The sequence below is a fragment of the Neolamprologus multifasciatus genome, chromosome 7 (genome assembly GCF_963576455.1).
Source record: "Neolamprologus multifasciatus chromosome 7, fNeoMul1.2, whole genome shotgun sequence".
Classification (NCBI taxonomy): domain Eukaryota; kingdom Metazoa; phylum Chordata; class Actinopteri; order Cichliformes; family Cichlidae; genus Neolamprologus; species Neolamprologus multifasciatus.
This window is the reverse complement of record NC_140445.1, coordinates 16,278,738-16,422,916: the sequence shown is the minus strand read 5'-3', so window position 1 is coordinate 16,422,916 and position 144,179 is coordinate 16,278,738. Positions and strand designations below refer to the sequence as shown.

Here is a 144,179-nt window from a genome sequence, read left to right as displayed (position 1 = left end):
GTCCATAAATCACTGAGAGTTGAAAAACTATCTAAAGTCTTTCATCTGTAATAAAAATGATCAGCGTTCTGCTCTACCATGTGTAACAATTGAGTTTATCATCCAGGCAACCATGAAAACGAAACAGAATTTCTAACATTTAACAGAGTTAGAAATTAGCAGGAAGTTAGCTCGCTATAGCTTCCATCTAAATGAGGGATTTTGGAAACAAATTCAAACGTACAGCTCTGCTATCACTTCCAACATAAATGAAGACAGAAAACTAAACAGCAGTGGCGTTTGTAGGGTACTGTGAGTAAAATGCGTTTGATTTTCTCTTGAACATTCAAATGAGTGCAATCATAAATTCATTCATGAGGGGCAAATTACAGTGAGAACATGTGGAGGCTCTGGCTAAGTTCACACTGCACGCGAAAGCGCATCAAATCCAACTTTTTTTTTTACCCTATGCGACCCACATCCAATCATGGTATGACAGTGTAAAAACAGCACAAATCCAATATTTTCAAATCCGATCTGGGTCACTTTCGTATGTGGTACTGAATCCGATACATATCTGATGTTTTAGAAAGCAATTGCTTATCGCATGGTCATGTCGCAGTAAATCCGTCTTTTATGTCACTGACACAAAACATATGCCAATTATCAGCGCTGGAGAAGCACCTGAGAAGACATTGAGAACACATGAGCGCTTCGTGTCCATCCCGTGTAGATGTTAGTGAAACTGTTGGGAAGATAATGTGAACATTTATTTATACTGTATAATCTGCAGATTCTGACAGAAATCTGCATATCCTTTGAAGCACTGCTCCTCTCTAAAACAGCAATAAGGATAATTATTAGGCCATATATAAATAACAAAATAACTTAAAGCAAAGTCTGAAACAAGTCTTTATATTAAGGGCCATCAGTCAAACAATACTGTTTGGTCTGGGCCTGAACAGAGCGTGTTGTGTGTGACGTCTGCTTTTGCGCATGCGGGCCACTTTGAGGGTTCACAAAGGAGCGCTTTGCTGTCACATTTTATTTGTAGTGTGAACAAGCAGACACAAAAAAATCAGATTTAAATATAAAAATCGGAATTGAGCATTAAGACCTGCAGTGTGAACGTAGCCATAGTGAGTTCAGTGCACTGATGTGACATTGTCCTGAAGGATTTAGTTATTCTCAATGGTTAAAGAAATTGCAATTATTTATTCATATTTATTATAAATAATCGTAATTATACATATTGCTTCCATGTTTGTGTCCTGTGTCACAAAAAATACATTTTTTACTATAATACATTGATTAATCACCTGCAGAATCTCCTTATCATATTACGTGTCCATAATTGTCACCTAAAGTCAAACTTTATGCTTTCTCCATCTTGAAAGTGATGACATCCTTGCATTACATACTTTAGGTTCATTTTCTGAAGGCAGGTTTCTGAGAGAGAACAGGCAGATTTGGAATATAACATGCAACGTTCTATAGATGGATACATAGAAAAATTACATGTTTGTGCTAAGTTTCTAAATACTTTGTTACATTTTATGATAAATGGATTTGAAAGTAGATAAAACACATTTATGTCGTCCTTGGCTCATTAGAGTCCTTGTCTTTGAATTAACTTTGTATGTTTCAGGTACTGCACTCTCAAAGACTGAATGAACCAGCATTGCAGCCATGGGTCATTGTGAGCATCACAGGGAAGGTTAAAGCCGCCCACTGCACCTGTAAGGCCGGAGTCGTGGAGACCTGCAGCCATGTCACTGCTCTTCTGTTTAAAGTAGAAGCAGCAGTGCAGATCCGTGGCACAAGGACTGTTACAGATGAACCTGCGTACTGGGTTTTGCTGGGTAATATGACCAAGATACAGCCAGAGGTTGGCCATAAGATAGACTTCTCCTCTTCAGCTGCCCAAAAACCATCCATATTGAAAGGTAAAAGGAGCAGTCCTCAAAAACGAAGAATACCACCTGCTAATGTGGAGGAGTTGTCACTGCTATTGGATACTTTGCTGGAACACAGTAAAGCTGTGGGTTGTGGGAATGACCCATAATGTTTTATATATGGGTCTAGATTTATGCCTGAAGTGCACTGCCATGTAAAGAATTTGCATTTACTGAATATGTACTGACTGAGTACCACTGTTCAAAAGTTGAATAAAGAAACAAACTAATTTTTGCCTCTTTTTTTATTTTTTTTATTAAAACCACTTTATAGAACATCACATCAGACATCATTACAATGTAGAATCCATGTCATTTATAGTTTATAAAAGACAAAATGTTTACACAAAATCATGACAGCATTTACACGATATCACCCACTACTAATATTACTTTATTTACTATCAATTACTTCAATTTATCTTTTGAAAAATTACCGCTATCTATACAGCACAAGACTTAATATTTAACAGGAGCAAGTTTCATTTTTCCCTGGTTTTACTACCACACTGTTCACCAAAATGGCAGCAAACCTTCACCATCTTATCCAGAAGGGTCATCTCTTCACCCTCACATGGAAGAAGTAATCTGATTGGCATGGTGGTATGTTTGAAGCAGGTCCCTTGTGTAGCGCTGGAACCCAGTCACGATGTTTCATCCATTTCATAAGGTTGGTTTGCCTGCAATAATGCCACACAATTAGCAAGTCTATAAATAGAACGTTTTTTTTCTAATTTGATATGACCTCAGAGTGCATCGAAAATAAAACTAATAGGCTATCTGGTCTTTAGGTGATGGCGTGATGAATCCTGCTTCCGGGCCAACACAAAACCCATATTAAACGCAGACTACTTTAAAGTAGTCTGATTTTTAATTTGTTGTGGGTTTTTGTAATTTGTTGTGGGTTTTTGTAATTTGTTGCGGGTTTTTTTAATTTGTTGTGGGTTTTTGTAATTTGTTGCGGGTTTTTGTAATTTGTTGCGGTTTTTTTTTAATTTGTTGTGGGTTTTTGTAATTTGTTGTGGGTTTTTGTAATTTGTTGCGGGTTTTTGTAATTTGTTGTGGGGTTTATTAATTTGTTGTGGGTTTTTGTAATTTGTTGTGGGGTTTTTGTAATTTGTTGTGGGTTTTTGTAATTTGTTGCGGGGTTTTGTAATTTGTTGTGGGTTTTTTTAATTTGTTGCGGGTTTTTAATTTGTTGTGGTTTTTTAATTTGTTGCGATTTGCACTTCCCAGCCACCGTACCTCTGTCTTATACTGAACACAAACTACAATTTTTTGGACTGGCACAAATAATTTGTGTGCCTTCTTATTTGATGAGGCACACCTGATTGTTCTGTAAATAGATTTAAATGGTTATATAAAAAACGCCTTGGCTACATTTTTAGGTAAATAGTACCATATAACTTTGTTGTTTGCATAACATGTGCAGAATTTTTAGAAATGTACAATTTATATTTGCATTTCAAGTTATGAAAATGATTCGTTAAAAATGTTTGTGGGTTTTACAGTAAAGAAATATAACTTTTTTCTACTCGGATTTTGAATTTTTTGTCTGAATTTAGATCAATTGTGCTAATATAGTATGCCAAAATGAAATAATAACTCAAATTTCAGATATTTGAGGTTGTGCTGAAAAGAATGATACCAAACAAGGCAAGATAAACAGTTTTTAAAGGTGAAATATAGAGGTAAAATCAAAAGTAGTCAAAAACTGCCAATTATACCCTGGACACCCCAAGAACAATACGTAAGTCTGCAGAGAGCAAAGGGCTCTACTGGGGTGATATGTTGCCACAGGGGTGATATGCAGGGGGAAAAAAACCCCTTCTTTTGAATCTGTCTGGTTTTGAGTCTAAACACTTTTTTTATAACTCAGCTAGCTGTTCATGCAGCTCATTAACATTTTCGTTTGACTCATGGATGGTTCACTTCGTGAGTCAAATGCTAATTCAGTGTCCAGCTGACCCACTTTAAGACAAGTACCCCTAACATACCGGTAACCGTGTTCAGGGCTAAAAGACTGAGCTGCAAGCTGCAAATACAAAGCCAGCAAGCAGGGATGATTATTAATATTGAAACAGGTTTTAATCAGGTGGGTACAGTTGTTGTTGGTTTATTTCTTAGTTGCACTGCAGCATGTGAAAATTGAAAGATGTACTTTAGCTATTAACAGTGGCTCATGGTCAAAGTAGCCATTCATTTCACCTCTGTCCTTGAATCACTCCCTTCCTATATATATATATATATATATATATATATATATATATATATATATATATATATATATATACATTTTCTAACCACGTTAATTTCACTTTGCTCTGTCTCTTCCTCACTTGTGCCAGCAGCAGCCTTCTGAACTGTTTTAATTCCTTGGGAATTACAACAGTTAAAACAGATTTAACAAGGTGCTGGGAACGTTCTTCAGAGGTTTTGATCCACATGGACATGATAAAATCACACAGTTGTTGCTGATTTATTAGCTAAAGATCTATGAAGATCTATGCTGCCTATGAAGCAAATTTCCCATTCCATCACATCCCAAAGATATTCTTCTAGACTAGAGTTCTGTTTACTGTGGAAGCCATTTGAGTACATTGAACCCGCTTTCATACTCAAGAAACCAGTTTGGATGATCTCATGATGGTGCATTATCCTTCTGGAAGCAGCCATTTATAACCACACTGTGGTTATAAAGACAAGGCAGTATTTTTTCCAGTTCACTTTTGGTCTGTGAGATCCGTAGCCTCAGTTCCCTGTATTTAGCTGGCAGGAATGGCACCCGGTGTGGTCTTCTGCTGCTGTAGCCCGTCTGCTTCAAGGTTTGATGTGTTGTGTTGTGCTGGTGTAGTTCTTCTTCCCACCAGCAAGAGTCGCTACAGTTCTTTTATGCCAAGATTTGTTTGTTATTAGCTGTAGAGTTAGTAATGCAGCACACTTTGAGAAAAGACTGACTCAGCATGTTGTTCGGATAAACATCTGCATCCATCCTCTTCGTTGTTTTACAGAAAGCATCGCTTGTGAGTATTTAAGTCGAACAAGAGTTAATGCAACTATATTTGCTATTATTTATGCACTTTTATGGTTAAAGGTGTACTGTATTCAGATTTACTTTCTTTCCACTGTTAGCTAGTTTAGTCAACTGATTTGCATTATCGTGTGAATATATAGACTGAATATTGCTTATTTTCTTCTGTTTATAGTTTCACTCTGTTGATAATTGAAGGCAGCGTCAATAAAAGGGACGATACACCTGTCAGTTGTCGAGGAGTTTATCTATCTGCATAACTGTATCCAGTGTAGCAGTGAGGGCAGAATAGTGAAAAAGCGTCCTTCTACAAGACAACCTTTGGATGTTACGTCAACTCAGCTACATCAACCATGTCTGAAGCAAGACAAGATAAAGCATCATCTGTCCGTTCAGAGAAATCATATGGGTCAAAAGCTACAAGTAGGTCATCTGCCAGTATGGCCGCCCTAAACGCTCGAGCCAAAGCTGAAGCAGCACGCAAAAGAGCTGAATATGCTAAAAAGGAAATCGAAATGCAAGTTAAGAAAGCAGAGCTTAAAGTAGAGGAAACACGTCTAGAGGCCACATTACAAGCCCTCCAACAAGAACGTGATGCGGAAGCGGCACACGCTGAAGCAATAGTTTTTGAAACAGCAGTCAATGATCTTGAAGAAGAACACGTGCGTGTACCTCAAAGGGTTGACACTTTGGAACGCACGTTTAACTATGTGAAGGACCAGCTCATCATCAAAGACAGCACAAGCCCAATTGGCCACATCAAGTATAATTCAATGCCTGCACCAAACGTCACATTCCTCACGCCAAAACAAGAACCAACCAGGTCGGACACCTTAAAGGAATATGTGCTTCAACCTCTGAGTACTGACAAAGGAGAAAACGTTTCCCAGTCTCTGAAATTAATGCAGAAAACGTCACCTTATGTTCAAATACACCGAGATTTGAACATAAGGTGAGCATGCAACAAGGAAACATTTCTGACATAGCCAGGTTTCTTGCAAGACGCGACTTACTCACCGGTGGCCTCCGAAGGTTCAGTGACAAGGCAGGAGATTACTGGGGATGGAAATCTTCGTTTGAGAACGCGATTTGTGACTTAAACCTAACGGCCAGTGAGGAACTGGATTTGCTGATTAAATGGCTCGGCACAGAATCAGTGCAATATGCATATCGTTTGAGAGCTGTGCATATTAACAATCCCTCTGAAGGACTTGCTAAGGTGTGGGAAAGATTAAATGAATGCTACGGCTCCCCCGAAGCTATAGAGAACGCACTGCTCGACAGACTGGACCGTTTCCCAAAAATCTCATACAAAGATCCACAACTGTTGAGAGAACTACAGGACCTGCTCCTAGAAATAGATGCCGCAAAGAGTGAAGGTTACATTCCAGGTCTACTCTACCTTGATACAGCGAGAGGCATTAATCCAGTGGTGGAAAAACTCCCCTATGCTATGCAAGAAAAATGGATGAACTATGCTTCTAAATACAAAGAGGACCATTATGTGTCATTTCCACCATTCTCTGCATTTGTGGCCTTCATCAGTAGAGAAGCAAAAATGCGCAACGACCCCAGCTTTAGGCAGTCTGTGCCGCCTCCTCCTGCCCTTTCAAAGACAAATAAACTTTACGAAAAACACGCTAAAAGAGAACCTATCTCAGTCATCAGAACCGAAGTTGTCAGTACGGAGCCGAAATCAACTCCCACAAACATTGAGGACCCAAATAAGGAATGTCCTATCCACAAAAGACCTCATGCTCTCAAAAAATGCAGAGCATTCAGGGAAATGCCACTGGAGGAGCGAAAAGCCTATCTCAAGAAAAACATGATATGCTTCAAATGCTGTGCTTCTACAAACCACCAGGCAAAGACATGTAAGTCAGAAATACATTGTACAGAATGTGATTCAAAATTACACATTACAGCTCTTCATCCGGGACTGGCACCAACGACTACTTGACAGCTACTATTGCAGAGTCCGTAACAGTCGACGGCGGGGAGCGCAATGCAGCACGGCCCACAGCTATCTCGACATGCACACAAGTCTGTGGAAGTGAATTTGAAAGTCACTCATGTGCCAAGATCTGCCTTGTGTTCATTTACCCAAAGAACTCACCTGAAAAGAAACTTAAGGCCTATGCCATCCTAGACGACCAAAGCAACAGGTCACTCGCAAAATCATCGGTCTTTGACACATTTGGCGTCACTAGGAACTCCTTTCCATATAAATTGAGAACCTGTGCTGGATTGGAGGAAGTGACAGGGAGGAGAGCTTTTAACTTCATTGTGGAATCGGGAGATTGCACGTCACGTCTTGACCTCCAGACACTTATCGAGTGTGATATGCTACCCGACAATCGCAGTGAGATTCCCGCAGCTGAAGCTGCTCGAAACCACACCCACCTTCAGGAAATCGCAACTGAAATCCCGGCTCTCGACCAGAGCGCTCAGATCCTGCTGCTCATTGGAAGGGACGTTATTCAAGCACACAAAGTTCTCGACCAGCGCAATGGGCCTCCAAAGGCGCCATTTGCACAGAAGCTAGCTCTTGGATGGGTGATCATTGGCAACGTTTGCCTGGGTGGAGCTCACAAACCCGTGCGTGCTAACATTTTCAAAACAAACATCTTAGACAATGGTCGTCCAAGTCACTTCCTTCCATGCAAAAATGCCATTCAGGTAAAGGAAAGTTTCAACTCGCAAGGCTACAACAAGGTCAACTCCCCAATGCGAAGAAAGCACTCTTCGATTGGAGAAACAGTTTTCAAACAAACAAGTTCGGACGAGAGCCTCGGCTACTCACAGGAGGAAAGGGCCTTTTTACAGATAATGGATAAGGAAGTCTACCAGGACAGTGCTAACAGTTGGGTCGCGCCACTACCTTTTCGTTCACCCAGGCCATGGCTGCTGAACAATAAGCGGCAGGCTATGCAACGCCTTACATCGGTACGCCACATGCTGAACAAACGCCCTCAGGTAAAAGGTCAGTTTACAGACTTTATGCAAACTTTGTTTGACAATGGCCACGCTGAGATAGTGCCACCACTCACTAAAGAAGAAGAGTGCTGGTACCTCCCCTTCTTCGGAGTGTACCACCCGCGCAAACCGGAACAAATACGCATTGTCTTCGACTCAAGTGCACAACACAATGGAGTATCCCTCAACGATGTTCTTCTTACTGGGCCCAACCTCAACAATAGCTTGTTGGGTGTGTTGATGTGACTCCGTGAAGAAAAGGTGGCAGTCACAGCCGATATCAAACAAATGTTCCATTGCTTTGTGGTCAGGGAGGACCACCGGAACTTTTTGAGATTCCTCTGGCACCAAAACAATGACATGGATCAACCGATCGTGGAATATAGAATGACCGTACATGTCTTTGGCAACAGCCCGTCGCCCGCGGTTGCAACTTACGGACTCAGAAGGGCATCAGAGGACCGAGACAGGCAAGACATCACCACACAACATCTGGTGGAACGACACTTTTACGTAGACGATTGTCTCGCCTCCTTCCAATCAAGTACTGATGCCATTGCTGTTATGCAAAACGCTCAAGACACTCTGGCTTCATCTAATCTGAGGCTACACAAGATTGCATCCAATGAGGTGAATGTAATGAAGGCATTCCACAAAAACGATCTAGCCAAGGGTCTAAAAGACCTCGACCTAGGAGCTGACATTCCACCTATGCAAAGAAGCCTCGGAATAAGCTGGGACATTGCAACAGACAAATTCACGTTTCAAGTGTCCACTGCTGAGAAGCCCTATACCCGCAGAGAGGTACTTTCAGTCGTCAACAGTCTGTTTGACCCTCTCGGGTTTGCAGCTCCGGTCAGCATCAAAGGCAGAGCTCTCCTTAGAGAACTTTCCACAGACATATGTCAATGGGATGATCCCCTCCCAGAAAAGTTGCTCCAAGAGTGGAGTGCATGGAAAGAGTCCCTGAAACTTCTCGAAGAAGTCAGAATACCGAGAATGTACACCTCTATATCCTACAGTGGTGCAGGAAAAAGGGAGCTCTGTATATTCTGTGACGCGTCTACAAAAGCTATCGCTGCAGTAGCCTATGTCAAGCTAACAGACTCAGAAGGCAACAGTGAACTGGGATTCATGTTTGGCAAAGCAAAACTCGCACCGCAGCAAGAAATAACAATCCCCAGGCTCGAGCTATGTGCAGCTGTTCTTGCGGTCGAGATTGCTGACATTATCACAGAGGAAATTGATGTTCCCTTCCATTCTACAAGATTTTTCACAGACAGCAGAGTGGTACTTGGATACATACAGAATGAATCCAGACGATTCTACGTCTATGTATGCAATCGCGTACAGAGGATTCGAAAATCGTCCAACCCAGAGCAGTGGAACTACGTTCCAACAGAGCTTAACCCGGCCGACATAGCTTCAAGATCAATCCCAGCTAGTGCACTCTCATCAAGCACATGGCTCAAAGGACCAGATTACCTACTGAGATCAACCCCTGAAGTGACTAAATGTACCTTTGAACTAGTCAATCCTGAATCAGATCCTGAGATCCGTCCAACAGTGACATCACTTTCAACCAATGTCGCGGCTTCTTCCCTCGAAACGAGACAATTTGCGTCTTTCTCTACTTGGTGGTCACTGTTGAGAGCAATAGCAAGGCTCATTCATATTGCAAGGTGCTACAGGAACAGCACTCCCTCAAAAAAGTGTCATGGCTGGCATATCTGCAAAAGTCTTAGTCCAGAAGATTACAGTAAGGCAAAGAGCGTTGTTCTGAGTGGTCTTCAACACGAGGTTTATCCTGACATCTTCACATGTCTTCAAGCCCAAAAGGACATTCCAAAACAGAGCCTTCTCAGAAAACTCTCTCCTTTCAAAGACAATGCAGACTGTCTCAGGGTTGGTGGTCGCCTTTCACAAGCCAGCATGGAAAGCGACGAAGCACACCCCATTATCATCCCAGGCAACCACCATTTAACTACTCTACTAATCCGACACTACCACCAACAGGTGCAGCACCAGGGGCACCATTTCACAGAGGGAGCCATGAGATCCGCTGGCTTCTGGATTGTTGGTGGGAAACGGAGCATCAGTTCAGTCATCCACCACTGTGTAATTTGCCGCAAGCTCAGGTGGAACACAGAAACGCAAAAAATGTCAGACTTACCCATTGATCGTGTGACAGTCTGCCCCCCATTTACTTACGTCGGACTTGACGTCTTTGGACCGTGGACAATAAGCTCTCGGAGAACAAGAGGAGGCCTTGCTAGCAGCAAACGCTGGGCCGTCATCTTCACCTGCTTGGGCATCAGAGCCATTCATGTTGAGGTCATCGAGACGATGGAGTCGTCTAGTTTTATCAATGCTCTGAGACGATTCATCTCTATCCGAGGACCAGTAAAGCAGCTGAGGTCCGACTGTGGGACCAACTTTCTGGGAGCGTGCAAGGAGCTCGGAATAACTTCAAAACACTGCGACAACCAGGAAATTCAAGACTTTTTATCCAAGATTGAATGCACATGGATCTTCAACCCTCCTCATAGTTCTCATATGGGAGGAAGTTGGGAGCGCATGATCGGCATCGTGAAGCGCATACTGGACTCTATGCTAACTGTCAACCCAGTTCGCCTGTTGACCCATGAGGTTCTCGTTAATTCAATTCAATTCAATTTTATTTATATAGCGCCAAATCACAACAAAAGTCGCCTCAAGGCGCTTCATAGATACAGAGAAAAACCCAACAATCATATGACCCCCTATGAGCAAGCACTTTGGCGACAGTGGGAAGGAAAAACTCCCTTTTAACAGGAAGAAACCTCCGGCAGAACCAGGCTCAGGGAGGGGCGGCCATCTGCTGCGACCGGTTGGGGTGAGAGAAGGAAGACAGGATAAAAGACATGCTGTGGAAGAGAGACAGAGGTTAATAACAGATATGATTCAATACAGAGAGGTCTGTTAATACATAGTGAGTGAGAAAGATGACTGGAAAGGAAAAACTCAATGCATCATGGGAATCCCCCGGCAGCCTACATCTATTGCAGCATAACTAAGGGAGGATTCAGGGTCACCTGGTCCAGCCCTAACTATATACTTTAGCAAAAAGGAAGGTTTTAAGCCTAATCTTAAAAGTAGACATAGTGTCTGTCTCCCGAATCCAAACTGGAAGCTGGTTCCACAGAAGAGGGGCCTGAAAACTGAAGGCTCTCCCTCCCATTCTACTTTTAAATACTCTAGGAACAACAAGTAGGCCTGCAGAGCGGGAGCGAAGTGCTCTAATAGGGTGATATGGTACTACAAGGTCATTAAGATAAGATGGGGCCTGATTATTTAAGACCTTGTATGTGAGGAGCAGGATTTTGAATTCAATTCTGGATTTAACAGGAAGCCAATGAAGGGAAGCCAAAACAGGAGAAATATGCTCTCTCTTTCTAGTCCCTGTCAGTACTCTTGCTGCAGCATTTTGGATTAGCTGAAGGCTTTTCAGTGAGTTTTTTGGACATCCTGATAATAATGAATTGCAGTAGTCCAGCCTGGAAGTAATAAATGCATGAACTAGTTTTTCAGCGTCACTCTGAGACAGGATATTTCTAATTTTAGAGATGTTGCGCAAATGGAAGAACGCAGTCTTACATATTTGTTTAATATGTGCGTTGAAGGACATATCCTGGTCAAAAATGACTCCAAGGTTCCTCACAGTGTTACTGGAGGCCAAGGTAATGCCGTCCAGAGTAAGAATCTGGTTAGATACCATATTTCTAAGCTTTTCAGCGCCGAGTACAATGACCTCAGTTTTATCTGAGTTAAGAAGCAGAAAGTTAGTGGCCATCCAAGTCTTTATGTCTTTAAGACATTCCTGCAGTTTAACTAATTGGTGTGTTATCTGGCTTCATGGACAGATAGAGCTGGGTGTCATCTGCATAGCAGTGAAAATGTATGCTATGACTTCTAATGATGCTGCCTAGGGGAAGCATGTATAATGTAAACAGAATTGGTCCTAGCACTGAACCCTGTGGAACTCCATAATTAACCTCAGTGTGTGAAGAGGACTCTCCATTTACATGCACAAATTGGAGTCTATTAGATAGATATGATACAAACCACTGCAGTGCAATACCTGTAATACCTACAGCATGTTCTAATCGCTCTAATAGGATATTATGGTCAACAGTATCGAATGCTGCACTAAGGTCAAGAAGGACAAGCACAGAGATGAGTCCACTGTCAGAGGCCATAAGAAGATCATTTGTAACCTTCACTAAAGCTGTTTCTGTGCTGTGATGAACTCTGAAACCTGACTGAAACTCTTCAAATAAACCATTCCTCTGCAGATGATCTGTTAGCTGTTTGACAACTACTCTTTCAAGGATTTTTGATATGAAAGGAAGGTTGGAGATTGGCCTATAATTAGCTAAGACTGCTGGGTCTAGAGATGGCTTTTTGAGTAAAGGTTTAACTGCAGCCACCTTGAAGGCCTGTGGTACATAGCCGATTATTAGAGATAGGTTGATCATATATAAGATCGAAGAATTAATCAATGGCAGGACTTCTTTGAGCAGTTTTGTAGGAATGGGGTCTAAAAGACACGTTGATGGTTTGGAGGAAGTAATTATTGAAGTTAACTCAGAAAGATCGGTTGGAGAAAAAGAGTCTAACTTAACATCAATGGTGCTAAGAGTAGCTGTAGATAATATTATCTGTGGGATGATTATTGGTAATTTTTTCTCTAATGATAAAAATTTTATTTGTGAAGAAGTTCATGAAGTCATCACTAGTTAACGTTAAAGGGATGGTTGGCTCAAAAGACCTCTGACTTTTTGTCAGCCTGGCTACAGTGCTGAAGAGAAACCTGGGGTTGTTCTTATTTTCTTCAATCAGTGATGAGTAGTAAGCTGTTCTGGCTTTGCGGAGGGCTTTCTTATAAAGCAACAAACTATTTCTCCAGGCTAAATGATGATCCTCTAAATTTGTGACACGCCATTTCCTCTCCAGATTACGAGTCATCTGCTTTAGGGTACGTGTTTGAGAATTATACCACGGGGTCATGTACTTCTGATTAGAGACCTTAGTCTTCACTGGAGCTACAGTATCCAGAGTCATACGTAGTGAGGAGGTGAAATTATTAACAAGATAATCGACCTCTGTTGGGGTAGCGTTCAGATAGCTGCTCTGCTCTGTGTTGGTACAGGGCATTGACGATGATAACAGTGGCTGAATTATATTCTTGAACTTAGTTACAGCGCTTTCAGAAAGACATCTACTTTGATAAAGTCCACTCTCCACTGCTGCGTAATCAATTATTGTAAATGTAAATGTTATCAAGAAATGATCAGACAGGAGAGGGTTTTCAGGAAACACTGTTAAATGTTCAGTTTCTATGCCATATGTTAAAACAAGATCTAGAGTGTGATTAAAGTGGTGGGTGGGTTCTTTTACATTTTCAGAGAAACCAATTGAGTCTAACAACAGATTAAATGCCATGTTGAGGCTGTCATTTTTAGCATCAACATGGATGTTAAAATCACCCACAATAATTATTTTATCTGAGCTCAGAACTAAATTAGATATAAAGTCTGAGAAATCAGACAGAAACTCTGTTTAAGGCCCAGGTGGACGGTAGATGATAACAAGTAAGACTGGTTTCTGAGTTTCACAGCTGGGGTGGACAATGTTAAGCATCAGGCTTTCAAATGAATTAAAAGTCTGTCTTGGTCTTTCATTAATTAATAGACTGGTGTGAAAAATTGCTGCCACACCGCCCCCTCGACCTGTGCTTCGAGATTTCTGGTAGTTAGAATGACTCGGGGGTGTTGATTCATTTAAACTAACATAATCATCCTGCTGCAACCAGGTTTCTGTAAGGCAGAGTAAATCAATTTGTTGATCAATTATTAAGTCATGTACTAACAGAGACTTGGAGGAGAGAGACCTAATATTTAATAATCCACATTTCACTGTTTTACTCTTTGGTTCAGGTGTGGATACTGTATTGTTCTTTCTTTGTAAATGTTTAAGTTGTTTGTTGCTGGTTTTTAGTTTGTTTTTTGTCTTTTTGGAAGCTGACACAGTCTCTATGGAGATGGGTTTTTGGGGGGGTAGCAGGAGGAGAGAAGCTGCAGAGAGGCGTGTAAGACTGCAACTCTGCTTCCTGGTCCCAACTCTGGATAGTCATATTTTGAGGGGTTTAATAAATTTGTCGATATTTCTAGAAATGAGAGCTGCTCCATCCAAAGTGGGATGGATGCCATCTCTCCTAACAAGACCAGGTTTCCTCCAGAAGGTTTGCCAATTATCTATGAAGCCCACATCATTTCTGGGACACCACTCAGACAGCCAGCAATTTAAGGAGAACATGCGGCTAAACATGTCACTCCTGGTCTGATTGGGGAGGGGACCAGAGAAAACTACAGAGTCCGACATTGTTTTGGCAAAGTTGCACACCGATTCAATATTGATTTTAGTGACCTCCGATTGGCGTAACCGGGTGTCATTACTGCCGACGTGAATTATGATTTTACTGAATTTACGTTTACCCTTAGCCAGCAGTTTTAAATTTCCTTCAATGTCGCCTTCTCTGGCCCCTGGAAGACAATTGACTATGGTTGCCGGTGTCTCTAGCTTCACATGTCTGAGAACAGAATCACCAATTACCAGAGTTTGACCCCCAGCGGGTGTGTCACCGAGTGGGGAAAAACGGTTAGACACATGAACGGGTTGGTGGTGTACCTGGGGCTTCTGTTTAGGACTATGCTTCCTCCTCACCGTTACCCAGCCGCCCTCTTTCCGCAGCTGCTTGGGATCTGCCGGGGAACAGCTAGCGGGGCCTACGCTATCTTCGGCTGCACCAGCTACAGGGGCCTGGCTAGCTAAGGGTGAGTGAAGGGTGCGAAGCCGAGTCTCCAGTTCAGTAATCCTGGCCTCCAGAGCTGCAAATATGCTACATTTGTTACAGATATCATTACTGCTAAAGGAGGCCGAGGAGTAACTAAACATCTGACACAATGAGCAAGAAAGTGCAGGAGGGACAGGTGAAGTAGCCATGGTGCTAACGAGTCGGCTACGAGCTAAGCTAGCGAAACAGTACAGAGACAGTGAGTGAATACTTTGGCTATAAATTAGGTAGTGAGTATACAGAAAGTGTGCTTCGGATGAAGCACGTGAAGATTATACTATGAAAAAAGAATGTATTTAAAAGTTGTTAATTAAACTGCTAAGCAAATAAGCTACTCAGAAACACCACTGTGTTTGAGCAGGAACAGGAAGTGATACTATACCACAGAGCGAGCGAACACCAAGTGACAGCGCCACCGACAGGAGTCCAGAGTGATAGTAGCTGAACAGCCGTTACTCTCCTAGCAGAGGTAACCGCTATTGTAAACTCTCGACCGCTACTACCAGTCTCGTCAGATCCAGATTGCCCCTTTCTTCTTACGCCTGCTACCCTCCTTACGCAGAAAACTGGATTACCACCTATACCACCCGGACACTTTGACAATAAAGATTTGTTCGGACGCCAATGGAGACAAGTGCAACATCTTTCAAATGTCTTCTGGCACCGTTGGAAAACACAGTACCTGCCGACACTCCAAGAGCGAAGAAAATGGCAATCTGTGAGTCAAAATCTTCAAAAGGGAGATCTAGTTCTTCTAAAGGACAGTCGAGCTAAAAGAAACCACTGGCCCATGGAGGTGGTTGTTGAAACCTTTCCTAGCCAAGACGGACATGTCAGAAAGATTGAGGTAAAGGTCACTTCTGGAGGAACATCTAAAACCTTCTTAAGACCAGTAACAGAGACTGTACTCCTGCTGCGAAATACTAATAGAGACATTGATCCTTAAAGATGGTGATGACATCCAGTAGATGTCAGACGGGGAGTGTGCTGGTGTAGTTCTTCTTCCCACCAGCAAGAGTCGCTACAGTTCTTTTATGCCAAGATTTGTTTGTTATTAGCTGTAGAGTTAGTAATGCAGCACACTTTGAGAAAAGACTGACTCAGCATGTTGTTCGGATAAACATCTGCATCCATCCTCTTCGTTGTTTTACAGAAAGCATCGCTTGTGAGTATTTAAGTCGAACAAGAGTTAATGCAACTATATTTGCTATTATTTATGCACTTTTATGGTTAAAGGTGTACTGTGTTCAGATTTACTTTCTTTCCACTGTTAGCTAGTTTAGTCAACTGATTTGCATTATCGTGTGAATATATAGACTGAATATTGCTTATTTTCTTCTGTTTATAGTTTCACTCTGTTGATAATTGAAGGCAGCGTCAATAAAAGGGACGATACACCTGTCAGTTGTCGAGGAGTTTATCTATCTGCATAACTGTATCCAGTGTAGCAGTGAGGGCAGAATATGTGTTTTCAGAAATGCTCTTTTACATACCTTGCTTGCTTATTAGTTATTGGTTATTATCTCCTGGAGGCCTGATTCCTCCCTCCCACCTTCTACTCTTACAGAATGCTTATCCGAATTTCAAACCACAAATCCTGGTTCAGCTCTAATTTTCTTAAGCTCAGTGAGAACTGAAATCTTTCTGTTGCTTTCCTATCAGCTCAGTACTCTGACCCTTCTCCTCTTCGCCCACTGGATACTTTCTCTTATTCAGACCATTCTGTCTAAATTCTAGAGATGGGCGTGATGAAAGATCACAGTAGATCAAAAGTTTCTGGAATACTCAGTTCAGCAACCATGTCACATTCAAAATCACTTTAATCCCCCTTTTTCACCATTTCGATGCTAGATTTGCAGGTCTTGAACTTCAGCGGGTCATCTCGACCATGTCTACTTGCCTAAATGCACTGAGTTGCTGCCATATGTTTAGCTGGCGAAAGATTTGCTGTTACAAGCAGCTTGAACAGTTGCATCTAATAATGTGAGCAGTGAGTGTTTGTAATTAGGCACATGCACAAATGTTCCCCTATTATTACACATCATCCAAACAGAAATATCGGGGCTTTGCTTGACTGTATGGTTCTTGCCAAATACTGAACATGCACAACATTCACACCCCTCCCCCACTCACCCCCTACCCGCCTCCACCTAGCTAAAAAAACAGACACTCCTTATGCCAGACAATTGGGCATCCAGTGAGAGGGGGAGAGGAGAGAAGATGATGATGATTTGCCTGCAGTGAGAGTGGACTGGCTCTATTCTCTCTCAGGGTAACTTGAGATTTCCCTAGATGTAGATGATGCAGCTTTTAGCCAAGTTGTCTGGGAAGCTATGTGAGGATGCACTGCCTTCATTAGGCTTTATCGACTGCTAATGCTGCTCTTAGCTTGCTAATAGATGAACAGTTCACTCTGCCAGAGAGTTATCTAACTTACAGAGACTTTAAATAAAATAATGGAAGCTTGCGCTTTTTCAGTCCAAGGATCCGAGGGGTGTGTGTTGTTGAACTGCTGCACCTGCAGCTGGTAGAGCTGGAGTGCAGTAGAGTATAATAGGCTGACATCATCTCCATCACCGTCCTGGCCTGTCATGCTCTCTTATCAAATCCATCAACATAAAAAAAAACAAAGAAGGTAATCAAATTCTGAGATTTATTTGTCCTAAATCCTCTCCATAAGCTCTCAAAATTACTGAGAGTGCTTTGCTGCAAGACGTGCTGGGCCATTTCAAAGATCGCTCGCTTCACAGCTCTCTAAAACTTTTATAACTCTTGACATTGGGTGTGAGAAGGTTTTGTCCAGAAGTAACTGTGTTTCAATTTTGTCCTGTGGAGAGAGGGCGAGAGAGAGTTGCTAAGTAACACCTCAAGAAGCCTTCACTAGGCCTTTTACCACCTCGGAGTTTATTCTTCGGGCTCAGCAAAGTATCTTCACAACATCAGCAGCTTGGCCAAGTTAACTTCAGAAACTCACAAAGTAGCTTCTTTTTGAGATGAAGCTGCCATCCCTTCCCAGGTCTCAAAGCCACATTTATTCCTACTCAGCTGTTTTGCTGTTTATTCAAAATGTTTACAGTTTGTCCACTTGGTCCATGTGGTACATGCTGCATTCCAATTAGTTAAAAACAACTAATGTTTAAATAAAAGAAAAGATCTTAGACAAAATTGCGTTTTCTTTGTTATCCCCTGCAGTGCCTCTTCCTCTTTTTCTTCTTGATCTCTATTCATGAACATCTTAGCTGCATCAGACAACGAAAAAAAGCTGCTTGAGCTTACTTGCCTATTCAAAAGACAGAATAAAGGGGAACGATAATGTCAAACTGCACACACAGAGGAGAGGCGAGAGGCAGCAGAAAATCATAATGAGCGACCGAATATAAATGGCGAGTGTGAGAAAATTTACAGTTGGTGTAGGGAAAGGCATATAAAAAGTTAGAGGGAAGCAGAGAATATCCAGTGCAAGGGGAGAGAGGAGGATTTAAATTCAGCGGAGCAATAAATGTTCACTGGAAGACAAAATAGAAGAGCCACAGAGAGAGCGGGAGGTGGAGGGGGACGCGGTGACTGCACAAAGATAATGGGTAGAGAGCAATGAGTGACAGTAGTACAGAAGTCACTATGAGCATCGTTTCCCCCCCTTTTTCTCAAACTGTGATAAATACACACACATGCGAGCACACACAACTAAAACAAAACGCCACCTTCATGCAAAAGTCAGTCTGCAGGCAGTGATGAAATCAAGAGGGAAATGGTAGGAGCAAAAGCAAAACAATCCTCTGCCTATTAGCAGATTCATAAAATAACAGTAAAATACAAACAAGTGCCCTACTTACCCTGACATGTGATCCCACCCCTCACCATCTACCTCGCTGTACACTGAGCTTACATTTGCTGGATGCACATTGTTCTGATTTACTACTGTCAGTTAAATATTCATTTATTCATACATAATTTGTTTATATCTAGGGTGAACAGGCTGGCCAATATTTATTCAGAAAGCATCATCCGGTCTGAGTTGTATTTTGTGGCCATCTCTCTCTCACTCCCGTTTTTTTCCTGTGTTTTGATAGTCACTAACACTTTGTTCATCATTTGATCCTGGGACATCTGGTAATATGGCCCAGGATCAAATGACTGTTCTGTTCTCTCTGAACAGAATTCTATTAACTAAACATAATTTTTTTTCCACCAGCCTTTTATTTTATTTTATTTTATTATTTTAATGTCAAGTATGATGGCCTCACTGAAAAGGTGACTTTACTTTTTGGGTAAATCATATCATGTATAGCATTTTCAGAATGGCGGAAATCAAGAATAAGAATTGAAAATATAAAAGTTTGGATCTTGGGTGTTGAAGTGCACCAAGAACACGAGGAAAATGAGCCAAAGTGTTAGCATACAGTAATTTTTAAACAAGTACAAATATGTTTGCTGTGATGAATTACCCATTGCAAGCTGTTTTTAATTTTCTCCATAATTCATTGAACTTTCATGAAGACGTAGCTGGAAGCAACAAGCTGCCAGGAAGAGAAAAAAAATCAATCCAGTTTGACTTGGAAAAACACTTGATGGTAAATTCAAGTGCATGGTGTATAATGACTAATCTAACCACACAAAACCACCAGTATGGCCCATTATAGCTCAACAATCACACAAACCCCGTGGGTGTCTGTCGTTTTTTTTTTTTAATCTTCGCTTGTTTTCTTGTTTTTGCTTGGTCCAAGATGGCATCTCTAATTAGAAGAGGGATTAGATGGTGAGGATAATGTGCCATCGCCAACTTCTGTCTGCCCATGCTTTTATTAGCTCAGCTCATCATTTTGGATCATAGAACGCTGGGGAGACAGACAGATAAGTACTGATGGATTAACATGCCGCCCCCGAGAAACCCGGGGGCTTAAGCAGGGTACGGCTAATACCGCCACACAAACTTGGTCATGATGGGAAAGCCATTATGATCTTTAAAATACAGTAACGAGCTCGAGGATCCTCAGCTTGCACAAACACTTTCAGCACAGGAAGCCCTGACACCTCGGAGGTCTGTGACAGTCGGGTAGGGGGAGGTTTTGGAACACGTGGGAGCAAAGTGTGATGGTCGCTGAATTTGAAAAATCTCTTCCCCGTCGTCGTGTCACAGTAAAATAAATGGCCTGTGAAGAGGAGATGTGAGTCACTGCCGGTACTGTGACTAGCCCCCAACAGCTGTTTTGGCAATGTTTCATGATCCAATGTCTCATGTTCAGTCACAGGTTTCATAGAGAGACTTTAATCCTTATGAAACATTGAATTCCTTGGCCTCACGCCTAAGGGAACACTGAGATATGGGTGTGCGTGCATGTGTGTGTGTGTGTGTGCGTGGTGTTCTACCTCTCCCTCTTCCTCTCCGTCTTTGTGTATGTTTGTGCCATCGTGCTGCAATCCCGCCATCTGTCCTAGCTGAGAATCAGGTGCTGAATGCTTTGTGACTTGGCTTCCAGCTAATTCCTTGTTCCCCAGCCTCGTTTGCTCTCTGAGGCCAGTTTATGCCTAAATGAGCCCAATTGTAATGACAAGGATACTGGCACTGAGCTGTACAGGTCCAAATTGTATACTGGAACTAAGGAGTGTGTCAGAATGATAATACACTATCACCACTTAACCATTTCCTGTTCTGTATTTGCTTCCTTTTTCCTTTAGTGATGTGCATTTTTTTTTGTTCATTCTTCCCCTCATCCACAAAAGAAAAACAAACTGTATGAGAAACGAATGCAGGACAGCGCTCAAACAGCTGTTCGTCTATGAAATAATTAACACAATAACATCAGTATTAATCTGTGATCATGAAGCCTGGATGCATGAGCAATCTCAGTGCCTTGCTATTTTTTTTTCCTTTTGTGTCCTAGCCCATCTTGCACTGGACCCTTGCAGTGTTATTGGAGCACAACATAATTAATAATGCATTAACTGAGAGACATATGTGGGCCACAGTGCAAAAGCTATTTTTGTGTCAGAAAAAAACAACAACAAAAAACCCACAGATTTGACTTTTATTTACAACAAAAATGGTGACCACACAGGCATTACCAGCCTCCAGAATTTTGTTTGCCTGGTGCTGCTGCTGCCTGTTATTACAGGGCTAGACAGACAACACAAACTGCAAACTGCTTTGATAATTCAGATGCAAGCAACAATATGCCTTTTGGAGTTTATCATTCGTGCAGACTTGTAGATATGGACAGTAAATCACGCCCACACACTGTACTGCTCAGTTAGTTTCTGCCACCTACATATTGAACAAGGCCGTGTTTGGGTTTACGGCTCCTGTAGCCAGTTGTCGTGTCGCACAAGCAGCTCAGTGGTGTGCACTGTTCTCTGTAATGAGTGATAACCCACCTCTCTCCACCAATCCGCTGTAATAAATGACATCATACGCCCAGCTCTCGTTCCCTCAAGATCCAATTTCCTTCCTGTGTAACCCCGGGGTATCTGACTGCAACTAATTCCTCCAGTCCTGCCGAATCATTTCACTTTCTTCGCCTTCCTATTGACTTTGGCATTAATGTGTGTGCGCCAGCACGCGGCATCAGGCGCCGTGGCCATCATCGAGGAGAAACGGCGAATTAGGAAAGAATGGGAGGAATGAGAAGCGGATGTAAATGAAATGAGTCAACAGCCAACACAGATGGCTGTGAGACATCCAGACATCCTATTTCCACAGTCATGCATGAATTGCAGAACAGCCTTGTTCTGCCAATATTGTTGCCGTGTACTCTTAAGTGCAGAAGTGAATGAATCACCTGTGGCCCTCCCTGCTTTATTTCAAGGTTTTTTTTCGAGACAGATTGTGTGCAAGCTGTTTAAATGTGCAGGCGTGCACATGAAAACAATGTAAAACAGATCTCTGTCAGACTCAGTTCAAAGATGTACACTGATCAGACATTATGACCGCCAAGAGGTGAAGTGAATAACACTGATTATCTCTTCATCACGCCACCTGTTAGCGGGTGGGAACTGTTAGTGTATTAGGGAACAAGTATACATTGTGTACTGCTGGGAAACCTTGGATCCTGCTATCCATTAGTTCTCATGCAGCTCTTGTGGGTTATTCCTATTTTGCAGCCGTCAGTATCTATCAAAAGTGGTCCAAGGAAGTAAGAATGGTGAACCAACAAAGCTGATGGAAGCAGTCTAATGCTTTGGGCATTAGACTGCTGCCAAAACTCAGTTCCTGCTATCCAGGTGGATGCTACTTTGACACATACTACCTACCTACCACCAAAGCATTGTTGTAGACCATATATACCCTTTAATGGAACCAGTACTCCCTGATGGCTGTGACCTCCCTCATCAGGGTTATGCTCAGTGCCGTAACGCAAAAATAGTTCAGGAATGGTTTGAGTAGCACAACAATGAGTTTGAGTTGTTGTAATCAAGCACTAACCACTGTGCTGCCCTGCGCAAGAGGTGGAACTCTTTTTTTTTTTCAATCTGTATATTGATTATATTTTGCACACTCCCACAAACAGACATATACACATACTTACCTGGCCTGTTTTCCTGTGGATGTGCTGTATCATAAATAATTCATTTTGAATTTTCTATCAGAAATTGCATATTATAAGTGTGCCAATCAGTGAAAATAGTCCTTGAAACCTAACATGGCCTTACTAGCAATGTTGCAATATAAGTCTTCAAAGGTGCTACTACCTGCCTGCAGACATACAAAATGCAATCCACTTTCTAAATAACTGAACTGATTTTTACACCAGATGTTCTGCAGTTTCTCTCCGATTATTCCAACTCTCACACTCCTTTGAAAGTAAATGCTATGCAGGACACTTTGCTGAGGACAGACCTCGTGATAGACCCCTGTGATGTCTGAAAGCGAGCTGTAAAAATTTCTCATGGTCACGGCCTTCACTCTCACGGCTCAAACTAGGTTTAATTCCATCTTGTCGGCAGCTGTGCCGCAAGAGAAGGGCTGTAGCTACCAGCTACTGCAGGAGATGAGGCTCTCATAATGATCCCCCCTGACTGCTGCAGGGTTTTGCTCACATCAAAGCTAATACCCCCCCCTCCCCGAAGATGGGCGCAAGGTACAGAGTAGGCCTGACAGCTGTGCGTAAGCACGATGCCAGGCTTAATATTCTGACTACTATCCATAACAATTCTCGGGCAGATGGAATCCTGTAAATTGGGATCAGCAAAGTGGAGGGTTGCCACTGTTTTCCAGGCATGTAGGTTAACATTTCATCCCCCAATTTTTCTTCCAAATTGGGCCAGAATATAATTAGCTTTCAAAGTGCTTTGGTTTTCGAGGGGTTTTTTTTGTCCTCTGAGGCTTCGCACCGCATTTCTCTTGTTCTAGAAACTTCCTTTTCACTATGTATTATCAATAAACTTACTTCACCTTGTGCAGCTCACACATGTCGGTGGCTAATGCGCACACTCTCTGAACACTGCATCATTATTAAAGAGGCTGTAGACTCAGGATTGTGTTTTGAAGAAGTTAGTGAGATGTCACACTGAGTTGTGAGCTGTCAGACACATTTCTGGATGAGGCTCTAGCTGCCAACAGCACACCTGTGCTGGCACTCAGACAGGCACGATTGCACCCTTCTCTGAAAAGCGCTTGAATCGAAGAGTTAGCGACAACAACAAATGGTAAGGAGGGTACAGAGGCATGAAGAAGCATCTGGATTTTGGTGACAACCTGCCACTTCATGACAAACGAACGACTCACTGGATTCCTAATTTATTGTTTAGCACTTTAATTAGTTAGGAAAAAGCATATGGTCATGAGATTCATCCCCTTTTGTTTGCTAAAAATGCACTTAAATAATTAAAGCAGTGTAGAGAAATAGAGTTAGGATGTTTTTTCCTCTGTCCGTATTTGATTTTTGTTTGTTCTAAAAAAAAATGAGGAGAGAAATGTCTGTTCTTGATTTACTGAATGTATTCACCGAGAGTGAGAATTGTGACTTGTGTGTTTGTGCAAGGGAGTCAGAGAGTTGTATAGAGCAAGGAGGGAAATAGACTTTCTTTAATTAATAAAACAAGATTAGGGAGCTTGTCGATTCAGGTAAATTTATTGTAAGCGCAGCAAAATGAACTAAAAGAGGAATGAAACAGCAAGAAACCCACGTACTGCGAAAAACTGCATTAATACTGAATGTGTCTGTGCAGAGCTGCTTTTAACTTATTACCAGCTGTGATAGTGTAGCTGTGACTGTTTTCACCTTGTAAACCTGCCCGTGTGAGTGTGTCATCGCGAGTAAAATGAGGCTCTGGAGACACCCACATGCGGGAATTATTACAAATGCCATTTTGAGTGCTTTTGACAGGTTTTTGCATGTTTGCAGTTTTTGTAAAAACGACAATATTACAACTGTGAAAGTGAAGAAATATACTGTCGTGTGGTTGAGAATGGTTATGTTTATTAATTAGATCCGGTAATAAGAGTGCTGATTGGTCGGTAAAAATCGACACATTGACAGCTAGTGTGTTCCATTCATAAGGGGCTCTTTTGTTTTTCTTTAAAGTCATCACATTGATGTCCAAAACACCAGTGCTCTGAATTTAGCCCAGCGTATACACGGATCAGGAGAAATTCAACACAATTCAGTTTTATTTATATAGAGCAAAATCACAACAGCAGTCACCTTAAGATGTTTCATATTGTAAGGTAGAGACCCAATAGTACAGAAAAAACACTAATAACGAAACAACCCCCTTTTAACAAGCACTTTGTGACAGTGGGAAGGAAAAACTGACTTTTAAATGGAGAAAAACTGATATAATCAGGATCAGCCATCTGGCATGACTAGTTAGGGTTGAGGGAGACATTATGAGCACCGATGAGTGATCTTTTTGTGATGACACCTGTTAGTGAGTCGGATATATTAGGTGAGTGAACATTTTCTTTCTAAAAATTGATGTTAGAAGCAGGCAAAACGTGCAAGCATAAGGATCTGAGTGAGTTTGACAAGCGTGATGGCTAGATGACTGGTCCTGCCATCCATGTGATATTACTTTGACTTGTTTCAGCTACCTAAGCATTGTTGGAACCATGTACCCTTTTTGCATTAAAAAACATTAGTCCCTGATGGCTGTGGCCCCTCTCAGCAGAATGATGCGCCCTGCCACAAAGTAAAAATGGTTCAGGAATAGTACATAGCACAACAATTTTTTACCACTTTACACAGCAAATATTACACTTATGTTCACACATAAAAAAATTACACACACACACACACATACACACACACACACACACACACACATATATATATATATATATATATATATATATATATATATATATATATATATATATTAGGGGTTGCTACGATACACAAAATTCATGGTTCGGTTCGATACTTTGGTGTCACAGTTCGATATTTTTTCGATACAAAATAAAATGTTCATGCTTTTTTAATTTGTCATTTATTAAAATTATAAATATATATTTTAACTCAAAAGTACAGTTTTTAAATTTAATGTTGCTGAAACAACAAAGTAATAAAAAATAAATAAATCTATCTGATCGAGAAATCACTCATCTTTGGAAAAGAGAGTTTATTACGGAGAAATGTCTCTTTCCAAAATAAATGTTGCAACGAGCTTAGCTTCTGTCTTGCTAGCTTGCGCTGCGCTCAGTGGATCTGCGCTCAACAGTGCAGCCCAGGCGGAGTAGTCGAACGCAGATCCACTGAGCATCGTCAGAAGAAAAGTTAATAAAATAAATAAAAAAATTTGTTTTGTTCGATACATATGCGTACCGAAACGAAAGCACTGTATCGAACGGTTCAATATCGATACGTATCGTTGCACCCCTAATATATACACACACACACATGAAAAAGGGAGAAAAAAAACAAGTCATTTACATAAGCAAAATAGTTTTGTTTTTGTTTTTTATTACTTTTACACAATTAATCAACCCAGTCATTAACATTGGGCCATATATTTTCATCAACATCACAGTGGATGTCTTCGTTGTTCAGGCACCGTGGGAAAAATCTCCAGGCTTGACATTGCTCAGCAGTTATATTCAATTCAATTCAATTCAATTTTATTTATATAGCGCCAAATCACAACAAATGTCGCCTCAAGGCGCTTCATAGATACAGAGAAAAGCCCAACAATCATATGACCCCCTATGAGCAAGCACTTTGGCGACAGTGGGAAGGAAAAACTCCCTTTTAACAGGAAGAAACCTCCGGCAGAACCAGGCTCAGGGAGGGGCGGCCATCTGCTGCGACCGGTTGGGGTGAGAGAAGGAAGACAGGATAAAGACATGCTGTGGAAGAGAGACAGAGATTAATAACAGATATGATTCAACACAGAGAGGTCTGTTAATACATAGTGAGTGAGAAAGGTGACTGGAAAGGAAAAACTCAATGCATCGTGGGAATCCCCCGGCAGCCTACATCTATTGCAGCATAACTAAGGGAGGATTCAGGGTCACCTGGTCCAGCCCTAACTATATGCTTTAGCAAAAAGGAAAGTTTTAAGCCTAATCTTAAAAGTAGAGATAGTGTCTGTCTCCCGAATCCAAACTGGAAGCTGGTTCCACAGAAGAGGGGCCTGAAAACTGAAGGCTCTCCCTCCCATTCTACTTTTAAATACTCTAGGAACAACAAGTAGGCCTGCAGAGCGGGAGCGAAGTGCTCTAATAGGGTGATATGGTACTACAAGGTCATTAAGATAAGATGGGGCCTGATTATTTAAGACCTTGTATGTGAGGAGCAGGATTTTGAATTCAATTCTGGATTTAACAGGAAGCCAATGAAGGGAAGCCAAAACAGGAGAAATATGCTCTCTCTTTCTAGTCCCTGTCAGTACTCTTGCTGCAGCATTTTGGATTAACTGAAGGCTTTTCAGTGAGTTTTTTGGACATCCTGATAATAATGAATTGCAGTAGTCCAGCCTGGAAGTAATAAATGCATGAACTAGTTTTTCAGCGTCACTCTGAGACAGGATATTTCTAATTTTAGAGATGTTGCGCAAATGGAAGAACGCAGTCTTACATATTTGTTTAATATGTGCGTTGAAGGACATATCCTGGTCAAAAATGACTCCAAGGTTCCTCACAGTGTTACTGGAGGCCAAGGTAATGCCATCCAGAGTAAGAATCTGGTTAGATACCAAATTTCTAAGCTTTTCAGCGCCAAGTACAATGACCTCAGTTTTATCTGAGTTGAGAAGCAGAAAGTTAGTGGCCATCCAAGTCTTTATGTCTTTAAGACATTCCTGCAGTTTAACTAATTGGTGTGTGTTATCTGGCTTCATGGACAGATAGAGCTGGGTGTCATCTGCATAGCAGTGAAAATGTATGCTATGTCTTCTAATGATGCTGCCTAGGGGAAGCATGTATAATGTAAACAGAATTGGTCCTAGCACTGAACCCTGTGGAACTCCATAATTAACCTCAGTGTGTGAAGAGGACTCTCCATTTACATGCACAAATTGGAGTCTATTAGATAGATATGATACAAACCACTGCAGTGCAATACCTGTAATACCTACAGCATGTTCTAATCGCTCTAATAGAATATTATGGTCAACAGTATCGAATGCTGCACTAAGGTCAAGAAGGACAAGCACAGAGATGAGTCCACTGTCAGAGGCCATAAGAAGATCATTTGTAACCTTCACTAAAGCTGTTTCTGTGCTGTGATGAGCTCTGAAACCTGACTGAAACTCTTCAAATAAACCATTCCTCTGCAGATGATCTGTTAGCTGTTTGACAACTACTCTTTCAAGGATTTTTGATATGAAAGGAAGGTTGGAGATTGGCCTATAATTAGCTAAGACTGCTGGGTCTAGAGATGGCTTTTTGAGTAAAGGTTTAACTGCAGCCACCTTGAAGGCCTGTGGTACATAGCCGATTATTAGAGATAGGTTGATCATATATAAGATCGAAGAATTAATCAATGGCAGGACTTCTTTGAGCAGTTTTGTAGGAATGGGGTCTAAAAGACACGTTGATGGTTTGGAGGAAGTAATTATTGACGTTAACTCAGAAAGATCGATTGGAAAAAAAAGAGTCTAACTTAACATCAATGGAACTACAAGTAGCTGTAGATAATATTACATCTGTGGGATGATTATTGGTAATTTTTTCTCTAATGATAAAAATTTTATTTGTGAAGAAGTTCATGAAGTCATCACTAGTTAACGTTAAAGGGATGGTTGGCTCAAAAGAGCTCTGGCTTTTTGTCAGCCTGGCTACAGTGCTGAAGAGAAACCTGGGGTTGTTCTTATTTTCTTCAATCAGTGACGAATAGTAAGCTATTCTGGCTTTGCGGAGGGCTTTCTTATAAAGCAACAAACTATTTCTCCAGGCTAAATGATGATCCTCTAAATTTGTGACACGCCATTTCCTCTCCAGATTACGAGTCGTCTGCTTGAGGGTACGTGTTTGAGAATTATACCACGGGGTCATGTACTTCTGATTAGAGACCTTAGTTTTCACTGGAGCTACAGTATCCAGAGTCGTACGTAGTGAGGAGGTGAAATTATTAACAAGATAATCGACCTCTGTTGGGGTAGCGTTCAGATAGCTGCTCTGCTCTGTGTTGGTACAGGGCATTGACGATGATAACAGTGGCTGGATTATATTCTTAAACTTAGTTACAGCGCTTTCAGAAAGACATCTACTTTGATAAAGTCCACTCTCCACTGCTGCGTAATCAATTATTGTAAATGTAAATGTTATCAAGAAATGATCAGACAGGAGAGGGTTTTCAGGGAACACTGTTAAATGTTCAGTTTCTATGCCATATGTTAAAACCAGATCTAGAGTGTGATTAAAGTGGTGGGTGGGTTCTTTTACATTTTGAGAGAAACCAATTGAGTCTAACAACAGATTAAATGCCATGTTGAGGCTGTCATTTTTAGCATCTACATGGATGTTAAAATCACCCACAATAATTATTTTATCTGAGCTCAGAACTAAATCAGATATAAAGTCTGAGAAATCAGACAGAAACTCTGTGTAAGGCCCAGGTGGACGATAGATGATAACAAGTAAGACTGGTTTCTGAGTTACACAGCTGGGGTGGATAATGTTAAGCATCAGGCTTTCAAATGAATTAAAAGTCTGTCTTGGTCTTTCATTAATTAATAGACTGGTGTGAAAAATTGCTGCCACACCGCCCCCTCGACCTGTGCTTCGAGATTTCTGGTAGTTAGAATGACTCGGGGGTGTTGATTCATTTAAGCTAACATAATCATCCTGCTGCAACCAGGTTTCTGTAAGGCAGAGTAAATCAATTTGTTGATCATTTATTAAGTCATGTACTAACAGAGACTTGGAAGAGAGAGACCTAATATTTAATAATCCACATTTCACTGTTTTACTCTTTGGGTCAGATGTGGATACTGTATTGTTCTTTCTTTGTAAATGTTTAAGTTGTTTGTTGCTGGTTTTTAGTTTGTTTTTTGTCTTTTTGGAAGCAGACACAGTCTCTATGGAGATGGGTTTTTGGGGGGGTAGCAGGAGGAGAGAAGCTGCAGAGAGGCGTGTAAGACTGCAACTCTGCTTCCTGGTCCCAACTCTGGATAGTCATGTTTTGAGGGGTTTAATAAATTTGTCCATATTCCTAGAAATGAGAGCTGCTCCATCCAAAGTGGGATGGATGCCATCTCTCCTAACAAGACCAGGTTTCCTCCAGAAGGTTTGCCAATTATCTATGAAGCCGTCGTTTCTGGGACACCACTCAGACAGCCAGCAATTTAAGGAGAACATGCGGCTAAACATGTCACTCCTGGTCTGATTGGGGAGGGGACCAGAGAAAACTACAGAGTCCGACATTGTTTTGGCAAAGTTGCACACCGATTCAATATTGATTTTAGTGACCTCCGATTGGCGTAACCGGGTGTCATTACTGCCGACGTGAATTATGATTTTATTGAATTTACGTTTACCCTTAGCCAGCAGTTTTAAATTTCCTTCAATGTCGCCTGCTCTGGCCCCTGGAAGACAATTGACTATGGTTATATCACCACAAGCTTCACACATGGCTTGAAGAAGGGGGACATGCTCATGGGGATGGCGATCATACACCTTCCACCTCCATGTAGAGAAGAATTCCGCAATTGGGTTGAGGAAAGGGGAATATGGTGTGTTTGAAACCATTCCTGAACCAGCTGTGCATGGTGGAAGCTGACATTGTCCCATACAACAACATAAACGATGTCTTCTCCCTGACAGGCCTGCTCCAGTTCATTTTTAAAAAAAAAAACAGGTGTTCAGTGTTGTATGACCCTAGAACTGGTCTACAGCCTACCACACCATCTTCAGATATAGCTGCGCACATTGAGATGTTTCCCCCACGTTGTCCAGGGACTTGGATGGTAGCCCTTTGTCCAATAAGGTTACGTCCTCTGCGTCTAGTTTTTGCCAGATTGAAACCGGCCTCATCAACAAAAATATACTTGTGATGATTCACAGCAGCGTCCAGCTCCATCACCCTCTAAAATGATAATTTAGTTAGTTACTAACTAATAGTTGTCAGTACTGTTACAGTAATTGCATGCTGTGTTGTACCTGAATATATTCTGAACGCAGTTGTTTCACCCGGACATTGTTCCTCTCAAAAGGAACCAAGTAAATTTGTTTCATGGAAACCTGGTGCTTCTTCAAAAGCCGGGCAATCGTTGGAAGGCTAAGTTGTGGCGCATTGGCAAAGGTGTCATTGCTGTTCTCAATAACCTGTTTGATTTCAGACAGCCGTATGTCATTCCTTGCCCTGACCATTTCCACCACAGCCAACTCCTGCTGGTCAGTCAAAACATGTGGGCGACCACCACCAGGTTGTCTCCTGTTAATTCTGAGGACAATCATATACTGTCAATATTAAAGTATAATAATAATGGATTGGATTTATATAGCGCTTTTCAAGGCACCCAAAGCGCTTTACAATGCCACTATTCATTCACTCTTGCATTCACACACTGGTGGAGGCAAGCTACGGTTCTAGCCACAGCTGCCCTGGGGCAGACTGACAGAAGCGAGGCTGCCATATCGCGCCATCGGCCCCTCTGGCCAACACCAGTAGGCGGTAGGGTAGGGTAAAGTGTCTTGCTCTCTGTCCCGGTGTCAACGACCGGGACAGAGAGCCCAGGGATCGAACCGGCGACCTTCCGGTTACAGATACGCTTCCCAACCCCCTGAGCCACGGTCGCCCCACAAGTATTATAAATTACATTACTGTAAACTGACAATTACATGTTGTTCATCTATATAATAGAGTACTATATTTTAGAAGTAAAGTTGCTATAGCAGACATACCGGTTTTCTTGGCGAAAAGTTCTGATGATAGAGCTGACAGTTGACCTTTGTAAATTAGGCTGTACCAACCTGGCAGCCTCAGCCATGGTAAAGCCTCTGTTAACCACATGGTCAACAATGATGGCCCGGACTTCATTAGAGATGATGGTGCGTTGTCTTCTGCCTACATTTCTCTGAAGACCACCTCTCTGTTGAGGAGCACCACCACGATGAAGGTTTCCTCTCCCTATGAGTCTATCCTGCTCCATATTTGAACAGTGCAAAGTCTCAAACACAGTTCTAGTTATATGGTAACTAATTGTGATCATCAGGGCGGAACAATTAGCAATTAGTATTTCTAGATTGAAAGCTCTTGCAGCAATGTGTAACTTACAAATGACCAGACAACAGTTAGTCAAGTTGAAAATCCATGGACATAATGAATGATTCATTGATTAAACATTAAGATCAGTTGAATTAAATGACAGACAAATGTATTAAATTGAATAATAAGAGATGCAAATCAAAGAATTTTATAGTGATAACATTATGAAAGGCAGTAACTGTGAACGAAACATTTATTTAGATGAAACACTTATTTTGTGTAGTGAAAAGGATATTTTGTCATTATGTGTATTGTACTAACACAATTGCAAATATGCTGAAATGTCTGAAAAAAGTGCACTTATGATGATCTGTTGTGATATAAGTACTAAGAGTTTTGAAAATGTACCAATTGCTTGTGAAAACTGCGCCAAACCAATAAAAAAAAAATGTAACCTAAAGCCATCTGAACAAGCACCTTCAAGTCAGGCGGTCTTGTTCATGAAAGTCAGAGAGATCAACAGTTCGACAGGGTGGTGCATCAGTAGTTAAGTAGGTAATGTACTGTACTGCTGTCTGAAAGCAAAATTTCTCTCTACTTTCTAAACACTCATATGTGGTCATAAACTTCAAGTGCAGACTAAAGGAATGAGAGTTCAGATACAAATGTCAGAACTGAGTTCTCTTTGTAGGATTTCTAGAAACAGCCTTAAAGATTTTAAAGAGAGAACTTTGAGTATAACTGTTGATCTTTCAGTGCAAGTTCAGTTGAGCTGGCTGAGGAATGTAATACAATCTGAAGAACAAAGAGCTGAGAAGAATATCTTGGCTACCATGCTACCATGACAGGTTCCCTGTCTACCTGCATAAATGTAGCAGATGGATGCTTGATAAACAGTAGACATGAATGCAATAGGTAGCTGAACAAGAAACAGAATAAAAAGCATGACAATGATAATATATGCACACAGCATTGTGTGTGTACTGGTTTCCAAGCTTATTATATTTATATGTTACTATTCCCTCCTCTGAATGAAAGCATCTACACCCCTTGGGTTTGTTGAAAGCTATTCAGCTGCAGAGAAAAATCACAAAACACAGCAGGAGTCGAAGGTGGCTGACAGAGTGGCTGCACGGTGAAAGTCCCCTTACAGAGGGAGTGTCACAGATTGATGATAGCTAACAGTGTAAGAATACTTGAGGGTGGATTATTCCTTAAAAAGTTAATGCTTCCTGATACCTGCCTTGGCGCCATTAAAGATGCATCAAGCACGTGTATTTGATCCAGCTGAGTTATGATGATGAAACATCTTTGTTGTACTTCTAACGTGGTGTGCTCGGCATTTCCTAATCCAGCTGTCATTTCAGGTTTAATGACACCTCGAGCAGACAAACGTCAGCCCTTAAACAGAATCACTTTGACTGATCAGTGTCATGCTACTCACACGAGTAGACATATTTCTAGGCTGGGGTTGGAGACCAGTGAGAGGCTCTCTAGTTTTGAGGACCATTTACGGCGTGTTTGTGTGTGTTTGCTGCAAAATAGTTCAGGAGGTGATGATCACAGTGAAGGTGAGTGGCAGAAAGAGCAAAAGCTGTTTTAGATGTACAGAAGCTGAGGTGCATCTGCGAGTCTGAACTTTGCTGTGCATATAGCACAGTGTGTGTGTGTGTGTGTGTGTGTGTGTGTGTGTGTGTGTGTGTGTGTGTGTGTGTGTGTGCGTGTGCGTGTGTGCGGGCCGAGAGGCAGCAGTAGGGTGATGTTGCTGTTGGTACCAAGGGAGATGAGTGATGACAGCATTGAGCCGTGTCAACTTAATACCAGTAGATGAATTATTCTCCCCATCAGTCAGTCTGGCTGTGGACACCAAGAAGCACAAGCTTGACAAGCTGCAGTCCAACTGGTCCTCACCAATCATCTGTGTCTCACTGATGTCATTCTGCTACAGGGAGCACAGCAAACCTCAGAGCTTTGCTTTGTTCCCAATTTCCCCATTTCAAGAAATGCTAAAAAAAAATTGTGCTTCCTCAGATTTAGTCACTTCTGTGTCTGTTTGACAAATATCAAGCTACAGCTATCAAATGGTTAGCATAGCTAACCTTTAGACTGCTGTTTGAACATGCTTTACCTTAGTGGTTTCAGCACAAAATTGCTCACATTTCCTGGATTTTGGTTTTTGCTGTTACCTGCCACGCCAACAAATCAACCAATCAACATCATTCCTATATGCCATGTTTTTTTCAACAGTGACTTGCAAAAATTTTAACTCAGAAAAATTGTATCTCACATGTAAACCTCCTTGGTCTGTGTCTTCTTTCAAAGGAATGTCATGTGACATGAACACAGTCTTAATCATGATTCAGACTGTCCCATATGCAATATTAACCGTTTGCTGTACTTAATCTGAATATTAAATGAGTGTTGTAGACACTAGTTATTAGTCAGCTGATATGTTGTTTGCTGATGTATCAGGCTCAGCAGATATGAAAAGTTAAAAAGTAAAGAACGGACGAGAGAAACACCCTTCATTCGTGCTACGAGTGTTGATGGTGCATGGTTTGTCCACCAGGGGGCAATCTGAAACCTACCTGTATTCGGGACACTTTGTAGGCCAGCGGTCCCCAACCCCCAGGCCTCGGACCGGTACCAGTCCGTGAGTCGTTTGGTACCTGGCCGCGAGAGTTGAGGCTCAGGTGTGAAATGTATGTTTTTCAGGGTTTTTATCGGTTTTCAGCGTTATTTTGTTATCGTTTTTATCGTTAACTCGGTTTTCCTGGGTCTTTTCAGCGTGTTATGAATAAATCTTCTTTTTTTCAGTACCGGTACTAGTTTTATTTTGTTGCCAACCATGGCTCAAGAGTTGGGAGTTCGCCTTGTAATCGGAAGGTTGCCGGTTCGAGCCCCGGCTCGGACAGTCTCGGTCGTTGTGTACTTGGGCAAGACACTTCACCTACCGCCTGCTGGTGTTGGCCAGAAGGGCCGATGGCACAATATGGCAGCCTCGCTTCTGTCAGTCTGCCCCAGGGCAGCTGTGGCTACAACTGTAGCTTGCCTCCACCAGTGTGTGAATGTGTGTGTGAATGAGTGGATGACTGGGTGTGTAAAGCGCTTTGGGGTCCCTAGGCGGGACTAGTAAAAGCGCTATACAAATACAGGACATTTACCATTTGTATTTATCTGCAACACCTTAAAGGCCAGTCCCTGAAAATATTGTCGGGCATAAACCGGTCCGTGGCGCAAAAAAGGTTGGGGACCGCTACCGCTGGTGTAGGCTATGTGAGTGGCCGAAACTGTTACCAGCAATCTACTTTTGGGCAGTGCTTTATGCGCTAATTACATATTTGTTTTAGTTGTGTCCCACCCACTTTGTAATACTTCACATCCAATCCAGTAGCTTTGGCTATTTCCATCTGCAAGACCTTATTGTGGTGGGGCGTGGTTTGCGGTGCCGTGCGGACGCACCTGCAAGGCATCCGCAATCACGCCCGCCGTGTTAAAACACGGGAACTCAGGGGTTGGTGTTGTGTGATGGTGAGCTGTAAATAAAAATGGCTCTGAACGATACTCCGTGGTCCCGCCGTGCCTTATTCTCGCCACACTTATATTGAGGCAATAATTGTTATTCAGTCAAAAGCAGTATCAAAATATGCAAAGGAGGAATCAACAACGCTGAACAGGCAAATCACAATAGTTGTAGGTGGTGGTTGTAGAACCCTCTTTTTTTTATCAGGTGGAGTCTCTCATTCAAGTAAGGTGTGATTTTTGAGCATTACTTTATTGAATGGCTTCATATTGTAAAATCAGCATTGAGTGAAGGTAAGAATGGCACAAATAAATCATTTATAAAATTTCAGTCTTACTCTTTTTTTAAGGCACTTAGGAAGCCAATGTTAAAATGCTACGAGCGGGATAACCTCATTAGGATTAAACGTTTCTCTTAGGACCAGTTAGTGATCTGTCTTGCTGCAAAAGAGTCTCCTGCAGGCCAAAGATGCTTCACTGGTTTTGATTTTGCTTGGCACCGCTGTCTCCTGCTGATGTTTAATCAAAGGTTTGGGAGGGGTTTTTTTTTTTACCTGCTGGGAAGGTGTTGATGTTGAAATGACAGTGATGAATTACCTTTATGCGCTGTGACCTCAGGTGGTACATTTGCACCCATCCTAATTTAATCTTCTCTTCTTTTTTTCAACCAACTTTGTTTTGGCAGGATGCAGTGAAGCTGGATTCTGGGTGACTTTAATCAACAGAAAATGACATTTGGGTAAGTTGGCAGAGGCAGTTCTAAGACTTGAAATAAGAAATTGGAACAAAAAAGTAACATTGAGATGATTTTAGACACCAAAAGTTGCTCTGTCTGTCACACAGGGACGAACCTTGTATGTAGAAAGGAGATTACAAATCATGGAAATGGCCACTGGTATGACAGAGTGAAAAATCACAGGCACTCAGTGTTGTCAAGGCTAGTCCAAGGACCCATCCAGTTATTTTAGGTCCATTAGGATCAGTGTGTGTGTGTCTGCTGGAAGATGCAGAGCAAGGTGTGGCGCTTTCTTTTGTATTTCTTACAAAGAATATCTCAAAATATGGCACGTTGATATATCACCATGTCATTTTTACAACAGCGTACATGCACGTCTCTCCATGCTAACGATTGCATATACCGTGTGTTTTATTGCAACTATATTTGCATCCGCAAATCACCTAGCCCCGATTCTACTTTGTCATTCGGCAAATGATTTAATAGCACGTAAAAGCAGGGCAGAGAAATGTGAGACGGCGTGGCCGATAGCTTCGGCATCATAAAATATTCAGTTGAGTGCACAGACTCTGAAATGATTTTATCAGCTGATTCGTTTGAATCTGTTAGACATATGCTGCTAGAGACCTGAAAGATGTGGCCTCCCATCCGAGAAAACAAAGAGGAACTGATGACTGAATCAGACATGTCCTCCGCTAGATCTTCCCTCTCATTGTTTAGAATGGCTAATAAATGGCGTGAAGTCTCCATAAAGCAAACCAGGGGATTGTTAAGATCTCGTAATAATGGCTTCATAGTGATGCACATTCCTAATGCGACCCTGCTGCACGCTTGCATGTTAGACAACTGTACAATAATGACACTGATCCCACCTGTGCTTACCCAGCATGCACCAGCAGAGATGTGGCTCATTTGTGAGAGGAGTAAAGGAAATGGAGTCAAAGAAATATTAGCAGAAGGTGTTTGTTGACAGATACCAGAGCCACAAATAAAAGTCTCCCAAGTGAATCTGAGCGCAAACAAAATTGGTTTCTGTGTCATCGCCCCCCCACCCCACGCTTCCGTATATTCGCTATATGATATGCTTTTTTTTCTCCTTTGTGTCTGAAAATGTCAAGCCATAAGGCATCTCCATCTCCTCCCCTGACTCCAGCGGCAAACTTTTCTCTCTGCACACTGGACAGTCAGTCTCAGGAAAAACATATGATGAAAACAAAACAAAAAAAGCTGCTTCAAGTGCATTCATTTATTTCCACTGAATTTATTGTCCTGGCTTCTGGCCAGATGAATAAAAAACGAACTATAAACCTTCAAGGTGTTTTTTTGTTGTTGTTGTTGTTGTTGTTGTTGTTGTTTTGTGGGTATTTTACATGAGAGATGCCTGCAATTTTGTGCACCCAAAGGAACGCCATTTGAAGTGAAATTTGATGGGACTGTTTGTGCTTTGTTCCCAGCGCTCAGCTCAGTTTTAAGGCAGAAGTGTATACAATACAAAACACAAGAACTGAACTCGGTTAAGTGAATTCATTAAGCGATTAATCCACTCTGTCCTTGTTTGACTTTCTTGAATGACATCAAGGGGAGAAAAAAAATCTGCTCGTATTGTGCCTGGGAGAAATAATTAATGCTTTTAATTTGGGCCTGTCCTTGGCTGCTGTTTGGGCCCTGTACCACACACAGGTTTCAATGACCCTGCCTCTCTACAGGGAAGCGCCGTAGTGTGGAGGAGAAGCCTGCAGCTTCAAAGCTAATACTCTAAGAGCCTGAAAATAGAACAGTGCTACTGTATGTGAGTGAAGAGCGGGGGGAAGTGCAGGACCATATGCTCTTCCTTCTGGCTGTGAAACAAGATGATCTAATTAAATCAAGTGCTAAGTTTTACATGAGTGGGACAAAGCTTCTCCTGCTGAGAGAAGGTTCAAAGTCATATTGCTAACTGTTTCCGTTTGGCAACAAATTCAACAAATCACCTCGATACTTTAAGAATTTCTTCCCGAAAGTCGTCTGCAGTGACATGCAATATGCCGTTTATGTTTACGTTGCTTACTTCAAACTTTGAACATTTTTCTTCATTCTCATCTCAAGCTTCCTCAGTCCCCTCGAGAAATCTCATTTCTACTAGGAAACTGAATTTAACGACCTCCCAGATGCTGCCTTCCCTCATGACGACAGCTGAGAAGAACAAAGGAGATCCACGGGACAGCAACGCTAATTCATCCCCAGCATGCTAATGATAACCGCTGACAATTATTTGAATATTACTCTAAATCCAATCCAAACTCATGTGTTATTTACCTGCTTTTCTGCAGGGAAAACATCACCGGCTGTGTGCTGTGTATTTACACATCAAACATCTCCCTCGCTTCCCTGTCACTGCTTTCCCTTTTTTGTCTTCTAGGTTTTTTTTGCAATCCATCTGCTCTTAGCATTTCGCCTCCTCTCTAATCCTTTTACGTGATGTTTCTCTTTCCCTTTTTTATTTTCTTGAAAACTTTGGCTCTCTCCCTCTCTCGCAACACAAAGTATTGTGATTATTGTCTGGTAATCATCTTAAAATTAGACCATGGTAGAAATAATTAGTTGTGCAACATCTGCTGGAATACATAAAATGAGTTGAAAGCCAAAGTAAAGGAAATAACTGCATAAATGGCACTATGAAGCAATGAACATCCAGCCCTGCTCTGTGACATGCATTAAAATGCTGTGCAGGCTCAGCTTCTTCCATCCTACAAAGAAGATTAGATCTAAGACAGTTTGAAAGAGGGTTCATTGTTGGGAAATCAATCATTGTTTACAAGTCGAGACAGAAGTACAGACATGCTGTTTGTCATCTTTATTCACTAAAATGATTGGTTTCAAAAGTATAAACTCATGTAAATCTTATGCTGTGGTCTTAATGGTTACCAGGTCTCAACCAGTGTGGACACGTCCAGTAGATTTTGGACCAATGTGTCAGACAGCACTCTGTCTCACCAAAACACCAAATCTTGGAATATCTGTAGGGAGGATGGTGTTTCATTCATCCATTAGAGTTTCAGAGACCTTTCAGAAGCCAAAGAGTGCTGAAGTTTATAAGGTGACATTTGATAGACCGCCGCATTGCCAACACACTTGTTTTATCCTTCAATTTGTCACCAGTCTTCAGCAGAATTACAGAACACAGATTTCTAGGCAAACCCAGATGCGATTCACAAACTTTGAATGTTTGCAGAATACTTAACACTAATCAGCAGAGCAGTGAAACAAATATATACGATTCTTCAGACGGCAGTGGCTCCTACTCTGCCTCTGCACGCCCACACAGGTGCTGGAGCGCCATGTGGGAGTGTGCAGACTATGTTTGAGTGACATGTTCCAGACTCCCCTGACATTTTATTCAAGATCCTGTTTTGATTGTTTGGGAATAAAATATGTGGTTTTAAATCCTGGCAGATTTGTGTCATATGTGCGCATAATTTTCAAATCCTCTTCTATCCTAGCATTCAATACAATTCTCATGGCCCCAGTCTGCCGGTAGGCAGCATTGAGTGTTTAGTATGGGGTGTTTATCTGCTGCTCCGCTGAACTGCTGTTGAGGTTCTATTACAGCTACAATTATTGGCAAGGTGGTGGCAGAAGGAACGCTGGGAAGCAGCAATGGTCTTAAGTTGGAGAAACTATATTTTGCTGCTATTAACAACACTAAGATGGTGTCACTTCCGTACGGTGGTACTAAAGGTGTTGGAGCATTGGTATTACAGCTAAATTAATTTTGCCACACATTTGACTGTTGTGTTAATTGTGGAATGCAAAGCGTGACAAAACGTCGGTATACTACGCCCCGGGAGTGAGAACGGGCTGAAAGTACTGTGCAAAAGCCGTGTGTCACCCTTCATTTCTTGATTCTGCTAGAAAAATGGGGAAAAAGATGCAGCATATGCATGAGGCAAAAACAGGGTTTTTATTCTTCTAACAACCTTGAAAGTCAGTATTTGGTATGACCACCTTTATTCTTCAACACAGCCTGAACTCTCTTAGGCAAACTTTCTTCTTGTTTTAGTTTTTTGGACATCCTGATAATAATGAATTGCAGTAGTCCAGCCTGGAAGTAATAAATGCATGAACTAGTTTTTCAGCATCACTCTGAGACAGGATATTTCTCATTTTAGAGATGTTGCGCAAATGGAAGAAAGCAGTCTTACATATTTCATTAATATGTGCGTTGGAGGACATGTCCTGGTCAAAAAGGACTCACATGTTCCTCACAGCGTTACTGGAGGCCAAGGTAATGAGTAAGAATCTGGTTAGATACCATATTTCTAAGATTTTCAGGGCCGAGTACAATAACCTCAGTTTGATCTGAATTAAGAAGCAGAAGGTTAGCGGCCATCCAGGTCTTTATGTCTTTAAGACATTCCTGCAGTTTAACTAATTGGTGTGTGTTACCTGGCTTCATGGACAGATTTCTTAAGGACATGCCCTTCACTTGTAGAGTTTGTTCAAATGTTTTTAGGAGCACACTACACACTGTGCTGAGATATGCCAAGTCTTTGGCTCATAGCTCTTTGGGAATAACTGTGTCGGTGCAAAAACATTATTTTATTTTTGTCAACTTGTCTTTAGCATTTTTGTACATTCTATTAAACTAAAGAAATTAGAAGAAATGATGTGTTACATTATGGGCTTTTTTATGTTTCAGTGAACTATAGGTCTGCATTTTTAAAAGGTTTAACAAACATTTAAAAAAAAAACAATTATTTCTCTGAAGACAATCAGGTAGGAGGGCTGGATTGAAAATGAGTGACATAGCCAATGTCCAAAGAAAAACAGAAAGACCTTCAGAAAGCCGGAAGAACTATTGTTCAAGACAACTTTGAGAAAATTGAAAGAAAGTCTGGCTCCGTGGAAGCAAAATAAAAAGATATAAGGGTAGCTCAAACCTTTTGCACGGTACTAGTCATGAGTAAAGCTGAGATAAAGTAGAAATCTATCACGTGTAAGGATTTAATTGAAAAGTAGACCCCAAAATGCTGGCAGGTGTAAAACAGAAGATGATTTTAATAGGACTCGTGGAAAAATGTGACAACAAAAGCCACTGCAAGCTGAACAGGATAAAAACCAAACTAGGGTACAGAGAAAAAAATCCAATGAGTAAAAAAGGAGATTAATATTAAGGAAAAGTTAAAAAATAAATAAAAATAAAAAACACATAGGGCACACAAAGAGACAGGAGGCTGATAACTTGATGAACTGCCAAAGACTAAATGAACAGACTAAATACACAGCAGGGAGAAGGATAATAAGGCACAAGTGAGCTCACAGAAAGACAGAAAGGGAAAAAGTATAACAAGCCAGATGAGGATATAATAAAGAAAAATGAAAATAAGAGAAAGAGTAACATACCACATTCACACAGTTACTAAAAATAGGGGAAGAGAGGAAGAACAAAATATTTGTTGTTTTTTTATTTTCAGATACAGAGACAAAATCTCACATTTTTCCCTCAATGTCTTCCTTAAATCTTTAAGAGAATCTTGATCCCTCTTAAACTGCGACAGGGTACAAACACGGCAGCGATAGCCGAGAACTGCAGCTCTGTGTAATGCTTGGGTGGCCGACGCTAATCACATTACAGCACGCACAACCTGAACTGTATGGCCATTCCTCAATCTCAAAGTCTATTAGAGCAGAACAGCCTGTTATTAATATTCCAATATGTCAGTGCCAGTGTTGTAATGCTATCTCATTCTAGCTCCTCTATCTGATTCGTATGTAAGTAGGTCAGCAGTGCAGGGTCGGGCGATGAATGGGCTCTGTTAGCTGAAAATCCACAGGCTCAAAGCAATTACACGTGAACACGGGGGTTTGGTCCCAAATTTCGCGCTTAACATCTGACTTTTGACCCTTTAGCTCTTCCCCAACTTGCAGACCAAACATTTTAACAATGAATAATTAGCCTTTAGAGTGTTACTGGATTTTTTTTGTATATATTAGGATCACTTATAAGAATAGGAAGCCCTATCCTCAACCCGCACTTCACATCATCAGTGCTACACAAACATACACACACACACACACACACACACACACACACACACACACACACACACACACACACACAAGTTTCTTACAAAGCAAGCTATCAGAACAGAGGAAATGAAACTGGTTGACAAATAACTGCAGCTGGGAACAGTTTGCTAGCAAAACAATGAAACACATTTACAGTGTTCAGATTTAGAATGGTGTCCTATTCCTGTGGGATGCCTCAGAAATGACCTGCAGCAGTCCCAGACACAGGCGCTCTTTTGTCACTGAGTGAAGCACTAACATACAGAATGCCAATAAATCCTCAGCGTGCCAGTCGTTCCAGCCGGGCTCAGTTTTAGCGGCTATAGTTCGGTTTATCCAAAGCAGTGGTTTGTTTCCCATGAAATATGATTAGGACGTGGAGAATAAATATGAAATAGTTTGTATTCCATACATCTTATATAAGCGTCAGTTATTTATCAGATTCATACAAGACTCTAAATATGTTGTGCTGTATTACCACTATAGAGCATGGGCATCACGCATATTTTAAAGCTAAAATCTTTGTAATATTACTATTAGTTGCCCATATTTCTCCCAAAGGAGGGCAATATAAAGTATAAGCCTATGTGTCATGAGACGGAGGACTGAAACTAAAAGGCCTGATTTGGCAAAGCAAAAAGATCAATAATGAAAATAAGACAGTAGGAATGTATAATAAAACCAACTAGGAGGATGACATAAAATACACCAGGAATTCAAGAGCAGGATCAGACTATATATACATTTCCACATGTCTGTCTGTCTGTCGGTGAGCCTGTGCAAACTGTGCCCAATGTGGATTTCTGCTGCTGTTGCCCATCTGCTTCAAGGTTTGATGTGTTGTGCATTCATAGATGCTCTTCTGCATTGTGATTGTTTGAGTTACCATTGTCTTGGATATTGTTTTCTTTGTTGGACCATTCTCTGTAAAGCCTACAGATGGTTGTGCAGGAAAATCCCAGTAGCTCAGGAGTTTCTTAAATATTTAGAACAGTCCATCTGTCGTTAACAACGATTTGGCGTTCAGTCACTTAAATCACCTTTCTTTTCCATTCCGATGCTCACTTTGAAAAAAACTGAAAACAATAAGCACAATCACAATAAAGGGAAGAAAAACAACAGATGCTGAAGACTAGCCTAAACTCAATCACAGACAGTGAAGCACAGAAGGCATAAGCACACAAACACAACAGAGGGAAAACAGTTTGGACACAATGGGAAAACAGCAAAACAGAAAGAAGAATAATTTTACAGTCAAAACAAGTCCAAAAATACCAAAATAACTGTACTAGAATAATAATTAAATCAAATATGAATTTAAAACTCAAAAGCCACACAAAATCCTAGAACTGTGGTATCACTGTTTAACAGTGACAAGCTTGTGTCTTGCAACAAGCCAAGAATGTAATTGGTTCAAATGTCAGTGAATTGCTTGAAGTTTCAGTAAAGCAGTTGTTCCCAAACTGTGAAGCTGACCCCCCTGGTGGGACAGAGAGCCATTGCAAGGAATGTGTGGTGGAGCAAAGCGAGCACAAAGTGTGCAGGAGGGGCAAAGAGTACGCTGATGGGACTTTATTTTACTTACATTTCAGCTTTGATCCTTTAAACTACAAAAAAGAAGAAGCTTCCCTCTGAGTTTCTTGGACACAAGCTAACTTGGCACAAAAAAGGTGAAATTACCTTTACCATGAAGTAAGTAGTTTTACTTTTAAGTTTGTATAGCTTATATTATTGCTTGAGTATCTGACCTACGTAGAAGACCCAAGATCAGAGTATTTCTTAAAATTTCTCTGAGCTGATTGACCTGAGCTGCTTGCATCTTAAACAGCACACCTCAACATTTGGTGTTACATTTCTTTCACTATGCACTTCCTGGTCTGCAGCATTGCTCCAAGCGCATCTGCATGTCCCAAATCCATCTTTGCATCCATTTCAAATCTCACCACATCCTGAATCCATCCCTACAAAGGTTTCACAGGGCCTGTCACCCTCGTGTTGCTGTTGCAGTCTTTGACATATCACCTATTGCCATAATTGGAGGGATCTAAAGGCCCTATGTGTGGCCCTCTTATCCCCACTATTGTAAAAAGTTGGGAGCTTAAATGAGGAATGAACTTTTCGCTTTGGCTTTGCTGCTTTACTCAACCCGGATGTTGCCTCAGTGGAATCCATGCATTCTGATCGTCCCGAATCCATCCTGTAAACACTGCATTAAATATTGATCACGGGTATCATGCAGAACAACTTTTTATTTATTTATTTTTGCTGCACTAAGGCTTAATGCACACTGTGTGAGGTTTTCTTCCTAATGAGACATTTGAAGTGCTGCGAGTCATCCTCACCACCGCAGATTTGATCAAAGCTTTGGAGATTATTGAAATTAGTGGTGCATGACAGGCTTTATTATAATGATCACCGAGGAAGGCTTACATAAAATACACACAGCGGTTAATGCACATATTCCTCCGCTTGTCCTGAAAAAGCTGCAAGGCGAAGTAGAAAAATCTGCTGGAAGTGATAGATGTGCACATTTTCGGTCCAAAAAAACCAAACAAACAAAAAAGCCTAGAAAGAAAGTCAGTTCTTTCTTGGAGGCATCAGCAGAGAATAATCCACGGATGACCGTAGCTGTGATCACCAGCTGTGATCTTGCCTTTTGTGAAGCATCTGTGGAGCTACAACTGTTTACACTATTAAAAACATATTGTACTTTACCTGTTGTGTAGCTTAAACAGACATCCTTAAGGACACAATCTCTCTCACACACACAGCCCACAGCTCGGTAAACAAGAAAGCATGGCTGCCTCAATGAATGTGTCAAAATGCTTTGTGCCTGGCTCCGTTAAAAAGGTGCTCTCATATTGTGTAAAAATAGATAGCATGTGGAAAATAATAATAACCTTGCACGTAAAGAGGGTGCCTCTTACACTTACACTATGGTATCATTTAACATTTATTTTTTTATTTTAAATAATACAATAAATATACTACAAACGAACATTGGCTTTGGTAGAGTTACAAGTTCATCAGTTTCTCTCCACTTCACAATTGTGGACATGACCTTTTTTATTCTTCTTCTTCTTCTTTTTTTTTCCATCTGTAGCAATGAAAAAAAAAAAAAAAAAGCTAACGTATCCTGATGAATAACACATTGACCGGAGATCATGCCACGCTACAAAAAAATCATAACAAGAGAAAAAACTTTACAATTTCATGCATACAGATAGGTTTTAATGCTTCAAAAGACATACAAGAGTGGATGGCCACAGTAAACTTGGATTTATTGACATAAAAACCAATATATCTTCTATCCTCTGATCCTTACACAGGTTTGACAAAACTGTGAAAAACAAACAAACAGAAAATCTACAAAATGAAACAAAGACAAAAAAGAAAAAAAAGAAAAATAATGGCAGCATCACTGCTGGTTCTGGAAATTTACAAAATAATTGTTTGTCCTTTTTTTAAAAAAAAAAAAAATCATTATAATTATTATTGAGAGCGGAGTGTTAAATTTGGATTTACTGCATCAAATGAAAAATAAAGCCAAAGATCTACAAGCATATTGAGTTATCTTAACAGAAAAAGTTCAAGTCACATATTCAAAGATTTTTTTTCTCTTTTTTTTAAAAAGGAAGCCAAAAAAAAAAAAAGAAGAGCTGTAACAATTCTGTGGTAGATACTAGTGGTCATAAGCATAAAGAGTGCATAGTTTGAACAAAGAGCAATATTACAATAAGGGCAAAAAATAAAAAAAGAATTATAGACCGACAGGCAAGTTTTGACACTACATGAAAAAAACGTTCAATCTGGCTAATCAACAAGTTTCTCGAGTTGTTTTCCCATAACAAAAAAAAAGAAAAGAAAAGAAAACCTTTGGTGGAAGGACCTTCTAATTTGCACTGTATCCATTCGGCCCAATTGCAACATGTCCATCTTTGAACCTAGTTTCATGTGGCACACATGATCAAAATAAAATAAAATAATGCAGCGTCACAGAGCATTGATACGCAAAGCCAACAGCACCATCTTAGATTCCTCTCGTCATTTCCAACATTTGTTACAGACCCATTTCTTATCTGCGTGGTCCGCTGAAGCAGGAGATAACATACGGTACCATGCTGCACTGATCTCAGAGTGGCTATGTATGGGAAACAAACAAAAACATAACGGCATGCATAAACCACCACTGGATGCTCAAGCGAGTCAAAGGGACTGGCGGCAATGGAGTTACTCTCAGCACAAGTTTTCCATATTTCAAACACAAAACTAGAAAAAATACATAGCACCACAGAAGAGAGAGAAAATAGCACCTAGGTTTCGATTTCTTTGTGTTTTCGTTACAATGTGACATCATCACCATCATCATCTCCCACTGCATAGTCAGATTTCAGGAAACGTGAAGAAGGCTTTTATTAAGTTAAGAATATTGCCGCCAATGCGGTTTGTTCTGTTCAGAGGACACAAAAAGGAGGAATGTATTTTTTTTGTTCTTTTCATTTTCTGTCTGCAAATTAACTGTCACATAATAACAGAGCTTGTTTTCGTCCTTTATTTCCATTTTGTTCTTAAATTACAACAAAGGCGTGCTCCACAGTTGCAACAAGACAGGACTCACCACGGGGTTGTTTTTTTTTTTTCTGGATTTTGATTTTACAAGTCGAATTTCCTTTTCTACAATTTTGGATGTTGTCCACGCTCTCCTACCTCACAGATATAGAAAGTCACATGCATATTTTGAAGCCAGAAGCAATAAAAGATACCCAGAAAAATATACAGAATGTACTTACAAACATAAAAAAAATCATTTATATATATTTATATATATATATATATATTTATATATATATATATATATATATATGGCCCATCCCAAGAGAATGGGGAGACAATTATGCACAAACAAAGTTCCCGTAGTGAAATGAGCAAACAAACTGAGAAAAAAGCAAAGCCAGGGAGATGAAGGAAAACATGAGATCAAAACTAAAGCAAAGAAAAAAAAGAGCCAAATCAAATGGAGTCCAAGGCACATAGCGCGACCGTCTGGAACGGCTGCGGCTCTCAAGGTCGCCTTCGTTGTTTGGAACAAAAGTGTGGTGACATGGGGCTAGGTTTTTGTGTGTGAGTGAACTATATAGGAAGGAGGATCTGACATCCAGTTTCAAAACTTGCATGTGATGAGAAGGCACACTGAGGTTTCAAGGTTTTTTCCTCTGTTTCCTATAAAAAAAAATTCACTGCATTCTCAACTTGATTTCATTTTACTTTATGCTTGTTGCTTTTTGGAAAAAAAAAGTAATGTTTTTCTTTTACAAATAGAATCGTCCTATTCTTTTTCATCAATCGTTTTTGAGAAAACAAAAATATGCTTTTTTTTTTTCTTTCTCCATTTGCTCAGTTAAAAAGTCTTAGCCGATGAAACAGACGGGCCCCACTTCGAATCCGAACTTCTGCGTGGGGCCGCCAAAATCGTTGAACATGATGTCCACAAATGGCACCTGTTCCACCTTTGGTGTGTTGATCTCAAGTACTGTCTTTTCATAGCCCTTTTTCAGCTGTCAAAGAGAAAAGACACAGTGGGGTTGAAGAATTAGTGTGCGGAAAATATTCTTTTAAAGCCAAAAAAGAGAAAGAAACACCACAAACACACACATTTGCTGGACTCCTGCTCACGCAACGACTACAAAGATACTCAAAGCATAACTTTCCAACAGTTTCCATCAAAGGAACCCAGCTTACAGTACATCCCAAAAAACACACACCCGCACATACGCACACACTTCCCTGACTTACCGCACAGCCATCAACTAAGGCGCGGATGTAGGGGTTGTTGTCATAAGACATCTCCTCATCGTTGGAGCCCAGGAAGCGGATGGCCTTGTCATAGTTGTCCTGCTCCTGGTCGTGCCATGCCACCGATTGGTAGCAGTTGTATGTCATGTTCTGCCTGGCTGCTGCGCTCAACAGCCGCAAGAAAGTCATCTGGACCACGCCGATGGGATTGCCCTCGGCATCCACATAGGAAAGCTGCAAAAAGAAGACATTTCCATGTTTACACCATGCAGTTTCCTCTGTCACCTGGAAGCATTTTTTATGTGTTGACTATTGAAAATTGTGTTGATAAGAGGTGCCAACCAGACAAAAAACTTGATGTGCCATTAATATATAATATGACTCAGCATATAGACCTAGTAGGGCAGTAAGGCTGGCATTCATCAAAATTAGTAATAAAGACCTAAACCAAACAATGCTAATGTCAGTCCAATACTAAAGACTTTTCATTGGTTATTACCTTCACCAAGAGAGTTTTGTTTTTTAGGCGTTCACAAATATGTCGTTCTTTCTGTCTGTAAACATGATAGCTTGAGAACTTTGAATGAGTTCTCATCAACCTTTGTAGCGGTGTAGAGTGGACTAATGTTAACAGACCATTAAAATTTGTCTTACATCCAGGTTGTCAAAGTCAGCTTCATGATTGATTGGTTGGAAATTGAGGAAATTAACTTGATTTAACTATGATTCTTTCAAGTTTGGTGTATATTATCAATATGCAGAAAGGACCAAGCTTTAAAATGTCACATCCGACCTCTGACCTTTCCTTCAAGTTCAATAGAGTGATCTGAAGGTCAATGTGATAATTATATTATATAGAGCAGTACTTACTGCCATTGTTTGTACTGATAACATCTAGGCATATAGGGATTCAAAATATCACATTACTTTGGATATCTAACTTCTTCTTCAAGTTCAAATAAGGTCAAACTTTCATAAAATGTCTTTTATCTTTAAAACTTTGCTAAAAAATTATATTGCCTTTGTTTTTATTGCCAACATTTAGGAAATTATATTGTCATATGGGAATTATAAATACTATATTATAGTTTGCATCTAAATATCATGTCACATTTGACCTCTGACCTCACTTTTACATTTCACATCAGCCTTTCTTTGAAGCTGACTCCAAAATGTGGAATAAATTTAAAAAACAACTGTCAAGTTAGTCATAAGTATACTGCACTATAACATTATATAATAAGCTCAAGTTATAAAAATATCTCCCCAAAATGCTGACTTTAACTAATTTAATGAAATGTAAATTTTCCTTGTAATTTTGTACAATGCAAATTTAATGAAGTCTGTTTCAATGAAATTCACTTGATTGGTACACATTCAGTTTGTACCGAGCACATTTTCCTTAATGATTAATTATTTGAATAATAAATAAATAAAATCAAAGTAAGCATCTATCATGCTACCCTTACCTAATTTTTTTTACTGCACTACAAATTTATTCAAATATGTTTAAAAAGAAAACAAGAAAACAAAAAATGTAAAATGTGTAAAAAAAAACAAAACAAAAACAGCAACAACATTAAACATGGCGCCTAAAATGGAACCAATCGAAGAGCCCGTACAATTAGTTTACTGACAGCGTCCTCTTACAATCAACAGGCTACTTATGTGAGACCTGCGGCACGTCTTTCTATGAATAACAGACCTGACCTTAATTTAGATGTTAATTTGGCCCCACCAATGTATGAACGTCGCACACACAAGTGCGAGAAGAACAATGGAGAACTAATCTGTCTCTCCTGTTCTACGCCTTTTGAAGGCTTGTTTTTTTTTAAATGCTTTTCAGCAGCACTTGACAAGCTGACTGGGCAATACTCCAGGTGTGACAGAACAACATCAATCATAACAGAAGCAGGAACATACACGGAGCATTTCCTCAAAATAGCAATGCCCTTTCCCATTTTGGAGACGATGAAATATCAAACCAAGACAGGGGGTAATTTTGTTTTTAGTGACCTATTCAGCTGAAATCCCATCTTTGGACAGGTGAAGTGCCTTGACATTACCAAGAGCAACCTTACTACCGAATACCATATGTTTAAATCTGTGCAAAAACAGTCCCAAATACAGAGCTGTCGTTTTTACTTTAAGTTCTTAGAGCATTTGTGTTGTGTAGTTTTATAAGAAAAGATCAAAAAGCACATATTCAGCTGCAGTTCAATACACATTTAGTACAATTTTGAGTGTTTATAACAGCATCGCTATCAGGCGTTAAACACACTATGCTTATTAGTGCTGTAATTCATTGTTGGTTTGGGTCTTTAATGAAACCTGCTGACAACGAATAAAAAATTTAATTACCAGCCTTATCCTTAAGTAACGCACAAATATGTGTAAATTTTTAGAAGAGGAGGATAAGTGCAGAGTATTTCCAAGGCCTTATGCCCGGGAGCTGCACTGATGTTCAAGGCTTAATGCGGAACAAATCTACCTTCAAAGTATAAAAAATAAGCATAACTAAAGAGCTCATTTAAATCGTAATTGTGTGATTATGTAAAATATATAAGCGATACGAGCAAATTATGGTAAAATCATGAAAATGTATTCTCGTAATAGGAACTATGTGGCAGTAATGATATGTTAATTGCTTGCTAATTAGCCTATAATTAACCCAGCATCCCTGCTTTTCAGGCTCATGTTACAAGAAGGAAAACAAAAAGTCGCATTAAGCTGATTAGAGTAATCCTGACTGACTGACAAGACAGCAGATTTTAGAAGCAGTTGTATTTCATTTTAATGTCCGTAAATGACTATTTGCATACCAACCAGCAGAAATCCATTAGATCCACATGGTCACTTTGTCTTTCAGACAAACAGGACTTACTGAAGATTCATGCACATGCGGATCCCTTCCATGCTGCCCGAGCAGCAAACTCTGTGTGTCTGTTCGTCTATTACCACTCATTCTTCCACGTAAGCGAAAGTCCATGCACACACACATGCATATAAAGAGCCCAGAGTGCCGACACTTTGACTTGACGCAATCTCCAGCTAATAATGAGGATAATTGATCTAATTTGATTTTTAATTATGAATATATTTTAAAAAATTAAGACTTTCTCTGTAATTTATGTCTGTGAGTGTCGGCACTGTGGTTCAAACTGTGGCTGAGCGGGTCCGTGCTTTTCTCATTTACCCCACCACTCGTCATCCCCTCCCTTACAGCGTGTGGATCCAGCCTGGCATCATCATAGGCACATTACCTCTTTATCATCACAGTCGCAAGTCAACAGTGACTGAGTACCCAGAGGGCCCCTGGGTTGTGACTGAGTGCCTGACCCATTTGACTCAGAGGTACTCTCCAGCGTTTAAGGGAGAGAATGGGAATGTGAGTGCAAGTTGAGAGAGAATAACACTTGTGTTTCGCCATTTGTGGAGGACAGATGCCCTGCTGAGGCAAGAGCTTGTCGAGATCACAAAAAAACAACAACAAATGTGTAAGCGATGCATTCAGTCTGAGACGTTTTGTCCACACTAATAAATCAACTATCAGTGGATGAACTAATAGAGCCGTGGGATTGTCAAGGCACACAGTCACTCTTTAAAGATGCTCTCTTAATGTAGCAGAGGTATGACAAGAATTTTTACGCACATTGTTTTCCTTTTTTTTTAGACTAAATATGTTTCTTCACCAGATTCCATTTCTTGCTTTGAATGGTCCACAAACCTCTCCTCCATTTCCGTGTAAGAGCATCCGACTATGTCGTTGGACTGAAGGTGAGTGCAGCTCATGCTGAATCATGCAACTCAATAACGAAACAACCAGCAAGCGAGGAGCCAGTCGATACATACTTCACAGAACCAGAACCATGCAGAGCCTCAGGCACACGGAGTCCAGACCTGAGCCAAGACTCCGGGACCGCGGGCAGCAACACTTACCAGGGAACCTCTCTTGTAGTGACTATACCATGTGCCTGGCGAGTCTTTGGGCCATTTTGCCATTTTGCTCTGTAAAATATAAGAGGCATTCAGGGAAGGGAAAGGGACTTGAGAAAGTCGGGGGTCTGGCTTACCAGTTTACCACGTTTGAATTCACTGAACCAGGAACCGGGATTCTCCTTTAGCCAGGAAGTGAGCCTAGCCTGGGGGCATGGATCGACAAAGAGGAAAAGGATGGAGGAGGAGGAAAAACAGCAGTGTTAAAAGAAAAGGAAACAAGATCTGACAGAAATCCCACATCCCCTCTCAGCTTTGTTCTCTCGCCTTCTGTTTGTCCTCTGAGGAGTCTTCCAAAAACCTGAAACAGTTTCGCAGTGAGACCGATCGACTGGACCAGGGAAGATTTTTGTAAGCCATTATGCTATTTTGTACTGTACACGCTGGAGCTGGCAGCTAATTGCTGCTGAAAAATTCATGAGTACACAGTGATTAATTAAGAAATGATCGCAGGCAAGGAGCTCTGATAGTGGGGGCCTCCATCCCTGCTGCTCGGTGTCAGCACCTTGCAGCCATGGTGCACTAACTTTGTTACGCCATTAAAAGCTGCGAACTGGCCAACGGGGGCACAGCTCTAATGGTCTCAGCCATGACAATGATGAATTTCTCTATAATTAGAGAGCAGGGTCTGATACGGGGCTGTCATCAATGGCTTAATGCGTTAATGAATGATGGGCCGGAGATCGCTTATCGCTGGGAGATGGCACACATTAGACCCACGCTGCATCCAAGGTGACCTTCACTTTTTTTTGCCACGGTGCACAGAGCGGAGGAGAAAATTCAACCTTGAAGGCAGCACGATCTCTTTGAGGATCTTACAAAGCGTGTGCTCTCGTGACCACTGCGCCCATCTCAAAACACACGTGGGAGTGTTTGGGGTCTAAAAGCAAAAAGACAGACAACACGGGCTTTTCTTTCTCACAGCCCTGACACGAATGAGAACAGCCCATCACCAGCGCGCTATAAAAAGTCTGCTTCATTATTCCGAGCTTAGGCAAACTCCCGCTCCTCTGAGGCTTGGTGAGTGGGATCATTAAAATGGCTGTAGCGCGCCGCTATTACACAACCCCCGACTCGTCAAAGACAGTGTTCCCAATGTTTCACCACTCCACTGTGCTACACTCCTTCACGCACTCATGCATAATGAAGCAAAAATCTTCTCACCTGCCAAAGGCTTTTATGGGTGATAAAGTCCTTAATTTCATTCTATCTAAAAATGGTTCTGAAACAACAGAGTGAATGTGAGCGCTTGTCTCGCTGCAGGACTAAAAGGAGACTTTTGCACGCTAGCAAAATAACTCGGTACCTCTCGTGGGATATGCAGGGGGAGTCCTGGTGAATCATCTCCCACATCTTCTTAGAAGCAACACACCGGCTAATCTCGTGGAGGCTAATTATACGGGTAAATACATTTACTGTTGTATATAGTGTTGCTTTGGCATGCTCAGGTTAGTCCCAAATGTGAAGGGTAAAAAATTTAAAAAAGCTTATCGAGAGTGCTCGGCTCACATTACCCTTGCTGTCAATCTTATCACCAAACTAGACGATGAAAATAGCAAAGTTTTTGTTTTTTGTTGTTTTTTTTAAGGCCCAACCTTTCTGTTTACTGTGTTGTCATCTCATGTTGTGCGAGTGCATTGCTTGTATACACACAGCCAGACTTACCCCTCCAGACTTCTTATCTGGGAAGATGCAGCTCTCGCCGCTTGCTGTGAAGTTGCAGTAAACCTTGAAGGAGTCCCGAGAGCAGCCCTGGTTTGGATCAATCCAGTACTCACCTGGACAGATAAAGGAAGGGAGAAGACACACAAAAACACACCCACGCACACACACACAGACGGGAGAGGGAGAGAGAGAGAGCACAGAATATATAATTCAATATCTGTGTTTCACTGAGGTCAAGGTAAGGCCAGACACTGGGTGCATCGTGCCTCTGCGTTTACATCTTCAGTTCACATTAAACACATTCTAAACTGTGGGTGTTTTTCTTCTAAATTAGCATTGCTAATAAATGCATAACTCATTATTTAATTTCATTATTTGATCCTATTTTTTAAGATTTTGCCTTCGTTTTAACAGCTGCCAAAGCAGACAGCGATCAGGAAACTGGAGCAATTAGAGGGAATTGAACCTTGGATGTTGTGGTTATGCGGTGTGCACCTTACTCATTAGCATGCCAGACATCCCAGATGGTTTATCAAACATTCATTTTTGAAAAGTAAATCCTGCTGTTTGATAACATCATCACCTAGAGATGGATGATGCACCGAGAAGTGGAAAAGTACTTTGTTTACTAATTAATTAGTAATTAACTAGTCCGTATGTGAGCAACTGCAAGTGTCACGCTCCCGTGACGGATACACTGCAGATATAATACGCCTCTGTATTACAAAACAGAATTAAACAGTGATTTATATTTGGACGTATGTTTGTGACTAACAATTATTTTCATGATAAATAAATATTAGAAAAACACAGGAATGCGATGGCTTGTTTTGTCCAGTCAACACATTCAAATATAAATACAAAAAGGTTTTTAATCTGCAGGCAGATTAAGAAAAAAATACTTAATTTAATGCATTATTATATTATTAATTTAATTTGGTTTTTGTTTTGTTTTTAGTTGTAAGCATTTTTCGGATTTATTCATCATGACCCATTATTAAAGGCTGGGTTTAAGTTATGCTGGGCACATGGCTCCCTGTACATGTTACAATATAGAAATAAGGGGTGACGAGTATATCCATCCCTGGAGCCCAGACGTGGATGTTGGGGTGGTGGAGGGGTTAAAAGAGCATGTAGTGAAACAGGAAATATTGAGTCAGGCTGTATTATTCTTTTTTTTGTTTGTTTCACCATTAACATTACATACCTGATTTGTGGCCAGTAACACTGACTTTCTACAAACATTTCTAGCTAGCTGTGTTTGATTTTGTTAAAGTTTAAAAGGCGTAAAGAAAGAGGATTAAACAAAGCACCAATTTGGGCTAAATGTGACACGAACCATCAGGGAAATCAGGGTGGCAGAGCTGCAGGTCCTTGCAGGTACGCGCAGGGTTGCCCTGGGTGCCCAGTGGGTGCTTCATCTGCTCAATCTCCAACTTAAGAGAGTTAAGTGAGCCAAAGATTTCCTCCATGCCATCATCATAGTCTTTATAGTTGGCATCCATAGCTGCATCGTCCACCATCTGGCTGGCATCGATGTTCCTACGTGATCGGCCCTTAATAGGAGCCTGGATGGGGAGTGGGTGTATGACATCACCAGGAGGTCCCTTTTATGGAGAGATGACACGAAAGGAGATAAATGTCGGTTACTGTCAACCAAAATTATGATGACTGATTTCGTCATTTTGAATTTTACTGCTCAAAAAGTAGAGCATCTACTTACAGGAGGGCCAGGAGGTCCAGGTGTACCAGTCTCTCCCTTTGGTCCAGTTTGACCCTGAGCAGGACAAAATGAAACCAGCGGTTAATCTTCGTAAATAAGTGTCATGATAAATGCTTGCGTTTTTTTGCAGCTTTTGGTTAATCACTTACCGATGAGCCTTTAGCTCCTTTAGGACCCGGGGGACCCTAAAAACACAGAGACAATCAAGTGATCAGTACTGGCTCAAACATTACATCATGAGTCTATAGTAAGACACACGTGCTAAGCTTACAGGTAATCCAGGGGGGCCAATGGGACCAAGTGGACCCGCAGGACCAGCAATACCCTGAAAGAAAAGAGAAATTGCAAATCCATAAATGTTGTGTGCCAAGAAAAAAAAACCCTTCTTTATTCCTAAAGCAACAGTATTGACTAGTATGAAAGATATTAACACCAGTGGTACCAATTTGCTCTTGCTAAATAAGGAAGATCAAACAAAAGTCTGTCAATAGCTAGCTAACTAATGGCACAAACTGAGCTGCTGTTCAAAAATGTAGGTCTTTAACTCCAGTGCAGTGTTGTTTACTCACATTGTCTCCTTTGGGACCAGCTGATCCGGAAGGACCAGGAAGGCCTCTGTCACCTTTCTCTCCCTGTTCACCCGGTGGTCCAATTAAACCAATAAGACCTGGATGGCCCTGAGCAAACAGAACAACACAAGCACATGTAATCAAAGCAACATTTAATGAGACACGTTCCAATCAGAGGAGTAAGAATTTGATGGTCAGTGGAAAACAAAAAAATAAAAGGAAAAAACAACTCAGCAATCACTAAATTGGTTCCTGAAGTAGCTCACCTTTTCTCCTTTGACACCAGAGTCTCCTTTCAAACCAGGTAAGCCAGGTGGGCCCTGTGAGAAAATGTAAGTTGTCAGATCCAGTCGCACATTATATGAGGCATGGCAATAGAAGTTATTTCTACTCACCATAGGTCCGGGAGGTCCATCTGGGCCTGGGGCACCAGGTAGACCTTGTTCTCCCTGCAAAAACATTTGTAGAGTTTTTTTAACCCCACTTCACAAGAAAACCAGTTCCTTTTAATATTCTGGATTTATTTAGCAAATTAGCGAATCATATATGCTGTTTAAACAAAACCACACTACACAAAGGTATGACAGTGATGAATCGCTGCGGGGCTGAGAAATAAGATACTTACAACAGCACCAGGGATTCCCCTGAGACCTTCAGGACCTGGCTTTCCTGGTGATCCTTGAGGACCAACGGGACCTGTTTTTCCAGGGGGACCTTCTAACCCAGGCTCACCCTTTCACACAGGAAAATGATTCACACGAAAACATTTGATGTTAGCTCATTTGTTAGGTTGTTTTACTTACACAAAAAAATGTTGCTTTGTTTTTGAATTACCTTGCCTCCCTTCTCTCCTTGTCTTCCCTCAGGTCCTGCAGGTCCAGGAGGCCCCTATTTAAAAAAAAGATATAAAATTAATTAAGCAACTTTTTAACATTTTCACAAGGATAGGAGTAAGACAGTACAGGGCAGCACTTACTCTCTTTCCTGGTGGTCCAGCAGGACCAGATTCTCCAGTTGGTCCAGGTGAACCCTGGTTTAAAAGGAAAAGGAAATAATTCAACATTGAAAAGACTATTTACATTTCTCAGTAATGACATGCAGCAGAGTGGAAAAGAAAAAATAACACTCACAGGCTGACCAGCCTCTCCATCATCACCCTTGTCACCCGGTAAACCGTCTAAGCCCTGTATTGGAATTGAAGAGGGTCTCAGTCATGATGTTTTGCAATAAAAAGTGTATAAAGACTTAAGTTTGGATGGTTTATTCACAGAACAGCTGCCATACGTACAGCTGGACCAGGCTCTCCAGGGGGGCCGGGGTCACCAGGGAAACCACTTGGACCCTGAAAATGAATAAAGTTACATTTTTTGTTTGTTATTTTTTGGACATTTACTTTTAAGTAACTATGATCGTCCTCTGCTTAATGACTTATGTTGCGAAGTGTATTTTAATAAAAAACCTGGAACAGAACTTACTGGGCTGCCTTTTGGACCATCATCTCCTGGGGGTCCCTTAGGGCCTGGGGGTCCAGCAGCACCAGCCGGGCCAGCCTCTCCCTTCTCTCCTCGTTCTCCTCTTGAACCCTACAACAATATGCAGCATGTTACCAGTGCAATTACTTGTAAAGCTAGAATTCAGAGTTGCTAGTGTACAACATGAGGAAAATGGCCTGTGGAAGATAAATACAATCTCTTTTTTACGTCATGGACATTATAGATAAACTCTTTGTTGTGCTTTTTTTAATAAAGATGAAATGAAATAGACTGCGATAACTCACTGGTGGGCCAACTTCTCCCTGAGGGCCTGGTTCTCCCGTTTCACCAGTATCTCCCTGAAAGAGGTGGGCAACAAGGGGTATTAGTAGGTGAGAGAGAGACATACATTACAAGTAAAGTGATTTGTTGATCTACTGTGGTTCTAAAAATCCCATCATTTACTGCAGCCCCTCACTGTCCCAGTGTCCTTGTCACCAAAAATGGGAATAGAAAGAGATGGCACAAGAGATTTCAATTCATCAAGTGCAGGCAGACTGGGTGGCAGGAGCAAGGACGGCGCTGACCTCACTGTTCTCCCTGGACCCTGCCCATATATCTTGTCCTCTTCCTTTTGCCTTATTGGATACTTGCCCTGTTGACTCACCTATATGCCAGGCACTATCGTTATTCACTGCCACATGAGACTACTGTCCTCCCTACTGAGGTCTACCACACATGTGTTTAGTGGAAAAATATTAGCCCATGTCATGTTTGGGAAACAAGGATGTCAGTTGATGGCACAGCTCTGCAGAGCCAACGACAAGCTGCACGGTGACTCGTTATGATAAGCATATCCAGATTCCCTCTAGCATGAACAATGGCTCTGTGTTGTGAACATCAACTGATACTCTAAATTAGTGTCTGGCTGTTTTCCAAAATCTGCTTCCATGCTGTCAAGAAATTCCCTCTAAGCAGCTGGTATGGCTGTTTACAAGCCTCACTGATCCGCCTGTATTAGCAGTGTACGCTGCTGTTTTATGCAATGCTGCGCCTCCAAAGCCCTGCACAGGCCTTGACTCCATTCTTATGATGACCTTCACTAAGGACTGCTGAGAATAGGAAAACCAGGAAAAGGCAGCTGCTCATCACAGACACAGTGAGGGATGTGTTTACCAAAAAAAGGCCAGGACTCTGTCGCTTGGCAGCTCCCTGGGCTGGATAATAAAATGCCAGCTCAGCTGACGCCCGATTAGCCCAAAGACCGCTGTGTTTGCTTGCACAGAAGCAGGACAGGCTATCCTCGGGGAGATTAGAAAGGAGCAAGAGGTGATTCTATTGACCGAACCAGATAAAGCAAATTATACCATCACCCCGGACAGCAAGCGCTGAAAAACAACAAAAAAACTGCACAGCGCTGCATTCCAGCGGCTGCAAAAACTACCAAAGGAGGCCTCGATGATGAAGCAGCAGCAACAAATGAAAGCTGTAGCCGCCTTTAATAATGCATTTATCTTCTTAGAATTGCAGTAAGATCTTTTTGACAATTTATTTATAATCTCTCCACCCCAGCAGCAGGCTACTGTCGGGAATGACACCCTGTCCATTCGATTTGGCATGCATCTGTCACTCTCGAGTAGGAAAAAACATCCTAAATGGTATCATATAAATAGGCATGTGAAATATTAATGGCTGCAAAAGCCTTTCAAGAGGTATCAGTCTTTGTATAAAACACAACCCAAACAAACTGAATGAATGAATCTGACTTTTTTAAGTTGGCTTCTCCAAGTTAAAACTGTTTCTCTATGACAGGTGAGTCTGAAAACAAACATACACAGCACCACAAATATATCTATAACGGAGGAAAAGTTTGATTGTCAGGAGTCTAAACAGCTGATATGAATGTGTCATATCAGAATTTTAACTCATTAAATATTGATTATGTTATCAGCCTCAAAAGTCCCACTACTGATGGGACTAATCAAACTACATTATACACATGAATGGTTGAGTTTCCGGCTAAAATCATTCCATCCAAAAAAAAAAAAAAAAAAAAGAGTTTTACCTTTTCTCCAACAGCACCAGGGTTTCCAATACCACCGGGAGGTCCCTGAGAACCGTCGGCTCCCGGGGGTCCTGAGGGACCTCTGGGACCAGGGGGACCTGGTGGACCCTGTAGGCAACAAGCAGAGCCACCTCAGTTTAAGAAATGGAATTCATCTTCATGCTCCTTGTAGTGTAAATGTGCTCAATGATAACACAGTCAGAATGCATACAAACTAAGCTCTTACCATTTGACCAACATCTCCAGTTTCACCTTTCTCGCCAGGTGGACCAGGTAAGCCCTGAAAGGTTTAACAATTATTTAATCAGATCTTTCTAAATAAAACCATGGTTGAAGTTTGCTTAATACTCTAGTTCGCACCTGCAGACCAACTGGGCCTGGAGGTCCGGGGAATCCTCTGGATCCTTCATCTCCTTTCTGGCCAAACATACCCTGCTGACCTCTGGGACCAGGCTCACCATCTGCACCCTGCACAGCAGAAGAGATAATGAGATAATGAGAGTCAGTCTGCTAACACATAGATAAGGCACTGAATAATGTGAACACATAGCTCGAAATGGACACTTACAGCAGGACCCGGTGCTCCAACAGGTCCTTGAGGGCCAGTAGGACCGGGTGGACCCTGCAGTTGGGGACATGAAAATGCGTAATAAATGCATTTCTGTCACTCAGTATTTAAAATTCATGTATCAGCCTCAGAATTCTAGAAAGCAAAACAATGAATAAATGATGTGTTTTCTACAGACAAACTTACATGTTCTCCTTTGTCACCCTTGCTTCCTTTCTGGCCCGGCTCTCCAATCTCTCCCTGTGAAGAGAGCATCAAAGCGTGAGACAAAAAAATAGGCAGTGGTATGCACATAAAAGGGAAATAAAACTTTGATAATGAATATTCTTAACAATCCCTAATTTGCCTGAACTGTCCTTCCTTTCAAAAGACATTGTTTTGTACCTTTAGATCTGCCTATAGATATCTCAATTACATCACTCCTCTAAAAAATATAATTCACTTCTGAAGGGGGCTTATCGTGATGGCTGACTCAGTGACAGAACAAGCAGCCAAAACAGAATATATTATGACTCCCATCAGAACCTGTTTAAACCAGAATATACCAACTGAAAAACCTTGTACTTTGTTCCCCCAAATGCCTGTGTGGGTGTTAAAAAATAATGCTAATAACCACCAAAAACCAAAGGCATTTACTTTGGTGTTTGAATCAGAAAAAGCTCTTTCTGTGGTGGCTTTAGTCTCTTAAATAAAGGCCTTGGACTTATCCATTCCCTGTGAGCTGGGCTTATAATGAGAAAGTGTCTGAATGTATGTAAACATTATCTGGCAAGATCGTTTTTTATCTGCATGGCAAATACCCTCTGTATTCTCTTTGTCCGTTTACACCACGGGGAATGTTGTAAGGCCAGTTAAGAACTGAGGCATTCTTCAAAGGATGAGAGATTATCCTCTGAGTATTTCCGCAGCTGATCTTCCTGCAAATGTTTTAGAAGGGATGAGCAGTTGCTTGGATCTGAATACTACAGGGTCACTTTCAGCCATCCTGTCACTGCCTCTCTCTCTGTGTCTGTTTGTAAAGACGGGTACAAAGCAGCAACAAGGCCAGTTCTCCTTTTAAGGATCTGTTAATCGATGCAAACCCTGTCAGACAAATTCCCCTCACAGCGTTTTAAGGTCACAGAGAAAGAGACAAGAGGGTCTGGCTGGGAGCCCAATTGCAAAGTTTAGTGTCTAGTTTAGGTCTGTGCGTACACAGAGAGACACAGATTGTGAAACACAACTGCTCAAAAACCAAAAAAAGAAATTTAAGTGCAGCTTTATTGAATTGCATTATATTTTTCTTCACATGGATACAAATAAACCAAAAATACTAGCTTACCTTGTCTCCGTCCTCTCCAGGTGGGCCAGGAGGTCCTCCAGGTCCTGGCAGACCAACAGGTCCCTGAATACCATCTCTTCCAGCTGGACCTTGAGGTCCTTTCTCTCCCTAAAATAATGATTGTTGACATAGTGCAACATTGTGTTTGTCAGTGAGACAAAAATGTGCAGTGTAGCCATGCTATTCCTACAATGTGGTGCTCTTACCGGTCCACCTTTCTCTCCAGCAGGGCCTGGAGGTCCCTGGGGGCCAGAGCGTCCTGGGAGACCTGTAGGTCCTGCTGGGCCTGCAGGACCACGCTCACCAGGAGAACCCTACAGCAGTACCACACACTGTGTTATTAGCTAGCTGGTAGCTAGTTATCGAAATAAGACACCATTAATATCAAAGACATCTAACACAGGAAACTAAAGGATAATATCAGGCACATCAAATAGGTCAGACCTCCCTTATGTAAGTAGCAAACAGTGCATATCATTATATTATATAAGGGTCTGGAATAGCTGACGGTAGGAACTTTATTATGAAGATATCAGAGATGCAGAGAGAGTACAGAAGGTGAGAGTGACAAAGTGGGGATACGGATGCGGTAAATTGTACTCACAGCAGGGCCCGGTGGGCCAGGAGGACCCTCATTCCCTTTCAGGCCATGAGCTCCCTGCAGATGAGAGTGAAATAAAGGCCTCAGAAAACAAACACATCTGTTGAGGAAGCACACATTCTACCTTACACTGCACTCCTTATCAGCAAAGAGGCTCAGCATGAGATGGAAAGCCTCCTATAGACTCCAAAGTGAAGGTTGAGCGTTGAAAGGGGAAACAGTTTGGCAAAACTGCAGCAAACACCCAAAGGAGCTAGTGCATCACATAAAGTCTGAATCCTAAGGTTAATGAAAAGGCTTTGTAATAAACTGGCATGAAGAAAATAGCATAAGTTGCGTAACTACCAGGACACGACTTTGTCAAGTTAGAATTATTTGAAAAAGATAGAAAAATCAGCCAAGAGCAGGCTGTTCCTTTACTGACGAGTGGATCTGATATCATCTCCATTTCTTGAGGTTTACCGCATTCTTACAGAAATTTAATAGTCCAGAACTATTATGCAATAACCAAGCTGTGAGTGATATTGATTTTGTCACGAGGCTTTAAACAAAGCAGAAGACAATACTAACCACAGGACCAGGCAGACCTCTCTCTCCAGGGAAACCTCTTTGCCCAGGTGGGCCATCTTTACCAGACGGGCCAGCAGGGCCAGGATCACCCTGTAAGTGAAATGGGAAACAAATATGAGCTTTGTAGTTACATACATGTGCTTTAATTAGCTGACAGTGTTAAAAACAAAAGTTTACTAATAAATAGAGCTTCAAGTTTCACCTTGGCTCCTTCTTTTCCTGCAGCTCCAGGCAGACCTTGCTCACCAGGTGGTCCCGGGGGTCCAGGGTGTCCACGTTCTCCCGTTTGTCCAGTCTCACCTGTTGGTCCCTAGAATTGAAAATAAATAAATAAATAAATCCCATTCAACACTAAAGTATAAAACCAAGTTACAGAGGAAGTGTGAAAAGAGGGACAAAGCAGAGAGCAAAATCAGCAAATTAACACAAAAATGACATAACAATTTTTCCATTTATTAGAAACGTGGAGAGGAAAAGCTGAACATTTGCTGTGTGGGAGGCTTACTAGTCATTAAAGCCACATACAGCTTCATTATTATGAATGTCCTCAGCCGGCATTAGCAGAACGGCTGGGAGGAAAAGTCTGTTAAACATTTATGCATAATGGATGAAGAGCCCATTGCAAATATGAAAGAGGATAAACAACACTTTAGTTGTGGCTCTTGAGATATAGGTAAGAGGAGCTAAATCGATTTTCATTCGCCGAGCAAAATGCTAAGAAAGCATTCCTAATGACAACTTATAGGTTTTTATTGTGCTTCTGTGTGTGAAAGGTTTGCAATTCTACAAGAGGCTAATTTTTCAAAAAACAATGCAAATGCATATTTAATAATTTTTTGTAGGAAATTGATAGCTATTTGTTTGCGCACAAAGGAATACAGTGAACAAAAAGCTGTGCGTCAATGAAGCAACTAAGAGAAACACTCAATGGCTGTCACTCACCTGAGGTCCAACCACTCCTGGAGGACCAGGAGGGCCTGTTTTGCCTTGGAATCCCTGTGTATTATAAAAAGGAAATAAAAGTCATACAGTTGCCTCAGTGGATATAGATATAAGATAAAGAGTAGAATAACCGAAGCACACTCACAGTTTCTCCTCTCTGTCCAGGATGTCCTGGCAATCCGTCTTTCCCTGCAGGTCCCTGAGAATTTCAAACAAATTAAAGAATTTATATTAAAGGTCACACTGAATGGAAAGACAAAGGGCAAAGGTCATATTTCAGTAGAGTGTCTGGACTTACAGGGGGGCCCTTTGGTCCTGGGAAACCTGTTGGTCCCTGAGGCCCAGGCAATCCCTATAAAAATTAAAAAAGCACATAATCGAGTTAATAATCGCGTGTCTGATCGAAACGTCATGAGAATAAAATGACTCCTGGTGATGCTGTTACGGTACGTACCCTCTCACCGGGAGGTCCCGGTGGGCCGTCATTCCCTGAGTTACCCTGGACACAAAAAATAAGGAATCAAATGTGAACATGTATAACGACATATTTCAGAAAGTGGCATTAAAATAAATACTAATACTCACCTTTGGACCAGCTTTTCCTGTCGGTCCTCTTGGTCCTCTCTCTCCTCGAGGCCCCTTAAGAAAGAAAAAAAAAAGCTTTTTAACAAAAAAAAGTTTGTAAAGGATGCATGTAATCTGAAAAGCTTGGTTATTGTGTCAGTGTGGATTCCCCTCGAGCACGCTCAAGTCGAACGGCCACTTTTACTCAGGTGCCAAGTTCGCCATCTGCATGGAAGCACGAGTCTGCTGAGTAAGACTAACCGTTGGTCCTCTCTGTCCGCGTGGGCCCGGCTTTCCTGCTGTTCCCTGTGGACACAAAGAACACACACAACGATCAAAGGAATGCCACTCACATCATTAAGATCCTAAGAATGACTCTAATGCCAGGAGACTGAAATATTTGCAAGCACAATTGAGCCATTTATGAGCTCAGAAATAGTCTTTTTATAATAAAATGGGATTTACTGTAAAAGAAAATGACCATTAACATTTATCTTCACTTACATGTGAAGTCATTGCCACCTTGGAAAATGATATTTTAATAATCAATTATGCATGATATAGCAATTTTGCAGCAGTGTTACAATGACACTGGCTACATACAAATTTAATGAGGAAAACAATAAAATCTTTTATGTAGCTTTTTAAGTTTCAAACAAGTGTTGTGAAACTATCTTAATAGCTCTATTATCCCTTTCTGTCTCGGAGCTGGGTCTCATAAACTTTACAAATGTTTTGTGAAGATGAAAAAGCTTAATGCGCCTTGCTCCACTCGTGTTGACAAACCATTACTCTTGCAGGCGAGCTAATGACCCATCCCTTCGACAAAAGAAAATGAAGCATTGCTCAAGAGCCACAAAGTGATAAACAAAGCTTTTGGGGTATCCAAATGAATTGTGCAAGTGGTAATGAAAAGCAATTGCGATGGTGAGCAATTGTGTCTCTGTTGCTTTGTGTTAGAGCCATGCAACTTGCACTAGGTTGATAAATCTGGAGCTGGGACGGGAGCCTGTCTCTGGCGGTACGCCTGTATCCAACCCTTGAGGGAATGAGAAGAATATCAAGAAGTCTATCTACATACATACCCGAGTTCCTTTCTCTCCATTGGCACCTGGGAAACCTTGGAAACCCTGGGATCCCTGTGTGTGAGCAAGAGAGCAATTAATCATCTGAGAAGCAAACACAGTCACTATATTCCTTGTTTATACCCCTAGCTTAATACATTTAACAGAAGACTGCATGCACACAAGTAACAGCATTCCTTTATTGCCATTGTATAAGCAACTGAAGGCTGACACCAAATAGCATATTCAAATCCCCAGCTCTTTGATCAGGAAGCTTCAAGCATGTCCGCTTGTCAGACTGCAGCTTTGCCTCAGAGAGGCTAAACGATGAGCCATCAAAAAGTTCAGCAAAAGCAGCCTGCACATGCACGTGTGTGTATTTTTTATTTTCCCCGTTCTCTTTCAAATACACACAGAAAAGCACATTTTGGTCAGGTTAACTGTGTCTCTGTGAGTTCTAACATTAGCTTAAATTAAATTGTCAAGTAAGTTTAATAACAAGCAATGTTTGCCAAAGCAAGGAAATAAGACATAATTTAAATTATTACACTGAATTAAAAGAAAGATAAAGTCACATTAAAGCACAATTAAAAAAAACTTTTAAAAAAAAAGAAAGGCAATTATTTGAGAATAATTTGGGAATATTAACACCATACACTAAACAACTTACACGTAAATTGACATAACCTGAAAAGGCTTATGAATGGAGGTATATTTTCAGTCACGAAAAACTATTGGAGAGCTAGATGATCAACAATTAAACCAACCTGACAGGCTCTGCAAATATGGAACTTAATAAAATAGTAAAAAGCAGCGGTCGACTGACCCTAACAAGTGTCACGCAAGTTCATGTGTCCATGAACACAGAAAGCTCTAACAGATAACACAGAGCTAGCCCAGCGACTTGTGGTGAAATACTGGCGGCATCATTGGTTTCATTGGTGCCTCGCCCAAATTAACATACAGTAATTACTGTAACCGAGCACGGATATGGTAAAATCTGTAAATTAATAACAATGCTCTTTAGCAGTATAAATGCAATTACCTTTGGTCCTTGTCTTCCTGGGTATCCTGGCAATCCAGGAACTCCGAGTTTACCCTGTAAAAGAGAAAGATTAGTAAGTATACTGTTATATACGGTCCTGACAGGAACTTATAAAAGTTTATCAAAAAGTATTTACAAAAATTTATTTACTATTTTTACCAAAAAAAAGACAAGGTTGAGCTCCATGAAACGATTCATCAAATTAAGAGACATAATAAGGTTCCTGCTCTATGTAAAAATGTAAAAACTGAACATTTAACGCAGCATTTACTTAATCCACTGATCTTCTCCTGCCTCAAACCAAACTCCTTATTAGAGCCGTACCAAATTATTCCTCTTAAGCCGTGACACCTGATAACCGGTGATAACCTCTTCTCATATTAAAAAGACAAGATGTTTCAGACTTTGAGAGAAATGCCTGCTTTTGGCATCTGCCAAATGCATGGCGATGATGGGATTATTTCGAATAAAATCATGTAAAAAAAAAATTTAAATAAACGATTTTAATTAAGCATTCTCAAGCCAACAGAGGATTTAAATTGGCATCAAATTAAAACTTTTAATTACAACATCTAGTAAGAGTCTGTTGATGTATAATTTAATATTAACACTGTCTTTGCTATAGTACCTATAATCCACACATACATTATACTGTATATGAACCTTCTTCTGTACCCAGCTGAACTGCTACACTTATCTGAAGGGCAGCAGGACACTACAGCCATTACACAGACGCTGCCCACTGTGTTTACTGTGATTAGCCAGGTTGGTACAGAGTAGCCACAAACAGCTCTATACACATGAAGCACTCTGCTTATAAATCTCATCAATCCTGTATCCCACAGCCTCTATTTCAGCTATGTCTGTAGCAAAAGCAGTGTCTTAATTTTTTTGATTCTTGCAATGCAATAAGTATTTATAATGTTGAACAGAAGATATTTTCATGAACTACATAAACCAAAATAGCAGCACTTGTGAAGATGCCCACACAGTCTAAATAGGGTTTAAGAGTTATCTACAGACTTTCTTTACCTCGCTGATCTCCTAATTCCATGTACACTCCTAACTAAATGCAAGGAAAGAAGGCTGGCTCTCTCCCACAGTATGCTGTAAGCTCTTTGCATCTGTGAGTTTAAGTAATAAAAACTCTGTCATTCTAGCGAGTAACATCTCCATTAAAACGTGCAGAAACACTACAGCGGTATTTTTAGAACCGGATCAGTGTGTGGGGAAAAGCTGGTGTGAAGGCTATAATTAGGCATGAAAGAGACTGCTGTTAGCTAATGTGTGATCAAGATTCGGATGGATATCTGCTTTTTAAATTACACTGTGAATAACAAACAAAAGTTTCGCCTGTCCTCACTGGATAAGGATTGGACCAGTCAAGCAATTACTCTGCCTCTGTTTAAGTCCGTTTTTTTAAGAAGCTCACCTTCTCACCACTTGGGCCAAGAGGACCAGCATCTCCTGGAAGCCCGGAACGACCCTTTGGCCCCTCGGGGCCATCTTCACCTCTGGGTCCTGCTGGTCCAAGTTCTCCCTGGAAATCACAAGATGTAAAAAATACAAATGCCATTAGCCTGTATAGTAAACAAACAAACAAACAAAAACAAGGTACTTGAGCTCATCTTTCCCCTCATGTTTTGCAAAGATTATTCTATTGACTGTGCATTCACAAATTAGTAGCATCAGTGGGAATATTTTTCCACTCATATAGCTTTCTAAGGTGATTACAATGAATCTGAGTACTATAAGAGAGATCTGAAACAAGTATTTTGTTATGACTGGTATAAAAAAAACAGTTTTGCTCTCTATAGTCTATAGCTTGTTACTTTAATAAGCAAGATGCTTGCCTTTAAAGTGTTTTACTTCCTCTGAGGGAGTATATCAACTTTTATGTTTACTGATAGTTGCCATAGTTTATCTCATTTACATAATGTTTAGTAGGCTATTCAATCACTTGAGCAAAATGTCCTACAAGATTGTGGTAAGCGGTTACATGCCTGCAAAACATCTGTTAGCACTAATTAGCTGGTTGCTAACCAAGCTAGCTTGCACTTTTGACAACTTAGACCTCCATCCTCTTGCACAAATATGGTCACTTTTTGCTCTATAACTTAAGAATGCTTTGCTTTTATTATTCATCAAAGAAATCAATCAATTCTTTGTTTATATTTCAAAACTGTTGTGAGTAAAAAGGTGCTTAAGGATGCTAATTTCTGTTGCTTCATCATTAAAGAAATTAGCTATTTTAGTATTGCTTCTCTTTTTAAGTGTGCTTTCCTTCAAGCGGGACACATATTAAGTGACAGACTACAAACTCACTCTGACAGCCAGTCACTGTTGCATGAGACCTGGCAGTGTGTAAAAAGGAAGGCTTGCGCAGTGTTGAAGGCAAAGCCAGTGTGCTCACACACCAGCACTTAAAACGGCATCAGACAAACTGTACTTGACTCACACTTGCAAGCTCATCAAACAGAACACTTTAAATTGAGCACACTCACACACTTTTCATAGGCACGCTTCAAAATGAGTCATTTAGATTCCGGTCTATGTGCATCTCCAAAGCAGAGGGCCTCCTTAAATCTTTGCTTTCATCTGGATCTGCTGCATCTCCAGAGGAAAATAAGCCGGAGCCCCATGTCTCTCTCCCGGGTTTAAAGGGGTTTAAAGTGCCATTGATTTCTCCTTCCTTTCTATGCTCAGCTAGAGACAGCCTGGTCAGGGATTGGAGGGTTGATGTTTGAAGTATTGGCTTGTGCAAGTTATGTTTCTTACTGTAGAAAGCATTTTTTTCTTAAGACTTGACAGTGTAAATCCCTGAAGCACTTTGGAGAAAGAGGCTGTAGTCGGGAAAACCTGTCAAAGTCGCGCTTTTCTCCTAAAGTTGTCGAGGTTAGGACTGACTGGAAAGAGGCAATGGGGATGGAAAAGAAATTGGAAACTGCTCACATTAAAACAAACGCACACACACAAACCACTTGTCAACTGGAACAACACCTTATGTTTGCTCATTAGCCACAATTCCGCGGTAGTCACAGAGGCTTAGGCAATGAAAGTGGATAAAGTGACAGGAGTGGTTGCTCCTTTCACTTACTGTGGATAAAGGTCACCCTCACCCCCCAATAAAACAAAGCTAGTTCTGAGTGCAGCACTTAAGAGTTGTTTCATTAATGTGATCATTTGAGTGATTCATCCAGCAGTCAAGTTTAAACAGACAAGCCTTACCCTGTCGCCTTTGATACCCATATCTCCCTTGAAGCCAGGGAAGCCGTCTTCTCCCTAGCAGAAGGATAAAGAAAACGATGTTGAAACCATTTGATTGGTATGCATGCAGAGATGATCAAATAAGTCCACACAACTTTCTTAGACGTTTCTTAGCCAGCTGTTTGAATTCCTTTACCTTTTCACCCTTGTGTCCTTTAAGGCCACGCACACCGTCAGCTCCCTGTGATGCAAGAACAGGCAGAAATTACAAACCAGTGGGGAGGATAACAGACGGCTACACTTTTTTAAAACTTAGAAGTAAATTGTGCAAAAGAGGAGACTCTTTAGGATGGATTCATTTTCATTGTTTTGGTGTATAAATTAGCATACAAAGGTTCTTCCTTCTTGACCAATCTTTTCATCTCCCCTGAGAGCAGACTTCAGCCATGTTACAAGGGGACTATTAGCTACGAGTCGAGCCACTTGTGTGATCCCCCTAGCTCAGTAGCAGCTTTAATGATTGGATCAGTCACACTTTCTTTCCAAGAATTATTTGATGGGAATTCTTTTGTCTCGGTTTCATCAGATACTAATGGCACAGAGGAAGGAGAGGGCTGTGCACCTTGAATTGTTATCAGCCCCTTTGCCATCTCACAAGGCTTGTGCCATCTCACAAGCCTATACAAACTTTTTAAGGGGATTTTTATTTATTTATTTGCAAAATCACACTAGTCTGGTTGGCCAAACACACAAAAAACAACAACAACAACAACAACACTCAAATGAGATATTGGGGAACTATTAGCACATTAAATGCAAAGTACAAAAAAATACATAAAATTAATTTCTTAGTGGTTGATAATCAACTCACCTTCACGCCTCGAGACCCAGGATAACCAATAGGTCCTTGAGGGCCAGGAGGGCCCTAGAGAGACAAATATTTAATAAGAGTTTGCAGCACGTAGTTTTTAACAATCCAAGCATGCACACACACACACACACACACACATTTTGCTAATCTTATCTTCGTGAATGCAAACACATTTTATGCAAATGTTTCTGAACAAGGACAACAGGAGGGGAAACTAAAAAGCGAGAAAAGTGTAAATAAAGGAGGGAAGAAATGAAAGCTAGCTCATGGGAAGCAAATGTAATAAAACTCACCATGTGGCCTTTCTCTCCGGAAGGCCCCTCTTTTCCAGGGTGACCCTGTGAATTATTAAGAGCAATATTATGGCATTTCATTTGAGGATAATTACTACCATAAATACCACAAGGCCCCTTAAACAGAGAAATTAGGTTATTAAAACTGTTGGAGGGACGTATCAAAGTGGAAAACTGCAAAAAAAAAAAAAAAAAAAAAATAGAGCCATTGCAGTCTAATTGCATTTGAGATTTGTATTAAAGAGGCCCTACTAGCTATCACGGAGCTCGAAAAGCACAGACTGTCATTTTCTGAATTTTGCACAAGCAATATAGCAAACAGCATCGTGCATGTATGACACAAAACTCCACCTCATCAAAAAACGCGCACATCCACACACATGCATGGATGCTGATCTGAAAGGACTAAGAGGAAAATGATTGCATTCTCATTAACAAAAGGAGCTGTGCAAACCCTCTGATGGGCTATTAGTGATATGAGGATGGAGAGAGAAACAGATACAAGAGAAGAGGCAGAAAGGAAGCACTAAGGTTGGGAATATTGTGCTTGCTTTATATGCAACAAAACAGATTTAACAGGAACAGCCTGGCTGTGTAACTCAGGGAGAACTATCCTCAAAAGAAATTATTAAAAGGCTGAGAGATATTGTGTGTCGTGGGGCTCTACTTTATCTCCTTTTTCTGTTTTGCTTTTTTTAAAACATCTTTTTCTTGCCCTGTAGTTATTCAAATCTTGGCCCTATCTCTCTTAGGTGCCACCTGGTACCTTCCAAGAAACATCTGCCATTATAGCAGGTGTACTGTCTGTGCAGGGATGTCAGAGGGACTGTTTGCCTATATAAAGTGCGCCTCAGTGTGCGTGTGTTGTTCGTCTGTTGTGATGTGTTTTATGCTGTGAAGCAAAAGGCTGTACAAAATAAAATTAGAGATATGGCTTTAAAAATGTGAGTTCTTACAGCTATGCTACCTATAAAAAACTCTTTATAAACAGACAGTGGGGAGGAAAAAGAGGACATACGGCTCTTTGGAAACGTGGCCTAAAAACTCACCGGTGGGCCATCAGCTCCTGGCATTCCTGGCAAGCCTGGCTTTCCGGTCGGGCCCTGGGTAGATGATAGAAGGTCAGAGTAAACATGACAAGATAACAAGAGCACACGGAGCCATCACAGGATATAGATGTCTATCGGTATAACAACAACGTGAGGTTTAGTTGATATAACACTGACTATTGTTACATAATCCATTTAAATGCTGGCGAGACATATCCCAGAAACCCACACATGACACCAGAACCCAGGAGATCACAAAATCCTGTAGGTGTCATCCATTGGTGATGATGAGTGTGCGTAAAATTTCATTTATTGTCATTATAATTCATTTTAACCTCAGTGGCCAAAAGACAAACAGTAGGATCCTTAGACAAGCAAAGGTAACGGATACATAAAATTAATCATGACGATAATAGGATGCAGATTTCTTTTCTCTTTGTTATGCTCATTAGCTCTAGTCCCAAAAATTATGTACTTGGTGTTTTGGGGCAAAGTCTTGCATATGTATTGAATGTGTTCTATGAAATTCAAGCTCTTAAGACAAAGATCTACAATTTAAGTCTACTGTTTCGCTTTATTACACTTAGCAAATATCATGATGGCTTTAATGTCTTTTACAATCAGGGCACACGCGGTACCTACATTACCAAATCCCAAATGCTCAATAATAAAGTGAGTGTGCTCCATATAAGTTAGCCAATGTAATTCAGCTGAAATGAAATTAAAATGTATCAGGATTCAAATCTGTCTGTACCGTCTACAAGGCAACATTTAGTCCTGCATTGGGGATGAGGAGGCATTTGCATAATTGTGTGATAAGCATTTCGAACTGAATAAGATAGCAACTTGGCTTTCCGCTCATGAAAATGAATGCGACCAGCTATTTTATACATTCTGATTCTTTTTGGTTTTAAAGCATCTTAGAGGTTTTTTTTAGTGGAGTTACAGGATTTTAGAGTCACATGGTATGTTACCTTCTCTCCTGGAGGTCCAATGGGTCCTTGAGGCCCTGCAAGTCCCTGTGGGGAGGATACAAAAATGATCACCAAGCTTTCATTTCACACTTCCGAGAAAGAAAGATCTAAATTCACACTACATTTTCATCACTCACCTGGGCTCCTGGGTTGCCTTGCTGCCCGGGAGGTCCTGGCTCTCCTTGGGGTCCCTGAAAAAGAAAAATTGTCTTAGAAATCTCCCCATGTAGAAAAGACTGAATAATTTATTGATTTTCAACCAGGCTGTGTGAATGTGAAACTGATTTGGTGACCAGCATTTCCTCTGAAAAAATATAAATGAGAAGCAGTAGCACTCTTCTGCATGATTACCTCATAACAACACAATAAGCCACAACTTTTGGACTGATGGAGTAGCATCTTTCCACGGCGCGAGGTAAGAGACACACACACACGTACACAGTGCACATTACCGCAACTACTTTCCTAATGAAAGAAACTGCTGAGGCACAAACACAACAACACCTTTCCCAATGAGATAACTGGCAATCAATTATATTTCCTCAGGCCAAGAGTCGGGAACGCTCCTGGTCTTTCATCTCTACCTCGTTGGATCGTTCCCAACAGAACAAAGGAGCTGCTTCAGTTAGGCATTCTCTCATTACAGCCGGGCGCTGCCTGAAATTGAGCTGGAATGGTACAAGCGGCCGAGGTGGACTGCTCAAATAGACCTAAACACAGGCAGCCTATTCTTCATTATGTCTTAATGTCTGATTGAACTGGTGTGTGTGCTTGTGTGTGTTTGCCCATGAGGGCATATCATGGGCTTTTTGAGGGTGAAATTAAGCAAACGTTGATTGAAATTGAAATTGTGCGTGTTGGTTTATCTGAGAGTTTGCACATATAGGCAATTTAGTTCATTCCAGCTTCACTTACTATGTTTCCCTTGGGTCCAGGGTGGCCATCCATTCCAGTAACGCCCTACAGCAGGTGACAAAAGAACATTAAGAACAAAAAATGAAAAGGGAAAGGCAGCATATCCATAAAAGACTAAAATGGACAGAATCGACTGTGTGAATGAATTTTAAAGTCTGATGTATTTGAATCGCTAACTCCTACAGAGAGATATCAGTTTCAAAAATGTGCAGTGTCCACGTTAAATTAAATCCGCTGGAACAAATTAGATTGAAGCCTCGCTGCACTGTAGACATCTATCAGAGAAGCGGAAGTTAAACTCAATAACATATGCTACTCTTTTGTATATTGTGTCTGAGAGATATTGAGTTTTGTATTTCCCCGTGGTTGTTGTTTGCCCTTCCCTTTTCTCTCGCCGCTTATGAGATGCTAAAAAATTGATTCCGCTCTCTAAACTGTAAATCTATTGCTGGATATGAAAAGTTGAGAAGTTGAAGGAGAGGTGAGAGGGTTGGGTGGGGGGTGGGCACTCACAGGTGGTCCAGGAGGTCCCTGAGGTCCTTTTGGTCCCAGCAAACCTCGAGGCCCCTGTGGTAAAAATGAAGGGAAATGAGATTGAGAGTGATATCACACCTGTGAAAAAGGACTGATGCATTATTAAACACGTTCAGCTAAATCAAGTTTCAAAATTATACTGCTGGAAATAACCTCACTTTCCAAATGTCCTTGAGGATTTTCTACAGAGTGAGATGTGAGGGAAAGCTGAAGCTTCTTTCTTTCTCTCTTTTTTTTTTACTACTCTTGCATTTCCCTCAGCCATACCCATGAAACAGTGCTGTGATTTTTTTTTCTGTGTGCCATGCCTCACAGCTACAGTTACCCAAGTAGATGGATTGTCCTGACTGCGTGAATTCAAACCAATGTAGCGCACCCTGGTGGATAAAAAAGATCATAACATGCAATATCAAGGGCTCTCTGATGGTTTCTTCTTTTCCTGTCTTTTCCACCCTCCGCAGGGAGTATCCTGCATGGGTGAGGCGGGGTGTGGGAGGCTATTAAAAGAAGCTTGATGTGTTCTGCTTGCTTTTCTCACCACCAGAGATTCACCTGTACACATGAGTTCTGATCAACATTCACTTTGCACCACAATGGCACTAAAAAATAAAAAATTCCAAGTCTATATGACTATGAACATGTGATATATGATACCAGCCGACAGTATGATTGTTCAGTAACACAATAACATGATGACAGCAGGCCTGCAGCTCTTATACATTTCCCTGAGTGTAAGACTGAATGGTAATATATGTGATCACTCACTGGTTCACCAGGAAGTCCCCTGGGTCCGATCTCTCCATCATCTCCCTGGGAAAGAGAAGAGCAGGTCAGGCTTTGGAACAGACAGTGAATTATAATGGAGGAGAAAGTGAGGATGTGCAAGTGTGTGTGTGTGTGTGTGTAATGTGAAAACATAATGAAGAAACAGAGGAAGTGGGGGATCAAGTTGCATCAGTTGTGTTTAATGGAGAAGGTGATGGAAATTGGGAAAAGGTATTTTTGCAAAAAGAAAAAACTGAACGTATTATAAGGAACGAAATCGACGAGAAGGAGAAAGTAGAAGAAGAGGAAGTGGAAGTGCAATTCAAATGATGACAAAACGGTGCGTGCCTGAATTTGTTCTGCTCAGAACAAATTCAGATAGTGCGACTTCGTGTGTACAGCACTTGAGGTTGATAAGAAAATGAAGGGGCAGGCGTGAAATTCTTTTCTTGTTTTTTTTTGTTTTACCCTCTCTCCATCCTCTCCAGGACCACCAGGAGGTCCATGGGGGCCGGGTTCACCCTGTGAAAACAAATATGAACATGTTTAACTGTTGTCCAAATTCCAACAGACACACACCTCTCAGGTTAAAGGTTAAAATGCTTACTCTGTGTCCTTTTTCACCAGGAAGTCCAGCAAGACCATCAAATCCTCTGTCTCCCTTAAAAGCGGGGGGGAAAAAAACATTTAATGATATAGATCACCAGCTCAGCTTAAAAATTAACTTCAAAAAATCTTTTTATCAAAAGTGGCACATTTAAGTGTATCGTGAATGGAAAAGACAACATACCTTTGGTCCAGTCTGTCCTGGCATGCCCCTGGCACCATCAGCTCCAGAGCGACCCTGTAAAAGCAACAGCACATGTTCTACCTCCAGATCAAGACAATCACAGAGCATTTACTATTTGCAATCGCAAACAAACACTGTGAAGTGCATAAAAACTATCATGCTTAGTGTTAATATTAATTCTCTGCTGCTGAATAGCTTGGTTGACAACTTACTCGTCTACCAGACTTTCCAGGAGGTCCAGGGGTTCCCAAAGGTCCACGTGGTCCCTAAAACAAAGGTGCTGTAAATCACTGAGCCATCTTTTTCGTTTCCAATCTATCCACCTAAATTAGGCTTTTCAGCTGATTTGCTAGTAACGGAATATTACAAAGGCTCAGCATTAGTGAACACATTTCCAGAACTGGCTTGCTTAGACTGATATGATCAGAAACAGATCCTGAAAACAGAATGTAGCATGGTGATTTCTAGTACCTGAGGTCCTGCCTCTCCAGACTCCCCCTTCAGTCCTGATACACCAGGAGGACCCTTAAAAAGAAAAATACTGACTAAAAATTCATATAACAATTGAGCAAGACCATCCTGTGTGCCACAGAATCTGCAGATCAGAGTATTTGTGCTTCAGTGTTTTTGCTGGGAGGTGATTTGCCATACATACCAGCGGTCCAGGTCTGCCAGTCAAACCCATTGGCCCTGTAGGACCGCGCATAGCCAGCTGACCAAAGAAAGGAGAAATAACATAAAAATGAAATCAAATGAAACATATGGAAAAGAAGGAAAGAGGACAATTTAGCTCATGTGTGAATAGAATTGCAGCAGATTTAGCAATTTATATTTGTCTCTGCTGTATACTGTGTCTGTACTTGTGCTCTGCATGTTAATGTTAAACTTAATGCACAAAATGCAGCATCTATTAATAATAAATGAAGAATAACATTGTAGGAAATGTGCTGCAAATACAGTAAAAGTCACGTGATAAGCAGTAACAAAATGTTAAAAATGAAACAAAAATAAAAAAATATGACATTTGAGGCGAAGTGAGGGAAAAAAGTTAAAAGTATAGAATGAAATCATCTGAAATAAGATATTTTCCACATGAGAATCTTATAGTTTGCAGAGTTTAGCAACAAAGAGCAGTAAAAATAGCATAAATGTGAAGGCGTAAACTGTTACCCTAGCCTGCTGCATGATGGCTTGCATCTGGGCCTCCTGTGCTGATACAGCAGGTCCCTTCTGCCCAGAGTCACCTCCGGCGCTGAGTCTGAACTATGGAAGGAATGATAGCTCGGTGAGACTTCAGTCCCATATAAAGGAATACACAAGAAACCAAAAAATGAGAGCCTAGAGAAGCATGTGGAAGGACTGGCCTGTGGCAAAATGAATCTTTTAAGTTTATACAGCCACACACTGTTACCAACAATAGCTCTAATATTTCTTTAATACAGTCTGTCCATTTAAGAAAAACAACAACAAAAAAAACCAACAACAGCTATGCTACAGCCTCCAGCTGTCAAATCAGCTCCATCCATGGCTGCTTGCAGGCCATAATGTTCACATTTGACTGCCATCTGGTGGTGATAAGCCAGCATTACACCCTAACATGAATATTCATGCCTATGGTGCAACTCTTGACTTTGTTTGGGCCAGACATCTTGGTTTGGATTACACAGCACAGTCCTCAGGAGACAGACTGCCAGTTGAGCTGCAGATGCAGAGGCAACACAGCAGTGAAATTCTGTGCAGGATTTCAAAGTCACAGAGAGGGTTGTTGCCACGAAGCAAAATACAAACCGTTGATCTAGAACATCAGGGATGAGTCAGATGTACTGCAGCTGAATAAAAACAATATTTTTTTCATATTTTCCCACAAATCCCACAGTTTTTCTTCGTCCACTTGATTCTATCTCTGCCATGCAAACGAGATGTTCTGATTTATCAAGAAATGGCTAAAAAAAAAGCCAGACGTCCACAGACGACAAAGAGAAGCTGCTTCACCAGTGTCTAGATTTGCCACCTAACCCTGCCGTGCTGCTCATGTTGACTCCATCATTTCAAGACAGAACGTCTTGAAATGATGAGAAGGCGTGTTTCTCATTAGACTTGGAGATCAAGGATAGCCGGCTATCTGCCAGTGGATACACCAGAACACCTTGTCCAGACAGAGCTTGCCACATGGCTCCGCCAGACAGTTTTTGAGGAATCCTGAAACCACAACTCTGTATCTGCACAACTAATCAGTTACAACCGCCGCAGCAGCATTTTCCCAGCACTTAATAAAGAAAGCGGAGGAGGTAGACATCACAGGAAGCTATTAGGATGTCTGAGCAACTGTTGCGGTCAAGTCTGACATAGAAAAAAAAGATGCTTTAGCATTAACTTTGCTGAATTGGCTAGGATTTGTGTTTGTGAACTTAAAGCAGCTGACATTACAGCTGTTATTTAAGAATCTCACTCAACATGTTGAAGCACATATTTATGCAACAAAACACTCGTAAGTAGGGCTGGGTATCGTCACTGATTTCTAGAGTCGATTCGATTCCAGTTCACAAGGTCCCGAAATGATTCGATCCACGATTCGATTCAATTCAATTTAAATCTGGGAAATTTTGCCTCAGACAGTCAGAAATATTATAATTCAGATCAGTACATTTACATATTTTTGTATCTATAAAAAGGAAGCTGACACTTGCAAGACTTTATCAAAGGTGTGAGCATCACAGCAGATGCCTTTGTGTCAAAGTAGATGAAGATAAAACACAGAAAAACATGAAGGTGATTTTCCTGGTCTGGGATTTTATAAAAATATTCTGCAGTACATCAAAAACGAATGAAAACCATTAATCAACATATGAACATTACCTCTGAAGTTACAGCGGTTTTAGTAGAGACACGGCTAAGCGTTTTGCATAATTTTAAAAAGTTTCAATTTGTTCAGAAGCCTATTGAACAGCAGAAATTAGGTTTTCTTTTCGGAAGTAAGTAAAAGGAAAAAAACAGCGGCCGACAGCGCTGTAAACAACGGTAGACTTGTGCGTAACAAGCAAGAGAATAATGCAGAAAACAGATTTTTAGACGGGAAACTGTTCTTGAAGTACAGAGAGAGAGAGAGAGAGAGAGAGAGAGAGAGAGAGAGAGAGAGAGAGAGCTGTGCATGACGTGTGATTTTATCATGTTGGAAGCAAAACAGCAAAAGTCAGAGGGAGTCCATGACAATGTTTATGTGAAGCGTAGTTTGGATCTTCTTTTGCTGCTGGTTCGGTCAATATTGTTTAGAGAGAGATAAAACTAACAGCTTTAGAATCAGCGCAAAAAGGGCGTAAACACAAAGCGCAGACCCGCCGAAACATCAGAATCAGCGAGCTGTCGGCTTTCAGCCCTGACCGTGTCCATGCCCTCGGGTGAGAAAGGCGACATCTCACTGATTCTGATTCGTCGGCGGGTCCGCGCTTTGTGTTTACATCTTTGTGCAGAATCCGTGTTCCTGCTCTCATTTATTGTCTTAGCTGTTTCGGGGTTGTTGAAATATTGTGAGGTTTCACCAGAGATTCTGGCATTTCGGGCAAAATAAATTCATATTAAAAAATCAATTCAGGATTTTAATGAATCGATATCACGTTGTCCAAGCCAGAATTGTTTTTAATCGATAAATCGATTATCAAAACCCAGCCGTAGTTGTAAGGGTTAGGCTCATCATAAAAGGCTTGATGGGAAACCCCCTTTATTCCACTTCATTGTATAAGTTATCGATAAAACACTGTGTCAATAATAACAATTGGTCTTAAAGGAGGTTAAACAAGGATTAAAACACTAAGTTAGAATTTCTGACTTTGGAAGAAGAACAATAATAATTGTGTTTTACTTACAGGCAGCATCAGGACAGTTCCAGGAGGTCCTGGCAGGCCATCAGCACCAGGAAGACCAGGACGACCTGGAAGACCCTTAGATGGGAAATTACAAACACAAGTGAGTGTGTTATTATTTGTATTTGTAAACCTCTGGTGATGTTTAGGACATTAAAAAAAAAAAAAAACCTTACCCTCTCTCCAGAATCTCCAGGACTGCCTGGTGGGCCGGAAGCACCTGGGGGTCCAGGGAGACCCTATTTTAAACAGAAGACCTCATTTAACTTCTATATATACACACAATACAACACAAAAGTTTTGCCTTCATCTTGCAAAATGGTCACATACAGCAGAACAGAATGTGCATGTGGCAATATTTTATAAGAGAGGCTGTGAAGCTGTAAATCTTTGTGGGGTATTCTTATTTGTTTTTATTGTAGTGCAACGCTTCAGTGGCTGGACTCCATCTGCAGGGTGTCAAAGCAAATCTGTATTAAAGGAATCTTCCTAAATAAATGACGACGTTCCTTCGACATCTAATCAAGTCCAAAAGCCGCTTTGGGGGAACTGCTCGGGCCACTCCTTTTTGCATCGGGAGCCAGCAAAGCATTAAAACTTGAATTTTCTGGTAGTGCAGACAAACAATGAATGCGTGAAAGGAAGCTCTATTGGCTTTTCTTTACCAGGTGGCTGCCAAGAAAAACGGCAGCGATTACGATGCGAGGGGGGAAAAAAAAAGGAAAACACAGGAAGTTAAGAGACAGGAAGATTGACTTACTGTTGGCCCTTCAGGCCCAGACGGACCTTCCACTAACATTCCCTGAAACACACAAGCACAAATCATTAGGCCTCATTCATAAGCACGTGGCTGCAAACAACACTGTCACACTTGAGTACAATACACAGGAAAACGTTCACTTGTAAACTTGTCCCTTCATCATGTTCCCATCTTTGCTGACTCATGTGCATGCATGCCTGTCACTGCAGCTGTGTTTGCAGTCGATCCACAGAGAACGAGAGAGTGGCTGCAAACAACAGGCAAAGCCATCCTGAGGTGCTTCCCCTACCCGGACAAGTTAAGTTAAGGGCTAATCAGATCAGTGGGGATGTTAAACTTATTCACACATGCAAACTGAAACATAAAGCCAGTTTAGCAGTGTCTATGAACATTTTGGAATTAGTTCAGTCTAAGTGTAGGGTTAGTGTTTGAGTTAGAGTTAGGCCTGATCAGTAACACAGCACAGGCAATAATAGCAGTTCATCTCATTTCAATGTCTCAAAGACTCAAGGATCTGACTTAACAGATGCATCAGTGCAGCTCTACAGCTACATAAATGCCGCCTTGTTTGCTCTTGTGGTAGCAATTTGGCTTTTTGTTTTATGAGATTAAAATTCTGCCCACTCTCCAAAGTTCAAGCTGCCTTCAGAGCATTTTTATTTTAAACACTTCCTTCAGACTTGTTTTTTTTTTTTTCTTCAATCCCTGCAGTTATTCCTGTGTGTCACCAGCATTGTGGCTACTGATTGAGGGGCTGGGTCTGTACATGTATTTATTTTTCATTGAAGTTAGCACTTCATAATACAGCCCACACTTATACTTGTAGCATAATTTCTGTCAGAATTCCTGCAAAATATCCAGACGTTGTGCTACTTAAAATTACTTACTGACCAAATAAATGTATTTACAGAACCGTCTTTCCTGTAAAAATCTGACTTATTATCTCCTTATTTTACTGTACCTATCATTAAGTATTTGTAAGTAAATCTTATTGCATACTATTTAAAAAAAATACATAGAAAGTCCACTCAGTTACAGGGGAATTACACCCTCAGTCAAGGGCTGTATTATAACATGTTGCCCTTTTGTAATTTTTTAGCTTTCTTAGTTTTCTACCTCACAGCTTTTTGCATGTTGCAAAGGGACAAAAGCACACTGGGAGGTTGCGTATGTGTGTTCCAGCATGCTTATATGTGTGCATACACAAAAGGTCATTAAGGAAGTGGACTCAAAAAACATGAACTCCTTCTGTAAACACTGAAGGCACTCAGTCACAGAGGCATGTATGCCTGGTGGAGCTCCACGACTTCTGTTTGAAGTAAAACAGCTGGTACTGTATTAGATACAGAAACCTTTTAGAAACCTTTTGTGGCATATATATCCATATAGGAAGACATTTTCACAGTGTTACCTGTATATATATATATATATGAGTGCCTGTTTTAGGTTTTTTAATTGAACAATTCCTTTCATACTTCCTATTGTTCTTCCTGGTTTTACTTCCCTTGTGATTACATGCTACCTACACCGTGTTTAGAGCTTATTAACAATTGCCGCATGGCCCTACAACAAATGTTTATGCTTTAGCCCCAATGAACAGCCAGGAGCAAGGCCTCGTCCGGGGATGCTAACAGAAAACTGTGGTGAGCTTGTGTGGCTTATGGAGCCTTATTCAGGAAGTAAGGGATAGTTTGTGTTTAGATGTGGATTACACATATGTACTCCCCATGAGCCCAAACGGAGCCTTCGTCTGCTGCTTGTGCATGTTGTTCAAACAGTCATACTCACAGGCTCAATAACAGCAGGCTCTCCCTTCTGTCCTTTCTCGCCATGAGCTCCGTAACCCTACACAGCACAGACACAAAAACAAAGTCAGCCCACCCTCACTTATCTTCATCACCTTTATGATTTATTTTTATTCTGCAGTGTATCCTGTTTAATTTCACCTGCCCATAATCCTGAGTGTTAGCAGGCAGCCCTATGTTAGGCAGCTCTGTGCCGTAATCGTAGGTTTCATCTAGCTCTCCATCATAGTTTTTCAGGTCCTCCTGATTGAACCCTTCCGTGTAATCATAGGCATCCACACCCAGGCCAGTGCCGGTGGCGATGGACCCTCGGTCTCCGGTGCCTGCGCTGGCTGAGCCGCCTCCCACTGACACGGAACTTCCTCCACCCCCGAGGGTGATGGTGGAACTGCTGCTGCTGCTACCACCACCTCCACCGCTGACGTGCACAGTAGTGCTACTGCTGCTGCTGCTGCTGCTGCCTCCACCTCCAATGTTCAGAGTACTGCTGCTGCTGCTGCCTCCACCTCCAATGTTCAGAGTACTGCTGCTGCTGCTGCCTCCACCTCCAATGTTCAGAGTACTGCTGCTGCGGCTGCCTCCACCTCCAATGTTCAGAGTACTGCTGCTGCTGCTACCACCACCTCCACCACTGACGTGCACAGTAGTGCTTCTGCTGCTGCCTCCACCTCCAATGTTCAGAGTACTGCTGCTTCTGCTGCCTCCACCTCCAATGTTTATTGTACTGCTGCTGCTGCCATCTCCATCAATGGTGTGGGTCCTGTCAAAGTCATATTCGTCATATCCGTAGGCTCCGTAGTCATCGTAGGAGGCTCCTGCCTGTTGGAACAATTAACAGGACAGAATAATTGAGGATAACTGGCAATGTGGCCTTTTGAATACCATTCCATCCATAAACATGATAGCTCGAAAAGTTTTGAATGAATTCTGATCACATTTTGTAGGGGTGTAGAGTGGGGTGGTGTTAACAATCCATTAACATTGGGCCTACATCCACCAACATTTTCAAGATAAACTTATTGATTTGACAATCTAATTATAATTGGCTTACCATCGTGGTGTGTCAACGTATAAAAGTATCGGATAGAGATTTAAAATATCATGACAAGTTTGACCTCTGACCTATCCTTCAATGTCAATAGATTTAATGCTGATAATAATGCTACATAGAGCTATTTAAAACCATGTTTCTTACTGCTATTGTTTACACTGACATATGGGCATAGGGAATGACATACGGGGATGACATAAATATCACTTAACTCTGAATCTCAAATCAAGGTCAAATAAGGTCAAACTTTCATGAAACGTCTTTTATCTTTAAAACTATGCTTTAAATTCTCCTGCCTTCATTTGTATTGGCAGCATGTAGGAAATGATACTGGTACATGGAGATTCTAAACATCACACTATAGTTTGCATCCAAACTATGCTTCATTTTTACTTTTCTTTGTTTTTAATCACTGTTGCATATGTACATTTTTTCAGACCCTTACTAGGCACCTGTGCACTTTTACATTAACTTTTTTGTTTATTTATTGTAGACTTTACTCTCTATCTAGTCACATTTGACCTCTGACCCTATTTTTACATTCCACATCTGCTTTTCTTTCAAGAAGGCCCCAAAATGTTTTATGTCAACTGAATGAGAATGAGCCGCCTAGTTAGTTAGAAATAAACTGTAATATAATATTACACAATAAGCCCAATTTATATTTATGTCCCGTTATTCACAAATCAGTAGTTATTATCTATGACCTATTCCTATATAATGTTTGTGTATTCTGTCACCCTACCTTTGTCTGATTTTGCCTGCGCTACAAACTTCTTAAAGTTTGTTTAAAAGAACAAAGAAAATAAAATGAATATATACAAAGTACAATACCATTCATAAAGGTGTACAGTAATACTGACAACAATTAACTCCCATGATTAATGTCCACCTACTGATGTTTTGTTGCTGGAGATTGTGACTGTAGTCCTTTCACCAGCGGTGATGACCTTCGTTCCAGTCCCGGCATCCAAATCAACCCTTCCCCCTGCTCCCAGGTCCAGCTCGCCCCCAGTGTCGATGCCGGTGATGGTGACACTTCGAGAGGTATCAACGCCACCAGGTGCAGACGTGGAGTCATAGTAGTCGTCATAGCCCTCATAGGTGCCGTACGTGACCCCCAATGCGTAATCATCTTCTCCTCCTCCAGTGGCAGTACTTGAAGAGCTGCTGGATGAGCGAGAGGATGAGCCGGTGGAGATGGAGGTCCAGTCGGTGCCAGTAGAACTGCCTTTCGAAATCTCACCCCCTGTGATCAGTCTGTCCCCTTCTGTCTCCTGTAAAGATATTTGGAGGGGGACGTTGGCATTGGATGCTTTACTGTAGTAACATAGAAACAATACAGTCATGTATAAGATGCGGGCATTTAGAGCAAACATGAAATGGTACCTCTTTTGTGGTTGTCTCAGTTGTCTCAGAATCAAGAGTTGAGTCATAAGGCTTTTCCAAATCATCGTAGTAAGGGTATTCATAATAGTAGCTGTCCTCCTCTTTCTTCTAAAGGGAGAAAAACATTCCACCAGCATTAAGAGAGTATATGACTGAGAGGGAAAGATTGGCAATCAATTATTAGCAACACGATTTTTAAATATGTTGCACTGCGCTATTGCCTCTGGCTGGCTGATGTTTGTACAACCGGTCAACCATCGATCAGAAGCACACAGGAGTTCCTCCTCCTTGTGGAAAGCTCGCACTGTATCTGCCTGTTGTAAACTGCTATGACTGAATGACAGATTGCTCTTACATAGTTTTCCTAATGACTCCAGCACCTATCTTTAGAGAAAAGGAAAACAGAGGGGCAAGATTTTGTGTAACAAACAGGGCCCTGGGCAAATCAAAAAGTCAAAAGGAAGAGCTTCCTGTTCATCCTGTAACATTTCTTTGACATCCCGTTAATTAGCACACACTGAGTATATTGGTATTCAGTGGGGAAAATGACACAGTGCATGAATGCAAGCTTAGGCAGGCACTACATCATCATTCCTAAACATGATTAAGTAAATGCATAGACTGATAACCTGGTTCTTCCCAGTCAGCACTTTTCCTCTGGCACATTGCAGGTCTCTTACACAATGCCAAGAGGCTCTTTTCAGCACAGGATCCAACAAAGATCTGATTTGAGTATTAGAGACAATTATGGTTTAAGGGAAATAATTTCCATGAGTAAGACCAGCAAGAAAATACTAAGTGGTTCTTTTGTTGGATTCTATAATGTGTAGTTTCATTCTGTATGTAAAGAATCTACAAAAACTGCTTCTAGTAAGCGGTAGCCTACAGAGCTGCACTTACACTTATGCACTGGTTAACAAGTAAAAAAAAACTTTGAAGAAACTTGTGATTTATTTATTTTTTTGTCATTTATGTATAATTAGGTGCATAGGTTTTTGTACACTAACATCTTCATGGGAAACAGCGTTTGTTGACATCCAGCAGTTCTAGACTTTCGCACATTTTGATTACTGGCTTTAAAATACATTGTGGGATTGTACAGAGGCAAAATTACAAAAACCACATCATTGTTATCTCTGGCTCTGCATTACATTTCTTTCTTTCTCATGGATGAGCATTTTCTCTTCTAACACTGCTTCTGGGCAATCTTGATTCAAGAGTTGGGAGTTCGCCTTGTAATCCGAAGGTTGCCGGTTCGAGCCCCAACTCGGACAGTCTCGGTCGTTGTGTCCTTGGGCAAGACACTTCACCCGTTGCCTACTGGTGGTGGTCAGAGGGCCCGGTGGCACCAGTGTCCGGCAGCCTCACCTCTGTCAGTGCGCCCCAGGGTGGCTGTGGCTACAATGTAGCTTGCCATCACCTGTGTGTGAATGGGTGGATGACTGGATGTGTAAAGCGCTTTGGGGTCCTTAGGGACTAGTAAAAGCGCTATACAAATACTGGCCATTTACCATTTACCATTCTTTAAGCTGTGGGGTTCCACAAGGTTCAGTACTGGGTACATTACAATTTTTTTTACAATTTCTTTTCTACATCCTTTCTTTTGCTATCACAATTCAAGCACCATTCAAGCTTTTTCTATGACGATGACGCTCACCTATATATGTCTTTTAAGCCTCACCAGCTGCGCAGGCTGCTCACCTTAGTCCATGGTTTAACCAAGGTTATTGATTGGCTCTTTAATAATTACCTTATTTTAAATGTCAACAAGACTAAGACATGATTATATCTCCTTGTGATTTATATTCTCAAATCAGTCGGGCTCGTACTTCATTTTGTTCAAATCAGTCAGTGCTACAAACCTTGGTGTAATATTTGAATCCTCTCTAGGTTTCAACTCACATGTAAAATTCATGTCTTGTTCCTGCTATTCTCATTTAAGGAACATTTCTAAATTGCAACTTATGGTCTCTTTTGGAACTGGAGAAAATTATTCATGCATTTTTTTCATCGTCCTTAGATTATTGTAATGCTTTGCTTACTTAGATAAGATAAATGATCTCTTTCACGTTTTCAAGCAATAAAGAATGCTGCGGCCAGATTATTAACGGGTTCCCAAAATCGAGCTAGCATCACTCCCATTTTATATTCTTTACACTGGCTTCCAGTAGGTTTTAGAATTTGTTTTAAAATTCTCGTTTTCACATACTGAGCTCTAAACACACTGTTTATCCCAGCTCCTTACAAAGCACACTGCTGCTCATAGGCTTGGATCACAGGATCAGAATCTGCTGGTTGTTCTGCGTATGAGACTGAAGACTGGGAAGCCGATTCTGTGTACACTTTAAAAACCAGCTAAATACCTTTTTGTTTAACCAGGCTTTTTTTGTGATACTTTTACTGATTGGAATTCATTCTGTATCTTCCAGTGAATCACAAAAAAATAATTTAGAGGAGTGCCAGAATAAAACATGGAGCCAGAGATGATTTGAAAAGCAGAAAAGTAATGTTACTCACAGCGTTGTCTGTGCCGGGGTCCTGGTTCTGTGGCTGGTCAGGGGATGGCACTTCACAATCAGGGCTGTAGTGCTCACAGTAGTCATAGGCAGCACGATGGTCTGCTACAATCATTAGCTGCTGGATGTCTCCCTAGAAACCCAAACATACATGCATGCTAATAAGTAAACAAATGAAAATGACAGAAGCAATGCCTGACACTGTGTGACCTGTGAGGTGAAAAAGGGAAAGCATCGACATCTGCAAATGTGACATTGCTGCAGAGCAGGCAGTCAAGAAACTAGGTCAAGCCAGGGGAATCTCAGGATGACTAAATGATGAAGAACGTTGTCAGGGGTCCAAGAATGACATTTTGCATCAGAGTTAATCAGAGTGTCAGGCGAACAGAGTTACAGAAACACAATAAACAAGATCAAACGTTTGGAGCACAACATGTAAGCCTGACCTCAGTCTGCGTGCATCGTAAGTGATTTTACCTTCAAACTGATTGTGTAAGGTATGTGCATGAGCAGACCTGCAGCTAGGACTAGATCAGAAGAGATAAGAGCTCTGTGTATATCTATGTATACACTGAGTGGACATGCAGTTGTGGAACAGAAGAAGAGGAAGAGAGATTTTAGACAGAGAGAAGTCAAAAAAGAGACAGAACAGAGAAGGCTGCTAGAAAATTACTGAGAGAGAACAAGGAAGAGAAAGGCTCAGAAGGATCCCCAGGCTACATAGGGAGCTGGGTGTGTTTCCCACATGTTTCTGAAAAGAATTCACATGGCACCGAAACCTTGTATTGCATTTATCCAAACATGTCCTGATCACAATTCCAAATTCAGTGATGTCATTCCACATCAATCAAACACGATGTCAGCGTAGCTGAAACAAATATATTTCCAGGAGGCAGGAGGATCGTGAAGCGACGCAGCTATGGGAACAGACCGCCACGGAGGATGAAGTGTTTTTAATTATGTTCAATTGCCAAAAGTTAAAAAAGAAAAAACCCTCAACATGTCTTTCCAGCTGAAATGAGCTTTCTTTACTGACATGCATAAATGGATTGCATTTGTGGTCTAACCAGTGAGAGTTCAATGAAGTGCACCAATCCCCCTGCTTTGCTTGAACATACCACTCAGTACCCCTTGCCTCAGATCCTTTAATAACCCTTGCAAAACACTTCACTAGAAGCTGTTTCCTGCTCCATCCTTGGTTTATGTTATAGCTGGACTTTATAGTGGATGCGGGGAAATCAGTCTCTTCCTCCAAAACAGAAGGACTAGAGGAGCCATTACACAGCACTCCCAGCTATGGACTTTGAAGCTTTCAAATGGCCACCTCTGAAGCCACAATCTACAGGAGGGTAGACTTGGTATCACTGCAGCGCAATGCCCCCTCTTATTTCAGCGGAGCAGTGTGCCGCAGCTGCGCTGACAGGGGACGATGGGAATTCAGTGTTTGAAATGAGGTCACACTCAATAAGAAATAAACCCACTCTACAGCAAAATAGCCCCCTCCGTTTGGAGCATTGCACCGCTTTCCTATTCACATGCCATTCTTGCATTTCTCTGTTTTCTTTTTTCCCCCCCTCCATCTCCCACAGCAGCCAAAGGAATGTCAGGGTACATTATGGCCACAAGTGGTATTGCATGAACCTAAGTATTCCAAGACGAGACTATTAATCATACACCAAAGCTTTAATTAGCACATCCTTGCAGCACGTAGAGCACCGTGGCAGAAGGCACTTAATGATCTGTGAGATGTACACAGAAAGAAAAAAGAAAGAGGTGTGTGCTTGCCTAGGTAGAAAAGTATACTGTTGCACAGGCCCTGCTGGGGATAGAAGTAAAAAAAAAGGCTGACATCCATCAACCTCCACTAGAGTTTATAATGAGGCTCTCACTGTGACTTCAGCTGTTTTATGAGTTGCATATCTGTATAAGACCTCCTTTAACTTTTAGCCCCAATTTCCAGGCATATGATAATAGTAAGTCCACCACTTTCTTGTGTGTTTTGTTTTCTACACCGACATTGAAAGCTGCACACCTTCACAGTAAAACTACTGTCGAAGTCTCGAGGCGGCATGGCAACCACTAAAGCTGGTTCTGATTTCCTGTCTTTGAGCCTCTTTTCACCACAAGTCACTCCACGGATTCTGAAGCCAAATGTTACATAAGCTACTATTTTACAGTTAGAGGGGAGGAGTTAAATGTTCCCTATACTATACCGCAGACATATGCTGATGCTTAAATTTCTCATTTTGAATTCTGGCCCTGAATGCCCAGCTTAGTCCAGCAACCCATTAGAGCATGAGGAATTTACTCCATTAGTGCAAATGGGTTGGGCTGTGTCACCATAATTTTGACGAGGGGAAATGGCAGTGCAACTGCAGAGTCAGACATTCAGCGTGTAATAAGGCTGATTGGTTAACAGGAAATTATAGATTATTCTTCACCTCACGTGTCACATCACAAGGAGCCGATATGTGACCACGAGAAATGAGGTGATTGAGATCCGAGACAAAGGGTTAAAAAAACCAACCAAAAAACCCTGGTATTATAGCATAACACCCAAACGCTGGGTGAAACCATAGAACACATGCAATCAGCTCTCCTGTTAGAGGAGGGACAGTGATATTTTTTCACTCTGGAGCATCATGTGGCACATCAGAGCAGTGTTTAAGGCAGAGTTCTCAGACAATAACAGGGCTGCAGTTGTCAGCATCTCCCCAGACTCCGCTGAAATACGACTCTGCTCCTCGCCAGAGCTCGCCTGATGTCGAGCTCTGGTGTTAAAGCCATCGCCTGTGGCTGTGAGCGACAGCCAGCCTCACTTGGACACGATTCACGCTGAAAGACACCTGCACGCACATAACATGTTAAGCCCGCAGAGCGTAAGGCCACAGCTCGCGGCAAGAATGTGGAATGGGAGCAAATCCGTACAGATCAATGTCACTGAAAAATTCATCTTTTCAGCGTTTTCCTAAATAAAATATCACACAGTCTTTTAAGCTTTTATTCCCCAGCTCACCCTATTTTCTTTTTTTCTTTTTTCCCGAAACACAACACTGCTAGATTTTTCTGCTTATGTCCAGATGGGGGCAGGAGAGTGCTCTGGTGAGCACAATGCCAAACATCTGTCTCCATTTGTATCTGACCCACAATCATGCAGGGTGGACCAAGTTCATTGTGTTCCGTCTTCTAAATTACAAAATGCGATGGATAAGACGAAAAGCAATATTGATGACATTTCAAAATCGCATCGCATAATGAAGTGCATTTTGATTAGAGGAAGGTCCTAAGGCAACTCCCCCCACCCTGCTGGTGGCGGGGCAGGCACTGTGTCCCATGAAATCTGCACCTTCTCGAGCTTAGAGCAGCGTACCACGAAATACACAGCACAAACCAACACTCATTATGTTCACATATCCACGGGGACATCTGATAATGGTTCTTTTTACCTTCTAAACCTCACAGGAGACAAATGCAGCAGTCAAAAGAAGAAAAACTCTAGGTGAGTTTTCATCATTTTTACGATCAGATGTCAGCATAGGAAAATGAGTAGGTGGCCCCCAAAGAGCAGAATGTAACTCTTGGAGGTCTTGCTGCAGTTTAAGGAGTGCTACTTTCCCAACATATTTACACAGTCACCCCCGAGCTCCGAGCCAAGCGTTGGTGTCACTGCCAGCCCACACCGGCACACTCACATGCAGCCCCAGCGTCTGGGCATTGTCCAACCTGACCACAAAAACCAAACAACAAGCTGCAGAGGTCAGCTCGCTGCGCTGGGGAAATAAATCAGAAAGGACACATGCATAGAAAGTCACATAACCACGCACATGTAGGTATAGAAGTATATGTGTAGACACACACGTGCAGAAAACTAAAGCAAAATGCATAAATGTAAACCATCGTCAGACATCAATTGAATTTTCATCCACTTTCCCCTCCAGGCTCTAGTCCAATCTCAGTCCTCAGCGCTGCTGCCAACAGCAACATGTCTGTCTGCTGGCCCCACTTATCCACAACACAGCCCCCTACAGTAACCATTCCCCCACCTCATTGTCGCTGCCCAGTTTTTTGATTCCCTCTGGATGTCCCGTGCCACTCTAACCCTTAGTTTCCCAGTCCATGCGACACTCACTGCACATAAGACTTTAATCCCACATCTCTATGGACTGCAGGAAGGCATATTCCCATTTCCTGTTCTTTTGGGATAGCTGAAACCGCTTCACTCACCTAGGAGGGCGTTTGGCTCGGGCATTTGCTGAAATCTACATTAAAAAGTGCTGAGGGCACAATTCACGGTTTGCTGACACAGTAAAGGAATAACACAGAGAAAAAAAGGGAGTGAAATATCAACTTTTGACATGAGTTAAGGAAAATCTTAATTATCCGTGGAAATTCCATCTATCCCAAGGCTAGTGATGGCTGGCCTAGAATGTACACAGCAGTGTGCTCTTTCAGTGAAGCAGGATGTATACCTTGGACAAAATAATGCAAAGAAGCACGTGAAGACACAAGTATGTGGAGCAAGTGGCTACTAGGATCCAGGTCCATATACTTGGGGTTTAAAGTTATATCACTAACCACAACCCTTTTCCACAGTACGGTTAAATGCAGTTAAATGTACTTAGCAAAGACAGCTGTGGCTTAAGGAGTACAGTTGTCTACTAATTAGAAGGTTGGTGGTTCAATCCACAGTTGCCATCACAGTGTAATGTTAAGTATATAAGTACTTGTGTGATTGGGTGAATTAAACTTTCAGTAAGGACTTTCAGCATCATACACTGAGTTCTTTATTAGCTAAAGCTTTCTGCTGGAACCTTTTTCAAGTGCTGATTAAACTTATCATATATTTAGGGGCTGGGTTCCGTGCATTGCATTGCATTTCACTGCAGTTTGCATGATATATGTGCCCTCTCCATTTATGCCCCCCCCCCCCACCCAAACTGGTTGCATCTGCCGCAACCAGTTTGGGTTGGTTGCGGTTGAAATCTATAGCCTACTTCCAAGACTATAGGTTTAAAACCTGGGAAAGTTTAAACAAAAAGAGGTTTTGCTGGAGGTTTCTTCCTGTTAAAAGGGAGTTTCTCCTTCCCACTGTCACCAAGTGTGCGCTCATAGGGGGTCATCTGATTGTTGGGGATTTCTCTGTATTATTCCAGGGTCTTTACTTACAGTATAAAGTACCTTGCAGTGACTTTTGGTGTGATTTGGCGCTATATAAATAAAATGTAATCGAATTGAACTGAAATGCCATTAGAAAGATGTAAATGTAAAAAAAAAGACTGACAGCGCCTATAGCTTCTGACTTGTAAATAATCATGATGATCAGTCAGCATCTCATAGAAATAGTTTCAATATAAACTGAACATCATGGCCTCTTTGGATTAAGGATTTATACTGTGGCAGAATGCATTTGAATTCAGAAAGCAGAGTGTAAGATGAGTGAATTGGATTTAGGAATGTAGTTACAGAACTTTCTCTGAGCTATATGTTGATCAGCCATATTTGTGGCCTTCTCAATGTCTGCGCTCAAGGGCTAATTTGCCACCACACTTCTGAACAGGGGATTTGAGGGCTCCCTACATTGCAATTCAGGGTTATTTGAGACCTTGAGATCATTTGAGATCATCTATCCAGAAACACTGGTCCCTGGATCACATGGTGAAACATGTCGTACAATCCCTCATCCCTCATTTGGAGTTCTGTAGAGCAAAGACAGCCCGGGGCGAAACTGCATTAAATTCTGACTGTGTTACAGTCAACCTAACAGAAAAAATGACCCAGCACACACTACACTAGTGAATTATATTGAGTAGGGGGAAAAATGCACACACAAATACACAAGATTGGGGCTACTTTTTTCTAGTTTCTATAACATTGGTAAATTAGGAAGTCCTGTATAATATATGAGCAGTGTAAATGAGAGACACACTTTTGTAATGCTTTGTTTAATTACTATGTGTACCACTTTTATTGTCCACTTGAAGCCAGATCTCCTTTCCCCCCTTTCTTTTCTTTGTGGAAGAACCTAAATTTCCACTTATAATTTTTTTTATACAAAGCAGTCATGGAGACCCAAGCAGGGCATCAAATTTCTTGGCCTCCTCTAATGGGGCAAAAGAAGAGAGGCCATTATCCACACATTAGAAAAACTGAACAAACTGCTACTACTTTCTGACACCCAGTGGAAATCTGAGGTCACGCACATTTTTAACAGTAGAGCCACAGACTGAAATGCTTTTACTAAAGCTACTGAAACTATTAACTGAGAAAAAAATAATAACACAGGAGCCAAGCCAAGGTCTGGCAAAGTCACTCAAACCGACCGATAAAAACTGAGTGACAAAGGGTTCAAAGTGTGTTGGGAGATTGGAAAGTCTGCTGCAAATATCACTCATTCTGTCTTTACCTTAGATGACTGAAACATGTGAACAAAAAAGATGTCGGCGGGAGGAAAAAAATGAAGGAAAGTCCTGAGGTGAAGATGGGAAAACAGGATGTGTAAAAACCCATCAGGCCATGACAATATTAAAGCTCATTATGAGCATCAAGCTCATGTGTTGCATTTTTTTATTAGTTTTTCCTGGCTCTATCTGCGCTACAGGGGCCCCGCAACTTGCTTCTTTCCACTCCGACTGAAGGCTTCCAGACCCATTCCCCTGCTCCCTTAGTCTTACCCTATTACTTTTAACCCTCCCTATTCATTTCATCATTAATCCTTTATTTCTGTATATCTAAAGCGTAATCATCTTCTGTTTTGTTACCTATCCTACTAAACCTATCACTCACCCTCCCATTCGCTCTTGGGACAGCCTATCAGCGGATACCAAGGAAACCTCTGGATGATGTCATGTGGTGCGGCTCCTGTTCCAAGACTGACATCAGCTGGGGAGAGAACTCCTCATTCTTTCCAGCGAATGACCCAACATTTTTGGCTCCATACCCACACCTCCTGTTCTGACCTCCCCCCTCTCCTCCAGCCCTTCTCATTTCAGAACATTATTTTTTTTCTTTACACTCAAAACTTCCCTCTGATGTCTTCCCCTATAACTGTCGAACAGGCCGAATATATCTTTCTGTGATAAAGACTCGACCATATCATTGTCCACATTCATGGAAGCTGCTGTCTGTGCTTTTGGCCAGACAAGAAGTGCTGTGTTTGCACATCTCCACCTCAGTTGCTTCAATTCAACCGCTTTCCCCTGTGGATTACCTCTGAGTGGGGCCAAGTGGTTCATCTGTCCCACTTAGGTTACCTCAGACCAACCACAGGCTGCCATTTCACTGAATGCTACTTACAACTAAGGGATGGGTATTAAATTATCTCTGATTGTTCTTGGCAAGCTCAGTTTGAAACAACATTGAACAAGGAAATCAGGGGTACATTTAGAATCTGGAGTCTTTCATGCAGAGATAAAGAGACACTAGAAATACATCTAAACAGAGAAACAATAATATCTAATCTGTACCCACAAGTATATCTGTCAGAGAAGTACCCTTTAATGTGATTTAGCTACTCTTTATATTGCATTTTTGTTATGTTAATGTTAATTTGCTAGTTTTCAAAACAGCTTAATCTAATGTTGGTTGATGACACGCTTGTTCTCTTAGAATGACCAGTCTACTACTTTTGTGTAGATTTTGCTAAGACCAGCAGGGGTCAGCATTCCAGGTTGCATTCCCAAACATAAAAGTGCGCCTTGCTTTAACTGTTGTGTGAATATTTTCCAGAGCTAAACATATAACAGAAAATAGATGAAGGTTTAATCAAAATTAACAAATATGAGGAAGATAATGTAAGGGTATGAGAGTAAACCAGTTTCTAAAAGACCTCATGTTAGCTAGCTATGTCAACCAAGCTAAATGCTACACAGGCTACACTCTCATTTGCTGTTTCAGGGAGTTTGTTCATTGAATCAAAGAACTGTTAATCCTAATGAGAAGACCATAGCTGTGGAAAGCACTCTTACGCAGATTTAAACCACAAAATGATGATCTCAGGGGTGACACCGGTCAGCGTAAACAATATTTCAACAATCAAGGTGATCTTTGACTTGCTTTCAAATTAATGGATAAAATGAGTATAGTCATTTTTATTACATTCATTTTACATTAAATCTGCTTTAAACACACATAACTTGCACTTCTGCATTTCAGTGTATGAGGAGTAGCTCTACTGATCCATGGTCATCATCTCAAAACAAGTGAAAACTTCAAAAAGATATTTCTGTCCACTGGTTGGCTTTTATTATAACTGGCAGTCAATGTAACTTTGCTTTTGCCAAGATCTTAGTTATCACTTCTCCTCATTTTTGTTGGCTGGATGTGTTTGCCAGTGAAAGACTGTACCACGACACATGACCGGCCCTCCCTGAGCCTGGTTCTCCAGGAGGTTTCTTCCTGTTAAAAGAGAGTTTTTCCTTCTCACTGTTGCCAAGTGCTTGCTCATAGGAGGGTCATGTGATTGTTAGGGTTTTCCCATTAATATTGTAGGGTCTTTAACCTATAATATGAAGCAGCTTATACTGAATAATGGCAATTGATAGCATTCAAACAACAATCATAGAGATAAAAAGAAAAAACAAAAGATTACAATTAGTTTGCAACAGCACCGATTACTGTACCTGGTTCCAAAAAAAGTTTGCTTACTTGCACACCTAAAAATCTTTTTAATTCCCTTCACACTTTTTATTGGCACAAGCGCAAACACAGCACCCTTAACCAAGCAACTAAAATAAAGTGGTGCAAGAGGACAGACAGTTTCTTTGTGACCACAAAAACCTTGTCAGAAACCAAACCACAAACCACCTAAGCATATAAGTACTGCTTTTCTTCTTACTACTGTATGCAAAGGAAAGGCTCCACTAAAAAACAGAAGTATAGCACCAATCACCAATCACTCTGATTTAACAGTGTGATAAATCCTAATCTTTTCACTTCATGTTTTTCTCTCCAAAACAAGTGAAATGGATTAAGAGGCAATACAGGCAAGAAGGAAAATATGTAAATGTGATTTGGGGTTGTACTTTCCCTTTAGGACCCATTAAGTATGTCATTTTTAAAATCTCTTATAAATCAGTAATTACAAGCAATTATGTTTTCTTTTTAAGTATCGTGCAAAAAATAAAAATAAAGGTTTGCAGTTTTCTGAAGAAATTGACCTGGAAATCCCCAGACTCTAATGTAAAAGGTCCGACAGTGAAATCACATATGTTATTTTGTGTTTTCACACTTACCAGCTCTCGGGGGTAACCAGTTCTGGCAAAAGTCAACACAGGATCAGACTAAACTACAAAGAGAGTAATGGGAGGAAAAGGAGTGCAACCTGAGCATAATTTGGAAACTATGTGGCATATTTTCCATTTTCTGCAGCACTGGAGCCTGTCCTGTCTCCTAACTGGCAGACGCACAGCAGGGGGGGCTTTAAACATCTCCCACAAAATATCTGTCCGTTCCCACGGTAACTACTGAACTGTTACCGCCGCTATAATAGCTGGCTAAGATTTAATTGTTCCACTATCACCCCGATCTCCTGATTTGTATGCTAGGGGCAAATAATAGAAGTAGAGCAGAGTTACAAACGGATAAATGCCGTCATCTTTTTGGCAGCTGTGAGCTAATAGGCTGAAGAGAGGAAATAATGGCTGTAACACAGAATGCAGACATATAAACAGATGACCAGATATCTTTATTTGTGCTCCAGTAAAATTGGCATCCTTCCCTTTTTCCCTCATGAACCACATTTTCCCCACAACACTGGATAAAAAGCTTCATATGTAGAGTTCATTTTGCAGATAAGTCTCTTACTTAGAAACTTGATTTTGTTCACAAGGCTATAATTTTGTCCATGGCTTTCAACTCAAACTTTAGCCACAGTGGCTAGGGAAGTGATGTCATATTTCTTTCTCTTCATCTGATATGGCTGAGTAACAGTAAGGTTAAAGGTCAGCTGGCTAAGGATCAGTCACATCAGTCAGCCTCTGTTACTAATTATTATTGAGGGCTTTGGCCTCGCAGACTAATCCCCTCTTTTAAACAAGCACAACTCCAAAGGGACAAAGACAACACTATTCCTTGTGCCTCTCGGAATATTTTGGTGTGTCTGTGTGTGTGTGTGTGTGTCTGTGTTCCTCACAAACACAGGGGTCAGGTTTAAGAGACACACATATTCAGATAAAAACTTGTTACAGGAACCCAACAAAAGCTCTCTTACAGGAATTGTCCAAATGAATTCATAGTGCACAAACACTTTTTGAGCCATATCAGGGACTTGTAGGTATTGTAAAGCACAAAAGCTTCTTCTCACCAGTCAGATTATCATACATCTTTTGTCTTTATTAAGCATAAACGGAAGAGAAAGGGTGGAAGGAATAAAGCTCTTATTCTAATAACTGAAACAAGTAGCTGCCTGTGGAAAAACCTCTGTAAAGCGAAGTGTCATAGCCCTTTTAAACAAAGAATCCAGACATGAAGCCGCAAAGAGAACTATAACAGCTTGATTATAGATTTAGCTACAATAAGGCAACACTTTAAAACAGCAAAAGAGGATGAACTGAGCAGCAAGCAAATGCAGCACAGCTGGCAGCAGAAGGGAACTGCAGGAAACAAAGTTCTTTTGCGGACGACGTGGGATATGTGGTACCTTAAATTAAGTCTGATTTACGATTGTGTGCGTGTGAAAGAGTGGGTGGCAGAAAGATCAGATGCTGGTGGACTAGGGCAAGCCAAATATCTCTATAGAGGATGCGGCCTCTCCCGCAGTCCCCAATTTCGTGCAGTATTTCAAAAGAATTGGGGACTGGGGATGACCACCATTGGCACCACAGCCATATGTGACTGTGCTGTAATTAAAAAGGACGAGTCTGATTATATAGAAATGGGCCTAAATCTTCTGTTTAAAGGCACTGTTTTGTTTTTGTTTTCATTTTCATACAGCCTTTCAACATGAAAACAGCAAAAGCTGAAGCTAATTTGAACCTGCAATAAATGGCAAGCCAGCAGTCCATGAAGCAAACAGTCCCAAATGACCCATCAAATTTGCCAAATTATACTATATACAAAGCTCAGATTAAAAGTTAGAGTTTAACGCCTACCTCAAAGACTTCTTCATCAAGTATTCTTGTTCCAAACACTATAATTCCTTTGGTATCAATGACTGGTTGGGGACTTCGGAGTAACTTCTGTGTGGTCTTCTTTTTACAGTCCAGAATGAGGGTGATGGTCTGCTTGTGCACGCTGATGGCCACTCGATGCCACCTGGAATGGGAGGTACAGTCAATTCACACACTTACTGGATTACAGGCCTCTTTTTGTGTTTGTCCATTTGAATTCGAATCTATCCATCTCTGTCTTCCAAAGTGAAATACAATCTCAAATCCTAGTTGTTAGTGAGCGTAGAGAGGTTACGCAGTCAATGACACTTAAGGTTGAGAGTGACAAAAAGTTGCTTGCAAACTTCTAAAATGAAACAAAACTGCTGTCAAAGCCTACCATCATCGTGAGGGTCCACTCTAATAGAATGATTTAAAATTGTTTTAAAAGTAGAGCCTGACACTCTTTTTAAGCGTTTTGTACAAGTGAGGTGAAAGACTGCACTTACTTTCCGTCGGCTAGGTTGACTCCTCTGAAGAGGGGGTAGTCCTCAGGGCTGGGTCTGCCTGTGTGGTCCTCATACAGGAAGACTGGAGAGCGGCCCACTTCTAGACCAAGCTGCTGGATGCCCTGTTCATTGTACAGAGACAACAGGAAGGACTGGCTGCCCTTCTTAGGCTTCACTGTGGCCATGATGGAAAAGTCCTCAGGGAAGACATCACCTGGCAGGACAAATGGTGGGTTGGATAGAAAGAGAAAAAAATTTTTTTTTTTTGGAGACTTATAAGCAGCCGTAACCATTCATCATCGTAAGAGGAATGAAGTATGAGGTTTGGTTTTGCAAGGTTGTAGTCGTTGTGTTATTTTAGGAGACTGACTGCGTTCTTTGATGTCTAAAGGGAGCGTGGTTATTTTTTACTGATGCTTCTAATGGAAATCGAACAAAAACGAACAAATATCATTTAAATTGGTGGAATCAAAGATTTGGTTTTGCGCACCAAACGGAAACACCAGAAATTTTTGAGTGCCCAAAATATAACCGGATAGGATTCATCTGAACGGGTTGACCGGTAAAACGAAAGTTAGCGGGAGGAAAAAAAGTGGATCGATTCCAGCGCAGAGCAGAGTGAAAAGCATTAATGACAAAAGCATGTGATCCCCAGAGACTTCGTCAAACTATCCTTCAAACTTCTCCTCTCCGCTTCTCTCCTCTGCCACAGCTGATGGGTCTAGCAGACGCCGAGACACCAATGAAGGGCTGGAGAGGAGCAACACATTTTTACAGCAGAAATAATGAAAGACACATTGCCTGGAAATGGAAATACCAGCAGTATAGTGGTATTTAAACACAGAAAAATATATAAAGAGGATGTGTTGGCCTCCGTCTGCTTGGCTCCTTTGAGAAGCCTCACATGTTCCTCCATTTTGCTTCAGTGTGGAAAACATCTGCCAGACAAATTCCTGTAGTGGGGTGTTCTTAGGACCTCCAAAAAGGAAGAGGCTTGCCAACTGTCTGTGCAGACTGTTGCTTCTCAGATAGTGCTAATGCAGAGGTCTGACTACATTTGGGAACACAGATGACCTTTCAGAACAGGAGGCAACCAGAGTATATTAAAGCCACCACTGTTATCTGGATTATACTGAACATAAGCAAAGAAACCACTTGAATTCCAGTAGTAATCTCCAGTCTTTAGCATGTGTGGAGCAGAGATCTCCAGACAACTGGAAAAGAAAGGCAGGGTTTGTGGCTACAGTGGCTACGCTGGTAAAGCCCCTTACCCAGCCACCATATTCAGAATATGAAGACACTGCTAAACTAAACAGACAATGTGGAGATAAAAAAAAAAGGACCTCAGTAGGAATGCTGGTTGGGTTAGAGAAGAGAAGAGAAGAGAAGAGAAGAGAAGAGAAGAGAAGAGAAGAGAAGAGAAGAGAAGAGAATTTTTTATTCTAACCTTCAACTGCAAAGCAGTTTTCATGGGTTTTAAGAAGTCGCTGTTTACACAGGTGACCTCTGGTGGTCACATGAGCGCACAGCAAACACGAAAATGAATAGCTTATTTAAGGACGAAGCAGTCTGCCTTGTAGTGTCCTTCAGATCCACACCGCCACCTTAGCTCAGAATATTTGTTTCAGCAAATACTCGTATACTTATGTCATTTCTACTTGGTAGTCAACCGATTCTGAATTTTGCTACCGCCACCCGTTCGCTTTCTTCTTTCTTTTCATCGGCCTTCAGCCTTGTCAGCATCTGGGTGTCTGTTTGCCTTCCTGTCTTGTCTTCCTGCCTTTTTCTATCATTCCTTCATTAAACGCTAGGCATCAGATCGCATCATGCGGAGAGCACATGCCTTGGCAGTGAGCTCCCTCAGGAATTCTGCTTGGCATCATATGAAAAACATTGCTTTAATTGACAGATGCTTCAGCGCGACGGTGTAAAGCAGAGAAAAAGGAGAGACAGAACACAGACAAGCAACAGGAAGGCAGCTCTTCAAAAAAAAGCTCCTGAGATGTTAGCGTTTTGTAAGGAAGACAGATCCACAAATCTTTGGCTGGTTGCATAGTGAACATGGAATTAAAGCACTATGATATAAACAATGCAAGTGGGAAATACCAGAAGAAAGAAACACAATTAAGGAAATTTAGTGCTGCATCTGTCTTGCACAATAGCCACGTCAGACACTCGGGCAGTGATTCAGCAGTGGTTTGGTGAAGGCTGTTTGTTCTTAAGTGAAGGGTCAGCTAAGGGGTGAAGGGAAACCAGAGCACACGGGAAAATGAGTGGGTGTTCTGTGGAGTGTAAGCAGCAAATTGCAAAGCATCATCCTACTGTATCTGCCCTGCTGGGACTATAACGACCCAACCCCAGCCTGAGAAAATCTAACCCCCCCACCAGAATGTGTTTCTCAGCCTGCTGCTCCAGGCCACCAGATGAGAGATACCTCATACCTCGTGTGTGTTCGTGTTGTCAGCATGTGTCTGTGCCAACATGGTAGGAATGGAAAGGCTGGGGTGCCAACAGTCCCGAGAGTTTACGCTGGCATCTCAGCCACCAGTGTCAGGCCAAAAAAGGTCTGGGAACGGGAAACTCAAAGACGCCTCCAGCTAGCAAGACTAAATCCAGCATTTTGTGGCTCAAGAGTTAGGAGTTCGCCTTGTAATCGGAAGGTTGCTGGTTCGAGCCCCGGCTCGGACAGTCTCGGTCGTTGTGTCCTTGGGCAAGATACTTCACCTGTTGCCTGCTGGTGGTGGTCAGAGGGCCCGGTGGCGCCAGTGTCCGGCAGCCTCGCCTCTGTCCATGCGCCCCAGGGTGGCTGTGGCTACAATGTAGCTTGCCATCACCAGTGTGTGAATGTGTGTGTGAATGGGTGGATGACTGGATATGTAAAGCGCTTTGGGGTCCTTAGGGACTAGTAAGGCGCTTTATAAATACAGGCCATTTACCATTTTACTCCAGATTTTGCTGAAGAGTTTAATGTAGCTATCTTTTATTCGTCACGTTGGAAAGGGCAGAGGGAATGTCTTGTCCTGTGATATCATGCTACAGGTATGTGACGTGTACACCAGAGTATTCTTCCTCAACAAAACTTACAGAGCCTCAGAGAATGCACAAAACGTCAGCATGGGACCCGGTTATGGCGGCACTTTCTCTGATGATGTCTGCCATCTGTTAGAGTGCATACAGGCAGGTAATGGGGTAGAAAGCTTTGTGTCCTGTAATTGGTCATTCAGTCATCACTGTGTCCAACTCTCTTCTTCTGTATGAGACAAGCTGCATTCCTGTGGGACTGCATATTGCTGCAGAGACAACAACTGCCTTGCAAAGCTGTCTGTTTGCAAAGGAGTGCACCTAGCAATATGAAGAAACAGTGAAGTGACTTAACATAACAGTAAGTGGCTCTAATGTCTAACAGCTCCCACTGTACAACTTAAGAAAACACTAATAATAAAAGAAACATTTTAGCTGTGATATGACATGTTATTACTGTCTTACTCTGGAGTCATTAAACTTGCCCTCAAAGATCATGTTGTACATCTAAGTCTGAGATAGGCAATTTTCCCAAGGGCCCACATGGGCCCTATGACTGTTGTGGACGGCCACACCAATGAGCTTGGAGTTATTCTATAAACTCTTTATAGGCTTATTTGTGCAGCTCTCCACAGCAGACTCCCTGTTTCTCATGGAGAATTAATTGTCCATCCATGAATTCAACAAAATCTTCCAAATAAATAGTAGTAAACACTATTACAACCTAGTTTTGCTTGAAATTAAATGCCACTATATATGTAGCATGTGGCACTGAATGCAACATATCACGCTTGAGGGATGCTGGCACACAACAGAACCATGATTGCTTTTACAGCTAGTGAGTTAAGCTGTAGCAGAAGCCCCTGCCCATCTGCTGTGGTCGGTGCCGTCTAGCTACAGCAGTTGTGACCACAGGTTTGCAGGCTAAGTAACAGCTAACCCCATTCAGAGAACGTAGGATTTGCTGAGTCTTTCTTCCTTTGGTGTTTGATGGCTATTGTTTATGATGGCGCACAACATACGCAGAAGGTAAAGAAAAAAATGTTCCAAATGGACAAAATTAAAATGCCCAGATTGGGATTTACTGCAATTTTCATTGCAATGAATTCTCAGATGCTTATTTGTCCTTGATGGGTTGTAGTTTAAGAGAGAGGCAGTTTTATTGCCCAGTTTCTTCCCAGCTCCTTCACTTAATAAAGGTAAGAAAGGTCTCTTCTGTTCAGACTGCCTCAGAAGTTTCAAATGAATCATCTCTTCCACATGTTTGCCTAATGAGTGCATGTCTGCACTTGCTCTTTTCCAACACATCATCACAAGCTGTCTGTGGCTACGGGGTCACAAGGCGGTGTGATCTTAGTCGGTGCTACTGTGCTTTTGTTTCAATACCATTATTGTAAAGCAAAACAAGTGTATTTGTATGCCTTTATTTTCTATATGTGACTTTTTTGTACCTTTTCAATAATTAAAGCAAACTGTACCTCCAGACTGAAGTCATAACTCAAACTGTACCTCCAGACTAAAGTAGCAAACTTAGTTAAAGAGGGGAAAAAGAACTGGATAAAATGACCTCAACTGCCTTCTGGAAGATATTAGCTCTATGTTCTTGTACCATAAAGGCAAGAGAGGGCCACATCACAAACACTGCGAGTGAATTTTAAAGCCTTCGAGCCAAAGACAGCTAGTTAGTCTGTTTGCACCTTAAGACTGTGCGGTGCCTGTTGTGAATTCCTCCAGTTGGTTTGTTTTATATAGACTATTATTTTGGATGATCCAGCGTAGCATGTGTGTAATTACAGCATGTGTGTCTAAACAGAGACTCATATGGGGACATGCTGTCATAAAGCATCAAAGTGAACAGTATTTGTTTGATTGGAGGGCATGTAAAGGCATGCAGCCCACAGGAGCCTTGAAGCTCTACATTAAGCCCCTAGGAAGAGTTATGCCACGGATCAAAGATCCACCAAGGCCAATGTAGCATCTTAGAAGACCACGAATGGAGCTGCCATCCAATCTAAACTTTGTGGAAGCTTAGCGCACAGGAAGGGATATTATTTCTCTCTTGTTGCTATATCTAGACCTCACCGGCTTTTTATATCCGTAAGCCAAAGGAAAGGCAACAATCACAATCATTTTCAGAAATTGGTTGTCTGGGTCATGAAACTGTGGGTTTTTTTAATTTATGTTTTATGGAAAAAAATAAATAAATATACAGCAAAGACAAAGGAAGAAAACACTGCGAGGCAGAAGCAGTCTAGGAGAAATGATAGAGGGAGAAGCGATGACGCTTGAGGGAAAAAATGAGAGAAGGAGGGAGAAGAGCAAGGAAAGAGCGCTGGAGAGGGAGGGGAGAAAGGAAAGAAGCACTGCAGCACAGTATATAGCAGTAACTCAAAGCCACGTCAGCATGATAGAACACAGAAAAGTGGAACCCCAGGCTTCCCTCCCATCCACCAACCATATTTTCGCTGCTTTTTCATCACCCAGCTCCTCCTGCTGCGACATTAAATATTACAGGGCAATGCATCTGATGTGACTTTCATTATCGCTCTTTTACCAACATTTGCTAAAATTGTCCACACGTGGTAGGCAATTTGTTTCAGTAAAAAATACAGACGCACTTGGACATGCATTAGCAAGATGTCAACATGTTTGCAGGGGACTTAAAGATTAAACAGCAGGCACAGACATTTCAAAACCTAGAAGTTAAAGGTAGAGTCGAGATAAATGATCAGCTTATGCTAACGGACAAAACTGCAAACCTGGAGGGGGAGAAAGGAACAGGCTAGACGGGAGCAAATGCAAAATGCTATCCAGCCAAGTTAAAACATTATATTTGGAGTTTAATGTGAAGTAGGATTAAAGGTCACGAAAGCCAAACAGATGGCAAGACTTTAACTTTAAAACCTGGGAAAATGTCTTTAAGCAGAAAAAGGTTTCTTCCTGCGTGTTTCCTTCTCACTGTCACCGAGTGTTTGCTCATAGGGGGTTGTCTGATTCTAGGGGTTTTCTCTCTATAATTGTAGTGTGTTTGCGTTATGATATAGAGCACCTTGAGGTGATTGCTGATGTGATTTGGTGTTATTATAATGTTATGTGTTTCATGTTTGAAAGAGGAGAAATTCTTCATTGCAAGTTCTTAAATTACTTCTTAGTTGAACATGTGCAGCATGAAAAGTTCCTTGACTCATATACTCACCTGGGTACAGCTGTTTGGTGGGGGCACTGAGCTGGGCGTCTTTGGATACTCTGTAAGCCACATCGGGTCCTTGTGATGACCTTCTATGTGAGCACAATCCCGTTGTTTTCGTAACACCTTCGGGTAAACTGTGAAAATCTAAAATCTTCAAGAGGTCTGCTGGTTCCACTGCAGAGAAGAGAGAGAGAAACACACAAAAAGGACATTAGATTCATATTCAACAAACTTAACTTCGGAGCATTTGGCTAGTCTCTATGAAGGCCAGCGCATTGCTAAAACAATGCCACTGCAGAGTTTGTGCAACTCCAAACTTCTGCATATTAAGCAAGCCTTAATTATGGCGCATTCAATCTATTTTCTGTCCTTTGCTGACTTAGAAGCACTAGTTACTCAGCAGGAGACTCCACTGTTGTGGTTCAGTGAAGATTTCTGTTATCCATTTAGGCGCTAAACAGAGACATGCCCATTTATAGATCACCCATGATCACTGGTTTCAGCTACACCAAAACCCATCCTTCCATCTCTTTCCCTGCTATGTTAAATCTACCGCTGCCTCCCTTAGACCACAACCATGCAATTAGCACACTCTCAAGCCGGTCGTCCAAGCTGTAACCAGGCCACCGCAGAAGTACACTAGGTCAGAACAATGTGACACGAGGTTTGACCCTGGACCGCACTGTCACATGCCAAAACCACCCAGGACAAACAGCTGTTCCTGCAGCCAGATGCACAGATAGCAAGCTACCCAATGACACACATTAGTACCAAGCATTGCCCAAGAAAGGTTCTGGACAATAGCACACAGGGTCACGACTATAGGGACGGTCACATAATGACTGAAGATCAAGGGCTGTCCTCATTTTTGAAAGGACAATCTAAAAAAAAGGACAACAGAGGGGGTTTATGGCAGTAGAGTTAGGAAAGAAAAAAAGAAAGCATTTTTGTATTGTTATGTGAATACCAAGTGCCAACCCACTAGACAAGATTAAAAACACGCCCACACACAGGTAAAGCTGTGTCTTTTTCGGTCTACAAAGACCACACACACTGTTTAAAAAAATGTTCAATGGTCCCATCCATCTAAGAGTGAAAGAGCTGCTAAGAAAGGTGAACAGGCATCTCTAAATAGTCTTTGAGTGCATTCTCCATTGCCCTGCAGCAACCTCCAGCTGGATGTCATTACACATGACTCACGTTCAGAGCAGATCAATTAAAAAGACAAAAAAAAGGCGGGGGAGGGGGGCGTCCTAAACAGAGGTTTTCAGTTAAAAGTACTTTGGATGCACGTGTTCCTCTGCAGCTGTGCAGGCTTTGTAAAAGAAAAACTTCCTCCTCATCCTCGAAGGTTTGATTGCATGTTTCCGACATTATCTTATACAAAGAACTAGCTAAAGAGGACTGCTGATGTCTAAGGCTACAATTAGCAAAAGAAAAATCATACTGTTTTTATTTGTTTGCTTGTTTTACTAAAACATCAGGTTGGCAATCAACACAAAGCAAAAAGGCTGAAGCATCTGTTTCCAGTTCAGATATTACTTTGTAAAGGCAAGAAAATTGTACGATTCGAGTCGTGTCCGAGTTACACTGTGTTGTTGTGCTGGGGTCATATTAGGCAAAAGTGGTTAAGGGATTTATCATAGCAGCTCTTTTACACCCACTGCACCCATCTGTTTAAAACCCCAACAAGTCAAGCCTGTGAGTATGTCAAAAAGATAACTACTCTTATATTCCTGTCAGTCCAAACCCACGGGATGACAGAGCCTCTGTGCGGGTGAAGGGTCTAAACACAAAGAGCTTCATCTGTCATCAGCTAACAATGAAGCGGCAGCTCACGCAGCAGCCAGAAAATGTCTATCATTCAGTTATGATGACAGAGGTTCACCTAGTGACGCTTACTTTCAGAGCTCAGCAGCAGAGTAATTATATATCACACTAATGGAAATGTGCTTCTTGTACAAATTTCCTCATTGATAGAGTACTAATCCGCATTCGTGTTCTTCATCATTATTGCATCATTATTGCTTCATGAACAAAAGGTCAGAAGAGCCTATTCCTACCGAAGGAGTCACGCGGCACAAGGCGAACAAAGCCTGTGAAAACTTGGTCCACCTATGATCATATAGACTGATTTTTAAGGCCAATATGTTTCAAAATATCCACTGATTTTATTTTTTCAAACACGTGAACAGATTTCCATAAAATTCATTAAGTGTAGATTGATTTACCCTTTGTGTTACTCAACTCTGTTCAGGTTAGCTGCTTGTTGTGTTTGTGGCAGTTTTGCGATACAAACAGGGAGGGTGCAGTGCCCTCTGGTGGACAAACTATGCAACGCTAACACTCATAACATGGTTGAAGGGTGTTTCTCCTATCTCTTGATTTCATTTTCATTTTTCATTTAGCAACTGTTATAAAAACAGATACCAACAGACTGGCAATTAGATAATATCAGCCTGCTGATACATTGGTCACCCTCCAGAGTTGAAAAAGTTTAGAATACTTTAACTCATTTAAAGTATGCATTTGCTTTCAATATCTGAAAGCAAATGGAATGAATATCTTTCATTCCTCAATTGACAATGTGAGAAATGTTTGGCCGAAAAAACAACTTACCCTGTATCTTCACACTTTTTAAATGGTATTAGCTAGCACAATCTATTCATCAAAATATCCATCTGAAGCCTCTCTAATCCATTATTAACCACACAGGAAGATTATTTATAAGGCTGATGCATTAAGCATAGAATCACAGAAACATTTTTATGTTATTTGCTACAATTTTTGAGAGGGACCACAAAATGCAAATATCTCTGTTTTTGCTCTTTCTTAAAACAACCCCAAAAGTTCCCCAGCAGACTTCTTTGCCCCAACAGTCATTCCCTTTAACCTGCCAACATCTAACAGCGCTCACTGGGAGACAGATCAATTGATAACTGCACAGAGGCGGTCCATACAAGGGATGGAAATAACTATCTCACAGCTGACACAGTGACCACTGTCTAAATGATGCAGCTTAGTAGTGTGGTCAGATTAAAGTCAGTACACAGTGTTGCAATCCAATAGTAATGCTCAGGTGGTGGCGTACTGTGGTGTCTTTGATTCTCAGACTGTTTCAACCAGCAAGCCACAACCTCCCTTTTCCATCTCACCTCCTCACACATCTTCATGTAATGTCCTTCTATCACACACTGTCTCCGTTTCCTTATTTGGACACAACCTTGCTATTCCCCACTGCTGCAGACTCTGGTGGTGACAGGTAAAAACACTAAGTTCAACTTTAACTCACTGATAAAAAAAAAAAAAAAAGCCCAATTTTTTAGTCTGTGCTTCTAGACCGTAGGGGTAATTTAACACAACACCTTTTTATCATTTTGTATGAAGTATGAACACAAACAGATACACTACCTCCACTTATGAGATGTTTCCAACAAGCCATTTTATTAAGTCACAGACAAATACTGACAAGTTAGATCAAATATTTTTGTGCTACAGCCACTTAAACTCAGATTAATACTCAATAACAAGTTAGTAATAACATCCAGGTCAGTACTAAGGGGAGAAAAAAAGGAGGCCGGGTGCTCCTGTTTGTAAGGAGCACCCGGCGACCCTTTCCAAGGAGTGTTGCTTTTGTTAATCCACACTGACATGATCAAATGTCAGCGTGGATTAGCAAATTGGAAGGGAGCATCAGGACAGCATTCTTTCATATCCACTTCAGAGCATCCATAAGTCAATTTCTCATATTATTCTATAAAATCCTTTTGGTTTTCACCTGAAAACCAAAAGGATTTTCAGGTGAGGTTATGGATGTGCCTGGTCCTTAAAGCAACCTCAGGGATCGGTCACCTGGAGGTGAGCCAAGGTGGAGCCTGCCAACAGGATTAAAAGAGAAGGGGGTAGACTAAAGGAAAGCATAATATATCACACACCAGCTATAAAATAAAAGCCCTACTGAAAAACCCATTTGAGAATCAGCCAAAAGCACGTCCCTTTCAATAAAGCAATCTTTTCGGGCACTTCAGAGCACAAACACCAACATTATCGCCTATGTTTCCATCATCCGTTAACACATACGCACTTTCATTTACAGATTTCTGTCACAGGCAGTCGACCTTTCAGCAGAAGCCATCCTGACCACATCCTAAACCACAGGTATGGCTCTCAATCCCACCTTGTTAACCTGAGATGTTTACCCACTTAGCATGGCAGATCCCTCAAGAGACCAACACCTGAGGTGCTGGATGCTAAAAATAATTTTCTCCCAGACCACAGCCCCTCACATCCAAGATGCTGGCTCTCCATACATACACAGAAAGCTGTTTACATGACATTTGCTTACCCAATGGATCTGCTGTAGTACTTTTGTTGTTGTTTTTACTGCTTTCATGCAAGTGGATGTGACACAAATATGGTAAATGGCATTCCTTAAGCTTTAGTACTCTACAGGAACTCCTTCAGTGTAAATAAAAACATTATACTTCTCATGTTACCTGCGCATGCTTCCACTAAATACTGAAGCACCATTCAAGATGTGAAATAAGCAATGCCACATGAATCCTGCATGAAAAGTAAACCTGCACTGCCACCACTCAGAACATCCGGTGGTATTAGCAAGACTGTGAAATTAATGGATCTTTTCTCAGTAATGAAAACTACGACCTGAACACAAAATGTTTCTTTCTATGAAACTTTCTGTTGGTTTTTGACAGTGGCTGTAATCCTACAGTTAGTGCGTCCCCATCCATGTACAAAGAAAAAACCCTGTGCATTACATATATTAGCCACCAAATTACTTTGATGTGACATGCTAAAAAAAGCACTTTATGGTTTTGTTTGTCAAGCACAGGTTGTCACAGTGGAATAAAGTGTAATGAATTCATAAAGTCTGAGTTAATTTGAAAGGTGTGGTGAAACATTACATTGCAACAAACTGTTATACAAAGAAGTTGGCAGAAAGCTCTTTTATAAATCTTCCCCTCCCTACCTAACTACTCCTTTTTTATTTCAGATTTTCTCTCTTTATGTGAACAGTAGCTCGAGTGCCACATTCTTAATCCACATTCGGCTCCGTGCCAGGACTGTGGTGGATCCCATTCCCCTAAACATCCATCTACCGTCTACTTCCACTAACGAACACATACGTGTACACACACAGAGTCTCTGTGACAACACTTAGCGACTCCAGACAGCAGCATTTCATTTGACAGGAGGAGGGGTGCCGGACCACTGAATTAGGACTTTTTCATGGTGGTGGGGTGGATTAACATTCTTCCCTCTTTCACTGCCTCCTCCTCCAGCCCTTCCTGAAGTGAGGCCTAACTCTCCAGGCACATGCTTGACCTGGCGCTGAGGACAAGGAGTAATTAGCAGTCATAAAGAGGATCCTGGCTCCTCTTGGAAATCAGCACAGTCAAAAACAAGAATGCCCAAAGAGAGACTTCCCCCTCCTAGTGCGCATCACAGATGGGGAGGGTCTGGGAGTCTTTTTTTTATTTCACCTGATTCTGTTATAAAACTTGAAGCCAAGTGTTGTGAAGCTGGAGCCACACTGTGAGTACAGCAGGTTACAATTAGGGCCCTGGCTTTAATTACTTAAAGCAAGACTATGTAACTTTAAAAATAGGGCGATGTAAGGCATTCCTACACTTCAAAATTGGAAGCAGAATTCATAACCAACAAAACACACAACCAAGTAGCCTCAGGGGTTTTACACATAAGATATATTTGGACCGGCATGACTCATGCGGGTGGATATTATCTCGTTCACCAACTTACTTTCGTAACTTACCCTTCTGCAACACCTCATTTAAACATTTATTGTTATTATTCCATATTTGTCCTTCAGCAAATTAGAACACTTTGCTTTACAATCTGAAGCAGAAAGATTTATCTTAAAACTGGCTTAGATCCTGACAGAAAATGCCTAATCAATACAAATTACTTGAGATTTTTTGCCATCCTTTTTCTTTCCCCGTTAATGGTTCACATTTAATCCCATAAAAGTAACAAACCTTTTATTAAGTTTGCAGATGTTGTCTTAAGATATGAACTCCTGCAAATGTACAGCATATTAGATCCAGAGCATGAAGGAAAAAAATGAACACACCTCCATCAGCGCTGACCTTAAGTTATTGCTTCTGGGTTTCATGTGACCAGACATGAGAATCATACTGTAGGCATTATGCTCATGCTAGACTGAGCACATTATACACACTGCATGGGCACATGTTACTGCAGATGCATGTGTAAACTAATGCAAGCACATACCTGAATGGGATGCCAGTACCCAAGATGGTAATCATCTCCACAACTTTAATTAACTCGTAAACTATAACTAGACTGGTTTCTTGCCAATCACACTTCTCTACATGCGCTGCAGTGAGGCTCAGACAAAGTTTTAAGTTGTGGCAAAGCATTTAAATCACCTTAAAAAAAAACCCCACCTACACTGGATACCAAGTGAATGTGAAAGTCCCTGTTAACGTAAACTATATAAAGAGAATCACAGGGCCACAACACATTACACCGACAGGAACTTTTCAGCCATACAAACTCACGTCATGAAGCTCCCAGCATGCAGTATTTTTGATGAAGTTAATGCCAGAGGTCTCGGACTTTGCAAGTACTGAGTCAGCGGAGTGTTGGTGACTATTATACACCATGTGGGTCAGCACTACGTGACCCAACTTTATATGGTCTGCCACTTTGTGGTTGAACTGCTGTGGTTTCTAAACACTTCCACTTTGCAATAATACCACTTAAGTTGTTCATGGAAGGAGGTAAGAATCTCACAAACGGACAGTGTCATAAAAAATGTCACCCATTTGTGACATTTTGGTCTCAAGTTTCTGGTAATTGCTAGAGTAAAAATGACAACAAAGAAGTATTTGGTGCTGCACCAAAAACCTCTTTGCTTTGATTGTTAGCAGGTTGCTGCAGTTGCCAACTGATTGCATGGAAGACAGTGACTTTTCTGCAAACACTGGCAAACTACTCAGCAACTGGTCATGAAACTGTGAGAAGAGTGAAACAAACTGGAAACCTATACCATTTTCCTTGGAAAAACCTATACCATGGTAAAATAAACATTTTACCATTTGAAATGTGTCTGCTGCAATTCAGCTCAAGTTACAAGTCTAGATGCCTTTGCTACTGTTAGCATTAGCAATAGCAACCATCATGTCCTCAGCAGGGTTGTACTTTACAAAGATCCTAGTAGGGATGAACCAAAGTATGAACCCAATATTGACATCAACTGATATTTGCGCTGCTGACAAAAAAAAGAAAAGAAAGAGAAAGATGGTATTTATTCATGTCATTGGTGGATGTTTATTTGTTGTATTGCATTACCTTTGCACAAACTAAATGAGCTGGAAAAACTTTAAAACATGTCCAGAGAGAGAGAGGGAATAAATGAGCACAAAAACAAAAGCTTGAGAAAAGAAAAACAATTAATTGGTTTCAGGTATCACCCACATTGTTCTTTTAAACACTGGCATTGGTATTGAATTTAACAATCAGTGCAACCCAAGTAGCAATACACAGTACATCTAGTTAATGACTAGATCATAAGAAAATGTTTTCTTAGGCAGCAACTTCCAAAAGCAACAAAGGCCAGTGTTTAGTCTGTAAATGACTTCACATGCCAGTATCAGTTTCATTTTATCCGCCAGCTTCAGTCCCAGACATTTCAGGACACTGACCCAGTGACCAGCTGAAAAAGCTGCACAAGGATAAAGCAGCAGGGAAGATAGGAGGAGAGGAGGAAATGAGAAGCCCGGGATCTTTTTGTTTACATATCCACTGCATTTGTTCCTGTGGTTTTGATCAAATAAATCTGACATTCATTTAAAATATGAAACATTAGCTCAAGCCTAGTTGCAAAATGACAAGACACTAAAAAAATGACAAGCAGGTAGGATTCACACACAGACACCTGAAAGATGATCCAGACAAAAGAGTTTTCCTGACCTGAGCTTCCTCAATGCAGTCTGATGCTCTGTACTTTAGCTGCACTCTTATTGCTTTAACAGTGTAAATGCCATATGGTTTACTTCACTGTCTCCACGCTGCAGCTCACAGCGCTGAAGATAAATCATTGTCTGCCGTCCACCACAGAGTCAAGATTCCACTGTGCACCTCTCATTTTACAGCAGAAACTACAGAATTGGTTCTTTTGAAGCGCATATGCGATCCATGTTATCTCTCACTTATTAAGTCTTTTCTCATTCCGCCCACTGTGGTTTTGTCTTTTTCTGCAGCTTCTGTTTTATTTTTTAATCTCTGTGTGCAACCTTCTTCCACACACAGACTGCCTGTTTTATCTTTTCCTTTTTCTGCACTGAAGCCTTCCCCTCATTCTGCCTCTCCCACAAGCAGACATGGTTTTAATAGCTGACTGCTGAGAAATTCATGATAAAGGAGAGCCTTGCAGCACTGACATTATGGAACCATTTCCTCTCGGAAAGCCTCACAAATAACAGCTCCAGCACCAACACACTGGGACAGCGCAATGAAACAGAATAATAAATCCGAAATCCTACACAATAATGATGCTTTTGTCTTCGTTGAGGACTATCCAGCACTGCCTATCAAACCTATTTGCCTCGACTGAGCTGCTGTGCCTCACAGCTAATGATGGGAAGTGCTGCAATGTTTTCTCACCAAGAAGGTGTTTCATCATCTTTAGTGAACTCAGTGACCCATAATGAAATAGTCACACTCAGCCCACATAATCAATAATACAGTGGTTAGACATATGTGTGTAGATGTGTGGAACATGGGTTATATTTTGTGTGTGCAAAAAAAATCCAATTATATTTCTAAATTGGGAATGTTTACATTCATAGGCATGGCTAAGGAGAAGTAAATGAAAGCATAATTTCAAGACGCACATCAAGCTTGTCAGTGATGAGAATGGAAATCACAGAGAAAAGAATGAGAAAAGTTTTTTCTTTCTTTTAAAAGCAAGCCAATGAAGTGTGAAAAGGCATGAAAACAACGGGAATATATAAACTATCAGTCATATTTCTCATTATACAGTCTTTATATGAAACTTGCAGAAAAACAAAACCTTGCCATCTCATCGCGGTGCCAGATAACATGCAACGAGCTGCACTGACAGCCAAGTCAACCATCAATTCATCTCCAGCTGACACTTTAACCAGTGTCACAGTTGAGCAACATCAAGCCTGTGGGTGAACAGAAGTTAAAGCATGAGTAAATCTCAGGAATGACAGACAGCTGCAGTATAAGTGATCAAAATCAGCTGCTAACTATGATAAGATGCACAGTCTTGAAGTCTTGAAGAAATGATCCTTCAGGTTAATTTCATTGAGGAAGATCTGTTCCCTGACAGTTCGCTTTTGTTCCTCTATGTGTCAGAGTGTTGCTGTAGTCCCGTTCTGTTGCTTTATTTTTCATCATTTTTGCTTTCCCACTTTGTCAAACTCATCCCTTTAACAATTTTGACATAACTGTGTTCTGAAAACCAATCACTTCCTGTTCTTGAAGTAGCCTTTACTTTTTAAGAATTCTGCCTTCCACATAAAATGCAGCCCTCCTTTCCCTACCCATCACGACCTCGTCCTCCTGGGTTTCCTTTTACTAACTCTACATTATCACCACTAGCATCTAGACTCTGGAGGTCCTGCACTAGCTCCGAACTTCATTTAGAGCATCACTGTATGAAATTGCTTCTTATCATGAGTCTGTTCACAAAACTGTAACTCAAGACTCTAAATTACACAATTTTTTGTTGTTTTTTTTTACTTTCATTGGAAACATTTTCTGGGTTTTTCATGCAAACAGAGTACATGACATCAATGCCACAGGCCATAGTTTGTATTCTGAGTACAACTTGTGGTTGAGTTTGCATAACAAAAAAGAGTTTTGGCCTAGGATAAGGAAAGATTGTGGTTTTGGTTAGCATATCAGTGCAACCAAAACCCTTTTTGTCTCAGTTTTTAGCTTTATAATGTGTAGCTTTTCAATATCTAATGGGGACAATAGTCATTCACGAAACCGCGTACTGTACGTGTAAACGTTTTATCGTGTTCTAAATTACGCTATTTTGTTGCAAGGTGTTTTGACAGTGAACATTTTCCTCTTATATTGTCACCATTTTGCAACTGGGAAGATAATAAGAAACAGGGTTTCCTTTCCGGGACCTTTAGCCTTCATTGAGCTTGCTTTGGCAAATTAGTGAAACTCAAGCTTGTTCCTTCGTTGCTCCCTTGTAAGTTCATTGAGGCTGGTTTCATGACAAAACACTGTTAAATAAGCAAAACCTTACTTTTTACTGTGTTATTATTTCAACTCCTTCTCAATTTGTCAGCCAATAAATTAAAGAGTACATGGGGCTACAGTAAAGTTTCTAGAGTGACCAAAAAGCCATTGTATTTCCCCCTAGTAGGAAAAAAAATGCTTACACTCAGTATTTCTGCTGCCCAGGCTGTGGCTTAGCGCGGGCTGGGGAAGGGGGAATGGGGTTGGAAAGGATGAGTCATACATTGCTTTCCATGCTCAATGATTATAATACCCCATTACAGAGAGAAGCACTGTTTCCCAGCTAAAGTGAATACTCGGCTTGTGAGCCTGGACCAGAATTCACTTTTCACTCTGCCATGCACTACATGCTGCACCAAAGCATACGGTTGAAATCAAAAACAGGCGTGGGGGGTTGCATCATTAGGTAGAGCATCCAACTTTTACATCACTCGTAGGGTCATGTTGACATTTCCAACACCACTGTCTCCATTCTGAGAGTGTAAGGAACACATCGTCCCCGTTTGCTTGTAGTTTGGAGCTGGAATGATCCATCTATGTCTGTGTGCTTTTAGCAATAAGCTAATTTGGAAAAAAAATCTACCACTGGCTTCAAATCAAGCAGACTGTGTCATGAGTACAGAGGACCATTGAGCGGTTCAACACAATTATTTGAACCTTAATTAGTCTGGAAAGGACTAGACGATATACTGTCCAAGATATGGCAAACAACAAACTATTTGTGCAGCACAAAGGATCTCCTTAACTCTGACACGGGGTCAAAAACTTGTCCTGCATATTTTGTTTTATCTTCCATGCTATTATCAGGCATTAGGGCTGATTTACAGAGTCGTTTCCACAAAGCCTGTATTTACAGGGCTGAAGTGGCACATGCAGTTGCAGGGTCACTGCTTCTCCCCACAGAACAGCTAACTCAGATTCCTTCCTCAGCGCCATGGCAATAGGCACACACAAGAAGCCACTTTTTCTCATCGCCATTTATCTGATTGAGTTTGACGTGACCTCAGGATTGCCACTTCAAGGTAAGTAAGAAAAGCCCTTCAGAAATTCAAAACAAATTTACAGTTACATTCTCACTGGAAGATTGAAGCTAAGGCAGATGGGTGATGGTAACATAAATCTGAATATCCCTCTTAAGATTAAAACCCAATGTTGTAAATGAAACATTGGCATTGTTGCCTTTAATTTATATAAACTGATATATAATTGCCAATTAGGAAATAATGTCATTGGTTAAAATCTCTCAGTATCTTCTATGATTTTTTTCTTACTGGGCTCATGAAAAACAGTATATGGAAAAAAAAAAGTCAAAATCAGAGTAAGCCACATAAATTCCTTTTGAAAACGAGTTGTCCAGATATGAGACTATAAATAAAAAACAGCTGTGGACCAGCTGTAGTCGACCTTTAACCCTGCCATAAACCTGGCTTGCTTAAACAGAAAGAGCCTTTTAACAGCCCTCAATGTGTATGTGCAAACCTTGCTGAAATGCAAGGCGTAGCATCATTATTTTTATAAAATCTGCTCTAAGACTGCAGATGTTATTTGATTAGAAATCTTCTCTAAAACTAGCACAGAATGTATTTTCACTTGAAAAAAATGCAGCAGTATTTTTTTTCATGGTCCCCTGTTCCACATAGAATGGGAAGAAAACATCTGGAAGCCATTTTTTCTGGCTTTTTGAAGGGCTTAGCAGACAGCACAATGGAACTTATCAAGTCCAGATGGGAAGGAACTCAGAGAAACAGCGAGGCCTTCTTCTCTATATTTCTTTAAAACTTGTGTAGAGAATCAACAAATATCAGTTCTTACTGTATAGAGTATTTCTCAAGTCATTACCATATTTTGTGATCTATTAGCCTGTCAGCCTTTTCTTCCAATATTTTCAATGCCCTTGGTGACTTTGGCCAAAACCCATTTATGTTTTCATTTGCACAAGGTATTCAAAGAATGTTATTTCAGCATTTTCGATGACTAAAATGCACTCGACAAGTAGGATCTGAACTGGTTTAAATGTCTGGTATTAACAAGGGCGATCCAAAAAAAACCTTTTACTTAATTAAACAACAACAAACCAAAGAAAAAAAGAGTCAAGGCAGATTATCTAATACTTGTGAAAAGAGTCCATTGATTGAGGAGGCCAGATTAAAAAATGCAAGTCAGCAGAAACACAAAGGAAACCATTTGTAAAATAAGCTAGATTTAGTCTATAGCAGTTATACTGTGTCCCACATGTGAAAACATCAGTAAGCTAAAAAGTAGAGACTACACATATCAATCAATCCTAATATGAATTCTGCATTTCAGGGTTTATATTGGCTCGGGAACTTCAAACTGTTGCAAAGGTTCTTTGAAAAGCACACATCTTACCCTGCTACCTCCAAGACACAGAGAAGAATTATGGGAAACAAAGATGAGAGGAGCTACACTATAAAGAATGCCTGTCTTCAGGCAGTGAAACTGTAAACCTGACAGCAGTCCTGACCTTCACCTTTGAACTCTGACCCCTCTTCAAATTCTTGTCCAGGGCCTTCTGTTATTACCACTTTTCACATAGCTTAAGCTGAGTTTTTCCTCTCTAATACCAAGACAAGGTCTTTCTAAACTTAAGTCTATTGAAAGACAAACTGACCGCAAAATATTAATTGTGATACAAGTATATAACTTAATCATAGTATAAATTCAATGCATATTTCTGTATTTGTCTTTATAAAATAATGAGTAAGGAGCTTATTCCACATAATTCAATTCTGGTCAGCATCAAATAAGCTAAGCTACATTTAACAGCAGACACACAGCATTAAGACTGTCTTTTATACTTTAAGAGAGACTGTAATAAAGCTGCAACAAATTAGCTTAGCTCTACATAGCAGGCTATTTTAACATCATTTTCCCAACTGCGTTAGTTTACAGATTGTGGCGTTTTAGTATTTGTTTATTAACTCATTTCTGTGTTTCAAAATGTATCACATGCCAACAGTTCACAGTGAAAAAGGCTCTGAATCAAATGTAGTTAAAAATGTAGTTATGTTTCATGGGTAAGTAACCCGTTATGTAAAGAATATGCTAACTGCTAATAGGTTAGGCCTTGCTGTATTGTTTGCTTGTCTTTTTATTGAGCTCTATATGCATTTTAGTTATAGGAAATACATTAATTATAGATTTATGAACATATTATATATCATTTGATAAGAAATTTGTTAGGCTATGATCTTGACTGCGTATTGTATTCAAAACAAAAACTATTGTGGAATTAGCAGTAATTATTTGTAGACTATTTGTCTTATCTGATTGTAAGAGGTCTAGAAAAGCCATTTAGCAAAAAAAAAAACAAAAAAGCTGGCATGTTTCTTGCAATCAGTCATGAAGTGCTTCCTGTCTGGCATGTGTCAAGTTTCAGAAAATGTACCAGAACCCTTAGGGATTTCTTACAAAACTCTCGTTCCTCTCTGTCAGTTTCAAGAGATGATTAAATCCAGCCACCAGCATCAAAATGACCTCAGGCCCATGCTCTTTAATGTCCCACCAAAAATTCAACTCCTCCTCAGTCATCACAAATGACCCAGATTTGAGTCCAGCCAGCATACAGTGACCAATGTTTTGTCCAGTTAATTACCAGTGTTTATAGGAAACACAAAAATAAATACTTTGCAGTAATTTTCTTAGTGTATATTCAACGACACGAGCCTATAAAACCACTTCAACTTCATATGTTATTATCATGGCTTTCTAAACCGGAGTGCATTTTGAACTCCGTAATGGGCTGTAATCAGGCATCACAACAAATTTACACCATCAGCACAATCATGGAAGCTTTTTAACTGCCCCTAGCAGACAAGGGAAGCCATCTGTTCATCTCAATGTCCTGTGTCAGACCTTCACAGCACACAGCAGCCCGCCACCCATGCCAGGCAGTCTTAAGGCGCTAATAATACATATAGGCCAAGCATAAACCCAACTGCATGCCCTCCCACCACTGAGACAAAGAGGTGGTCACTTCTCCAATTAAAATAAGCGGGCCTCTAACTGGCATACCAAACTATTATTTGTTCATGTTTTTGGACTAGACTCATATAACTGTCACTGAGAAACATCTGGAGAATTTATAGAATGCATTTAGTGAAATATGTGTTTGCTTGAGCCTCAGTGCAGGGCCCCAGCGCTGTCCCCTGATGTGGAGTCCTTAAGGCGGCTCCACCCTACCACTTCAGAGGAGCTTCAGCCCCTCCTTCTTATGAAAATTATACTCATCCTTCTCATCTGCTGAAAAAGGAGCACTGGTAAAAGAGTATTTAGACTTTAAGATGCACCACAGCAATTACTCCTACATAATAAGTATGCCAAAAAAAAAAAACTAGTTACTTATGATGGTTACTAATTAATGCATATATTTCCTATTTTTTATGCATTAAAATAAATAAATGCACTTCAGCTATACTGCTTTGGCAAACAAAGAAACAAAAAAAACCTATGCACAACTTGCAGATGAAACCTCCAAAAGCAGTCTTTTAATTCTTTTTGACAAGTTCCCATAGTTTCTATGGAACGCCAGGACTGCCATAATGAATTAATTAAATACACCATTAAATAATTAATTAAATGTGTCAATAATTAATTAAAATGGGAAATAATTAATTAAATAAATAGTTATGACACATGTAATTAATTAATTATTGACACATTTAATTAATTATTTATGTATTTCACATTTTAATTAATTATTGACACATTTAATTAATTATTTATTGACACATTTAATTAATTATTTATGTATTTCACATTTTAATTAATTATTGACACATTTAATTAATTATTTAATGATATATTTATTTATTTCATTTTGGCAGTCCTGGCGCCTGGCTCTCATCATGAAATAATTTTATCTGTCAACCTCACCCATCAAACGCAGGGGGCGGGGTTAACGCTGCCCATGCAGCTTCTCTAACATTTGATTGGTTGCCGTGCAAAGTAAGTCAAAACAGGTCGATCCTAGATAATCGATTGCTTGTGTAGACTTGGGGCAGCCAGGTATCCCAGAATGCATTTCAAATCACAGGCAGCAATGTTGGTGGTGTAGTTTTAAAATACCCCGTTTTTCTGTCACCAACTACACTTTTAACCGTGTTTTAGCCGCGAATGTCGCGTTGTAATCTTCACATGTCGGGTCAGGTTGTCAACCTTTGCAAACATGTTCTATACATGTTTGCAAAGGTGCTCAGATGTTTTCAGAGATTTCAGTAGCTCTGCTAACAGTCAGCATGCAGAGTGCACCGAGGGGGTTACGTTAACCGGTTTGTTTACATATTCCACTCTCCGTGTTCCACGTGTTGCATTCGCAGATTCTCATTTTCACCGAACGATCGTCTCTTTCCACCTGGTCTTGTGTCTCTGTGCTTCTGTAACATAAAGAACGAGCTGACATTTTTCTCACGAAACCAGCGATCAGCTCAACAGACCCTCAGTTTACCTGCATGCATCCTCCTCCTCACCTGTCAGCTGTTTAACACCTGCTGCTAATTCAAGAAACACGCCCACGTTATCTGGTGATAGTCACAGTTTAACTTGGCAGCCGGTGCTCGATATTACGCAACGTCAGCACATTTTTCTGCACAAGATAAGTAAATATAGTTTTTCCCGAGCGCAGAGCTGCTGGAGCTTGTTTCCCAACAGAGCACTTTATTGGCGAACCCACTTCATCAGCGGCTGATGTCCAATCACCGGCACAGCTTTGAAACCTCAGCTGAGTTTTAGCTCTCAGTGGTTAAACGCTGGACTTAATTCACTCAGGTTCTGTCTGTCGGGTCACGTTTACTTCGCTGTTTTATTTACAACTGAGCAAATCGGTTTGGCTGAGGTTAAAGTTACGTTTCATAACTGCACAGTTTTACAGACGTTTAATGGTTCACTGGCACATGTGTTAGACTGAACCATTCGCTTTTCTTTATCTGGTGTGTTTTGGATTTAACAGTAAATTTTGAGATTAAACTGACTTTTAAAATGTTTTTATACAAAGAGGAAAGAGAAGGCGCATTTCCACCGAGAGGAGCAGAGTTTCCAACTACATGTTCATAATGCAGACTGCAACCTGGACAGAAATATTATATCATCTGTTTTTAATAGGTTTTCTAAGCACCAGCGATCTGTTAGAATTTTTAGAGTTTACTTAACTAAAAATAAATGAGGTTAACATATAATTTGTGTGATTTTTTTCTCTCTCTCTCTTTTTATTTATTTATTTATTTTTTTGCTTTTTCGGTCATGTTATGTTTAACTGTCAAAGGTTTGTTACAAACTATGAAACACATGGTGCAGACTTCTGGATGTTAGAAGAAAACTAATACTGCTAATAAGGCAGGAAGGTGTCCTTTAAAACTAAACATGTTAGTAGGACTTTAGTATTTATATCATAGTTTATGAAATAGCACGTGTATTTCAGTAATAGCCTACTGATTTCAGTGTAGTGGTGAACAGTCACACAGCTCACGTGGGTGTTATCTGTGATACTCCTTAACTATAATTTATCCAGGTTAACTTCAGTTAACTCTGAGCGGCTGGATCGACGGAGGTCAGACAACAATTTTACATGTATGATCTTAAAACAGGACACAGCCATTATCCGTCCTGGCCTCATATCAAATGTGAACGCAGACTGAGTCTATGTTTGACGATTGCTTTATATCTAATCTTCCTCTCAAACATTTAAACAGTCTGCAGCTGAGGGAATACAAACTCAAATTGTCGGAACAGGTTTGCTCGTTTCTTGCGTTCATTTGGTAATTTATTAAATGTATAACTGTTATAACTGCTGAGTCTCTTACGCTGATGAAAATGCAGAAAACACAGATCACGAACACCTGTTCAACCAATCGCTTTCATTCCACTTTGACAAACTGACGCGTTCATCTCCGTTACAGTGTTGCGTTAGACTGCTATATTTTTGTGTTCTTTATGCTGTAGATTTTCACGTCTCTGGAATAGTTGGCAGTACTAAGGATGCTTTTCTGTAAAATCATATTGATATGACCCGTGAATTATTCGTAGATGACAGTTAGATTAGTCAGCTGGGAAACTCTGTGTTACCTCAGAGAGCTGAAGATATCGTGGATATGCTGACCTCGCTCTGTGGTGTACAGGTCCATTTACCCTCATGATTAATATTCACAATAAAAATATTAGCCGAACATCATGAAGTCTGTATGTGTGTCATAGTTTCGAACAACCTTTGTACAGTTAAAGCCAGCAGTTACTACATGAGGAAACACCAACGTTATCTCTTTTATGCGTTTATACACAGGTCACACTGATTACTGAACAAAAACCCAAAGATCAGCTGTTAATCGAATTTATTTGCTCTCTCTCCTCCTTAAACATGTTTTTAATGTTAGTTATAATTCAGAATTATACTGAAACATGTATGACGAACATCAGGAAATAAAACCCTGATAAATATAACCTCAGTAAAAGAAGTCCGTGTCAGCGGGGGTTATTACAGCTGTGTACCGGGGCCTGAGCTTTGTCGGTGGTAATAACAGCTCGTTTGCTTGTGAGGCGAGCGGGTCTATCCACGCTTTGCCGTGAGACTGGGCAGACATCTCCGAAATCATCGAAGCACTTTTGCAAAGAGGCTCTATCTTGAGAAACCGACCAGACACATGAGGATTAAACCACTACATTCTCGGCTAAAAAAATATTAAAACTGTATTTGGTGACACACATAAACAGGGTTTTCAAAGTTCAGTTCTGTTAGTTTCCACATGCTGGTTGTTGTGTGCTAAAAACAATGGCCACCAGGCCAAAGCAATGGTTTTGAGTCGATCAGCGTTAACCCCGCCCCCTGCGTTTGATGGGTGAGGTTGACAGATAAAATTATTTCATGATGAGAGCCAGGCGCCAGGACTGCCAAAATGAAATAAATAAATATATCATTAAATAATTAATTAAATGTGTCAATAATTAATTAAAATGTGAAATACATAAATAATTAATTAAATGTGTCAATAATTAATTAATTAAATGTGTCAATAATTAATTAAATGTGTCAATAATTAATTAAAATGTGAAATACATAAATAATTAATTAAATGTGTCAATAATTAATTAATTACATGTGTCATAACTATTTATTTAATTAATTATTTCCCATTTTAATTAATTATTGACACATTTAATTAATTATTTAATGGTGTATTTAATTAATTCATTATGGCAGTCCTGGCGTTCCATAAGTTTCGGGGCACACCACCAAGATGAATACATTAAAGAGGAGGGGCAGACATCTGTGGTCCACTATGAGCGAAAAGGCAAAAAACTTTTCAGTGCAACGCTCCTCCAAAGTGCATCCACAAAAAAAGAAAGAAAAAGCCCCACACAGCTGCATCTCACCTGAGCTCGCTTGCGACGTGATAAAAAGGAGAATCACGGATAAAGTGATTTGGACGTCCCTTATCCTCCGTTTAACTTTCCATCTTATATGGGTATCCATGACCGCCAGAGACGTCCACGGCAAAGTGGATTCACTTTTTCAACAGCTAATTAGACTTGCAAAAACTTCTGGTCAGGACAATAAAAAAAAAAACTAAAAGCCAAAAAAGTCCCAGAGAAAAAAAGGGGGGAGGGGGGGTATATCGTTATTTCTCAAGCAGCCATAAGGGTTTGTTAGTGTGTGTTTTCCCCCAGCTGGTTGACGGACAGCCACCGTCTCTCCCGTACTCCTCTCCTCTCTGCGCTTCTGAACTGTCCTGCACCGCTGCGCCTCCGATCTGAAGTGCTGGCCCCTCTCTTTCAGTCACGTAGAGCCCCTTCAACTCAACAGGGCAACACACACGCACAGAAGAGGAAAAAGTCTTCCCCCCCCAGGCTGTCACTCACTTTGCGGACAGGAGACTCGGGCAAATCAGAGGAGCCCGTATATTAGGGCCAGCCCTGTTATTGGCCGAGGGTGGGAGGAAAAGTTGAGGTGAAAGTTTCACGCCTACAGCTCTTGCGCTCGGAATTCTTTGACATGGAGTCCGCTATTTCCAGAGAAGTGGTTCAGAGCGGGAAAAGCAAAACTGCTTTTTTATAGGTGGAAAGGCGAGGTGTTTTATCTGCAAGAGCTGATTTATCTGGAGCTGATTGTCGTGGGACTGCGAGAAAAATCGTGCTGTGCAATCCACAGGTGGACCCAAGTGCTAGTTGATATAACAGTATACTGAGCCTAGATGATCAGATATATAGTGAAGATATACATCTATTTATGACTTTTTGTAATGTTCTGCCTTTTAAATGAATCAGATATTTACTCAAAGGAATAATCCGCTCAAAGCTCATATCTTTTTCATGTTGATCGGTGATCTACGGGCTTTAAACCTGTTGAATGTATGATGAAATAATGTGCTTGCAGATTTTATTACCCTCTGAAGTTTTTTCATTAGTACCACAAAACTTTAATGTTTAAGAGTTAATAAAAGTAAATATGTAAAAGAATTTCCACCTTTTATGTGGTTTCTTTATCTAGAGCAGAGACGTGGATTCATTTAATATACACCCACATACAGCCCACTTTGATCTTATGCAGGCCAGACCAGTGAAACTACCCTTTATGTCAGTGTAGAGAAATGTAACTACACATTTAATCAGTGCAAGATCTCAATATGAGGAAAAAGAAGCTCAAATTCAACAGTATGTCTCACTCTCTCTACATGGCAAATAATGACTCTGTAGTAAAGAAATCACTCAGCATGACTCTTTGGTCTTGAATTGTAAGCAGTAAATGTGTAAAACACAGAAATCTATTGCTTAATTGCTTTGGTGTTGTATGAACGGCTATAGGGGAAGTCTTTATCAATAGGAAAAGCTGTAAAGCTTGTGAAAATACAGTTAAAAATAAATAATAAATAATTTCCAAAGCCATCCAATGGGCTCGAATGGAGTTTTTGCTTATGTTTGACAACCCAAATCTAGAGGAGCAGAGGTGGGTGGTGATCGATGATAAGAATTTATATGGCAGTGAAAGGGGAAAAAAAATAAAAGCTGAGGGTTAAAAAGAGAAACATCTCCAGGAGGACCAGGCTCAGGGAGGGTGGCCATGTGCCACAAAGCTGGTTTGAAGGGGCAAAAAAAAGGAAATGGAAAAGATGAGGATAGAGAGGCAACAAAACAAGAAAACAACACTTAGTGCCATATAGTCACCAAATAACACTTCTTTTTAGAGCTGAATGTAGCATGGGTTTCAAACTTTCTATTGTTTCAAGAACTGCCAAAAATGGCAGCTGTCTTTTATAAGCTGTCACATGCCTCCTCCAGTGGGGGGCAGACTTCTATTAATTGCCCAGTAAAAGTTGGTTCTAAGCAAAGTAAACAAGCAGCAACATTGGAAACCGTGCCATGATGTCACATTGTGAAGTGGGATAGGATAGGAAAGGATGAGTCTGAACATGGTCCCTCTAACTTTAGACCTCTAAATTCAAACTAAGAGGTGTTTTATGTTACACGCTGTAGGATTTTTAAGAGTAACAGTTTTACTTGAAGGCTGTTAAGCTTGTTAAATTAGTTCAGTACCTTTGAAAGATCTCTCAGATGGCCTCTCTCAGATCCTCAGGTGACCTCTTTGACCACATGGAAAAACTCCTTGGTTTTAAAGACATTCATTTTTTCCCCTCTGTTGTTTGAAACGAAAAGCTTGTTCTCAAAAGCGGGGTAGAAATTTACATTAAGTATAAAGTAGTATTTCTAAACTGACCGCTTGCCCATATACTGTAACCGTTACGTGGTAACATGGGTCAAATTATGGCCTGAGCCCTATATTTAGGGTGGGTTCATGCCTACACCACACTTGCCCACACTGTGTTAATCTCAGAGACTCCCAACTACTCCTGAACAAGGCCGTCACGTGCTTACTTAATTTGCCTTCTAACAAAAAGGATGTTGATACGCTGATGCTGGCACACTGCTGGTTAACTTTCATTTTAATTTTGACTTTCATCATTTGCTAAAAAAACAGTCCCTGTGAGATGTAAGATAGGATATAGTGTCTAAAACAGGAAATTATGATTTACTCCTCAAGTGTTTCTATCAGTTTCTCCACACTTTGTTTTCCACACACACACCAAATGTCAGGCAAGCTATGACAGTCTGGCAGTCTGTCTGGCAAGCTATTACTATTAATATTATTATTACTATTATTATCCAGCTTTTGCTCTCTTTTTTTTAATTCTTGTCTGCTGCTAGTGACACCTAAGGATGGTGAGATTGTGGCTGAAAAAAAGAAAAGTAGCTGAGAAATTCCACATCCTTGCTTGACAGTTTCCTCAGTAAACATATACTATGAGCAGAGTGCACCAGCTGTTCGCAGGCTCAAGCTTAGCCAAATTATAATATTAGCAAAGTAAAGATTTATATAGCACTAAATCAAAGCATGCAGCACTGCATAATCTGCAGTCACATGTTGAGATTAGTTACAGTACCTGCCAGGTGGGCCCATAAATATATATTTGACTGGCACACATTGATTTGACCTTTAATTAAATATTATTTAAAAAATTAAGTTTGGAGGTTAAAAGGATTACTTAGGTCAGAGCTAAGCATTTAAAACTGCGTATGACAGCAGGCCGACTGCTGCAGTTGAACCCACACACCAACATGAGCTTTTAAACTGTTAACACCTGATTGCAGCCAATTGCATGTAATTTGTGCTTTTTCTCAGCGGGTTGGCGTTGATTGTATTATGGTTCCAAGACGCGTAAACATTAGAATACACTAGTCACAAAAGTAGAATGGAGGGAAGTAAAGTCTGATTCCAGACTGATGTGTTCAGTGCTCCTAACCAGTCATGTTTTATGGTGCCCAACCTGACCGCAACCTTAACCCTAAGCAGTAATCTCAATCTAAGGTGTGCTGGAATGATATGTTTACATTTCTATTATAGCTAAGTACATTTGAAACAGAAAATATTTTCGAATTTTAGAATACACCCATAAATCTCCTTCATAGTTTTACAGTGATAATTATCAGTGCAGCTGAAATACATATAGCATGATGCCTCACCTAATGGCAAATCCACTCTTTGGGGGAAAAATAGCACTGCCAATTCTGAAATTGGTAGTGCTATTGGTGGGCCAAAGTGACTTTCTTTCTTTTTGTCTTTTCATAACAAGTGTCGCTATATATAGGAGCAAAATTGTTCTTTGGTTGTTCCTACTGTAAGCCGTTTTAATGAAATTGCATATTCGTTTTAATAAAGTAATATAACCTAAGTCTTGTTCCCTTTATCTAATAGAAAATCGGTGAGTATGCAACCTTGAACTGGATAAGGAGAACTGGATGAATGGATGGAAAAAAAGCCCAACTGCAACTTATAAATTTGAGTGCATAAATTTGACTTCCCCATTGTCAAACATGAAAATCAAGTGTTACACCTCTGAAATTGATCCGGCAGAAATTATGAGGTAAAATAATAGTTTTGTCAGAAATGATGTCTAACTTGGAAAACGGTGGCCATTGTGAAACCCCAAGTGGCTAGTGGGATGTTTAAGATTACTGAATATGAAGGGACAATTACAAGGTTTGATGTTTTTGTTGACATTACAGTTTTGTGCGTCACTAAAACATGCGTCTCGATCGCTTGGAAAGGAAGGAAAGTATAGAAAGCCACTTCTAAATATGGAAGATATAATAATAATAAACGCAGAGGGAAAGTACTGTCTGCATTTAGCCCGTTCACTGCAATGAAGCAGTAAGCAGCCAATGTATTGCATGGGAAGCAGCGTGTAGGGACGGTATCTTGCTCAGGGGTACCTCAGGATAGCCGTTCAGTGGATTCGAACCCCCAACCTTCCAATCATGGGGTGACCACTCGACCTACTGAGCTATCCCTGCCCCTAATAAAGATATTTTTGAGATATTTAGATATATCAATATTTTTAAGGTTAAGTTTGTTTAAAAAATTCAGCTCTATGTTAGCTAGCTCCTCAGGTTCCCCATAAACAAACACATTTAATTCATCAAGAACTTGTAAACTTTGTGCAAGCTGACTTACATATACACCAAACCGGCATCCCAGAGCTTTATAGTCATTTCAAGCAAAGGCAATAATTTTTCACAGACCCTCCATCAAAACATTGCCCTTCAGCACTGTGACCTGGAGACAAATCACAGAATGGAGCCCATGCTGTGGTTACACTTTAATCATAGTTTCTTTAGGAGGTAGAAGCAAGAAAGTCATATACAGAACACCAAAAGACCAGATAAATTGTAGATCCTGTCACCGAGTTCTTCATAGCTCCAAACACAGAAAGGATTTTTACACAATATCGGATGCTGCACTCCAGATCAAGGATGTGGAAATAACAAAAAGATCAGAGGTACGACATAAGTGCTTGTCTGCTTGCGTGTTTTGCTCTCTGATCTGTGAGCTCATCAGCCTCCTTCAGGTGCACAAGCAGCAAGAAGGAGATAGGAGAACAAAGAAAGAGAGGAAAAGCCTAAAAAAAAAAAGATACATCTATCATCTCAAACACAACTGATATCTCTGGGTCAAACTACAATTTTTTAAATCAAGACTCCACAAAACAAGCTGGTAGCAATTTTTTAAATCTATGTATAAAATGAACCAAGTGCCTTCTCTTTCACTTGCAGGCTGTTTTTGTTATGCTTTGTTAAAGCCTGTTTGGCACGATGCACTACAGCAGCATACCATATTTTCCATTCCACAATGTGTGACTCCTTCCGTGCCAGATTTTATCATGGCAAATCTCCCCGTGCACACTGTGGGGAAATTTTGCAGAAGTCTAGAGAGAAAGAAGGCTTATACTTACACACTCATAAAGACAAAACGACATCTGTCATCAGAGAGGAAAAGCACTGGTGTTTAATGAGTCAGTCTTACCTATCTGCTCGTTTCCTTCAATATGCTGTATTGGAAAACATGTTGGAAGCACAGATTTTTCTCTTGCAAAAGAAGTAGGCCAACCATATTGTTGTCAACCATGAATCAGTCAGCGGCATTAACTATAATAAGTACAATAAGAAACAGACGCGTGGGTGTATTATAACTTGCAATTACATGCCAAAGAGTGTGAAACAGGTAGACTCAAAGGACAATGTAATGTTGGCACTGTAATCACAGACGAGATGTGGATTTCTTTAGTTTATCAGCCATGACAGAGATCTTGTGAAGCACAAGAGTTCCCTGTGATCCTTGGGTTCAACGGGTCTGCAACCTTCCTGTTTTAACAATACTGAACTTGATCCAGCTTGTGCTATTCAAGAAATGCAAGACATCTGCTTACACTCTTCGAAAGCGTGTGCTCATAAATGCTGTTGTCAGCTTATTTATCTATTCAATTCTATTTAGTTTGATCTATATAGCAACAACAATCACATCAAGGTGCTATAGATTGTATGGTAAGGACTCTACTATATTAGAGAAACCTAAAAATAATCTGAGGAGTCCCTCTGAGCAAGCACTTGGCAAAGGTGGGACAGAAAAACTTCCCTTTAACAGGAAGAAACCTCCAGCAGAAAAACACAGGGTCAGGAAACGGTTGAGACATTTGGGGAGAGAAGAGAAAACAGAACACAGAGAGACATGCCTTATCCTTGTTAATGTGGTGCGTAGTAGAGTTCATTACAATTTGGGGGTGGGGGTGGTGGTAATGGGCAAATTATTCTTGCACTTGCTTTAACGTAAATACAAGTTGAAGTTGCTTGTCATCATAAACATACTGCTGTGAGGTGCATTATGTCTTGGCTCACTAAATTATAGTTGTTACAACTATGTAATAAGCGCAATTTCAGGTATAATTTGCAAAATTAACCAAATTACAGAAGAACATTTTTAAGGTGAAGCAATTTTTCTTTTTGTAAACTATCGTACTCAACATGTCTTTGGATTTCAGTGCTCTGAGTGAAGAGATTTAACACCGCCTTAAATAAAACCTTTCGTCCAGAGCAGCAAAAATTAAAGTGCCAAAGTCGTCGCCTGTCGTCTAAGAAATTAACTGCCCGTGTCTCCTTCCCCAACCATGCGAGCCCATCTCCGCCCTGTCGGCTGTTTGTAGTGGTCACTGTAATTATGAAAGGCAGCTCATAACTATGTGTTTTAACGAGACCCATTTGTTATGTTCTTCTCTCCCTGCTGAAGGCGGCTTGTCACATAATTGCAAGGATCTGAGGAGAGACATGGTGCAGGCAAGTTACTAGTCTGTCCAACAGAAGGAGGACTTAAATACTGATACAGTATTATGGTAAATACATTAATGCTTTGTGATGTAATCTTTGGGTCAAACAGTTTTCTCACGAAGATGCTCAAATTATCTTGTCTTCAAATAAGCTTCGTTAGCATAGCCTTCCTTGAATGTGTGATTATTTGGCATGACATTTTGACATAGTTATGACATAAGTTATTGTTAATGTCAGGCTCTCTTGCACAGTGTGTCTTTCGTTCTGCCTTCCTTCCCTCACCACTCACAACTGGTTGCAGCAGATGGCTGTGCCTCCCTGAGCCTAGTCTTCTGGAAGTTTCTTCCTCTTAAAAGGGAGTTTTTCCTTCGCACTATTGCCAAGTGCTTGCTCACAGGGGGTCGTCTGATTGCTCGGGTTCTCGTTCTATTATTGCAGGTTTTTTACCTTTCAATAAAAAGCGCTCTGAGGATACTGTTGTTGGCCATTACATAAATAAAGCTGAACTGAACTTATTTGAATATAGGGAAACTTTTTTGGGTAAGTCCTCTATAACCTGACTCTCTCTGGGCAAACTGCAAGATTCTCCGAGCTGAAACCGAGTACCCACATTTTTAAAGTGGAAATAAGCATATTTCTGTTTTAAGGGCCAAAGTCAACCCAGGAGAATCTTAAAAATGCAGAACAGTTTATATTTCACTTGCTTCTTCAGACCATTTTCCAATTTATTGAATTCAAAAGGTTGGTGACTCACTGTAATCTTGCATCAGTGTTTAGTACTGCCATTATTAATAAATGATAAAAAGCAATGATTTATGACATCTCATTGCTGTGGTTAAACTTTAATTAGTTTTAGAAAAAAAACTATAATGTGTCAACCTGTCAAACTTACGGACCTTCCACCATAAGGACACATTCTCAAATTCAACCAGAAACAGCTCCACAAGTCTACAATAAATAGCCTTGGGCCATGTGAATAAAAGGCATTTCTTTTAATTTAACCAGGTAAAAAGTCTCATTTGGTTTGAAAATCTCTTTTTCTGCACATTTGTACAATGCACCTTCATCCCAGCTAACCACAATGGACTCTAAATAGTCTGTCACAGACTCCACCGTGATGCAGGACTATGTATCTTTGCGCTACTTTCTGCTTACTCTCCAGAATAAAGTTTCCAAACGCTCACTGTGTTGTCTGTGGTTATGTCAGGACCCACCTCCTGTCAGTCATAGCCGACAGACAAACCAAACCTCTTCTTCATGTTTCTACATAATTAGGCACCCTTTACAGAGTTTCAATAACATTTACCTTTTCACGCAAATATGGGAAGCGGGAAATAGCAAGTGCCAACGCAGGAATTTGGCCGAATCTGTCTAGTTTGTGTTTCTAAGCAGGCACTTTTGCTGGATGCTTGAAGGCACCTACGCAGACAAAAAAATAAACTCACGTGGTGCACCCCCGTCTTTTGCTGTTTGTTTTGATCACGATGATATGAACGCCTAAAGCACCCAAAACACAGAGAGTTTCCACTGGCTTTTGGTTGGAACCAAGCTCATATAAATATTATCATGAGTGCATAATACTTGTGCACCTGTTAATGTGTTTTGCAGCTGCTCGCAGGAGAGCGATACATCAGATTAAACTAGAAAAGCATGAATGCACACACACTCGCATACTTTTAACAAACACTAATACATCTTTCCTCCAGATTTACACAACTGACACGTTGTCATGAACTCACCAAATGCATGTTATGTTGTGTGTCAACCTCAGTATGCTAAGTACACACACTGAGTTTGAAATCACAAAGTGCGTGTGCATGTTTTGTTTTTTCCAACCAACCATGTATTTTTCATTCCTACTGATGTGTTTTTTGAGCCGCGTCATTCTGTGTTCTGTTCCCTGTTATTCAAAATTTTTAATCTTTCAACTTGTGTAATTAGGCTAAACTGTTACACATGATTAGGATGTTTTATCAATAACGGCTCAGTAACTACACTGCTCAAAAAAGGAAAGGAACACTTTCTAATCAGAGTTGGTCAAATATGAGATATTGATCCAGTCAGTTAAGTAGTGGAGGGGGTTGTTACAGTTTTTTCTGATGGCTTGAGCACATTTTTTGTAACTATTGGCTATTTTTGCTAAACTCTACACACAAATAAGAAAACTCTTCACCCAATCAGCAAAACATTGTAGTTTCCTTGTAAAAGCGAATAACCCTTGCTTAACTCTCCACACCTTTGTAAAAATGGTATTTTCGTATCCAACAGTTAACACAAGCCATCATATTAATAAGCACACAATGCACCAACTACACACTGATGGTATGAATAAACAACACATCTGGCTTTTGCTTTCTCTGTGCACAAGGTAGGCTATGTCAGTTTGAGCTCATACTTTTGTCATAGGTCCATAAACATAGAGGGATCCAAACTTCAAGTACTGGTGTTTATTCACACACATCAAAACAAACACAAGTGTTTATTTCCAAGTATAGGATTATTTGCAATCGCCATATTGACTATATGGGTTTCTTGGTCTGCAGTGAACATGCTTCCTCTGCCCCAGCATCTGGTCATCTAGCAATTCTGTAAAGTAACAATTTCAGTATTTTTACATCTATGGTATTGTTGTGTTTCTCATTAGCATACGGCAGTGCTACAAGTCTTAGTGCAAAGTGACTGTACTAACCGATTCTCATTTCAAAATGTCCTTATGATGCTTGCTACAGTGTAGCGGCTCGAGTTAGGCTGAACCCGTTGGCCAGCTTCCCTCATGGTCATTCCACGGTTGATTACATGGTCCACTATTGTAGCTCTGATGTCAACAGCAATTCTATTTCTTACTCTTCTTACCCTTCCTCTCCCCCCTCCTCGTCCTCCTCTTGCTCCTCCTTGTCCTTGTCGTCCTCTTGATCCTACTTCTTCACCTCCACGTCCTCTTGCTCGGCCTCCTCTACTTCTCACTCTTCCTGCTCCCTCCATTGTACTCCACACACAGAGCTTACCTGTATTATAGTGCTTAGGCTGATTGCAAAGTGAACTAATTATCTAAAAGAGTTTTCACATGTGACAGTGTGCCAGACAGTTGACAAAATAGTGTAAATAATGGCCGTAAATGTGTATAGTTTTGCTAGGAGTGCGTTGATCATTTGGGAATTGAGTGTAAAGCAGTGAGTTGTGTTTACAGTTCTGCAAAAAGAGTGCTGTGCAGTGGATTGTAGCTACAGGTTTGAAAGTGTGTGTTACAAAATGGCAAACTGAGTGCAAAGCAGTGTTTGTGCTTTTAGTTTTGCAAACTCAGTGAGTGGTTTTGCTATAAGTATTAATAGTTTTAGAAATTGTGCTATAAGAATCACAGTTAGGGTTTAAGCATTCAGAAAAAACTGTAATGTGTTTCAGCTGCTTTGGTGTTAATGAAATTAACAACAGGTGCAGTAGAGGGACAACAATGAGTCAACCCCCACCCAACACAGGAATGGTTTTACAGGTGGAGGCCGCTTACATTTTTTCCCTCTTCATCTTCTCTGACTGTTTTTTTTTTCACTCTTTTTGTATTTGGCTAGGGTCAGTGTCACTACTGGCAGCATGAGGCGATACCTGGACCCTACGGAGGTTGCACAGGTAGTCCAGCTCCTCCAGGGTGGCACATCAATACGTGCCATTGTGAGAAAATTTGCTGTGTCTCCCAGGACAGTCTCAAGAGCATGGAGAAGATTCCAGGAGACAGGCAGTAACTCTAAGGGAGTTGGACAGGGCCGTAGAAGGTCGTTATCCCATCAACAGGACCACTGTCTGCTCCCTCTTTCAAGGAGGAACAGGATAGCAACATCATCTAGTGGACCCTATGCTCACTGTGGAGCCCGATTATGATTTGCCAGAGAATACCAGAGTTGGCACGTCCACCAGTGGTGCCCTGTGCTTTTCACAGATGACAGCAGGCTCACCTTGACATGTGACAGACATGAAAAGGTCTGGAAAAGCCATGGAGCATTTTATTCTGCCTGTAACATTGTTTACATGACCAATTTGGTGGTGGGACAGTGATGGTCTGAGGAGCTATATCCAAGGTTTGTATGATCCCCAGTACGCTGGGCTATAAGAAGTACTCAGTGCAACTTTGAGTTGCTGAAATTAAATGTATTTTATTACCCAGTCCATACCATTATAGATATTCAGCATGATTTTTATTCCCATTGAGATCTGCATTCCTTTAGTTTCTTTGAGCAGTGTATTTAGCACCAAACATCCATGTAAAAAATATCAGATGTGGTTGGAGAGGGAGGCAGCGAATCGAGCAGGAAGGGGATCAAACTGAAGATGGCCTCTTGCTACAAATTTATGCTCCGCTTGTTTACAAAGGTGTTTCAGAAATTGTCTCCTTTTATTGGTGGATTTTGTTGCACTAAGGGATCGAGCACTGAATCCTTTGACTTGATACCTAAAAAGTCTGTTTCATTATCTCTGCAGAGTTTTGACAAGCTCAGCCTCATTCATGTGTAAACAGGCAGCAAGTCAGAGAGCAGAGGCAAGGATTGCCTCAGAAGGGAGTTGTAGGTGGCGTCCTTAGTCAACAGCATGCTAAGCATTATCTGATGCAATTGGGAGATGTTTATGTGGAAATAAATATCATGCTTTTCTGACAGTGATCATTTATGCACTCCCAGTTAAGTTTATTACATGAAGGCAGAGTGCACCAATCACTGGGGCACCGCAGTTTCCCACCTGGTAGCTTGTTTGTAGGTTGACTCATTATTTCAGCAAGCTGGGTTTGATTCAGCGCCGGCTCTTTGCTGCATGCATGTAATGTGTATAGCTCTCTTCCACTCTCTTTCCAGTACTGGTAAAAAATACTTCTATTTTAATGAAATGCTTTTCTTCTAATGAGATTCTTGAGGCATGAGGTTTGAGACAGCCGTACAAATATATATATATATATATATATATATATATATATAAAAGGAAATGATCTCGTTAATGAATACAAGTTTAGGTTGATTCAGATGAAAGTTTTTCCATCTATTCTATATAACTTGAATGACCCCAGTGACTCTGTCAGCAGCTGAGGAACACTTTGGATCGCTCCTTGCCCCAGGCTGGCTGTATACTCTGCAGGCAAGCAAGCACTCAGATGCACTACCTTAGTCTCACATATGGCATGCAGCCCCTCTTGGCTCACACTGGTCCTGCTGTTCTCTGTCACACTCTGTTTTGATTTTTGATTTTTTTGTTCTCTTTGGAGAAGTGATGTCATAAATTAAACATCACATACATGCTGTAATAATTAAGAGCCAGCAGGATATGCTAATCAGAGACGCTACACTCTGCGCTAGAAGGGGAGTTTGAGAGATAAAACGCACGCCAGCAGCAGTCATGGGGGGCTGTGCCTCACTTGAGAAAAAAATGTCCACATTGAATAATTTGAAGTGGTGTGGTTGAATCATTAGTGATGTCACTGAAGGGGTAAGAAGGGGTAGTCCCGAAATCTGGATCAAATCTTCTTTTTTGTAAATCGTGTCTCATTTTATGTTGCTTTGTTTGCCAGCTTATAAAGCAGAGGCAGTCCCAGAGTGCAAAATTGGAAGGAAAAAAGCTTGTGGTAAAGCTTGTTTTCCTTTTATTGCCAAAAGCTTTTAACCCTTTGGCAACATCACAAACACCAACCTCTAACTTCCACATTTAAATGAACTGTATGTATATAATATAAAGGGATATTACTAGATATGTGTTCTGTATTTGCTTTCTATTCCCATTCATCACAATCTGGTTTTATGCCAAAGAACGTATATTATATATATTTTTTGCAGTTCTTGGTCCACTGAGCATTAATTCTTCAGACTTTACATCTAGTGAAATGTCCTGACAGCTATTGGATGACGTGCTTTAAATTTTGGTGCATGGTCCTGAAGGATGTCTACTAATAATTCTAGTAATCCTCTGTCTTGCTGTCTCTTCACAGCTGGCACTTTCTGTATTGGGTCATATTGACTCTGATCATCCATTTTTTCACTGGTGCCTTCATGCGATTAATGACATTAATGATCTTGAGTAAAATCTCTACAAAACTATTGGATTTACTGTCATTTTATTTGCTACACATTCCAAGGATACATCAGGATTAGTAAAAATTAATTCTATTAAGATCACAGACAGTATAATTGATGAATGTAGCCACCCTGAAGGCTTGTCTTGTGTAAATGGTTAGCCATTTACCCATTGAAGGACTCTGATTTTCTTCTTCTTCCTTCCATCTCTATCTTCTTTATGAATGCACATGTGTGTGTGTGTTGCTTGGCCCCAATCTGCCAATGACACATATGGTTTCCCCAGTGTATTGTGATTCATTATTGTGTTCTTATTGGTTTGTTTGTGGATGTTTGTCAGTGATGCAGACATGCTGCAAGAACCCAACCCTGACAATGTCCTAATTTTGTGGAAAACTAGCTTCAAACTGCCCATGGTAAATGGACTAGTTCTTATATAGTGCTTTTCATCTCGAGAACTCACTTTAAACAACATGTCTCCTATTTCACCTATTCACACAAACACTTTCCCCCCCCTAAATTTAAGTGCTTTCTATCTAACATTCACACACTGACAATCTAATCACATTAGAAGCAATTTGGGAGTCAGTATCTTGCCCAAGGATACAGCCAGGGACCCACGAACCTTTAGTTTAGTAGATGGTGATTCTATGTTACCTAATTTTGCCTGCCTCACATTGTTTGTACTTATTTTAGGGAGGTATTAGACTTTGAATATGGCTTTGTAAAGAAATGAGAAGAGATGCAGCCAAGTTTAATGAGATTCAGTTAGCCATAGTGAAAGGTGATGTACGATGTCCCATTTTGTTTAGATACATTGTTTTGGTGATGAGTTGATTGTTGAGGACCCAAAGAGCCAAACAAAGAAGGAATAGAATTCCAACTGAAACCAAGAAATCTAACTTTTCATTAGAAATCTAAAAGGTAGACCACAATCCAAAAGTTACAGGCACAAGGGAAAAGAGAAGAACCAGATACATTACCAGCATATTAACAGACAAAATAAAAAACACTAGGAAAGGACTATTTATACACTGTTGATTGTGAATAAATAGTACAAAAAATACAATGATAGGTAACTCATGACAGGAGGGGAACAAGAGCTAGCTGAACACAATTAACTCATGTGTCAACAATGAACAAGTAAAAATACCACAGAGTACAACTGATAACTAACCTTTAAAGTAAAACAGGAATTAGCCAAAAGACTAATCATAAACAGAGACAATAAAACTCACATTAAAGCTGAAAAAAGACAGGACAATGGCGCAACCACAGAAGAATGAAATGGGGAGAAACAGGAAACACTGAGGGAACTAAACACAAAGGCATCCAAAAATCTATAAATACTAAATGGAACTTAAATAATACAATAAACACTGAGGCCCAGCATTAGTAGACTAAAAAGATAACAAAACTCAACCTACAAAAAAAAAAAATCAGAACTTCAAACACTAAAATGACAGAATATATTAAAAAAGGATTCATAATTCAGAGACATCAAGTGGCCTGCAACTTATTAATGTTTTAGGCTGCTTGTTTACATATAAATATTATATTAAACAGTCTTTTACCAATCATTTCCTGCCTTAGGATATACAATATATGCTGCTGTTGATGCAGTTTTGGTTTTCATAGCGCCTTTATTCTAAAATCCTTTTCACACATCGTCTCCCTGCTTTCAGATGTGATCCAATCATTGTCTGAAGTTGCACTTTCTCACATGCAGCACATAGTTTGTCCACATCACACATGTTCTCACTTCTGTTAGTGCTCTTTTTGGTTCAGTCACTGGGTGGGACTTACTCACTGAAAATTCTCCAGGACATTTACCTGCTCTTGGTTTCATTAAACATTTCTAAGACATACAAGTTGTTTACGGTGCAATCATTTTATATATGTGAAAACAGATTAACTAATTTGGACTGGTGCAAGTGAATGTTCTGAACTTCAAAAAACATCCAAGTACTACGTGTCCCTCTTAAACTAACAGTGTTCTTGTTTCTCGTTCCAAACATCTTCTTTTTACTGAGCTTCATAAGACCTTTTGTGTATGAAGCATTGCAAGATGTTCAGGAAATGCTGGAAACAGTGAGATGTGCTGAGTCAAGCAGCCTGTGGTCATCTTTTTTTCCCTTTACTGCTCATGATGCCATTGGCTCCACTGCCTCGCTGACTAAATGCAATTTGAGGGTTTGGATTCCAACTCATATTAACCTTTTAGAGAAGAGGCACTTTGTGTCTTTGTCATATTTCTTGATGGTGAAAGTCTTGGCCATATGACTGACTCCAGAATGGAGGAAACTTTACAGTTAATATAATGTTAAACTAGTAAAGAGGAAAATAAGTCCATTGATGTATACAGTTTACAAAAGTAAGGACTGAAAACTGCCTGACAGTCCCTAGACTATTCTCCATCACACTTCCATTCCCATATCTGCCCAGCAGATGTTCTTACACATAGTCAGATCTACACAAAAAGCAGTACCAAATGTAATACGGTTATGTCTTGGTGCATTAAATAGGCCTCTCTGAATTCCAGGAGCACCCATCTCAGATATTCGAACTATTTCCCTGTTGTGTTTTATGCCTAAGGGAACAATCCTTCTCACCTCTGTCCTTTATGCCACTTAAGAAAATACCATGTTTATCCTATGCATGAAGAGAAGTATAAAGCCAGGTGGAAGCATACTTATACAAGTACTCCAAGTCGTGCAGCATGAACACGGATATACAATCCATACATGTGCATGTCTTTTCCATCACTCGTCTTTTTACTGCTCCTGTTTGATACACTTTCCATCTAAAATGATTCATCAAAACATCCTATGTAAAATCTTAACTTTTCAGCTTGTGCCCAGCTGCTATTAGTCTTGATAAACACAATGTCTGGAAACGAGACTTGCAGCATAGTAGTGGGAACTTCTTGTGAACTTTCTCCTTCAGTATATTTAAAAATCAACTGTTTTTTTTTTTTAATCAAAGCGTACATGAAAGAAACATAAGGGCACAATTTACCCATTCATAACATGCTGTAATACCACTCCTTGGATGTCTGTTGTTTTATGGCTGCTACTTGCCACTTCTCTTGCTAAGATCATAAAAGCTGAAGCTGTTACCATGTAATGGTTTGCACTGGAAATCCAGATGTCTTCTGGTGAAAGCACGGTTGGGGAGAAAAAAAGAGAATAGGAGGAGGGTCTTTTCAGTGGAAAGAGGAGGGAGGGAACAGAGGACATGAGAGTTGAAGAGTGTGGGGTTACTAGGAGATGCACGTGATGAAGATGGACTGGGTTCAGTGGGAAAACCTGAGAGGTTTAAACGTTTCTGTGTCTTTGTTAAAAGACATATGGCCACAAGTGATGCCTAAAATATGTAGACAGCCACAGGACATGGCAGTCTGGTTGTGAAAGGCTGGTAGCAAGGAAGAGGGGGCAACATGTCAGAAATTGTGGTCTGTTGGTTGCTTCATGTGGTTGATGACGCACTCACATGAATACACCACAAATCTCTGAATGAGTAAAAAACATTTGCGAAAATTTTCCTCTCATATAAGTCCAGACTACAACAGTGTGGCTCAGACTTAGGTAATGTACTCCATAGACTGGGCATAAAATGTAAATGTTGAAATATTGATGGAGCTATAACTGGGACAAAATCATCCAGAATTAGATGATTGGGTGGGTGGTTAGTGGAATATTCCACCTAGTTAAACGCCATCATTTCGTTCAGTCCAGTTCAGTCGCAATCAGACCAAGACTGTAACTACTGGTGAGGGAGGAAGAGGAGAACACTGGAATTTTTCTGCTACTCCCTGGGAGCGACTCATTCACTCTGTGTAGGTTTCACTCCCTATTCCTTGCTTATCCTTTTTCTGTTTCTCGTTATAGCACCATGTATAATGTTTGATTCGCCTTTAAAATCCTTTCAGCAGTACGGGTTTAGGTGATCAGCAATCCAACACTTGGGTCCAGATCGGTTCTGATCTGAGTTCATACACAGTACACACAGCCATTGGTCCTTGAGGGTGACTCCGCCCAGTAATGGTGTTGGCTTTCACATTTGATTTTTGGCAGTAATATGTGACAACAAATTCTTATAGATTATCCTTAGATTTGGTTTGTGCCTGTGACATGTCCCCCCTTGCCTGCTTGGCCTTTTATCTCATTCTTGCACATCTACATTTTTATAAAAGATATAAAACACTATACCTGTTCCTGCTTAGGTGTTAGCAGTTAGCAGAAAAGCCTCACAAAACTGCTAATGTGGCTAAAAAGCAGCTATTATTTCTCCACCAGTTTATTTACATGATCTCAAAAAGACCATGAATGAAAAACAGTCACTGTTGCCAAAAAAAGCAACATCCAGAGGGAGACACCTTGATGGAAAAAACAACACAAAAAACACAGAACTTGAAGTGGAGAGAGGCCAAAATGAACAGAGGGGTATTGGATGGTGTGATGGGAAGAGCGTGTCTAGACTGTTCCTGGCCTGCCTGAGCTCTGCCCTTTGAAGTGCGCGTTCATGATGCGTGCTGAACTCTTAGGGCATTTGTGCAGGGCTCTGATGAGGCTTACACCAGATCTTCTGATTTTAGACCGTCATCTCCGGGTTTATAGTCCCTGGGCACCATCATACTGCTCGCTGTCTACTTTCCCACTTCCATTCATATTTTTTCCACTGATCTCTTTCCCTTTCATGCACCCCCTTCTCCTTCCTGCATGCCCTCACGCCATTTTCAGTCCTTTTTTGCAGTGCTGGCCCCCGCCAAATTCCAAGCAGATGTGTACGTGTGTGCACATGCACATGTGCGTAAAAGAGAAAGATTGCTCTTTTTATCAGATTCAGAGAAAGATCTCACACTCGAATGCTGATTTTCTTTTTGATCACTCGTGAGACCTTAATTATAAAAAGAGACACTTCTGCACAAAAGGCATAGAAAAAAGGCCAAAAAAATGTGGCAGAGGTAATGACTCTACCATAAACACAGAAGACATTTTCAACATTTGTGTCAAAAGTGGGCTGTAGTGTAGTGTAGCTGAACAAATGGACACGGTGGAGTCTTTAACAATGTAGTTTCAGCAGAGGTGGAAACACTTCAGCAACTCACACGTAAAGAGTTGCTCAAGGTTTATTTTAGAGGGGTTTATAGAAAGGATGAGGTAGCACTTTCCAGAATCTTCCAAAAATTACAAGAAGGGTGGGCGGGCAGTGGGGAGGAGGGGACTTTGTCTTCTCAAAGACTATTAAGCTATACAACCCAATGAGGGAAAAAAGTGCACTGAGAAAGCTGTTAAAAAGCCTACTGTGGCAGGCAAAGTGTGTTTGTAATATGCTCTTTCACAGAGAAGTGTGGTGAATTAATGAGCTGAGTAAATTAAATAAGATGACTTAACATTTTCTACAGTTAGTCGTGTGCTAGTTTGGCACACAGCTGGGGGATTTAATATGATGTCAGAACACACTAAAGAGATGAGTTCTGGAGAACTTGGGAACTAATATACAGACTGAAGCATCATTACAGAGAACTCATTCAGATAAATAAAATGTGCAAAGACAGCAGGCGGCCTCACTCCCACCTCACTCCCTTCAGTCATTTGGTTGGACCTGATATATTAACTGACTATCCAATACTGCAGCATACAGAGTCAATGCTTTGAATGTGCCATTTTCAAACCCAAACTAAGTAGTTTTGATAGTTACACACTGATAGCAAGCCATTGTGGCAACCAAGCAGTTGCAGCAACCAAATTGCTGCCCAGAGCTTGAGTGTGAAACACCTTCAAACTCTCAGCAATCACTTTCAATCTCAAGGCAGTTGCAGACCTCACCTGGTAGAAGGGGAGCTTGCCTCTGCACAACTGACAAAGGTTTGCAAATAATTGTAGCTAAACTTATGCAATTAGATAATTTGCCGACAGTCTGCCTGCATCTGCGATGTGTCTCTTTACAGTAGGGGAGTCTGCTCAACTGGTTTCCAGCTAGTTGTATTCTCATCTGGTTATATTCTCTGCAAAGCGCGTATGTCATTCTGTAGTTAAATTTCCAACATGCAGCAACTCTATTGCTACTTGTGGAAGAATTTATTATCTTTTTCAAAACTATGAGTTTCTAGTTGGCCTACGAATGTAAGTAGTTAATGTGAATTTATGTCTAACTGAATTTCTGTTTATGCAGACGGAAACAGATGCCAACAGACAGTTAATTAGGATATTATCTCAAATAGATTGTGTGCAATTGCCAAGCGATTTCAAACTAAAAGGAGATTGACTCTGTTTCATCAGTGTCTTGATGCACTGAAGTTGCTTTGAAGGTAGTAGCTGATTGCAATTGTTTACTGACCTGGTCCTCATCTTCAAAACAACCATTTCAAAGGTAACAAGATTAGAAGTTCCTTGCACACGTTCATAATAATTTTGGTTACGCCATGGTCTCCAATTACCATTTTCCTTACTGTGAATGCAGCATAAACAAACAGCAACTGAAATGAATGTTATGTGGAAAATAAAGAATGTATAGATGGACAGTTTTGTCGGCAACGTTTGGAAAGTTTTTCTTCTACCTCCTAAATGAATTCTTGATCGCTTTACAATTTACAACCAGTATTACGTCACTGTGTCATGGGCAAAGTATGTCCTTGAGACACAAGCAGTATTAACAAAACAGCAGCAAAAGTAGTTCTAGTGGAATAGTAATCAGATTTAGCAGGATTGTAAATAGTTATGTAGACAGATAGAAAGACAGACAAATATTCCTCTGTGGCACAAATCACTGCTTCGGGCGCTCCTTGGCACACCTTAGTGGAATTATCTGGTAACGGAATGATCGACACTGACAGCATGGCATGAAGGAAGAGGTCACTGAGTTTAATATGGCACATAGTTTGCTGACATCCTTTTCCCCACAATTACCTCCAGCGTTTCGAAGTTAAACCCCAAAGCAAAGGAATTTTTCTCACCAGCATTTCATCAGTTTGTCAAATGCTTAAATTAGTACAGCATGAAAAGTTGGTTTCACATGTACACTGAGTAAACAGAAAGTTCCAAGTATCCTTAAGAGGAAGTTAGCTCATCTGCCATTTCATGTCTAAATCATCAGTGTTAGAAAGTGCAAGCCATTTTTTACCCAGAGTAGCAATATTTTAGTGTAAAAGGCAGCACACAGGCCAAATATCACTGTGTAGATGGCTTGATGAGAACCACAACAAAAACAAACCGCACTGATGGTACATTCTGAGCCTGAGCGATCTCAAAAATGTATTCAAAATACAACATGAAAACAGATCATACAAGCTGGGCTTTATTACCCTTATGATAAGTTATTGCCAAATGTAGTAGTCTGGTGATTTTGGTATAAAGTACTCTGGGACTGCATAACATAAAATAAAACAAAACAAAATGTTTTGTTCCACCCGTAGCCAGCAGGCTAAGCATTTTCATATGTCATATGTGCATGCTGGGTACACTGTGGTGAGAAAGTTGGACCTGGTGTTTGGATTCTGAGAGTTCTCACTGACAGTCAAGTTCACTATTCACAGCATGTCCAACCCACCCTCAGTCCACCAGTTCTATTCAAACAAGAGATACTGTTCTCAGCAAATAAGTAATAATTATAATCAAACATTAACCAAAATGTTGTCTTCCTGGCCTCTGAGTATTTCAGAAGCTGCTGATTTACTGGGATTTTCCCCAATAACCAACTCAACCAATTCAGTTCTCTGGCTAAAAATGCCTTGTTTATGCCATAGGTCATGGGAGAGTGGCCAAACTGCTTTGAAATAATAGAAAGCCAAAGGTAAATGAAATTATTTTTTATTTATCTAGCACCAGATCACAGCAGTCACTTCAAGGCACCTTATAATATAAGGTAAAGACTCTACAATAACAGAGAGAAACCCCCCTAAAATCAGCCAATCCCTTATGAGCATTTGGTGACAGTGGGGAGGGAAAACTCCCTTTTAACCTTCTAACCTTCGGGTTAAAAGAAACCAGCAGGGGAAGCCTATTGCTGCAACAAATTGGAGAAGAGGGGATGGAAACGGGACGAAAGACAAACTGTGGAAGAGAGCCAGAGATTAATAATAACAAAAGATTAAATGCAAAGTGGTGTATAAACACCAGTGAAAAGAGTTGAGTGAAGATGTAGTGCTCAGTAATGGCAGACCCCAGCAGCCTAGACATATTGCAGTGTACCTGAGGAAGGATCCAACCCTACAAGTTTTAACAAAAAGGAAATTTTTAAACCTAACCTTAAAAGTAATCTTAAACCTAATCAGACAGTAGGGCATCTCTCTTCACCAAAGAGGGGCCTCAAAGCTGAAGGCTCTGCCACTCATTCTGCTTCTAAATATTGTAGGAAGCACAAGTAACCCAGCAGCCTGAGAGCGAAGTACTCTAGTTGGGGTAATACGGCAATACAAGGTC

At 40.8% G+C, this 144,179-nt stretch overlaps 1 protein-coding gene and 1 long non-coding RNA gene across 3 annotated transcripts; one reads left to right on the top strand and one right to left on the bottom strand.

Moving 5' to 3' along the window:
• The first annotated feature begins 25,858 nt into the window (after positions 1 to 25,858).
• LOC146514014 (uncharacterized) lies at positions 25,859 to 45,381 on the top strand. The gene is made up of 2 exons (XR_014875078.1): positions 25,859 to 26,945; positions 39,950 to 45,381. It is a non-coding gene; the product is annotated as an uncharacterized LOC146514014 (long non-coding RNA).
• Positions 45,382 to 45,803: 422 nt separating this feature from the next.
• Positions 45,804 to 123,391, bottom strand: col5a1 (procollagen, type V, alpha 1). 2 transcript variants are annotated; one of them, XM_085166248.1, is made up of 66 exons: positions 122,939 to 123,391; positions 104,270 to 104,437; positions 98,053 to 98,266; positions 97,547 to 97,709; positions 86,461 to 86,592; positions 83,944 to 84,051; positions 83,451 to 83,831; positions 81,645 to 82,322; positions 81,487 to 81,543; positions 79,699 to 79,740; positions 79,115 to 79,177; positions 78,942 to 79,016; positions 76,252 to 76,344; positions 75,737 to 75,793; positions 75,553 to 75,606; positions 75,294 to 75,347; positions 75,082 to 75,135; positions 74,899 to 74,952; positions 74,760 to 74,813; positions 74,292 to 74,336; positions 73,506 to 73,559; positions 72,993 to 73,037; positions 72,215 to 72,268; positions 72,078 to 72,122; positions 71,104 to 71,157; positions 70,055 to 70,099; positions 69,762 to 69,815; positions 69,087 to 69,131; positions 68,912 to 68,965; positions 67,116 to 67,223; positions 65,684 to 65,737; positions 64,660 to 64,713; positions 63,836 to 63,880; positions 63,596 to 63,649; positions 63,465 to 63,509; positions 63,309 to 63,362; positions 63,156 to 63,209; positions 63,011 to 63,064; positions 62,271 to 62,378; positions 62,069 to 62,158; positions 61,502 to 61,555; positions 61,104 to 61,211; positions 60,898 to 61,005; positions 59,763 to 59,816; positions 59,577 to 59,630; positions 59,369 to 59,476; positions 59,235 to 59,288; positions 59,009 to 59,116; positions 57,249 to 57,302; positions 56,947 to 57,054; positions 56,760 to 56,813; positions 56,602 to 56,655; positions 56,448 to 56,501; positions 56,306 to 56,359; positions 56,097 to 56,204; positions 55,867 to 55,920; positions 55,738 to 55,791; positions 55,472 to 55,579; positions 55,174 to 55,227; positions 55,052 to 55,087; positions 54,903 to 54,956; positions 54,519 to 54,786; positions 53,180 to 53,292; positions 51,592 to 51,660; positions 47,519 to 47,752; positions 45,804 to 47,280 (listed from the first exon to the last, which is right to left on the bottom strand). In XM_085166248.1, the coding sequence occupies exons 1-66, from the start codon at positions 123,036 to 123,038 to the stop codon at positions 47,134 to 47,136; spliced, it is 6,141 nt and encodes a 2,046-aa protein (XP_085022374.1). In that variant the 5' UTR covers positions 123,039 to 123,391; the 3' UTR covers positions 45,804 to 47,133. The 2 variants fall into 2 exon arrangements, with proteins under 2 accessions (XP_085022374.1, XP_085022375.1); XM_085166249.1 differs by lacking the exon at positions 51,592 to 51,660 and adding an exon at positions 51,458 to 51,526.
• Positions 123,392 to 144,179: the final 20,788 nt, after the last annotated feature.

Excerpts from the sequence above, each read along its gene's own strand:
- col5a1 (XM_085166248.1), bottom strand. The coding sequence starts at position 123,038 with ATGGATACCCATATAAGATGGAAAGTTAAACGGAGGATAAGGGACGTC. Across the intron at positions 84,052-86,460 it reads ACCCCGGCACAGACAACGCT|AAGAAAGAGGAGGACAGCTA; the intron begins GTGAGTAACATT and ends TTCTCCCTTTAG. Across the intron at positions 81,544-81,644 it reads ACACTCAGGATTATGGGCAG|GGTTACGGAGCTCATGGCGA; the intron begins GTGAAATTAAAC and ends TGTGCTGTGTAG.